Source organism: Acinonyx jubatus, chromosome B1, assembly GCF_027475565.1.
Source record: "Acinonyx jubatus isolate Ajub_Pintada_27869175 chromosome B1, VMU_Ajub_asm_v1.0, whole genome shotgun sequence".
In the NCBI taxonomy this organism is placed as follows: Eukaryota; Metazoa; Chordata; class Mammalia; order Carnivora; family Felidae; genus Acinonyx; species Acinonyx jubatus.
Genome location: NC_069382.1, coordinates 52264840 through 52409018, shown reverse-complemented (window position 1 = coordinate 52409018; position 144179 = coordinate 52264840). Strand labels below are relative to the sequence as shown.

General features: G+C 36.4%; 1 protein-coding gene and 1 pseudogene across 4 annotated transcripts; both read left to right on the top strand.

Moving 5' to 3' along the window:
- LOC106975788 (cytoskeleton-associated protein 2-like) overlaps positions 1-745 on the top strand; it is a 3976-nt pseudogene extending 3231 nt beyond the window's left edge.
- A 51101-nt stretch (positions 746-51846) lies between these two features.
- ADAM29 (ADAM metallopeptidase domain 29) lies at positions 51847-127930 on the top strand. 4 transcript variants are annotated; one of them, XM_053216699.1, is made up of 4 exons: positions 52096-52216; positions 69511-69616; positions 71769-71792; positions 125070-127930. In XM_053216699.1, exon 4 carries the CDS (start codon positions 125196-125198, stop codon positions 127899-127901), a length of 2706 nt encoding a protein of 901 aa, XP_053072674.1. In that variant the 5' UTR covers positions 52096-52216; positions 69511-69616; positions 71769-71792; positions 125070-125195; the 3' UTR covers positions 127902-127930. The 4 variants fall into 4 exon arrangements, 3 of the variants coding, with proteins under 3 accessions (XP_053072674.1, XP_014928646.3, XP_026925086.2); XR_008296026.1 differs by lacking the exons at positions 71769-71792; positions 125070-127930 and adding an exon at positions 97740-98373 and having other exon boundaries at positions 51847-52216; XM_015073160.3 differs by lacking the exon at positions 71769-71792.
- Positions 127931-144179: the final 16249 nt, after the last annotated feature.

The following is a 144179-nucleotide window of genomic DNA, read 5'->3' as shown; positions in this document are numbered from 1 at the left end:
TAATGAAATATTTATCATATTGCCTAGTTTTCCTAAGGCTGAAAATTTTCCTAAATTCTGAATCTGCAAAGCAAAGTTGTCGCCAAGTAAAAGCACCTTTGATGTTATTGAGCTGTAAGAAAAGGCCATTCGAAACGGGGCAACACGGATATAAGAGTTGCCAAGAAGTTGTTCTTCATAATTTGTAAGACCCAAACAGAATCACAGGACTTACCTCTGACTCTCTGTTTGCTGAAACAGATAGAACATCAATAGAAGAGCCAGGCGTAAGATGGAATCTGAAAACTCTTGTCTTTCTCTAAAAGAGAGAGAAGAGTTTACAGCAACACCCCAAATAACCAAGACAGAAGAAGATCCTCATCTTGGTATCAAATTACAGATCACCTGGATCCCTAAAATAAGTGGAATGCCAGAAGTTCAAGGCTTGAAGCTCCTCACTGTTGTAAGGCGTTCAGCAAGGAGAGAGCACGATTAAGCACCCTGTGTCCCGCAATCCGGAAATGCTGCAGGAAGACAATTTAGTAGTAAGCTATTAGAAGTGGAAGAAACAGTGTTTTATATTCTGTAAAAATGAGGCTTCGTAACATTATGGTTGAAAATCCTTGAGTCTTAATGTCTTAATGCCTGTTTTAAAAAGGTGTTTCAGAGCCTCCAGGAAACAAGAAATATGTTTGTCCAGGTGACCGGGAAGAAACTGTCTAATGGACAAGCAGATTATAGGCTCTCAGGATTTAGTAATTCACTGGGCTTAGTCAAATTTAACATCCCCATAGGGCTGTGTTTGGTTTATTTGTTTAAGATTATAATTTGCCACAGTTTTATAGCATACATAAATGCTAAACTGTTGAATATTAATTTACCCCGCAAGTATGGTAAAACTTTTCACTCTATTGATCTACTTTACTCTCAACATAGTTCTTTTTTATAGCAGAAGGTTTGTGCCACAGTATGATAGACCTTCCTTCCGGCATCTGCCTTAGCAGAGAAGGTGAGTCCTTCCAGCCTGAAGGAGTTGAGCTTAAAAGCTAGCCTCCCTGGGACACCTGGGGGGCTCAGTCAGTTAAATGTCTGACTTCCTCCTAGGTCATGATCTCACCAGTCCCAAGCCCTGCCTGTTTCAGATTCTGTGTCTCCCTCTCTCTCTTTGCTCCTTCCCAGCTCACTCTCTCTCTCTCTCTCTCTCTCTGAAAAATAAACAAACATTAAAAACAATTACATAAATACATACATTTCTTAAAAAGCTAGCCTTCTCAACTAGATGCCATGTGATAGACCATCTGGTCAAATCCCCTCAATTTACAGAGTTGATGCTTAGCTATGCCTTTGCTCAGAGACTGCAAATGATTGCAAATGACTTTTATGTGCAACTTTGACTTCTGTCACAGTGTCTTTGTAGATAAGGGGCAATTCATGTCCTGTCTGTGCCCGGGTTCCTCTAATGAAACACAGTTCTGAATTGGGGTAGTCATCTAGCTTTTTATATTCAAATCTAATTTTTCATGTGTTATTCAGAAATGTTTCAAAAAAAGGCCGGGGAGCAAGCAAGAGGGGAGGGGAAGGGACACTTGCTTCTTCACTTCTATTCTTTGCTCTGCTACTTGACACCTGGCCTGAGAAGACAGTACAAACCCCAGAGACTATTCTAGGCTGCTTTTCCTTCCTCCGGGGCAATGGCTCTTGGAAAAATAAAATCAGAACCATTCTGTAAAGGTAACGTATAGAAAACTTAGCCAACGTATTTTGAGTTTTAAAATTTTAGCTTTCCTAATATTTAAGTATTGTCTAGAACAAAAGGATTAAATTTTGTTCAAAAACAAAAGACAGTGAAAAATACAGAGAGTGAGAGACGATGAGAGAGAGACAGACAGCCGGAAAGACAGACAAAAGGGAAATAGTTGTTTTTCTATAATGTGAGATCTTAAAAATTTGAGAACACAAGTCAGAGACGACATTTGTACTGATTGATGGAGACAGGATGGCAAACTTGGCAGCATCCCTGGCCTAGTCAGTGGGGTCCTCAATATCAGCAGTCAGTAATAATTGGTGTAGACCTGAGCACCAAGGTCAGCCCCCAGGGCAGATGTTTGAATCTGGCAACAGCAGATGGAGTTGTGTCTCTAGTGGGTACTGATAGCATAGTTGACATTTTAGGGGTAGCAATAACTGGGATATTCAGGGAGCAAAAGAAGAAAGGGAAAATGCTAAAAAACCATGTAGTAGTCATAGAGACAACTAACTTCTTGGAGCATTGACACTTCCAGGAACCTCTGAAAATTATCTAAGAAGAAATTGAGGGAGAACGGATTTCCTGAAGAATAAATAGGAACAAGCAATGCCAGAGAAATTTTACTTTGTGGACTTTTTATCTTCTCTTATTGTTAGACTAAAGAAGCCTAAGAAACAAAGGTTTCCTTTTGCAAGTAACTAATCTTATTTGCTCCTTTAGGAAAGAAATTAAGAGACAAAAAAAAAAAAAAAAAAAAAAAAAAATCACCACCTAGATCTAAGAACTGTCTATATACAAGAAAACACAGTAATCTGAAGCAAGTACTTGTTTTCTTTTCTCTCTCTCTCCTCATATAAATTTGGAAAAAAAGAATATAAATATTTAGAATAGTTAATTGTTTACTCTGCACTTTGAGTTCAAAGCCAAGTTCTCCAGTAGTCAATGTAGGAAAAACTTGTGGAAAATCTTAGTCACCCACCTTTCCAAATGTTCATATCCCAATCATGCTACATAATTTTCCCCCAGTGAAAAGAACATACAAACACTTGATTGTCTTAACTTTTCTGCAGCATAAAGCAGTATAATAATACAAACTCAGCCTTGGCATTGCTCTTGTTGTCTTTTGTTCTAAACAATGGACTGTTGGTGGTTACTCATGTTCTATATACCAGTTTTCCATACTTGTGAGAAAGGAGTTTCAGCTTGGTCACAGACTCAAAAATAAATGCAGAGTAGGTTCATATTGGCCATTACTCTTGCCTTTTGGGTTTTTCCTTACTTTGCTTAAATACCTGTGGTGAGTAATGATACAAGGAGTTTTCATGTGTATGACTATAATTTGTAGCATACAGAAGATATTCCATCTCAAATGACTTTAATGTAGTTAGTATGATCTACCATTTCTCGCTATAGATAATGACTTCAACATTCTTTGAAGTTCATGCATTACCTTTAAGGCTTAAGATCCCATCATATTGAACCATATGTTTCATCCAAGTTCTCTACCCTGCATCTAGGTCGTGTTAAAATTGTGTATCTTCTTAGAACACTTAGAGGCTGGCAAACCCTTAAACCAATTTCAAATCATATTATATTTTATCTTTATAAATGAACATTAAAAATAAAAATTATTGTTAAACCTTGACACCTATCCAAGAGGAATTCAATTTAGAAGGAGTTATAGGGCATTTCTCAAATTAAAGATGAGATTTGAGGGTCCAAGCCAAAGACGAGGCCCTTTATTTTTCAGCCATTTTCTCTCTCCCAGTGTTGCTCTGGGTAACAATACAGGTACATATTGCCGTTATTATTGAATTTATGATATTATGTGTTTCTTATTCTTGTAAAACTGTCTGCAAGAATAGGTTTTTCTAGATCCAGAAAATAAGAAATTTACAAATCTATAAACCAGGACGTATAAAGTAATATTTCTTATTCAAAAAGATCTCATAAATCATATATGTAATAAATACTTAAATATTTATTTTCTCTCCTCTCAGGTATACTCACATTATATAAATATATATACTTATATATTTATATGAATATAAATCTTTAAACTTTTTTCCTCAAAACCTTTAGTATGATATTAATATATGAATGATATCAAATTCTGGAGAAAATATAGTAGCATAATATTATGAATGTGAGGACAAAGCAATATAAATATGAAAAGAAATAAGTAAATGACTATTTATGTGTATTAGTACATCTTTTAGGACAATAGGTATAGTCACAGTATAAATGTAAATAAATGATCATATAATATTTCAGAGCTGTTGTAGTCTGAGGATTGTGATGTATTGTCATTTACAGTAACAGCTGCTTCCTTAACAAACTGAAAGAAGTATTACAGTTTTTTTGTTTTGTTTTTTTTCAATCAAAAGAAAGTGATGGATCTGAAGAGAAATATGAAACACAAACTGGAAAACATAATCTTTGTGCCTTGCTCCTGGAGTTGGATGTTGGGAAAAGCACATTTTCACAGTTAAGAGTACCATCTACTGGAGACGATTTGCCTCAAGTGGAGATTTCAACATATCCAAACCCCAAACTAGTCAGGACACTTCATGGCAGCTAGCCAGGGTCTCTTATCCCTTAATGGACCATTGCTGGTAAAAGTCTACCCTTCCCATAACCTGTGTTTGAGATAAATTTAGCCTAAAAATGTGCTGTACCTAAGCTACTCAGTAGGTTTTCTGCCTATTTGATAAACTTTTTACCTGAACCCCTTGATCTTAGCTCCCAGTGCTGTTTCTTGTGAAAGCAACTTGATCATAAACTTCAAATCATTTAAATTGCCTCAAACCAGGGCGCCTGGGTGGCTCAGTCGGTTGAGCGGCCAACTTCGGCTCAGGTCATGACCTCGCAGTCCGTGAGTTCAAGCCTCGCATAGGGCTCTGTGCTGACCGCTCAGAGCCTGGAGCCTGTTTCGGATTCTGTGTCTCCCTCTCTCTCTGACCCTCCCCTGTTCATGCTCTGTCTCTCTCTGTCTCAAAAATAAATAAAAATTAAAAAAATTAAAAAAAATTGCCTCAAACCACTTAAAATGGAGCTCCAACCCATGCCTCCCTCTACAACAAACTTGACTATATACTTCCAGGTATTTACCCTACTCCCTGACCAAGTCTTTTTTCCAGAATTTTTTTTCATGTTTTCAGAGAAGATTTATCAACAAGAAAAAATATCCATGACAATTAGTAAAATAGAAACCATAAGTTACAAGAGTGTATGTTTGGGCTGGATGTTTATATCCCCTATGCCTCAACCAAAATTCATATGCTGAAGTCCTAACCCACAGTGTGGTGGTTTTGGAGGTGGGGTTTTTAGGAGGCAATTAGGTTTAGATGAAGACAAGAGTACGGGCTCCCATGCAGGATTAGTGCCCTTATAAGAAGAGAGAGACCAGAGCTCTGTTTCGGACATGTAAAGCTACGGCAAGAAGGTGGCCATCTTACAAGCCAGGAAAAGGGCGCTCAACAGGAACTGAATATGCCAGAACCTTGATCTTGGACCTCCCAGCCTTTAGAATTGTGAGAAATAAGTGTTTGTTGTTTAGGTTACCTAGTCTATGGTATTTTGTTACAGCAGTCTAAGCTAACTTACATGGTATGAATAGTATGTTCTCATGTTCTCCCAGTGTTTTTTTTGTTTGTTTGCATGAATCTTCATGTGGGATGCCTAGATTAGAGTTGCCTTTGAATTCCGGGAGTCTAATCCACACTGCCCTGTATGACTGACTAAATTTTTTCTCCAAGATGTTTTTAAAAACTAAGAAATCTATACTTTTTAAGGCTTATTTCAAATACATATGAAATATGTCTAACGTATAAAATTAGCTATTATAAAATTAGGACATTTACATCATGGTGGGAAGCATCATAATCTTAACACATACTGGATAAGCTATAAAAATAAGGGCAGTCATTAACTATGTGTGTACTATGTTCCAGGCACTGAGTTAAAATTTCACATACTGTATGTAATTCTGTCAAGAACCCACAAGGGAGTCACCTATATTATTTCCATAATATAGAAGAGGCAACTGCAACTTAGAGAAGTTAAAAGCAAGACAACAGATCCCAAAATGGAGTTGCTTAGGCTCTATTCCACATCACAAACTGCTACTTAATTGCACTTTTGGTAGTAATGGAATCTTAAATCAGTCAATCAAGAGTTGCCTGATCAGCGCTAGATAATCTGCCTGGTAGACACCTGCCATCCTCCAAGGAAAAGTAACCATGCAATAAGCAGCCCACTTTTTTTGCCTAGTCTAACTTCCTTGCTCCTGCTCCCTTCTGCCTATAAAAGGTTTTCATTTTGTACAGATCCTTGGAGCTTCTTTCTCAGCTAGACTGCATGCTGCATGATTCGCGTATGTATCATTGAATAAAGTAAATAAGATCTTTGAAATTTACTCAGTTAAATTTTGCTTTTTTTAAGAGAGAGGCTATGTAACTTGTTTATGGTCAGACAGTAGAGAGCAGATCTGACTCAGCCCCATGCCTATCTGACTCCAAAGGCAATATTCTTACCTACGTCACACTGACTTCTGTGTATGGAATGTTAATTAAATCTTACCCACCTCTGAACGGTGGGGTGAGAAAGATGGCCTCATTTCTTGTTGCTTTGGACATGGTATATTCCCTTACCCCTCTGAGTGTATTTTAGGGTCATATAAGGTTTAATTTCCCTTTTTGTTTTACAATTATATTCAATGTTGATGACAGCCTATAACTTATTGGTCAGTCTGTAACTGGTGCTAATGAGTTTTAATTTCAAGTAGGTGTTTTGCTAGCCCTGCTAACCATTCAGACATACTTAATTGGTTTTAAGGGGCTCTCAGGATTAATTTGAGTCCATCACCAAAAATAGAAAAAAATAGCAAAAGCTAATGTTCTAGAGTATGATTGGTAGTTCACATGACTTCATGTATCAATTTTAATCTATTTTAAATAATAAACACTGGAATTGCAACAATATGTAGTAAGTTATTTATGTTTATCATCATATGGTTTTAAGATAAATAATAGTATCTCAATATTATCTATTTATGACATATCATGAAATATTAATAATAAAATGGGAATATAAAGGTAGGAATATTGATTGTCATGATTTTGCAAACAAGTTTTCAAACTTAAAATCTGAAAGCTAATTGGTTAGGAGTTGAATGTACCATTTCACCTGCCAAGTTCCTTGAGAAAATTTTTTCACATTGGAAAAATGACTTAAAAGCCCAAATCTGTTTACTGTATTTTATTGATTTTTATTTTCTTTTATATAAAATTTTACAATCCATAATTTGACTATGAGATTTAAGGAGCAAAGGCTGCCTGTTAAAGAGAATTCATGGTTTTAATCTATAGGTTACAACTAGGAGGAAACTATTCAGCCAGACACTATTATTCCCAGGTCTACTCTCAACCATGAGGCCTGGGAACCAGTTCTTGTCAATAAAATGTGAGTAAAAATGTACTAGGAGACAGTTACTCATGTTTCTCTTGCAAATCTGTGAGTCTTGTGGGTAGAGGCATTGACTACATTTTGTTTAGGGCTATATTTTCAAGGATGGTTGCACGGTAAACAACCCTGGAAAACAGAAATAGTTACCCCTTCTGGAGAAAATGGCAGGCTTGCTTACAGCCTTGGAAGCTTACATAGGCTTACAGCCTATGTCCACCTGTGGAGCATAGGGCCATAGGTTCCACATACTTACTCTTTAGTACTGAAATAATAATAGGGGCGCCTGGGTGGCTCAGTTGGTTAAGCATCTGACTTCGGCTCAGGTCACGATCTCATGGTTAGTGAGTTTGAGCCCTGTGTCAGGTTCTGTGCTGACAGCTCAGAGCCTGGAGCCTGCTTTGGATTCTGTGTCTCCCTCTCTCTCTGCCCCTCCCCTGCTCGTGCTCTCTCTTTCTCTCTCTCTCTCAAAAATATACATTAAAAAAATGTAAATAAAAAAATATTTTCTCTGAAGCAGAAGATAGGTATAATTACTGCATATTACCAAAAATTCTAGTTCCATAAGCTCAGAGATTCTCTAATGTAAAGTAACCTACTGTGTGTTCAGGTGTCTGGTTTTATTTGTATTGCCTTTTAGGGTCTGAGGCTTGGGAACTGGCAAAAATAAACACACTGATACTCTGGCTGCTCCTATTGGTGTAACTAATAAATTGTCTTTTGTCTCTGACTTCACAGTCTTGTGTTTCCTGAAAGCATTCATGAAGTTGTGGTAAGTAGGTGTAGCAGAGGGAAAAGAAAAGAAAAGAAAAGAAACGAAAAGAAAAGAAAAGAAAAGAAAAGAAAAGAAAAGAAAAAGAAAGCAAAGCAAAACAAAACACTTACCTCTTTAGCTACCTGCCTATGTTCAATGGCTGGGGCTCTTGGATCAAAATGATAAAAAACAGATTAATAAGAGAAAAAAAACAGATTTAATAATTTATGTGCACACTGGAGTTCACAAAGAAATATAACTCAAGGAGGCAGCCTGATTTGGTGACTTATACACCATCCCAAAGGGTGACAAAGTGTGGGGAAGAAGCTAGGAAAAAGGAAAAGAGGGTTGAAGTCTCTTGGGAAGGGAGTAAATTATGAAAGGTGACTAGGAACATATGGCAAACAAGGGTTATTCAGTAAGGTTTGTTGTGCAGAGTCTGGGCTAATAGGAATCTAGTCATCTCAGATAATTAAGTGTCCCCATGATAAGACTTGTTCTCCTCTTTCTGGTACAGGAGAAGACTCATTTACAAATTTAAATTTACTTTATAAATGTAAATTTCCTTTACAAAAAAAATATGCTCTGTTTTTAGAGCTTTTCCTGTGTCTGTTCTTCAATTGCCTTCAGCTCAAAATAAGCCTTATGTGAAAGTGGCATATTTTAGGGTTGCATATTCTGGTCCCCTTCACAGGTTAGCTGGCAAGCTAGGGTAAAATCTCAAACTCTTCACAGTTCTTGATGGTTTTGGCTATGAAGATGGGATGCTGACAGAGACATGGATTTTTGGAAGAGGGAGGGCAAAGGCCCTGTGTTCTAATATCAGTGATATGAGAAGACTACCTAGTGAGTGTTGTCACCCAAGTGTTGAAAGGGAGGGCTGGGGGTGGAGGCTGGCGGGAATAATGGTAGCAGTTGCCCGGCTTGTTAATGAAAGTTTAGAGCCTGGGGAGTGAGAAATATGTTTGAAACAGCCTGTGTAAATGGTGCCTTGATCATTCTCAATCTTATCTGGGCAAGCAGAGGAAGACATATTATCAGGAAGATGGAGTGGACATCTCCACAGCCGCATCTGATAGGGAATGTAATTGTGGCTACTGAGTCAGAGTTTCTAAGCTGAAATAATGTTGGCAATGACTACCTTGCTCTGCAATTTGGAACTTTACATGTACTGAAAGCCATTAAAATTTATTTGGTTGAGCCATGAGTGACTGACAACAGAAATTGACAACAAATGTGCCTTGGTCACTAATGAGGAGCCACTCTTTCCCTCTTCACTCACAGGACTTCTTTTCTATTCCAGTTTCATCTGCTTTAAGGATAAAGATGACTAGTGGTAAAGCCAAGATCTTTCTGATCCCAAGAAGGACCAAAGGTCACATACACTTTGAGCTTTGGAATAGGGAGGGTTTCAAAACTTTATCACTGTATTGGATCAGGCACCCAAAGAGATAACCTACTCACTTCCATGGTGAGAGAGGTGCCCAAATACAGCTAAAGCAGTTTGGCTAAGGTTTATAGTAGGTGAGAGATGCTAATGTGACCTTGTAGGTAGGCCCTTTGGACCAATTCAATGTACTAGTTTGGTTGCTCCTACATCTAACATATAGCAGGAAGTGATATATTTATTATATGCTTCACTTCTCATCCCAGTAGTGGCAGCAGGCTGCTCCCAGGAGTCAGGCTTCTACTTTTGGGGTACTGCAATCTGCCAGAGACCAGCTCCAGCAACCAGGGGTTCCCGAAGGAACAATGGCGTCGGTGAAGATAAAACAAAACTAAAATAAAAAAACTACAAAATAACAAACTAAAATAAAAAACTAAAACTAAAATAAAAATGGACACAGACAACAGCAGTGTGTTGAACTGGCCGATTTATTGCAGTAAACGTGGCATTATATATGCTAGTGATTTCCTTGTAACATACGTCATCTATGTTTTTCTAACATTACCCAATTCTAAAAGTGTTCCTTTGTATAATCACCCAATAAGGAATAACATGATTGTTTTCTCATAACGTTCCCTCCTGCCCTTTCCTTATTGATTAATTTCTTTTATTGTTTTTATTATGTATCTATGTTTATCTATAATTTATAAAGTATTTGCTTTGCTGTTTTCACGAAAGGTCATTTATCTCTCAACACCTCAAGTGGAACAGTTACAGGGACATGACCTCTTAGTTGCTTCCTTGAACCATTCGTGGTTTTGAAGAACAAAAGTGTTCGCCTGGGTCCGAGGTGCCAGGAAGGGGGCCAAGAGGCCTTATACATTCTCAGAAGAAACCCACGCCTTATACATTCTCAGACAGACAATGCACCTAGGAACCAATGAACCATTCTGTACTTTAACTGACTAGGTTCAATCATCATCTGGAATGCCTCCGGGGGGCCAAGTGGGCCTAGGGGTCAGAGTGACCTGTGTCCATAGATACACTCCTTAGTTACCAGAGTGGGGCTTTTGGATCCTTATGTCTCTCCTTCATTGGCCGCCTTTGCTGGCAAATGCATGAGGCTATCCTTCCTGCAAGTAGAGGAGTCTCCATGGGGAATGGCAAGGGCTAAATGTAAGGCCACACAATTTCTTGTGGAACCTTATTTTCTTCCCTAATGGTTCTTTTCCCAGGGGGCCTGTCAAGGGCAATTCCCCAACAGACAATACCCCAGGTAGTTTTAAGGCCAAATTACCTAAAAGCGGGAGGACAAGAAGCTTCACTGTCGGTGGTCCGCCTTGCAGTCACCAATCCGTCCACAGCCCAGGCCCTGCCACTCAGGCTGGGATAGCTCGGCTTCCAGCAGCAATTCAACCAAACTTTTTGAATTATAGTACCTAACAATTTTGATAATTGGAACCTGTTGTGGATTGAATCATATCCTCCGGAAAGATATGTTGAAGTTCTAACTACCAGTACTTGTGAATGTTACCTTGTTTGGAAATAGGGTCTTCATAGGTATAATCAAGTTAAGAAGAGATCATAGAGAATTAAGGTGGTCTTAGTCCAATGGCTGGTGTCCTTCGAAGAAGTACATTTGGGCACAGATGCATAGAGAGGAGACCACATGAAGACCCAAGACACACAGGGAAGAAGGCCCTATAATGGTGGAGGCTGAGACTGGAGTGACCTAGCAGAAAACCGAGGAATGCCAAGTCCTCCTGACAACCACCAGAAGGAAGGGAGAGGCATGGAAGGAACTTTCTTTAGAGGCTTCAGGGGTACTAGAGCGCTGCCTACATCTTGACTTCAGACTTCTAGCCTCTAGAGCTGTGAGGCAATAAGTTTCTGTTGTTCTAAGCCACCTAGTTTGTGGTACTTTGTTATGACAGTCCTAGAATCCCTACATGTGGTTTTGGATTCATCACATCCCTGACATGACTATCAGGCACAGGCCCTTTGACAAGCAGCTATTAGTTTGCTACTGGCCTTTTATCAAAACTGAATACCGGGGCATGTGAGTGGCTCAGTTGGTTAAGTGTCCAGCTCTTGATTTCAGCTCAGGTCATGATCTCACAGTCATGGGATCAAGCCCTGCATTGGACTCTGGTTCTCTGTGCTGTGTAGAGCCTGCTTAGGATTCTTTCTCCCTCTCTGTCCCTCCCCCACTTGCAAATGTTCAACTACATACCTGATTTATGGAGTCATTGTGAATCTCCCATCTGATATTTTCATTTTAGGGTGGTTCAACTACAACTTGATCAAAAAGGTAGGAAGGACGTAACAAGCCTTACTTGTTAAATAGAAATGGCATGTTCTACAATATAGCCAGTCTTTTTTCATTAGAATCTGTTTTACATTTAAAAAGTGGCAGCTGTTCCTTTGGGGAAAACATAATATCCCATTCTGCAGCCTAAAGGAAATTGCTAGCTCAATGGGACCCACAATTTGCAGAGATTTCCCTAAATGCCTAATCCTGGATCACTAATGGTATCCGCTGGGTTACTAGACAATTCAACCTCAGCCCTAACTATGCAGAAACAAAAACACTGGTGGTCATTCCACTCAGTGGTAGAAATAAAGGCTCTTCTCACATCTCTGGCCAATACACTCTTTAGTAAATTTTTTACAACATATTTTTTTCTAAATCTTAAACTGTTGCAAATAGTCTATTTGGTATAACATTTTAAACATTGCAAACTGGCAGATTAAAGACATCCTTCTTTGGGATTGTGAACTATAGAAACAAACTGTAGTTGCTGTTCAAACTCCTTTGTTCACCCATATAAATATTCATGATAAGGGCCTGTTTTCTGATAATACCAACTAGAATCAACAATGGGCTCATAGATAAGGTTTTTAGTGAACTGCTATCCAAAGAATCTGGTGTTACTGAACACTGGAATAACCTTTTCAAAAATTGACTCAAAATATTTTCTAACTCAACATCCTGTACCTTTTCCTCATCCACATACCTTAGAAAGGCAAATTTCTCAATGAATGCAGCTATCTCCAGAAAGGCATTATGTCCTCTGGGGTGTTTCTTGGGCAATGATCAGGATGAAAATGATGGAGGTTGGTAGACTTATTTTGAAAGTTTAGGAATATGCCTTGACCATTTCTAGGTATGATACTTCTCTCTTTCCCCTATCAATAACTCAGTTCTGGCCTGGTTGGTGTACTCTTTTAGTAGCGGTCTACTGTTTGCTGAGTTCCCCTACAATGGCCCATGTGTGACCTTTTTGGTGATGTAATGGGTTTCACTAAGTTTTATAAAAATTTCCTTGTACTTCTTAAATATGAATTTTCTAGACAAAAGTGTTGTGTGTAGTAGGATATGATTGACAGAAAATAAAATGTGGTTATAGCTAACTGGAAAGAGCTTGGGGGTTGTAGCAGACGTAGGGTGGCTTTCCAGGATTCCCACCTCTTGATGTATATGGTGGCAGAAAGCTTAGCAGAACTGTGTTCTGATGTCAGAAGAAAACAGAACTGTAAGTGAGGAACTTGTTTGTTTAGCTAAACAGATTTCCAAGCAAAGTAATGAAAGTGACATCTCCGCTTATGCAGGAGAGAGAGAGAGAAATTGAGGATAAAATTGTTAAACAAAAAGGAATCAAAACTTGATGAATTTGAAAATTCTCACCATATTAAGAGGGCAAAAGATGCAAAAGTTCAGACATCACTTCTGAAATCTTGGCTTAGGGAGAAAAGCCAAGGATGGAGGCTGTATAAACTTTTGCTAAAGCCTCAGAAAAAAAAAAAAAAAAAAAGAAAACCCACAAAGTTAGAGCACTGGTTCACACAAAGGGCCTTTTGAAGAGATTAAGGGTGTGCCTCATTGATCATCTTAATCAAACCACAGGGCCTTCAGGAGGCTTAAGGGCATTGACCCTTATCTATCACAGCAGGAAGCCAAGACAGATAAAGGATTAACTTGGAAAAATCTGTAGAGGTGAATTTTGTCAAATGGAGTTAACTTGCATTGAAATCACAGGGAGACCTACAAAGTTTTTGAGAAGTTTATTTCTAAAATAAAATAAAATAAAATAAAAAAAACAAAAAACAAAAAAACTCCTCATTGAACTGAAAGTGTAAAATAAAAGACAGTTGTCAGATCTCCAAAATTCTACCGGCAGGAAGCAGACTGATAAAATTATTCAGCTTCAGAAGTGTGCTACCTTCCATAAAAAAGGAGGAATCCAACGAGTGGACCTGAATGACATGGAGGGTTATGCTCACATCCTGAAAACTAATCAAGAAATGCCAAACATTTGTCCACCTGCATTTCAGATCCGCTGTACCAGTGACCCCTTTGCGCCCCCCCCCCACTAGCTCTCCTTTCTGCCTAAGACTGCTGAAGTGTATTCCACCCCCCAAATAATGCTCTTTGACATATGCTTTAGTTTGAGTTGATTATTTTGATAAACTGCAGACACAGGAGAAACTCTGAAAGCAGAGTAGAAGTTACCCTTTTATAAAGAGTAGCTATATTTACGTGGGCAATTTACATTTAAAAAAGGGAACCTGAACCCAGATAATAACTCTCAGCAACTTTTATTTACCAAACATTTTCTCTAATCACTTTCCTTTGAATTGCCTCCCCTTCCCTCAACATTTTTCTTTTGTCTTTAGCTGAAGATGATATTCAAGGTGGTTGGTTGGACATTTCAGGGAGTTAGTCAATTTTCCTGGGTACCTGTCATGTATGCATGAGGTATACATCTAATAAAACTTTTTCCCCCCTTCTTGTTAATCTATTACATGGGGTCTCAGCAAAGGACTAAGACGGGAAGAATAAAAATTATTTTAGCTTATAGTTATCAATAGTTCTTATGTTAGTCTCACTATTTTCTATTGGTGTTCTAGGTGTTGATGGCTTGTCTTTAGTTTTGCAGGTGCACACATGAAGAAGAAATGTACCCTAGAACTCCATTTAACACATTACAACCAGGAACCCCATCTTCATCAGAACCTTATTTAGATGATGAGATTTTGGATGTTGGGCTTGATGAATGAATGACACCCTTGAGAACCTTGGGAGGCAATGAATATATATTGTATGTAGTAGGGACATGAATTACTGGAAGACGAGAGTACAGACTATGGGGTACAGACCATAGGGTGGCTCTCTGTAATTCTTTCCTCCATGTGTACATTCCCTTGTGTAATCTGTTTCCACTGATTATGGGCATGACCTATGACAGTGGAGGTGATGTTACTCCCATGATTACTTTACAGCCTTATATGCCCAAGGTGACAGTATACCACTGCTGTGAGTACATTATGATATTTGTGTACTACTGGACCTGAGGAAGCAAGCTACCGTGTGGCAAGGAACATTGGTTTCAAGAACTGGGGATGGCCTCTAGTTGCTGAGGTAGTCTCAGTAAGAAACTAAAGTTTAGTACGGCAGCCTAAATAAATAAATTCTGCCAATGACTTGAGGATTTCAATAACTCATATTAAGCCATGACCAGACTCCTGACCTACAGAAATTGTGAAATAATAAATGATAGTTGTTTTAAGCTGCTAAGTGTGTAATAATTTGATACACAGAATAGACACATAATACAGGGATGATGGAGAGAGAAAAGCCTCCGTACTTTGGGAAGAAACACCTTAGACCCCCAGATGTAGGGAGCAGAAGGACAATATGTATATATTTTTGTCTTTCTGACTACCCAAGGAGTCCTCCTTATGGGGAGGAAGAAAAAAAGACCCATTATATGCTTTGTGCTCGTTAATTTTATGTGTCAACCTGACACATAAAAGGATGGGAAAAGGATGCTCAGATAGTTGGTAAAGCATTCTTTTGGGTGTGTTTGTCAGGGTGTCTCGGGAAGAAATTATCATTTGAATCAGTAGACTGAGTAAAGAAGATTGCCCTCACCACTGGAAGTGTGCATCATCCAATCCACTGAGGGCCAGGAGAACAAAAGGTCGATAAAGGGCAAGTTTACTCACTCTGCTTAAACTGAAACATCTACTGTCTCCTGCCTTTAAACATCAGTGCTCTTGATTCTCATCAGCACCATATAGGACTGGAACTTACACCATTGCTTTCCCTGGTTCTTAGGCTTTTGGGCTTGGGCTGGAGCTACATCCCAGGTTTCCTTGTCTTCCCTGCTTGCATTTGGTACATCAAGGGACAGCTCAGCCTCCATAATCACAGAAGTCAATTTCTCATAATAAATTTCTTCTTATATACCCATTTCTGTTTTGGGTCTGTCTCTTTGGAGAACTCCAACTAATATATTCTCTCACAGACAGTTTCCAGCAACTTTAATTTTATTGATTGTAGGGTGTACAATTTATCACTAAATGGCTCAAACACAATTTGATCATCAATCTCATTGATAACTCTACTGGAACATCAGAGCATGGCTCTAACTCCTCTATCTTCCATGAAAAGCAACTGTGATCACCTGCAAATGTTTTTTCAACCCCCATTGCCACATCTATAATTCACTCATTCCATAAGATAGATGGCTGCATATGGCTATTGACATGGACAGGTTTGACTGATTGCTCTCAGGTAGTCCTTCCAAAATCAATGACTAGACTAAATTATTCAAGATGAATAGTAAACCCTAAAGCTTACTAGCAAGCTAGGAAGCCATGTTGAAAGGCCTGCAAGTCAGGCCCCCAGAAAGATGTAGACACATCTGGGAGACGGGTCCCAAGAGTTGCGAACAACTCTCTCATTCTAGGGCTATAATTTGTGCCCTATGACTATACATCTTGTATGAAAATTAGTTATTAATGTGCCTTTAACCCAGATATATGTTCACTTATACTTTCATGCTAATTATTAGAAAAATTCAAAGTGTTTTGGGGAACATTGCCATTAGATCAGGTAGTTGTAAAATAACTACTGAGATTTGTCTCAAATGTAGCTAACCTTGTTTACTTGGGGGAACTTCCTGGAAGTGTAACTGCCTCATGAATTAGGTCAATTTCCCACAAAGGGAATCATCCATTTAGAAAAGGTAATACAAAATATGTGCCTACTTCTCTGGCATGGTGCTATAATAAGAAAAGATAGGATAAAATGGCAGAAGGAAAGATTAGGACCTGAGGTCCCTGGGTGGGGAAAGACACATATTTTGGAACAATGTTGGGAATGTCTGACTACAGCAAACTTCCTCAAGCATAAAGTCCCTCTTAAGAATGTAACAGACACCACCTACTCCCCTCAGGTTCCTCTCAGGAATTTGACAATCAAAATACCTAGCTAAACCATAAAACCTATAACCCACAAGGAACGCATGGCCATAGACTACCCTTCATACAATGGAAACGAGCCAATCGGGAATGGACAATCCAGCACCTAGAGTTATCCAGCCAATAAGGGTAGAACCTGAGAAGGAACAAGGGGGAAGAACAAGGGGGCAACCAGAATCTTATGAAACAAGGACTCTTGTCTACTGTCAGTGGGCATTCCTTTCGAATGTCCCCTCTGTAAAGACAGCTTTCCTACAATTCTTACTTTCTAATCTTATACTCTAATAAACTTTTGCCTGCTGCTCATTTTGTATCCACCTCTTCATTTTTTCGAAGTGGTGAGAAAACAACCTGCTGGAGTCCAGCTCCAGCAGGTCTAGGGGTTCCCAAAGGATGAACGGCGTCAGCGAAAAAGTGAAAATAAAACAAAACTAAAACAAAAATAAAGATAAAAAACTAAAATAAAAAGCTAAAATAAAAAAACTAAAATAAAAATGGACACAGACAACAGCAGTGTGTTGAACTGGCCGATTTATTGCAGTAAACGTGGCATTATATATGCTAGTGATTTCCTTGTAACATACGTCATCTATGTTTTTCTAACATTACCCAATTCTAAAAGTGTTCCTTTGTATAATCACCCAATAAGGAATAACATGATTGTTTTCTCATAACGTTCCCTCCTGCCCTTTCCTTATTGATTAATTTCTTTTATTGTTTTTATTATGTATCTATGTTTATCTATAATTTATAAAGTATTTGCTTTGCTGTTTTCACGAAAGGTCATTTATCTCTCAACACCTCAAGTGGAACAGTTACAGGGACATGACCTCTTAGTTGCTTCCTTGAACCATTTGTGGTTTTGAAGAACAAAAGTGTTCGCCTGGGTTCGAGGTGCCAGGAAGGGGGCCAAGAGGCCTTATACATTCTCAGAAGAAACCCACGCCTTATACATTCTCAGACAGACAATGCACCTAGGAACCAATGAACCATTCTGTACTTTAACTGACTAGGTTCAATCATCATCTGGAATGCCTCCGGGGGGCCAAGTGGGCCTAGGGATCAGAGTGACCTGTGTCCATAGATACACTCCTTAGTTACCGGAGTGGGGCTTTCAGATCCTTATGTCTCTCCTTCGTTGGCCGCCTTTGCTGGCAAATGCATGAGGCTATCCTTCCTGCAAGTAGAGGAGTCTCCATGGGGAATGGCAAGGGCTAAACGTAAGGCCACACAATTTCTTGCGGAACCTTATTTTCTTCCCTAATGGTTCTTTTCCCAGGGGGCCTGTCAAGGGCAATTCCCCAACAGACAATACCCCAGGTAGTTTTAAGGCCAAATTACCTAAAAGCGGGAGGACAAGAAGCTTCACTGTCGGTGGTCCACCTTGCAGTCACCAATCTGTCCCCAGCCCGGGCTTTGCCACTCAGGCTGAGATAGCTCGGCTTCCAGCAACAATTCCCAGATATTGAGGTAAAAAATCCTACAACAGTGTCATCTGGGCCTTGGAAGCTTTCAAGTCAGCATCAACCCACAGGCTAGGATTGCCTTAGATTTTATCCTTAAGAGCAAGAGTAGTCTGTATGGTAACATAACCTGCTGGATTAATGCCATGGGCAATTTTAATGAAGAGACTTGAAAAAGCCATGTGGTTTGTAAGGTTAGACCTTACTGGTTTATAAGACTTGTTCTGTTAGGACATCAAGGGGCATGTTTGAGATTAATATTGTAGGTAGACTACATCTGGCTTCTTGGAGTCCTATTGATCATAGCCTTAATTAAATGCCATACAAGAAAAGTGAAGGACTTTTGTCATATTTTTCAGAGTAACTAATGGAGTAGCATAATCGAATAGGGAACTCTATCAAAAACCAAAATGGTATCAAAAGGATGGATGGATAGTTTGGGGAGAAAATTGTCTATGGATCTCTTATGTCTCCATGTCTTACAAGCAGAGACACTGAATGTTGTCCTAACTATCTTCAGGAATGTGTTCATAGAGATAATATCTCCCTCTGGGGCAGACCTATGTATACTTACTGCTTAGTATAATAAGGATAATGTCTCCCTCAGAGCAAACAACAAGCATGCTTCTTACCCATTAATAAAGATTCACATTCCCTAAACGTAGGGTTCCTCTCCTATGGAATATAACCCACTATGTGTGCAGGTAACATCTGGCCCTCTTGGTGTCACCATATGGAAATGAGGACAGAATATATGTTGATACTCTGGCTACTGCTGTTGGGGTAAGTAATAAACTGTCCTTTGTTTCTGAGTGAGGAGTCTCATGTCTTCTGCATGATTTTGAGGCAGTGAAACTTGTCAATTTCCAAGTAAGGTAAATTCTGACCTTTCACAGTTCTTGACAAAGTGATATGTGTCACTTTGGGGCCAACACAAAGGAGAAAATTATATGCATGCTCTGTGCCCCCTCCTTTTTTACCTCTATCGACCAGAACCATACACCGAAAGGAACTATTTCTCTGAATTACTTCATGGAAGACAGCCTTCTGCATAATAGGAAAAATTGGTTGTTCTGTTAGATAAGAGAGAAATATATTTTTTAATATGCTAACTCACTGAAATGTTGGGGTTTATTTGTTATAGTGATGGGAAGTGTGCATTAATTTGATCAAGAATGACAGATCAACAAATGTGAGTGGCCAGACAACATACACATGAGGACTTCTGAAAATGTTTGGTAAAACCAGCTATAGATGAGCGCCTTAGGCAGCAGAAGGCGGGGGTGGGGGGTGGGGGGATTCTGTTGACTCATCTGCCAAGTTCTACACCTGTAATTGCAAGGCCTAAAAATCCCATAGCCCCCAAATTTCTCTTCAAGTTTGGTATCTTGTCCCTGCTAGATCCCTGAGCATTATTCTAAACTCTGATGAGCAATGAAGGACTTGCCTGGGTATCATTGAGTTTCCTCTAGAAAATGCTGTTCCCACAGGTCTAGTTTATGTATTGTCTAGGAATTCATCTTGGTTTTTGTTTTTGTTTTTGTTTTTGTTTTTTTGCTTGTTTGCTTGTTTTTAATGTTTATTTATTTTTGGGAGACAGAGAAAAAGACAGAGTGTGAGCAAGCAAAGGGCAGAGAGAGAAGGAGACACAGAATCTGAAACAGGCTCCAGGCTGCATACATCCTGACATGGGGCTTGAAATCACAAACTGTGAGATCATGACCTGAGCTGAAGTTGGATGCTTAACGGACTGAGACACCCAGGTGCCCCTCATCTTTGTTGATTTATTATTTCACACATATTTATGATTACTCAATTTAGCATAGAAATAGTACTAGATGAGGGGTGCTACTGCAATTAATCATAGACATATGTGGCAATTTATCAATGGTTGAGCAACAGACTAAGAAACAATATTTCAGGATAGAATTGTTGGATAACTGTTATATTGTGACAAATACTTAGTAAAATCACTGCTTGCCATAATATAGAAACTGGACCAAGATATCACTAGACCTGTAGCTCTTGGGAAAATTGACTCCAAAAATTAAAAGCATTAGTATAGTTGGCATTATTATTATTATTGTTATTCCTTTATATTAAGATAAAGGACTAAAAAGAGATTTAAGGCAAGAAAGGCGTAGTAAGATTTTTCTGTTAATACAAGTGACTCAAACCTGAAGCAAAGGTTTTACTTTCCCTTTTAATTCTATTATTTTAGATTACCTCAAAATAGCCACAATTAAGTGATAGTAAAAGGTGTGGGGGAGAAACATCAAGAGTTAAGACAAATTTGAATAGTATTTCTAAGACAAGACTTTGGTATGGTTCCTGGTACCTACAACTGGCTAGAAGGAAAACCTACCCAGGTTGTAGATAATTTTATTGGCAAAGAAACCAAATCCCTGGCATAAAAAACTTTTGACATTTGTAAAAATGTCAATCCTTAAACTTGCCTAAGCAGAAAGCAGATTGCCAACCAAAACTTTACAGCCGTCATGGAGTGTATGACACTAATACCCCCTTACCTGTGTCTAAGCAGGAACGAAGTAGGAAAAACTATGCAGACTGCAGCCCAGGTTTATAAAGAATAATGTTCTGAGTTGTTAGTTTCAGGGACCAGAATCAGGGTCTAATCAAGTAACTTCTACCACGGCCAGAGCAGGATTTGATGACACTCCTTCACAGGATTATATCTTTGGTGTGTTTTTACCATTCTTCTCTTCTCTGAATCTTTAGGTGTTTTTAATATGAATGTCTTGTTCCTGTCTTTAACTGTAAAATGGTCAGGCATATATTATCATCTTCTAGTTTATAGGACATAAGACCACAACAGTGTATCTGACAGCAAGATCCTGGATTTTGAGGAGAGGTCTCTGAGACCTTGGGGACTGCTTGAGGCAAAATTTAGAAGCAGTCTGAGTGGAGGAAAACAAGATCCACATGGATACATAGGTGAGAAATAGATTTCTATGGTGTTAAGCCACCAAAACTGAAGATTTCTCACAATGTTACCCTAAATTGGTGATTCTCAAATTTATGTTCATTTTCAACTCCTAGAAGGCCTTTTTAGATACTCTTTCTTCCTAATCACTCCTCCTGTTAAATTTTGACATCTTAGATATACTCTGTATCTGCTTATGTACTATACATATATCTGTGCTTTATACATAAAGAGTAGGATTCACCCACCCTCTACCCACAAATTTTTGTCCCCTTGGGGGTGCTATTGTCCCAGTTGAGAATGCACCTCTCTTACTCAAATCCCTCACCTATCCCCTCATACTAACCATTTCAGCCTTGCTTCAATTCCTTGAACATACCAAACTCTTCTGAACTTTAAGAACTCTTTTGTTTACCTTTTTTTCTGTGAGCACACTTCATTTCAATCTTTCCATTGCTGATTTCCTCTAATTTTCCAAAACATTTCCTAACATTTCCTTAAATGTACTTCCACAGAGAAACCTGATTATAAAGTGGTTCTACCATTGTAATTCTGTACTCTTATTTTCTTTTACAGCACTTTTGACAATTTATAATATATTTGACTGTTTTGTCACTTAATGTTTGTCTCACTCACTATAGTGAGATATGGAAACTGAAGAGACCCTATGAAGAACTGCTCTTTTGCTCTTCTTCCTGCTTCTATTCTTGTTAGGACCTACACCCCTGCCTTACACACCCCTTATAGTACTGATAATGTATGTTCTCCTTATAAAAGGTCAAGGAGTTAGTGATTCCTTTGGAGTCTTCCACCACAATCTAAAGAGTGACTGGATGAGGTCATCATGTATGCTTTCCAAGACCATCGACTCCAGACCCTTGATGCCAAGATCCATGGCTCCAGGACATAAATGACTTATGGAGGACACCTGAGCCCTTGCCCTAATTTTGACCAGTTTCTGGATGCCTGAGAAGACATGTACACTGGACCACAATCCTCAATAAAAACCCTAGACCTCAAGCAAAGATACCCTTCTCTCTCATTTCCTTTCTGAGTCCTCCAGACACTCCAGCTTTTATACTCTATCACTTACACTACTCTATAAATTCTGTTCTCACTTTCTCTTGTTTTGCAATTGAATTCTACCCTGCACAGAGCTGAGAACCCTTTAGACTGGTCCTACAGGACCCCCTCTGGGTCCTTGGACCCAGCCAGCCTACATCAATACGACATTCCATATATTCTCAGAACCTAGTGTTGAAATAAAATGTCTATGCTCAAGATGGAGCTACTCCTGCCCAGTATGCCATATCTTCAAATTGAAGCCTTGGTAAGTTTTATTCCCTTGTGAATGCTCCACTTGACCAGATATGCAGTATATACAGCCAGCCAATTCCCAACTTCCAAATACCTGTAATGCTTTCCTTGTTCTAAATAAGGTCAGATATGCAAGCTCAGACAAACAACTTAAGCCAAATACTCTTTCCTTATTCCCTGATTGACCTGCTGGCCTTATAAGGAAATCCCCAACCTCCTACACAATCATGCTTTTTCTGCATTGCAGCTTCCAACACTACAAAACTCACTCTTGCCCAAACATTTTTGGGAAGAGTGCTCCCCTGCTTTGAAAGATCAGTATTCCCCCAATCCATGGATTGTTTTTTCTTGAATAAGAGACATCAAATTCATCACACAATTGCCTTATTTTTGTCATTTGACATTAGCCAATAAATACTGAAAGGTGGGTATAAAAAAGTATAAGTGAAACAAGGAGGAAAGGAAGGAAGGAAGGAAGGAAGGAAGGAAGGAAGGAAGGAAGGAAGGAGTCAATAGTAATCAATTCCATTCTTCTTTTCTTAACCTTCTTTTCCCCTGTACTTCCTCTTTTGTCCTCTAGAGTTCAAAGTTCATATCTAGTATGGGGGAAGAAAAATAATTTTCCTTCTACCCTTCTGAGTTCATGGCTGAGATGTCTTGTAATAAAAGATTAGTTAACAAGAGGGAAAAAAAACCCCACAGAAGTTTATTAACATGCATACCTCATGTATACATAAAAGATATCCAGGGAAACTGAGTAACTCCCTGAGATGGCCCAAGCCACCACCTTAAATACCATTTTCAACTAAACAAAAGAAACAAAAGTGTGTGTGTTTTGGAACAGTTATGGGAAGTTATTGGGAAAAGCACAATAAAGAAGAGTAAGGTTTGTTAGCAGTTAGGTCAGTGCTTTCTCCATGGATAGAGTTTTAGATGATTTACACTCATCCTTCTCTTTCTGGTACAGAAAGGGAGACATTTTTAAACATAGAGATTTCTTTTATAAGTGTAATTTTCCCTTACAAAAGGACAACTCCTACTCTTCTTTTCAGAGTTTCTCCTGTCTCTGTGTTTCCTTAAAAATAATCCTTGTGCCAAAAAGACATCTTTGGGGTGGCATATCATGCTACCTTTCACAACTTATGGTAGTTTGTTGCTATGTGGCATGAACTTATGACTTAATAGATCTAACAATAATGAATGCATGCTGGATGCTTTTAATCACATGGCCATTTGATGCTTCACAATCAGGTAATCAGTCTCTATCTATTATGGCCCCAAATCCAGAAGTTGTACTGAAAGTGGTATACAGTTCCCTACTGAAGATGAGAAGGCCTCACAGTGCTCTGTGCTGTGACTCTATTATTGGAGCATTCCAAGGACTCTAAACAATGTGTGTGTGTGTGTGTGTGTGTGTGTGTGTGTGTGTGTGTGTTTTCCTGTAACGAGGTTCAGAATATTATAGCATGTGGGCCAAATCTGAGTCAGGGCCTGTTTTTGTAATTAAAGTTTTATTGGAACACAGCCATACTCACATGCTTATGTATCATCTATGGCTACATTTGCACTACAAGTATGCAGCTGAATGGTTATACTATAATAGCAGGGGTGAACAGTCGCACTACATCAGCAGAGTTTAGTACTTGCAAAAGAGACCCTATGGCTCTCAAAGCCTAAAATATTTACCCTCTGGCCATTTTCAGAAACAGTTTGCTGACTCCTGCTCTACAACATTATTGGATCTGCTAGATTATACGACCCAAGTGGTAGAGTTGTTTGTACTGCAGCCTACACCTGCTCCTGAGCCTTTTTCTGCTCTGGGCCCCACTTGAAACTGGCAGCCGTGTAAGTCACCTGATAAATGAATCAGACAAGTACTGTGACTCTTGCTTAGTGGTAGAAAGTTCCAATACCCTGACACATACAGGTCATTGGACCTTTAAAATTTCACGAATGTGGCAGGCCCTTTGTTTTAGCAAGGCCTTAACTTAACAAGGCATGTGGAGTACTTGATACTTCTGCTTACTAAGTCCTCAACAAAGAATCAGACAGATGTTCTGTAGAATGCCCAGACAATCAAGACCCCTTCAGACTATAAATTGACACAGTAGAGCAGAGTGAAGACAGTTCTTGGGCAAGGTCATGTACTATTTACTCTTCATTTCAGTGAATGCTTTTGATTTTCTCTCCTGACTGGGAATGAAATGTGTTCACTAAATTAACAGTTATTGTATTAATTTTCTGTTGCTGCTATAACTAATTACCATAAATTTAGTGGCTTAAGATAACCCAAATTTATCATCTCACCTTTCTGTAGATGATCAGTCCAATACAGATCTCACTGGGCTTAAGATTAATGGCAGGTGAAGGCATTCCTTTCTGGAGGCACTTGAGAAGTTTCCTTTACTTTGGTTGCCTTTTCCAGTCTCTAGATTCTGCCCGCTTTTGGGGGGCACATGGCCTCCTCCCTCTATTTTTAGAGCCAGTAATGTTAAACTAAGTCTTCTCACACTACCATCTCTCTACTTCTCTTCCTCTTTACTCTTCTACTTTTTTTTTTTTTTGACATTTATTAATTTTTGAGAGAGAGAGAGAGACACAGAGTGCAAATGAGGGAGGGGCAGAGAGAGAGAGGGAGACACAGAATCTGAAGCAGGCTCCAGGCTCTGAGTTATCAGCACAGAACCTGATGTGGGGCTCGAACCCAGAAACCATGAGATCATGACCTGATCCAAAGTCGGACGCCCAACTGACTGAGCCACCCAGGTGCTCCTTTACTTGTCTAGTTTTAAGGACTCTTTGGGCCCACTTGAATAATCCAGGATAATCTCCCCATTTTAAGATCTGCTGTTAAGCAACCTTAATTCGATCTGCAACCTTAATTCTCCTTTGCTTGAAATCTTGCTTATTCCCAAGGTCTGGGGTTCAGGCCATACATCTTTGTGGGGACTTCACTGTGCATACCACATCAACATACCAAGTGCAGAATCTGTGTGGTTCTATTCTAGAAGATATGCCAAATCTGGCACAGCAGCTATGAGAATGGGTCTGTCACTTAACTATGTGCAATTTTGGTGTCATCTGCCATGAGCTATCTGAATTTTCTTGCAGGTTACTATTAGTGAATTCAATAAGGATATAAAGGAGGATAGAAAACTTGTATTTTTTTAAGTCTTTAAGTTTGGTAAAAACTTCTACCATTTGACTGGAAATTCAGTGGCGTTTCTGATTTCTTTCAACCTCCATTAATGAAGTTTCCAAAAAGGAGGTATATCTGCTTTGTCAAGAGAGATATTTTTCTATGCAGACATTAGTGATATAGAACATATTATTAACAATATACATTGTAGTAGGGAAGAATCCAAATCGGGCCTCAAGATTTCTGTCCTTCGGTGTATGCATCTTTGTATTATTCTCTCCCCTTGGGTAGGGAATCTTATTGGTTGACTTTGAATTAATCAAAAGGGAGATTATCTGGGTGGGTGTGATATATTCAGGGAACACTTAAGAAGGGACTGAGACTCTTCCAAAGAGACTGAAAGTATTGGAAGGTTCATGACAATCTCTGTGAATTAAGAGCAATGCCTGACCTACAGCAAGCAAGGAAAAGGGATCTCAGTCCTACAACCAAAGGGAACTAAATTCTGCAACACTTGGATTACATTGGACAAAGACCCCTAAATCTGGACGAGAACTGATTCCTGACAAACACCTTGACTTCAGTCTGATGAAACCCTGAACAGAGGACTCAGATAATCTGTGTAACACAGAACCATTGGAAAAACATAAAATTGTGTTAATAAATGAAGTTTGTCATACTCTGTTATGCAGAATTAGCAAACTAATGCACATTTTACACATTTAGCCAGTGTTAATTTTCCTGCTAATGAACTAAGCAAAGTGTTATAAAAAGTTTCCTCTAAAATTAAACAAAATTAGTCTGGCACTCTGTAAGTTATTAAGAATGTGTGTGTGTGTGTGTGTGTGTGTGTGTGTGTGATTTGAATTATTTTTTAATAATCTTTTTAATTAATACAATTGCTATAGTCTAAATGTTTGTATCCCCTTCTCAAATTCATTTTTTGAAATCCTAACCCCAAAGATAATTAACAGGTAAGGTCTTTGGGAGGTGCTTAAGTCATGAGGATAGAACACTCATGAAGGGAACTAGTGCCTTATTAAAACGGCTCCAGCAGGATTCCTAGACCACTCCATATGATGACACAGTGAGAAGGTGTTGACTATGAACCAAGAAGGTCCTCACCAGAATGTGAATATGTTGGCTCCTTAATCCTGGACTTCTAGCCTCCAACTGTGAGAAATACATTTCTGTTTATGAACTACCCAATCTAAGGTATTTTGTTATAGCAACTTGATATAATGATCATAATCAACATGATTGTGACATTTCTTAGTGGTCTTTATGAGCATATGAAATACTTGATTTCTATTTTCATATACTTTATTTTATTCATATATATCAGAAACAATAGTGTTTAAAGATCTATTTTATATTTTAATTACCAACATTTTCCTGCATTATGAGTGCAATTGAGTGTGTGTGTATGTGTGTTTCTGCTATACCCAGCTATGAGTCAGATAAAATTGTCTACTTGTTTCAAGAAAAATATTTTGCTTTCTCATTTGTTATAGACATGGTTTAAAGAAAACTTGGGGGCTGCCTGGGTGGCTCAGTCGGTTAAGCGTCGGACTTCAGCTCAGGTCATGATCTCATGGTTTATGAGTTCGAGCCCGGTGCTGGGATCTATACTGACAGCTCAGAGCCTGGATCCTGTTTCAGATTCTGTGTCTCTTTCTCTGTCTGCCCCTCCCCTGCTCGCATTCTATATCTCTCACTCTCTCTTTCTCAAAAATAAATAAACAATAAAAATGTTTTAAACAAAGAGAAAACTTGGTATTATTTTATTTGTTCTAATTTTATAAGTAGGTATACAATATTCTACTTATATCAATTTATATATATAATTTTCCATTCTACAGTCTACTTATGTATCTTTTTTGTTTTATTTTGTTTGCTTTTCCATAAACCTTTACTTTTAGATTATCTTTTATTTTTAAAAATTCTATGGCCAATAACTAGTCTGAAAGGAACATTGAATGCATACACTTTGTTCATTGACTTTACCCCCTAAATCTCCTATCTGGTGATTATAGGAATAATAACTGTTTAGAGTGACTTACCACGGTAACACAACTAGTCAGTGGGAGAACCAGATGGCCTTAAACATAATCCATTACTTTTAGACCATATCAGTGGCTATTTTTTACATATATTTATAGGAATAAATCAAATGACAGAAAACCTCACTTATCTGTCCGTGAAAGTCAGTCAGTATGCTATATAAAATAAAATGACCTTTGGAAATTGCAATGCTGGTGCAAAACATAGCAAAATAAAACAAAATAAAACAAGGATTTTGAGTTTCCAGGTAAGGTCAATCAATCAGAAATCATGTAAAATACCTGAGGTATCCTAGAAACTCAGAAGTATTAAATGTTAATTATATGGAATATCCCTTATAGCTTCAAAAATAATCTTTTCTTAAAAAATTGACTTATTTATTTTGAGTGAGCACAAGTGAAGGAGAATCAGACACACACACAGAGAGAGAGAGAGAGAGAGAGAGAGAGAGAAAGAGAGAGAGAGAGAATCTCAAGCAGGCTCCATGCTGTCAATTCAGAGCCCGATTTGGGTCTTGATTTTATGAACCATTAGGTCTTGACCTGAGCTGAAATCAAGAGTTTAATACTTAACCAACTGAGCCACCCTGGTGCCCCTGGGGTATCCCTTATAACTTCTAATTCATTATCTTACACATTTGCTCTATGCTGATTTTTTTCACTTTATTGAGAATGATAGAATGCATCAGTGCTTTTTCTTCTCCAAAATACAACTAGACAGAAATACAGATATCAGCAAGAATGTTTACAATATACATATTTGTTTTGCTTTGTATCGGTAAAAAAATTCCTATGAGATTTTATATATGCCATGACAGCCAGTGCAGAATTGAACTGGAAGTGATTGAAGGAGAAGACATTCACAGTAGAAAACACATAGTTTATGAAGGTATAGATAGGTTTATAAAGCTCAAAGAAAATAAATGCCTTTGTTAACATCTGTGAGAAACAAAGAAAAAATGGAGACTAACAAGAGATGAAATTGTTTAATTAACAGTATATACTGGAACACGTGTTTGATAAAGAGTTTGAATAATTAGGCAATTTAAAGTAATCCTCATGATTATTCCTGTCTCTGTCTCAGTTCATTTTTTGTTTTGTTATGATTATGATTATGATTATGATTTTGGAGATGACTTAAACCTACATAAGGTAAACATGTCATGAATGGTGGGAGTGGGGTTTGCAGGCTGTGTGTGGCTTCCACATTATGCTCTAAGAGGCAGCTCAGCAAACTGAGAGCATGGTCTCTAGAGCCAATCTCTCTGGTTTCTAATTCTAGTTTAAGCTCCGATTAGTGTCTGATCTTGGAAAGTTAATTAACCTCTGATTGCTCATCTATAAAATATAGATTGTAGCATCTACGTCATAAGGTTATTATACGGCAAATGAGATAACACTTTCAATGCATGTAAAATAGTGCTGGGTGCATAATAACATCCATATTAAAAAAAAGGAAAGGAAAAGAAAAAAAAAATTCAATCACTTGTGCTAAGCCCACTGAGGCTTACTACCCTACCTAAATGTAGTTACATTACCCTCAGGAATGTAATCTTCACTGGTTGGTGTGGACTCTTCTAGTCAGCACCAATGAGGTAATCTGCCACTAGTCCCCTTCTGTCTGCCGTAGGTGGGTTACCTAAGTCTGAAATAATCCTTTTGTTCGTTCATGACTTCCTTCTTCAGGTTTTAAAAACCTTTCCCTTTTTGTAGCTCTTTGGAGATCTTTTCTATTTGCTAGATGGAATCCTAACCAATTTGTGAATCATTCACTCAAACCAATCAGATTTTCAAATTTACTTGGCTGAATTTTTGTTATTTAATGGATTTGGTGGCAGCGTTGGGATGTGAAGTGAACATCTGGCAACATTAAGGGGCAATGAGAAACACAAGCATGGTACCCGCACAAACTCCCTTTTCAGTCCTGTCTCTCTCACCATTTCTGAGGACTGTAACTAAGTTCTTCTTAGTTCTGAGCTCTGCTCTATTTGCATCGAGCTCCTTATCCATTTGGCTTTCTAATCAGTTCTCCATTTGTTTGGAATCACTGGCTCCACATTGGGAACTTCTGGTAGTTTGGACCACAATTCCCCATTTGATCTAATAGCCCAGCCCTTGGTTCTGTCCCCAGATTCCACATTGCAAACTGCTTTCTGCAATCCTCATTTGTTTAGGTCTGATGGTTCAATCTGTTCCCCAGTCCCATCTTCCACATTTAGAATTATTGGAGGTGAAGAATTTAGAGTCATTGTTAGGGCCAAAATCTGTGGGCTGCTTCTAATACTGACATTGGGAGAATAAAAACTGCAGAGTCCATAAAGTTTTAGATAAATATGATTAAATCTCTTTCTAAATTGCCTCAATATCCATTAAAGCCTGAGTCTACACAAGGTCTCACTCTAATAACACAAGACCTAATTGCCTAGGGGCTAATCATTCCCTGTACCAGCTCCTGTAATAGACCCATCTTGCCAGTTGAGAAACCTAAAGTGAAGGGAAAGTAACTTCTCCAGGACTTGAGAGTTACTAACAACATAGTTATTCTCCATTTCCCAATTGTACCAAACCTAAACACCCCTTTGTCTCAAGTTCCACTGGACTCACAATGCTTAATTGTTGTGGTTCTTTGTTCAGCCTTTTTAGCATCACTTAGGCCTCCACAGGCAATATCTGTTTTTACCCAGAACAATTAATGATATACCTGGATAGTCAAACCTCAAGGGTTCACAGAGGACTCTACTTCTTCCAAGTACTCCACCTAGATTTAAGCACCCCCCAATTCCCTGGGAAATAGACCCTTCTGCAATATGTAGACAACCTCTTGCTGTGCTGTTACCAAAGAGACATTCATAAAAGATTGCAATCATTTGCTGCAATAGTTAGTTGAAGAGGGCATAAGGTCTTTAAGGAAAAATTATAATTATCTCCAGATACTGTTCATTACTTAGGTCATGATCTAAGCACTGAGTGAATCCAGCTATCCAAAAAGGATTAAGCTAATCTAAAGTTTTCCTAGACCCACAACTAAGTGACAGCTCTTCCATTCTTGGCTAGTTTTTGCAGACCGTGGGTTCCTATCTTTTTGTTCATTGGCTTCTCCACTCTAAGAACTTACTAAAATTTCAGTCCCTGAACTCCTTCCTTGGAAACATGAACATGCCTTCAGTCTTTGTAAGAACTGCTGGCTCAAGGGCTACCTTACTATTCAAAACCTTTCACCTTATTTATGTGTGAAAGAGATAACCAAGCCCTTGGAAGACTCACACGAACATGGTAATAAATAGAGGCGTGTTGCCTATAACAGCATATAACTTGATTCAGTTTCTCCTGCCTATCCCAGTTGTCTTAAGGCTGTAGCCACAAAGTTAGTAGAAGCCTCAGGAGATTTAATCTTAGGAAATGGCATTTAGAAACCACAAACTGTTCAAACTCATAACTCTGAATTGACTCAACATTTCTCTGCAAGCTGACTAACCTCCTATGAGATCCTTTTACCACCTAATCTGCCTTTCACTATTACAAAATTCTTAATTCTGCTATGTTACTACCTCTACCTGACATAAGCAGGCCCAATAATTGTGAGGTGTTAACATCCAATTTTGTGATTCCATGTCTTGATTTACAAGGCACTCCTTTAATTAACCTGAATTTGATCCTGATTTTTGGTAAGTCATACTGAGACATGGAAAAGAGAATTTGTAAGCTAGTTATGCTATTACTACCCAATATGAACTACTTGAAAAAAGAAACTTTCCACAAGCTACGTCAGCCTAGCAAGCAGAGCTTCAGGCCCTTACCAGAGCACACCAGTAATCAAAAGGATAAACGGTTACTATCTATATTGATACCTGGTATGCCTTTGGGGTCATCCATGATTTGGGGATTTTATGGAAACAGAGGGGTTTTATTATGTCCTCTGGGACCCCAGTAAAAATGGACAAATAAATGATTGTCTTACTGCCAATGTCTTACCTTCTGAAGTTGCTGTCATCAAAACTGGGGTTCACACTAAAAGGACCAAATCTGAGTATCAGGGGAATGCCCTAGCTGACTTTTCTTCAAAGGCAGCAACAATAGAATCCATAAAGGTTGTGGCACATGTGGATAAAGTCCACTCTTCTTCTGCCAAAAATGACTTCTTACTGTCAGACTTCTGCCATCCTGACATCCTTGCAACATGGTGACAGTCTGCTCTCGAATTAGATAAATTAAGATGGACAAAGAATGATTGTAAATTAGATAAACAGTTGGGGTTATGGAGAACCCAAGATGGCCACTTTGTTCTTCCTAGCTCTCTGGCAAAACCTATCTTTTGGTTTTTGCATTCTTCTACACACTATGGTGCATTAAAGATGACTCAAATTATGAACAGACAATGGTGGGGACATTTCTATAAAATTGCTAAGACAGTCTACTATCAACGTTACCAGTCAGGTCCACAATCCTAAAAAATCTATTTTTGTCCGTGGAGACCTCAGACCTCCCTCAAGGGTGGTTGAGCACTTGCAGTTAGACTTAATTTAACTGCCACTTAGGATAGGTTATAACATATTCTTACTGTGCATGTTTTCCTTTGCCATAAGGCTGATGCCCTCACAGTGGCAAAGAAACTGTTAGAAAATGTGTGTCTCACTTGAGGTATACCTTTCATAATCTCCAACGATTAAGGTATGCACTTCACTGGGAAAATCATACGAGCCTTAGCAAAAGCTTTAGAAACTTCTTGGAATTAACACCGCCCCCATCACCCTCAATCATCAGGCAAGGTCAGAAGAACTAATGGGATCCTCAAACTTAAAGTTTGCAAACTTGCTGGGGCAGCTGGGTGGCTCAGTAGTTTAAGCATCTGACTCTTGGTTTCAGCTCAGATCATGATCTCACAGTTCATGAGTTCAAGCCCTGTGTAGGGCTCCATGCTGACAGCACAGACCCCGCTTGGGATTCTCTGTCTCTCTCTCTCTTTCTCACTCTCTCTCAAAATAAATAAATAAACTTAAAAAAATCTCTAAACTTGCTGGAATTACTAGACTCCTTTGGCCTAAGGTACTGCCTCTGGTTTTTATGACTATTTTCAGTGCCCCCTTTGGAAAACATAAACTCCTTCTACATGAGATAGTCACTGGTAGAACAATGTTTATTGGTATACAATTTTCTGCTTATCTTTGGTGTCTCATGCTTGTATGACCAGCTACTGTGAGTCTTTAACGTCCTCTGCTAAAGCCTATCATTAACAGTTTAAAGGAGCTTCCTGGGGACGTCTGGGTGGCTCAGTTGGTTAAGTGCCTGACTTCATCTCAGGTCATGATCTTGCGGTCTGTGAGTTCGAGCCCACATCGGGCTGTGTTGGCAACTCAGAGCCTGGAGAATGCTTCAGATTCTGTGTCTCCCTCTCTCTCTGTTTCTCCCCCACTTTCTCTCTCTCTCTCTCTCTCTCTCTCTTAAAAATAAATAAACATGAAAAAACATTTATTTTTAAAAGGTTTCCTGGATCCCAATTCAAAGACTCTTGTTGGTCACAGATGGAGCCTAGTAATTGGGTATTCTGGAAACAGTCCTTGAGCCCCTGTAGAAGGAACCTTGCCAAGTGCTCCTGACAAGTGACACTGCTGTAAAACTAGACGGCATTGAATCTTGGGCACACATCTTACAGCTAAAGAGTCTTCGTCTGACATCCAGCTGTCTACAAAAGCTAGAGACCTTGGAACCAAACTGATGAAAAAGAGAAGTAGCTGACATCAAGGTACACTGCTTCCACCCAAGACATCGGATTCATATTTTAACTAAATGTGAAACTCTTTCTTCTCTTCTTCCCTTTAGCGTTGGTCTGGGAAGATAATGCCCTCATCCTCATTTCCCAGGCAATTGCTCAAGTGGACTACCTTCCAGTAGCTGGATTTGTCATTGAAAATTCTGATCTATCCATGATTCAAGAGATCCTCTGGTCCTCCCGGTGATCAATATTTCTTCTATTTCCAATCTCACTTCAAACTACAATTGACCCCTCTGAGACGTTTCTTACTGAGTTTAACTTATACAACCAGAATATCCAGTACCCTGTTTTTACTTTCTCTGATTATAACTGTACATCCTAAATTAGACACAATTACTTATGTAAATCTTAGTACATTTGCACCCCCATGTTCCCATGATTATTTAGATCAAATCTGCCCCTATTCACTAAGATATCTCACCAGCAACACCCATCTTCACAAGGTATTTGGAATGACTCTTTCTTTCAGGCTAGAGATTTTCTTCCCTTATGTGCTAAAAACCTGACTGACCTCTGGCTAGAATGAGTAAATTCAGCAATCCTTGTGAATGGATCTATTAACAGTACCTCCTTAACAGGAATGGTTCGTGTCCCAGCAGGGTTTGTCTTTGTTTTTAGTGGTTATCCTTTTCCTTGGACCTGTGAGTGCTTGAATAGCTGGTGCACAGCCAGACCGTGGCTCTTAGGTTATCTAACTGTGCCCCTAATTTTTCACAAGTGAACTAAGACATGCCATTGGTCAAACTCCCCTGGATTTACGTCATTGAGTTAGAAAGGACCTACCATGGGGGACGACTCAAGATTTGTTTCCTTTGGCAGAGTCATACTTCCTCCTTACAAGTAAATGTAAATGAGAATATGTTCAGAAACTTCTCCTTAATACTTGAAGAGATTGCAGATTATATTGCTAAGACGATAGCTGCCCAACAAAGATCCTTAGACTCTGGCCAAAGTTACTCTTGATTATCTTTCAGCCGAGTAAGGAGGAGTCTGTGCTATGGTCAACACCACCTGCTGTCCCTGGATTAACATAGGGAATGTCAAACTCAATTACAAAACATCACTAAGCAAGCCATTTGGCTTAAAAAGTTGATTCCTTCAGTTGGTTTAGCATCTGACTCTTGATTTCAGTCAGTGCAGAACCTGCTTGGGATTCTCTCTCCCCGCCCACCGCCCCCCAGCCTGCCCCCCTTCTCTTTGGCCCTTGCCCATGCTTGTGCTCTCTCTCTCTTAAATATATATATTATAAATATATAAATATTTATATATTTATATATTAAATATATATAATTATATATATGTTAAATATATATAATTATATATATTAAATATTTATAATTTAAATATATAAATATTTATAATATATATATTTAAATTGTATATATTTAATGCTATTCCTTCAACAGGGGTCTTTCTTTGACTTATTTGATTTTGGTTGGTTTGGGTTTTGGAGACCATGGCTCCAAAGTGTTCACTAAACACTGGGAATTATCCTGCTTATTATAATCATAATAATGCCCTGGGGCATTGTATTCTCTCAAAAGCTTCGAATTCATGTTTGCAGCCCCTAACCACCACGTAAATTATTTCCTTAGGACTACAACATTAGAAAAGCAAAGAGAATGACCAACTTAAAGATTGTGAACTTGAAGCCATGACCTGTGAATATCACGGGGGTTAAGTAAAAACAGCATAACCTATAGATACCACATAAAGGAACAACAGAACTATGAGGACTGCAAAATGGTAACTGAGAGTGGTGTTAATGCCTAGAATTTTGATTACATCTTTCAATTAAGCTGTGAGTTTGATCAAAAGGGGGAAATTTTAAAAACAGAAATAACATGCCCCAAATGGAGTCACCTATGCTAAGCCCATGATGACCTAATACCTAACCTAATCACAGTTACAATCTTCTCCAGGAAGTAGTCTTAACTGGTCAGTCTGGAATTTTCTGGTTAGCACTAATGAGGTAATCTGCCACATAGTCTCCTTCTGTCCCCCTAGGTAGATTGCCTAAACCTGATTTTTTTTTTCTCTTTTGCATTTATGATTTCCTTTCCCAGACTTTAAACTTTTCCTTTTCTGTAGCTCTTTGGACCTCATTTCTACATCTTGGATGGAATGCCACCTGAGTCATTAATCATTCAATAAAGCCAACTTGATCTTCAAATTTACTCAGTTGAATTGTTGCTATTTTACACATACAAGGATGTATTAAATGAAAATAAATAAATGTGCTCCTTTTACATTTAGTATACTGCACAGTCACCACATCAACTTCCCAGAAAGGGGATGATATGACATTTTGGGAAAGGTCATAGAATTTGAAATAACTCAGCATGAAACTAGCCAAATAAATTTGTGAACTGTCATAATTATTATATAACAATAGTAAATTTTCATCAAGATGCTATAAAGAAAGGAAAAAATTTTATCAAACCTCATGGTGCTACTCAGGTTTACTATTATTTTACCCTTTCTCATAAGTGCCTCATATACACATGGATAGAGACAGTGACCTCAGTCACATTAGCAGAAAAATTTATAATCACTAGATCTAAGTGGTATAAAATAGCAGGGAAAAAAAAATCCAAAAAATGAGGATGCTTACATAGTTGCTTAATCTTTAAACCAAGAATACAAATGTTGTTAATATCTTTATGTATGTCTATATTTGAAAGTTATCTCACATTCTTGATAAACCATAAAGACAAACATTGAGAGCTTTGCAAGTTTACAGGCATTTGGAAGTTAAGATAATTTCTAAAAAGTGTTTCTATTATGTAATAGTGTTTTGGTAGTAACAGTAAACTCTGCTTAGTACAAAACAAAGATTTAATCATAGCCTAAGCCTATTCTCTTCATTAAATTTCCACTAATGAGCAACTGCTAAGGCAATATTTCATTCCAAAACAGGAAGTTTCTACTTTCAAATTTAAATGCTTTTAAATTAGCATTTAAATGTATCCTATAAGCTTGTATCAGGCAGAGTTATTATTCAATAGCATGATCATTGTCGTGGTAATTATTATGTAGCATTTAATGAACACTCACTGTGTATTTGGAACCTTGCTAAATATAGTGTGTTTTATTCTGTGGATTTCTGATGACTTTTTTTTCCCTATTAGAACACAGAATATACATCTCACTTCAAGCTTAACACATAGTGATGAAAGGCTAAAGGAATCTGATGTGTTTTTAATTTTTGTTTCTTAACAGTTTCATCTATTCTTTAGAATTCAAGAACTCAAGAGAAATTACTTTTTAAAATTATAACTCATTCATTGGTTGGTTTGCTATTTGCGTGTGTGAATTTTGTGGGTCTTATTCTGAAATTATGTCGTTTTCAAAAAACAAAACATTTTTAATATTTTTATATTTTATCCATTTATTTGATTAGTGTTCTTTTTATAAAATGCAATTTTCCGTTTTTATCTGATATATTGTTTATATTCTATAATTTTAATTCAAGCACATTCTTACTAATTTGGGAAAAAACACTGCAGTTGCTATTATTACATAACATAACTCTACAAAGCAATATTGAATATCATAATTGAAACATTATTTTTTCTATCCAAAATTGCTCTTTATTTTGGTTAGATTATCAAATATTTTGCTTGGTAATCTTTCAGTGCTTTCCTTCAGTTGCATGGCTTTGATATCAATGCATTTATTGAGACAAAACCTCATTGAAGAGTTGAAACAACCACATTCAACCACTTCCCTTGTTCCTGTGAAAGTCTATAAAAAAAACAAATTGAGAAATAAACAAAAAGTCATCACAGAATTAATGTCATTGAACACCAACACTGTTCAATATTAAATATTGTAGTTGGAAGTATGTTACCTTGGACATTTCTTCAAAGTGAGGAAATTTGCTAACGTCAAATCATTTGATTGGAATTATTATCTTTCAAAAGTTTTTGTTTAAAAATAAAGAAATCTTTATAAATACTGCTATTTTAAATAATCTCGGTGAAACAGTGATCACATGGCTTATGAATAAAATATTTTGTGGTATGAGATGTTAGGCTATAAAACCCACAAATTTAACAGATAGTAAGTAGTTCAATAAGACATTGAATTGTGTTAACATTATTGGTCATCTTGTAACTAAAAATTATTTATCACTGCATAAGGTACATTTCTCACGTATATATGTGAATAAAAATAGATAATATAAAAGTACAGGTAAAGGGCATTAAAATTTTCTATTACTAGCTATTTTGCCCTCTGATATTTGAGTGATTTCCTATATAAATTCACATGGAAGTCCATTTGCAGAAAATTTGCTGAGAGTGAAACAATGTTTGCTAAAAGCCTTAGGGTAACTTTACACATTAATAAATATTCATTTAAATTCTAATAAGCTTCAGAAATGTGAATGCTAGGGGCATCTGGGTGTCGTAGTCAGTTAAGCGTCCAACTTTGGCTCAGGGCATGATCTCACAATTGGTGGGTTTGAGCCCTGCAATGGGCTCTGTGCTGACAGCTCAGAGCCTGGAGCCTGCTTTGGATTCTGTGTCTCCCTCTCTCTCCGCCCCTTCCCTGCTCGTGCTCTGTCTCTCTCCCTCTCTCTCTCTCAAAAAGAAATAAACATTAAAAAAATTTTTAAAGTAAATGTGAATCCTATAATTTACAAAAAAATTATGGAGATTATATTTTATTAACAAATAATTAGCTTTGTAAATGTTATTTTTAAAATATTTATTTGTTTATTTTGAAAGAGAGTGGGGAGGGGCATAGAGAGACGGAGAGAGAATCCCAAGCAGGCTTGAAGCAGCGTTCAAAATCATAAATCATGAGATCATGACCTGAGCCAAAATCAAGAGTCAGTCGGTCACTTAACTGACTGAACTACACAGGCGCCCCTTTTGTAAACTTTGAATAATAAATATTTCTCTATTATTTTTTAATCTTTCTTACTGTCCCCTCCCATGGTAACAGTTTGCTGAACTGCGGTATTATTGCGCAACCAGGATATTAACACTGATACAACGACCCATTTTTTTTCAATTTTCTCCAGTTTTGCTTGTACCCATCTGTGTGTGTGCATGTGTGTGTGCGTGTGTGTGTGGGGGGGGGGGCATTTAGTTTACTACAATTTTATCACATGTGTAGGCTCATGTTAAGACACTTAACAGCTCCAGCCTCACAAATTCTTTCATGTTGCCCTTTTATAAGCACACCCACTTCTCTTCTACCCTCTCCCACTGTTCCCCAACTGAATATTTCAAAAATGTTATTTAAATGGTGTCATACAGTATGTATATTTTGTAGATTGGTTTTTTTAACTCAGCATAATTCCCTGAAGAGTCATTCAAGTGATTGTATTTACACTTTTTATTGCTGAATGGGCTTCTCTGAAACGTATGGACCAGAGTTTTTTTAAACCATTTTGCTGAAGAAGGACATCTGGGTTGATTCCAGTTTATGGCTATTATATATAAAGCTGCATTAAAAGATAAACTGGGGCATACTAAAAATTTGAAGAGTTTTGTTTGTTTGTTTGTTTGTTTGTTTTTAAGAACTTGAGTGCAAATAAATTCTAGTTGGGGAGCATGAAACCAGGAGTGGTCAGGAGTGCTCCACCAAGAAGAGCAAGGGGAATGACCTCTATCGGGAGAAGGGGCAAATGCAAAGAATTATCTGATGGCTATAGCTCAAAGACCAGTTAGCTTGTTTGTGATTGGTTGTCCTTAGGTTTTGATTTTTTAACCTTGAGATATTTACAGTCTTAGATGTCAGTTTGTCTATACTGACCACCATAGTATTTGAGATACCTCAGTCTAATGGTCTTGTTCAATTAATTTAATAATTAAATTCATAGTGGTGTAAGCACTATGCTTGGTCACCATCAAGTTTGAGTTATTCTTGTTTCATCATGGGAGAAAACGGTCTTGCTGTCCATCTTGCTCTTTATTTTTTTTTCTGTTTCTCCCAAGCACAACGAGACCATTTGTGGTACTACTGATGTCTGTAAACATGCATTTAAGATCCTTGAGTCTTAACACAGCACACCAGAATGACTACAATAATGACTATTAGGAGGATAACACTAGGAGACTTTAGGATACTCCTTAGTCAGAGCTCCCATGAACTAAACCGGCTGATATCAAATAAATCAAAGAATGTACCGGAAGGGGTACCAACCTGTTTTGGCCAACTGACTTTGTTAATTTCTTTCATTTGTTAGACTACTGGAGGTGTTGTTCCAGGCACCACGGGAGGTATTTGTTATAGCACAGATTCCTCCTTCAGCCAGTAAGTAATCTAAGGCAATTCTATTATCTAAAGCTACCTTAGCAAGAAAAGCTAGGACTTTTGTTGTGCAGTCAGAGCCTTTAAAGTAGATTCAACGATAGTTACCAGAGTTAAGGAGCATTGTCTTCCTGTGCATTAAGAGAGAAAAAACACGTAGTAAGAAGACAAAAGGAGTAAAGATTTAATGAGATGAAGATCTTGATCCATGATCTTTGGAGAGTCATTCACCTCAAGATGCCATCTGCTTCTGGGAAAGAACCTAGGGTCAATTTTAATTTTTGGTCTCTAGGTGGTGTGAAGTTCCAGGAGTCTGGAGGACCCTTGTTAATCGGGAGATGTGAACCCAAGGTTCAAGTCCCTGTAATTTGGCTGCTATCTGGATAGTGTGAAGGGCCTGGGATGGCCCCTTCTAAGAAGGTTCAAGACAGTCTTTGTACGTAAAGATCCCAAATCAGAAAGCTGGGAGAAAATCAAAAGTGTGGTTTAGAGACTCATAGCCAGATATTTGAGGAAACTGAAAGAATTCAGCATCCAGACCTAATTTCTAGCAAATATAATTACAAAAAAAACAAAAAAAAAAAAAACCCAAACAAACCTAATTTTACAAAAAAAAGTCTAGTCTCATTAAACTTGGTCTGATAATTTATATAAATGCAGCAAGAATACTTATTGACCATATAGGTTCTTTTTAAATCTGCTTTGCTGGAGCTTCTCATAAGGAATTTTAGATTGGACTTTTAAAGCCTCTCCAGACTAAGAAGCCAAGCCAAAGACTTGCCATCAGACTTCACCTGTAATGTCTACAATTTGGGGTTAATTCCTTTCATCTTGAGGTCCTCAAGATGCCCTGAGGTTCCTGGGCCTACCAAGAAGTAACTCACCTGATAAGGCTGCCAGGAACCCTATAAACAAGGTACCAGTCTGTTTTTTTTTTTTTACAAGAGGTTTTATTAAGTCCATAAAGTCATCTGTATCTTTTTAAAACTGTATGGTTATATCTCATTTTTTGCACATCCCCAAATATGACATTCCAGTTAAAGCCTTGGTTTCCAATTGTGTCCTGTTATAAGTAGAGAAAATTCTTGTTGAGCTTATGCAAATAATAATATTGTCATGAAAATAAGACAACTCAGTAAGTTTCTAAATTCTGGAGGGATCAGATAGGGAGAAAAAGTAAATGTTTCAATTCTATTTCCAAAGTATACTTTGGATACCTCAGAGCCTGGAGCCTGCTTCTGATTCTGTGTCTCCCTTGCTCTCTGACCCTCCCCCACTTATGCTGTCTGTCTGTCTCAAAAATAAATAAAAATTAAAAAAAAATTTTAAAAACACAACTTTTTCCTTGAAACATCGTTCGTTCCTTAATGTATTGTTTTTTTCCAAATTTAAGGAAAGCTTTTTCTCTTTTCTCTTAAACCGACTATGACTTGCAGCAATTTGGTAAGTTTGCCTTTGTGTTTTTTTGTTTTGTTTTGTTTTGTTTAACGTTTATTTACTTATTATGAGAGAGAGTGAGAGAGAGAGAGAGCAGGAGAGGGGCAGAGAGAGAAGGAGAGAGGGAATCCTAAGCAGTCTCCACACTTAGCACAGTCTCAACACAGGGCTTGATCTCAATGACTGTGAGATCATAACCTGAGCCAAAATCAAGAGTCAGATGCTTAACCAACTGAGCCATCCAAGTGCCCCTCAAGGAAAAAGTTGTAAGAAAATCTATAATCATGCTTACGAGTTTATTAAGTCCCATGTTATTAATTCTTATTCCACCTGAATTCTGGTTTTCCATTTGTTCTCGAGATTCTCGCCCATTTCAGTGGCATGATCTTACAGTTATCAGAAATCCATATTCTAGAGTACTTGTCAGAATCCTTCTCATAAATCTCTCTAAATATGAAGCACTTTTGCAAAAACAATAAAAACAATAACTATCTACAAATGACAAATGGCCATGATTAAAGATCTGATGATAGTTTATTTGGTAAGGAAATGCCATTATTTCTGTAGCATATTTATAACAATTGGACCATACGAGTATTGATAAATCTCTATGAACTTCAAACAATTTCTGCAATACCTACATTAGTAATGTATGTGCATATACATATAACTTGAGGTTTAAGACTACTTCTTATTGGCAATGTTTCTCATGTAATTAAATATATTAAATAAACCTAATTAATTTTAACACTTCTCTTTTACAAGGTGGAGAGACAAATTCTTTGTAATTTTCCAGGGATCATCTGGGAAATCTCAAAGTTAGTTTGAGGTCAAAAAGACCCCATTTAGAAATTGATTTTGGGTAGTTGTCAAAACATCAAAAGGTTTGAACATTTGACTAAACTGAATCGCAGATCATTATGAAATAATACTTATCTATGTAACCAAAGTGACAATAGAAGATTTTAAAGGCAAATGGAAAGTTACATGAGTGTGAACAAAACTTAGTTCTTTTAATACTGAGAAAACTCAGTTTTCCCGAGTAATCAAAGACCTGATAAAGACAACAGGAAGCATAGGAAATTATTTTGCTAAAACCTAAAATCTTTGCTTTCCAGGCAGATTACCCAAAAAGTAAAGAACAACTTTTTATACCTCTTACCACAATCACATCAAAATAGTCCAAGAAAACATTGTCCTTTTAACACAGAGAAAACAAATTCTAATTTCACATAAGTGTACTTTCAATATTGACTCATTATTTAAACACTTAAATAAACCCATTTCAATCCTAGTCAGCTTGACCATACATGAAATTCCTTTTCCAAGATTCCTTTCCCACAAATCTACAACTTCTTAAAATAATCATTCAGGTTTTTCCTATATTTTTCCTCTTTCTCACTCTGCAGAAAAACAAAAAGCAAAATAGTTATCCTTCATTAGGACAAAATTAGTCTTTTTCCCTTAACAAAAATATGTCCTTAATACTTTTCTTTATCCAAAAAACACAATTTAATTTCCTTACCTACTTTCATATACAGCTTTCTTTTAGCCTTGCTATTCCTGGTAGTTTTAATTACATGGATTGATTAGAATTCTTAATGCTTAGAAACTTTAATTTCTATTGAAAAATAAGAAGTAAGCAATTTGGACTGCTGTTACACTAGAATTCTATGGATTTGCAGGTTTATGAATGCATTTCATAATTTCTAGAAGTATATTTTTTCTCATGGTAAATTTATCCATGTGGCACAAGACATGCTTACTGATAGATGAAATATCTTTATTTTCTTTGTAATAAGACACCAAAACTAGATAAACTTGAATTCAAAAGTTGTTTCAATATTTTCTTTATTTAAAGATGACCTAGATATTTAATGAACGTTCATCATTTAACTTAATTTACTATAACTTTAAGTTTTCAGATTACCAAAAAGATTTGGGAAATTATTTTTATTTTTTAATTTTTTTAATGTTTATTTTTGAAAGAGAGAGAGACAGAATGTGAGCAGAGGAAAGACAGAGAGAGAGGGAGACAATCTAAAGCAGTCTTCAGATTCTATCTTAAATTAGATGCAGTTAAAAGTTTAGAGCCTTATCTTACTGGGTTTCATCTGAATTATAAAAATTGGAGCTAAAACTGGATTAGGTAACCACACTTTTTTTCTTTTTAAAAATTTATCTTAGAGGGTTGAAATCAAGAGTAGGACACTCAATTTACTGAGCCACCAGATGCCCCAGGCTTTTTTGGTAAAATTTTGTCACAAAGTATTTGTCATGTTCCAACCAAGTAATGTTAGAACTTTCATTATTCTCTGCAATATTCTGTAAATATTACAGAAGGTTATTGGGCAGCATCAAACATCATCATGAGACAGTTTGAGATAGCTAGTATGTTTTAGCTTTTGAGGAGAGTTTGCTGTTTTCAATAAATCCTTTTCAAACAGAATTCAGAGTGAGCAACTTCCTTTATATATCAACTATATCATAACTACTGAGGGCTGTTGATTTTATTTTATTTTATTTAAAAAAAATTTTTTTAACGTTTATTTTTGAGACAGAAAGAGGCAGAGCATGAACGGGGGAGGGTCAGAGAGAGAGGGAGACACAGAATCTGAAACAGGCTCCATGCTCCAAGCTGTCAGCACAGAGCCCGACGCGGGGCTTGAACTCACAGACCGGGAGATTGTGACCTGAGCAGAAGTTGGCCGCTTAACCGACTGAGCCACCCAGGCGCCCCATGAGGGCTATTGACTTTAATAGTTAGCTAGGACATTGTTCTGAATATAGTCTTTAAGCTAAATGACTGAGTTTCTTTGGATATTACTTTGTATCCCAGAAGTAAATATTTACTTTTAAATGTGTTGAGATATCTAAAAAATTAGAAAAAAATAAAAAAAAATCTTTCCTTAATAGTGTGTTGAAATTATGAACAACCTCAAGGCCCATCTAACTGCTCTTAGTAAAGATGTTAATCAATAAAACTGTTGTAAATTGGCAAGCTTATATCAGCGCTGAATAGAATCAGCAGGGATTAACACAGCATTTTGTAACACACAAAATTGGCATTAACCAATAAAAACACATTGTGATGTTTTGATTAAAGTCTGCCTCCTTTAGCCTAATTAGAGCTAGCTGTTAGCTCAGTGAGAGTTTCTCCTTACCATTATGTCTCTACCACGTGACAGAATTCTTGATACATAGTACATGGTCAATAAACACTGAATGAATTCAATGTGTATCAGACATGGATTAGCTTCCATTCAGTGGATGAGTAACTATCTTTTGGGGGAAACAAATGGCTTTTTATTTACTAATCTAATTTTGTAATTTGTTTAAGTCATAAAATGTTTGGGACTATTTTTTTAGGAAAATTAAGAGGCAACTAAAAATGTCACACAACCATATTAAGAGTATCATGCTAGGCCTTGGCTCTAAGTAACCAAGAGGTAATAAAGAAATGAAGGGGTGCCTTGGTGGCTCAGTCGGTTGAGCATCTGACTCTTGATGTTGGCTCAAAATCAAGGATCAGGATCGTGGGATCGAGCCCGGCGTTGGGCTCGGCACTGAGCATGGAGTTTGCTTAAGAGCTCAAGATATGCTCTCTCTCTCTCCGTCTGTCCCTGTACCCTGCTCCTTGCATGCTATCTCTCTAAAAGAAAAAAAAAAAAAAAATGAAGGAAAAGGAGGACCCTTCAGTCAAGGGACCAATAAAAAAAAAAAAAAGCCAACAGGCAGCAGCGAAAGAGCACCTAGAGATAAAAGAGAATTGTTAAAAATTGTTTCTTGGGAATTATAAAATAAAGTCATAATTGATGTTTAAAAAAACACATTGATAGTGCAAACCATAAGTTCACTTTTTTTTCACCATGTAAACTGGAACGAATCACACGCTTTTTATGTTCAAAGTACTTCCATAACTCTTTCTCCTGTATCTCTAACTTTGTCAAGGAATTTAGGATTTAACAGAACTTTGCTGGTTAGCTACAAGGACAACTACTTCCTTGCTACACAGTGACAAAAGAAGAGACTCCAGTGTCTCCAAAGTGTTTATTGGTAGTACACAGTGCTGTCTAAAAGTTTTCACTGAGTGTTCAGGCTTCTTCCGCAGCAAAATGTCAATTCAATGGGAAAGATCATAGAAAAAGAGTATGAGTGGGCAACAAAGTGGCAGATGAGTTTCAATAACTGCAAAACACTGCATTTTGGTAAAAATAATTTTTAAAATGCTCCATATTGATCGAAGGAGCCGAGCAATACAATGTGACCCAACAGAAGACGTGTGACTGTAGATCACGTCCAAGAGATTCTGGCCAGAGTGAGCCATTCAACCAAAAACGGCATGACAATTGCTTCTGCATCAAAAGAATTCAGTCACATGTGGTACAAAACACCAAACCCCAATCTGGCATTGTATGTGGAACTCTGATAGTTAATCAAAAGTACATATACTGATATTGAAAAAAATTAAAAGGATAGAGAAATGGAGTTGTGGAGTATATTAATGTAAGAATAGACCAACATTTGTTATTTCTTTCAAGTTTAATAAAAAAAAAAGTCTGAAAATGGGTATAATGAAAATTGATAAACTCATCAAAGATATAGAGTAAAATGCTTTTCCTTTCTACCTCTTTCACTTCTAGTCTGCTCACAACCCTTTGTAATTGGCTTAAATTCCTGTCATTCTAATACAGTGGATGCCGCCTTATCTTGATATTACTCAGCTTCTCAGAAAAATTTGATATAGTCCCCAGATCTCCCCTTGAAACATCTTTTTTTTTTTTTTAATATAACTTATTGTCAAATTGGCTAACATACAGCGTGTAAAGTGTGCTCTTGGTTTTGGGGGTAGATTCCTGTGGTTGAAACATTTTTAATTCTAGTGACACAAGACTTAGCTGATTTCCCTTCTTCTCCATCTCTTGCTGGATTTCCCTCTTCTATTTGATTTCTTCGTATTGGAATTCCCCAAGATTCCTAATGAGACACCTTCTCGGCTAACCACATAGTCTTTGTGCAATGTCATCTAGTCCTCAAGACCAAGACTTTCAAACTTATGTTTTTGGGCCTGATCTCCCAACTGAGATCTGGAATCATATTTTGTCAGATTCCTTGACATATCCTCTTAGATATAGGTTGGGTCTTAAAAAAAAAAAAAAAGCTAGCAAGTCCAGAAACACAACTGTTAACTACCTTCCCCATCCCTGCCAATTGTTTCTTCTCTTGATCACCTTTCAGACAATGGCACCATCTAATATCCCAAACTTAAAAGATACTTCTGGTTCTCTTTCTCTCTACCCCAGCATAAGACCCATCAGCAAACTCAGTTAATTTCACTTTCAGTAGACTCTAAATTCCATTGCTTCTCACTATCGTTACAAATAGTATGTAGTGTAACATTATCACCTAGAACATTATAATAGTTTTTTAACTGGTCTATCCACTCTCATGTAACAACAGTGTTATCTAGTCTTTTCAGAATAATGAATAATGACAGAGTGAGGAGAAAATATATCATAAAAATGATAGAGCTTCTAAAAATATAAATGAAGTAATTTCACGCTCCTTCCTAAAAGAAACAGGATAAAACCTCCAATGTTACTTACAATCAAAGTAATTCCTCTTACCATGGCCTACCAGTTCCTACCAAATCTGGCTTCTGCTTATTTCGAGGCTTACTTTGTATCTGTCCTCCTGTTCACTATACTCTAGTCAAATCACCTTTTTTTTCTGTTTTCAGAATATGTTATTTCCAACACAGTGTCATATTACATGTTTTTCCTCTTGTCCCAAAAGTTCTTCACGAAGATCTTTGCATTACAGCATTACATTATTGCATTCAGGTAATGGCTCAAATGTAATAGTGGGCTTTACTGGGCACTCAATTTTAACTAGTACAAGTACTCAGTTCTGGGACATTTTATATCAAATATTCAATTAAGGGTATTATTTTGTATAGCATTTATTTCCACTTAAATTGTCTTTATATTCATTTATTTTCTACAAGTTTGTTCTCTCTGTAAGTAATTTACTTTTCTCATTCACTGTCCTGCCCCACATAACTACAACCATTTGGGCTTTTTTAGTATTTACTCAGTAAATATTGTGAATATGCTTTTCAAAAAAATAAATGGTGTTATTTAGGAAATCATACCATTCCTGAACTAACAGCTATTTCTGGTTATTTGAGAGGCATTTTTTTTTAGAGAATAATGTATATTTATATGATGATATGTTATTGCAATATTAATAAGCAAATATTGAAATAAAAAGTATTATTTCAATAAGTAATTGAAATAATAGGATGCTCATTTAGAGAAGTTATAGAAGACTTTCAAAAACTTAATTTAAAATAAATGTTTTAGGTTAATAATAAGGCTGTATTTTCTTGACATATGATAAAAATTCAGTTTATTCAAATGTATTTAAGAAATGATTCTTCATTGAAAAGACCTATAGATTAGAAAGCATACCTGTGACATAGAACTCATTTGAATTAGACTTTGTAAATAAATACTAATGGTGACGGACATAAAATAATAAAGCTTAAATGTTTTACATTTCTCTCCATATTTTGTAAGCTCATTTTATAACTCATTTTATCTTTGCTCACACATTAAAATCATTCTAGATGATGTTAAGTTATTACTCTGCAATACTTTGCAAACTATTGAACTACTGCAATAAGTAAATTAAAGGTAAGGAAAGTAAAAAAATAGATTATAAAGTTTCAATAAATGCTACTCTTTCACATTTCCATTTACAATTACTCAACTTCATTATAAAAATCTTTAACTTTTACAAATTTGTCTCTTATCACTGCAGATGAAAAAATATTCCCTGTGATGACTATTACAGTTTTCATGGTAGCAAAATTTTGGTTAATTACTTATGCTCATGAAATATCTGCTGAGACCTTCTATTACAGGGACCAAAATATTTTTGCTATTTCAAAATACATGATCACATATGTACATATGTGCACATGTAAATATGTGTGTAAAATAATTGCCAAGATACTGAGTCAGGTTAGTGCCATCAAGTCATGTTGGAGCTTATGCTTTTTCATACTCCCACTTATGTACGGGGTGAAGGCTCTGTTCTCTGTTACCTAGGAGCTGTGAGCTTTATTATTGCAGCTGTCCATGTGGAGCTGTCAATATAGGAAGGAAGTGAAAGTTATTACTTCAAAGGATCCATGGTCAATACGCAAAAATGTTGTTCTTAGAAAACCTACACTTTGAGATAAAACAGAAGAAGAATTCATATGTGGCTGCCCCAACAAACAAAACAGGTTGATCTTTGGCCAATTAGAGTCTATAAGAACAGTGTCTTGGCCTCAGTATTTTGATTGATCCTCAGCAATGAATGTACTCGGGACTTTACAGTTCCCTGATAGTAACCAAGCATTTCTCCTGCCAGGGAGATTTAGGCCAGGCCAGATCCTTTTATTACTGCTATGTGCAACACCTCTTTTCAGTTTAACTCCATCTCTTTCCTTCCCCAGTTGAGAGGCTCTCTAATGCTCAAATATGGTTTGAAAGTAAAAAAAAAAAAATTCTGAATATTAATTGTTACTGTACAATCTATTTCTCCATAAAGTGAAATCTGAGTTGATCTGTGAGAAATGACCCTGCTAAATAATAAACTTAAGAGTTAGCAGGTGCAAATCAATTGGGAGGAAGAGATGGAAATAGATAGAATGTAAAATTGGGTCATGGAAGTGAATTGTTGGAGTTGCTACTGAATAAGAGATGCACTGCTCATTGTAGGCCTCGTCATTCTGCTTGTGATCATTCTGGACATTTATGCTTTTATTTTTTGAAGGATTTGAATATTTTCAATACTGAGGATGACTTTCAGTTACAGGAAGAGAATTGTCTTTTGGTTTTTTTTGTGTTTTTTTTTAATTTATTAGGATAATTATAACTGAGCACTGATGCATTAATTGAATTGTGACCAAAAAAACTGTATTCCTCTGAAGTTTTGTCTTCCTGTAGGATACACACTGTGAATTTTTAACACAAAAATAATTTAACACAAGCAAATTTTATCTAGAATTTAAATGAGGATTTGTTGGGGTGCCTGGGTGGCTCAGTCAGTTAAGCGGCCGACTTTGGCTCAGGTCATGATCTCGCAGTCCGTGAGTTCGAGCCCCGCGTTGGCTCTGTGCTGACAGCTCAGAGCTTGGAGCCTGTTTCAGATTCTGTGTCTCCCTCTCTCTGACCCTCCCCTGTTCATGCTCTGTCTCTCCCTGTCTCAAAAATAAACGTTAAAAATAATTCTTTTTAAATAAGTGAGGATTTGTTTCAACTAAGTTGGTAACACAAGATGCACGTTTAAATTTTTTTTTAATGTTTATTTCTGAGGCAGAGAGAGACTGAGCATGAGTGGGGGAGGGGCAGAGAGAGAGGGAGACACAGAATCCAAAGCAGGATCCAGGCTCTGAGCTGTCAGCACAGAGCCTGATGCAGGGCTCGAACCCACAAACTCAGAGATCATGACCTGAGCCGAAGTCAGATGCTTAACTGACTGAGCCACCCAGGTGCCCCAAGATACACATTTTAAATAAACTATACGTCTCACTATACTCAGTGTTATTCTGGGCCATATATTATAACAAAGAAGGAACTTTGTATAAACCATATCATTTAATATCATAACAGTATTAACTAAAATGATATTTGGCCTCATAAATATCCCCTAGCTTCACAAACCAACATTGGACATGATTTGATAATTTGAGATAGATGATCTCACACACACACCCATACACACACACATTTATGTTTCCCTTTGACTTTTTATATAAGCTTGTGGGCTGGTCAAGTTTGAGAAGTAAAATGGCAGAATTTAGTTCCTTTGAGGACTACTTCTTAGACTTTGAATTATTTAAGAAAAAGGAAATATAAACCTATTTGGATTACTATGTTTTTAACCTGAGAATAACCTCCCCACCCAACACCACCAAATAAACCAGAGATTGACTTACAGGTTTGTAGATATTTATATATGGATACAGATGTATATAAATTCACTGATAGGATCAGTGGGAATAGCTTTCAGTGCCTTGCCTATGATTTTAACCTGGAATGGCATTTTCCTTTCTGATATGAATATATATTATTGAGGTTAGGATCTTAGTCAAACTCTTAGTTTTATAGTGCTATTAATTTTAAAAGTTGATTTATTATATGGCCAGATATTCTCATAATAGGACCACTGTTGACAAATTATCCACAACCAAACATGAACCACAGAATTAAAGCATAAAATTATTATTGCTAGTTCCATCTAAACAAAGCAATTGCTTTTGAAATTAGCGTTGTGAGTCATATAATAAAAGACACACGAGTTATTGTTTTGACTTATAAGCATTTTGTTCATAAAAACTGATTACAATAATTATGCAAAAATGGAAATAGGAGCTTAGCATTTAGCTTTATTTTCTAATTAACTCTATGATTTATTACATCACCCAACTCTCTTACACAGCTGGTGGTCAAGGAATTTCCAGAGAAAATGGCTTTGTTTAAGACACAGGATTGGAGGGGTGCCTGGATGGCTCAGTCTGTTAAGCCTTTGGCTCTTGTTTTCTGCTCAGGTCATGATCTCATGGTTCGTGTGATGGAGCCTTGCATCAGGCTCATGGAGCCTACTTGGGATTCTCTGTCTGCCCCTTTGCCATTACTCATGCTCTCTCTCCTTCCCTCTCTCTCTCAAAATAAATAAGTAAACTTAAAAAAAAAAGACACAGTACTGAAAAACACTTTAGATTTACTTCAACCAAAATGGTAGGAAAACTGCATACAAAAACAGCTCCTGGGTTCTGATGTCATATCGGAAATGTGGAGAATTGGATAGTGTTCCCTCTTACTTTACAATAAGAAAAACACCTTGAAAAACTGCAAGTTCACAATGTTCCCATCAGATAATGAAAGCTGCAAAGGGAAAAAAATTAAAATAAAATCAGGAATGTTGGAAGCATTCTCAGGGAGAAACAAGATCCAGGAATTTGCTTACTTGAGACATAAAATATTGAACGGAGCGTAAGCTGGTAAAAAGGATCATCTAGAAGATTTTAACTGATTGTTAACATCCGAGTGCGGGTGAGCATGAAAGCTGTAAGCCACATGGGACAAATATGTTCACACGCCTTTATAAGCTTTTCCTCCACACACCCCACCAGATACATACAGAGATGATTGGAGATGAGATATATATATTTTTGTTTTTTCTTAAGAAAGCTTCCCTGATGGTGCTGTCTGGGGAGTGAAAAAGCATGCACTGACTAATGGTCACCTATTCTCATCTTCTCTGTTTCCTTATGGGAACCCAATGCAGTTGTGAGAGAATAAGGCCCTTACCCAAGGACAAAACACATACTCAGCCCAACATTAGCTCTGGAGGAGGGGCATGGACCTTTGTGAAGGCCTCACATCTGGGACTTGTGTTTATAGAGTACCTAACTAGAATTGCAGCTTAACCAGAACTTCAGAGAATGACCCCCACCTCTCTAGCTCCTGACCACCACACTAACAAGATTTGAGTAAAAATAAAAGTGGAATATATTTAGGAAAGATGTGAGAGATCTGTTCGGCTGAGCAGCACAGAGTGGAGAATAAATGTGAAATTTCATGTAGGAAAAGAGCAAAGCTAGAATTGACAGTGAAACTATTAAATCCTACTTAGCAAAGGCAGAAGGCTGTCCTTAAAAATCTTTCTTGCAGACTCTTTAATTCATCAATTATATGTACTTTGAACAGAAAGAGTATTAGATAAATAATTGCACTCTGTTAGCTCAGAAATAACAGGGACAAAAATAAAGGGGGGGAGGCGGGAATTAATGAAGTTTCTCCAAGGGGAAATCAAGTGACCACTTTTACCTCATAGGGTCCAATTTCTCTAAGTAGTTAAGGAAATCTTGAAAGTTTTTGATTGATATGCCCTATGACACCTGGCATCTATCCTAACACTCTTACTCAACTTCTCCCTGGGAGCCAGCAACTATCATATGCTGGGTACCTGTAATAACCATCAAACATTTTGTATGTCCCAGCCCAACTGTTACCATCAGACCTTTAACTGAGAAACATTCTTTCCTCCTTTGTGACATCACATCCACTAACTAAACAGGGTGGTGTAGGGGATTTACTGTAAAACAGATGCTCTCCTGATGGCCTACTCCTGAACATTCCTGAGGACTCTCATAATCAGGTCATAGATAATTTAAACATTGATTTACTTGTATTCTTAATGGAAGTTGAAAGTCTAAGGAGTAATCATATTTCTGGGCATAAATTATGCTGGTTTTCCAACGTATTTGGACTGAACCAAATATTCAGACCAAACCCTGCTAACATCTACTTGCATCCTTCCCTCTAACACCAGAAACAAAAGAGCACCAAAATCGATGCAATGAAAATCTAATAGAGAGATTAGTCATTGGATACCTTGTACTTTTCCTTATAATGCTTGTATTGTCTGGGGTAAAAAAATCCAAAGGTCAGAGATATATATTTATTCAGAATCTCAGCAGTATAAATGTAATAATCATTTCCTACTTACCTATAGTACCAAATCCAAATATTCCCTTATCTTTAGTGTACCATAAGGCTGCATATTTCATAGCTATAAGTCTGTTTTCTGTTCTTTTAGCATCGTTTTTTTAGTCAAAGAGTCATTTCTTTCCTTCCTCCTGGGAAAGCCAAAGTCCTCAACGAGGATTTCAAGAGTATTTCCAATATTTTATTTTTTATCTCATGTATCAATTATCTTTTGTTGTACTCTAAAATTCACTCAAGCTCTGGAACCAATTCTATCTATCTATTTATTGTTTTATCTCTAGTAGGCTATACACTTTCTGAAGAGAAGTTAGTATTTTGTTAAAGTTTATTCTTTGGAACATAATTTATCCCAAAGAGAGATATTTCTCACTCCTGAAAAATTGTAACACGTCAGAAATTTCCTAGGTTTATAACTAAGAGATCACACAGATGATTCCTAAGTCTCACTGGAAGGCAATGTGTTCCAAGGGTGTTCATTTCCTATTGCTGCACAACGAATTAGCACAAATGTAGGTGCTTAAATCAACATACACATATGTCACAATGCCCATGGGTCAGAAGTCCAGACAAGGCTAGATGGGCCCTTTGCTCATGACTTTGAGAACTGAAATCAAGACATTAGCCACATTACAGTTCTCTTCTGAAGCTTGAGGTGCTCCTCCCAGCTCATTAGGTTATTGACAGAATTTAGTTCCTTGTGGTTTTCGCATTGAGGTCCTCTGCTTTTAAAAGCTGCTACTACCCACTGGCAGCTCTACATCCTACTTCTCTTCTTCCAAAGAAGAAGGGAAGCTTATGACTCCTTAAACACTGTTTCTTAAGTATCTAATAGATTTATTAAAACACCCATTAAAAAGTTTATTACAATATCCCTAGACATCTAGATTTAATCGTGTTTGTTAATTAAATCTTAAGATGAAAACCAGAAAATATCAGGCAGGATACATTGTAACAGATCTCAGTTCACCACTAGAATATGACTACTTCCCAGAGGCAAAAATATGCCCAAGTGACAGAATTTGTTGTGGTCCCAATAGCTTCCTGGCTAGGTAAAAAGAAGAGGATTTATATGTACACAATAGTAGAAAAAATTTTGGGATGGTTTATCATTTCAGAAAGCTTTAGAGAAAATAAAAGTGCTTAACCTAAGAAAGGATCCTAATTTAGAATGGTCAGCAAATTGTAGGCATTTAATAGCTCTAATGGTTTTCAATAAACTGGCTATTTTCAAGATAGAAGTCCCTTCAAAAAGATATTAAAGCAAAAGAAAATGCCCTGGTTGATCATTATGCCAAACAGCCTGTCCTCACCAAAATCTCACTTCTCTCTCTCTCTCCCTCTCTCTCTCTCTCTTTCTCTCTCTCTCTCTCTCTCTCTCTCTCTCTCTCACACACACACACACATCAATGCAGAAATTCAAAAAGAATATTATAAAATATTATACACTGCCATCCTTTTGTTCCAGAGTTACAAAAAGACATTTGTTAATGGCTGCTTGTGACCTCAAATGAAATCTTGAAAAAATTTTACATGTCACTACCCACGCATTTAGGACAAATTGCTCACTGTACTCAATCAACATTAGTGAAGAAACAGACTTCATTGCCTATTGTTGATGAGTGATGCCAAAAATGTACGATACTGTTGACAAACCTGTGAGGAAATTTTAACCAAAAACAGATCATTGGGTGGTCCCCAATAATTGATATTCAGTTGGCAGTACAAAAACTTACTGGCTATTATCCAAAAAGCTAGACAAGTATGTGTTACTTTGTTAAATGGTTATCTACCTTAAGATTAGTAGCTGGGGACATCATCCATTTTCTCCCATCACTTTTAACTCTCAAAAGAAGAGTTAAATGAATTCAAGAATGAGATAAACTAGGTGTGCCTGGGTGCCTCAGTTGGTTTAGGGTCTGACTTCGGTTCAGGTCATGATCTCATAGTGAGTTTGAGCTCCTCGTTGGGCTCTGTGCTGACAGTCAGAGCCTGGAGCCTGCTTCGGAATCTGCGTCTCCCTCCATCTCTGCCCCTCTTCTGCTTGCACTTTGTCTCTCACTCTCTCTTTCAAAAAAAATAATAATAAAATAAACAAGATAAACTAGACCTTAATTTTAGGAAGCAAATCCTAACCACTTAAAGGAAATTCTGGATTTTTGTTTTCTGTTCAAGCCTATTCACTTCATTTTTAAATAAAAGAACCTGAAATAGGGTGGATTCTACATGCTGTGGTTCAGAGACTAGACAGGGAGAGCTAGACAATGCCACCAACTCTTGGCCAAAATTATTACTTAATTGGACAGAAGCAGTAGTTCAGAATAGACCCATTTTAGATATAATACTGACTTTTGAGAGTGAATATATGTAATTTTAGGAGAAGACTATAGTGCTTGCATGCCTAGAGGTTTCTCTGGCATTTTTATTTTATTTTATTTTACTTTATTTTACTTATTTTTATTTATTTATTTTTATTTATTTATTATTTTTTAAATGAAATTTATTGCCAAATTGGTTTCCATACAATACCCAGTGCTCATCCCAACAGGTGCCCTCCTCAATGCCCATCACCCACTTCCCCCTCCCTCCCACCTCCATCAACCCTCAGTTTATTCTCAGTTTCTAAGAGTCTCTTATGATTTGGCTCCCTGCCTCCCTGGTTTTTTTTTCCTTCCCCTCCCCCATGGTCTTCTGTTAAGTTTCTCAGGATCCACATAGGAGTGAAAACGTATGGTATCTGTCTTTCTCTGTATGACTTATTTCACTTAGCATAACACTCCAGTTCCATCCATGTTGCTACAAAGTAGTATTCCATTGTGTATATAAACCACAATTTCTTTATCCATTCATCAGTTGATGGACATTTAGGTTCTTCCCATAGTTTGCCTATTGTTGAAAGTGCTGCTATAAACATTGGGGTACAAGTGCCCCTATGCATCAGCACTCCTGTATCCCTTGGGTAAATTCCTAGCAGTGCTATTGCTGGGTCACAGGGTAGATCTATTTTTTAATTTTTTGAGGAACCTCCACACTGTTTTCCAGAGCGGCTGCACCAGTTTGCATTCCCACCAACAGTGCAAGAGGGTTCCTGTTTCTCCATATCCTCTCTAGCATCTATAGTCTCCTGATTTGTTCATTTTAGCCACTCTGATTGGCGTAAGGTGGTATCTCAGTGTGGTTTTAATTTGTATTTCCCTGATGAAGAGTGACATTGAACATCTTTTCATGTGCCTGTTGGCCATCCGGATGTCTTCTTTAGAGAAGTGTCTATTCATGTTTTCTGCCCATTTCTTCACTGGGTTATTTGTTTTTCAGGTGTGAAGTTTGGTGAGTTCTTTATAGATTTTGGATACTAGCCCTTTGTCCGATATGTCATTTGCAAATATCTTTTCCCATTCCGTTGGTTGCCTTTTAGTTTTGTTGATTGTTTCCTTTGCTGTGCAGAAGCTTTTTATCTTCATGAGGTCCCAATAGCTCATTTTTGCTTTTAATTCCCTTGCCTTTGGAGATGTGTCAAGTAAGAAATTGCTGTAGCTGAGGGCAGAGAGGTCTTTCCTGCTTTCTCCTCTAGGGTTTTGATGGTTTCCTGTCTCACATTCAGGTCCTTTATCCATTTTGAGTTTAATTTTGTGAATGATGTAAGAAAGTGGTCTAGTTTCAATCTTCTGCATGTTGCTGTCCAGTTCTCCCAGCACCATTTGTTAAAGAGACTGTCTTTTTTCCATTGGATGTTCTTTCCTGCTTTGTCAAAGATTAGTTGGCCATATGTTTGTGGGTCTAGTTCTGGGGTTTCTATTTTATTCCATTGTTCTATATGTCTGTTTTTGTGCCAATACCATGCTGTCTTGATGATTACAGCTTTGTAGTAGAGGCTAAAGTCTGGGATTGTGATGCCTCCCGCTTTGGTCTTCTTCTTTAATATTACTTTGGCCATTTGGGGTCTTTTGTGGTTCCATACAAATTTTACGATTGCTTGCTCTAGCTTCGAGAAGAATGCTGGTGCAATTTTGATTGGGATTGCATTGAATGTGTAGATAGCTTTGGGTAGTATTGACATTTTAACAATATTTATTCTTCCAATCCATGAGCATGGAATGTTTTTCCATTTCTTTATGTCTTCTTCAATTTCCTTCATAAGCTTTTTATAGTTTTCAGCACACAGATCTTTTACATCTTTGGTTAGATTTATTCCTAGGTATTTTATGCTTCTTGGTGCAATTGTGAATGGGATCAGTTTCTTTATTTGTCTTTCTGTTGCTTCATTATTAGTGTATAAGAATGCAACTGATTTCTATACATTAATTTTGTATCCTGCGACTTTGCTGAATTTATGTATCAGTTCTAACAGACTTTTGGTGAAGTCTACCGGATTTTCCATGTATAATATTATGTCATCTGTAAAGTGTGAAAGCTTGACTTCATCTTTGCCAATTTTGATGCCTTTGATTTCCTTTTGTTGTCTGATTGCTGATGCTAGAACTTCCAACACTATGTTAAACAACAGCGGTGAGAGTGGACATCCCTGTTGTGTTCCTGATTCAGGGGGAAAGCTCTCAGTTTTTCCCCATTGAGAATGATATTGGCTGTGGGCTTTTCATGAATGGCTTTTATGATGTTTAAGTATGTTCCTTCTATCCCGACTTTCTTGAGGGTTTTTATTAACAAAGGATGCTGAATTTTTGTCAAATGCTTTTTCTGCATCGATTGACAGGATCATATGGTTCTGTTCTTTTCTTTTATTAATGTGATGTATCACATTGATTGATTTGCTAATGTTGAACCAGCCCTGCAGCCCAGGAATGAATCCCACTTTATCATGATGAACAATTCTTTTTGTATGCTGTGAATTTGATTTGCTAGTATCTTATTGAGAATTTTTGCATCCATATTCATCAGGGATATTGACCTGTAGTTCTCTTTTTTTGCTGGGTCTCTGTCTGGTTTGGGAATCAAAGTAATGCTGACTTCATAGAATGAGTCTGGAAGTTGTCCTTCCCTTTCTATTTTTTGGAATAGCTTGAGAAGTATAGGTATTATCTCTGCTATAAATGTCTGGTAGAGTTCCCCTGGGAAGTGATCTGGTCCTGGACTCTTATTTGTTGAGAGATTTTTGATAACTGATTCAATATCTTGCTGGTTATGGGTCTGTTCAAGTTTTCTGTTTCTTCTTGTTTGAGTTTTGGAAGCGTGTGGGTGCTTAGGAATTTGTCCATTTCTTCCAGGTTGTCCAGTTTGTTGGTATATAACTTTTCATAATATTCCCTGATAATTGCTTGTATTTCTGAGGGATTGGTTGTCATAATTCCATTCTCATTCATGATTTTATCTATTTGGGTCATCTCCCTTTTCTTTTTGAGAAGCCTGGCTAGAGGTTTATCAATTTTGTTTTTCAAAAACCATCTCTTGGTTTCATTGATCTGCTCTACAGTGTTTTTAGATTCTATGTTGTTTATTTCTGCTCTGATCTTTACTATTTCTCTTCTTCCGCTGGGTTTAGGCTGTCTTTGCTGTTCTGCTTCTATTTCCTTTAGGTGTGCTGTTAGATTTTGTATTTGGGATTTTTCTTGTTTCTTGAGATGGGCCTGGATTGCAAAGTATTTTCCTCTCAGGTCTTCCTTCACTGCATCCCAAAGCGTTTGGATGGTTGTATTTTCATTTTCATTTGTTTCCATATATTTTTTAATTTCTTCTCTAATTACACGGTTGACCCATTCATTCTTAGAAGGGTGTTCTTTAACCTCCATGCTTTTGGAGGTTTTCCAGACTTTTCCCTGTGGTTGATTTCAAGCTTCATAGCATTGTGGTCTGAAAGTGTGCATGGTATGATCTCCTTTATACTTGTGAAGGGCTGTTTTGTGACCCAGTATGTGATGTCTCTTGGAGAATGTTGCATGTGCACTCAAGAAGAAAGTATATTCTGTTGCTTTGGGATGCAGAGTTCTAAATATATGTCAAGTCCATCTGATCTAATGTTATCATTCAGGGTCCTTGTTTCTTTATTGATCCTGTGTCTAGATGATCTGTCTATTGTTGTAAGTGGAATATTAAAGTCCCCTGCAATTACCACATTCTTATCAATAAGGTTGCTTATGTTTGTGAGCTATTGTTTTATATATTTGGGTGCTCCCATATTTGGCACATAGACTTTTATAATTGTTAGCTCTTCCTGATGGATAGAGCTGTAATTATTATATAATGCCCTTCTTCATCTCTTGTTACAGCCTTTAATTTAAAGTCTTGTTTGTCTTATATAACTATGGCTACTCCAGCTTTCTTTTGACTTCCAGTCGCATGATAGTTAGCTCTCCATCCCCTCACTTTCAATCTGAAGGTTTCCTCAGATCTAAAATGAGTCTCTAGTAGACAGCAAATAGATGGGTCTTGTTATTTTATCCATTCTGATACCCTATGTCTTTTGGTTGGAGCATTTAGTCCATTTACATTCAGTGTTATTATAGAAAGATATGGGTTTAGAGTCTTTGTGATGTCTGTAGGTTTCATGCTTGTAGTGATGTCTCTGGTACTTTGTGGTCCTTGCAACATTTCACTCACAGAATCCCCCTTAGGATTTCTTGTAGGGCTGGTTCAGTGGTGATGAATTCCTTCAGTTTTTGTTTGTTTGGGAAGACCTTTATCTCTCCTTCTATTCTGAATGACAGACTTGCTGGATAAAGGATTCTTGGCTGCATATTTTTTTCTGTTCATCACATTGAAGATTTCCTGCCATTCCTTTCTGGCCTGGCAAGTTTCAGTAGATAGGTCTGCCACTAGTCTTATCGGTCTCCCTTTAAATGTTAGAGTGTGTTTATCCTTAGCTGCTTTCAGAATTTTCTCTTTATCCTTGTATTTTGCCAGTTTCACTATGATATGTCATGCAGAAGATCGATTCAAGTTACATCTGAAGGGCGTTCTCTGTGCCTCTTTGATTTCAATGCCTTTTTCCTTCCCCCGATCAGGGAAGTTCTCAGCTATGATTTGTTCAAGTATACCTTCAGCCCCTTTCTCTCTCTCTTCTTCTTCTGGAATTCCTAGGAAACATATATTGTTCCATTTGATTGCATCACTTAGTTCTCTAATTCTTCCCTCATGGTCCTGGATGTTTTTATCTCTCTTTTTCTCAGCTTCCTCTTTTTCCATAATTTTATCTCTAATTCACCCATTCTCTCCTCTGCCTCTTCAATCCGTGCTGTGGCTGCCTCCATTTTATTTTGTACCTCATCTATAGCTTTTTTTAGCTCCTCATGACTATTTCTTAGTCCCTTGATCTGTGTAGCAATAGATTCTCTGCTGTCCTCTATGCTTTTTTCAAGCCCAGAGATTAATTTTATTACTAATATTCTAAATTTTTGTTCTGTTATATTGCTTAAATAGTTTTTGATCAATTTGTTAGCTGTCGCTACTTCCTGGAGTTTCTTTTGAGGAGAATTTTTCTGTTTTGTCATTGGGTAGTCCCTGCAGTGGCTCCAAACTGCAGGGCCCTTCCCCTGTGCTGTCTATAGAAACTTGTGTTGTCGGGCGGGGCCACAGTCAGACCAATGTCTTCCCCCAGCCCAACACTGGGGCCACAGTCAAACTGGTGTGTACCTTATCTTCCCCTCTCCCAGGGGCTGGACTCACTGTGGAGTGGTGTGGCCCCTGTCTGCGCTACTTGCACACTGCCAGGCTTGTGGTGCTGCTTCAATGGGTCTGGCGTATTAGCCAGGGTGGATCCACAAGGTGCACAGGGACAGGAGGGGCAGGCTTAGCCCCTTTTGCCTTCAGTGGTCCCCTGTGGGAGGGGACCTGCAGCACTGGGAAGGAGGAAGACCTGTGGGAGGGATTGACCCACAGAAGCACAGCATTGGGCATTCACGCAGTGCAAGCAAGTTCGGTGACAGGAACTGGTTTCTTTTGGATGTTCTGCTGGGGAATGGGGGAGGGAGATGGTGCTTGCCAGCGCCTTTGTTCCCCAGCCGAGCTGAGCTCTGTCTTCAGTGTCTCAACAACTCTCCCTCCTGTCGTCCTCTCGACCTCCCCACTCTCTCAGAGCAGAGCTGTTGACTATAACATTCCAGATGTTAAGTCCCGCTGGCTATCAGAACACACTCCATCTGGCCCCTCTGCTTTTGCAAGCCAGACTCAGGGGCTCTACCTTGCTTGGTGGGCTGCCCCTCCACCACCCAGCTTCCTCACACCAGTCCATGTAGGACGCACAGCCTCTCTGCCCTTCCTACCCTCTTCCAAGGGCCTCTTGTCTACCTCTTTGGCATTTTTAATATTACTAAGAATGTTCTGGGGAACAAGGAATTATTAAATTGAGTACTTCAGTTAAAACTCCCATATTGGTTCTTCAGACTCTTTGGATTAGGAAACAATGAGGTGAGTAGTTGCATATTGATGATGACACAATTGTTTGTTTGTTCATAAGCAAGAAATTCAGCAACAACTTCGATCCTTCTCCAGGAGTATATTTGTCAAAGTGCTGTTGTAACTACCCAACTTAAGCATAATAGTAGAGAACAGTGTTTAAAGAACTATTGTTGAAAACTAGCATCTCTGGTAGTAGTACCCATCATTTTGTGTTTTTAGCAAGTTTAATAAGGGACTAGTAGGCAAACTTAAGTTTGAGGATCATTGGTATACAAAAGATAACAATGTTTTTTTTTTTCCACAGAAGGCAATTATTGCCCTTTTATACTCTAGCAATATCAACAACAGTACATTATTTTTCATGTACTAAGCTAAAAGTGAGGAAGACAATAGATCAATTTTGTCAACTTAGACAAATCAAATATAAGCAATTACAAATAACTAAGTAATCAATGTCTATATCTTTAGAATATAAAAGTGAACTTAAAAACATCAAAGAAATGTTCTAAAAAATGTAAACTACTCTGCTAGTTTTCAAGAAAATAACTTTTGAGGTATACATTATATATACTTGACATGGTCTTCTGCAATAATAGAATATCCAAAATTGGTATCTAATTAAGTAAGGATATTTCAATGGGCCATGAAATGACAGGCTGTGGAACAGGGGTTGCATAATAATTATGTATATATGGAGTGCATATCTATAGATTGATCTTAGAAAACATATAGACAAAAATATCAATAGACATTAATATATAGGATTCCCTTCAATCATAAACAAATATTGACACTTAAACATTATGTTTACATCACAGATATGTAAAAGGAGAACATTCACTATCACATCAAAATGAATGATACTCATAGGAGATAAGAATAAAATAAAGATATATATCACTACCAATATGATCAGTGAAGTACAGACTTCATGTCTGAGTGTTGTATATTCAACCTGTATACTCTATGTTAACTTAGGATCTATATTTAATCTTTGACAGGTATGAAAACACACAAAACAAGTACTATACAAATATAATCTATGGGACAAATAACTGAATAGATACACATCATCCTGTTAATAATTGTCACTACTGGGATGAAGTACGAGATTAAGGATAAGAAAAGAGTTTTAATTCTTTAGAAATCTGAATTGTTTAAAAATAAGCATGTATCCTAGAGTTACTTTTTTAAATTTTAATGACAATTAAAATATAATTATGATTTAGATATCCAAATATATTTACATAGATACTTGGTAATGTTCCAAGAAAATATTTAGTAAACTTAAAAAGATATCTGTGTTAGGGGTGTCTGGGTGGCTCAGTAGGTTAAGCATCTGAATCTTGATTTTGGTTCAGGTCACGATGCCAGGGTCATGGAATGGAGCCCCTCATGGGGCTCTATGCCCAGTGTGGAGACTATTTGGGATTCTCTCTCTCCCTCCTTCTGCCCCTCTCCCCTATTCATGTTCTCTCAAGACATCTCTGTTAAATACCATAAAAATCAATGCAATATCTGTCTTTCTGTCTGTCTCTATCACTCTCTCTGAACACACACACACACACACACACTAAATAAAAAGATTTTTTCTTAATCTTCAAAACATATACAAAATAATTATATTATGAAACTTTTGTTTGAAAACCAGTTAAATTTGTCTCTAATATTTTTATAGCTTTCAATAGTATAAATGAATACAATCCAGAAATTATTTCCTATGAAGATAAGATTTATACATGAGAATTGCTCTGGAAGAAAACTTATCTTTTTCACAATGGGGATGATTATAAAGTTAAAAGTACAACATTGTTGAAAATGGAATTATGAAGAATAAGGGTAAAATAAGAGTAAAAAAGTGCTTAAATGAATGGTAATATGAGATCATTTTCAAATATAGGATTTTTAACTCCCAGAAGCCACTTTAAGGAGAAATGATTAATGGTCCTTAAAATTCATTTTATGTAGTGTTATATTGTTATACACTTAACTATAATACCTCTTTTTTCATATTAATATATAACAAAAGATAAAAATGTTAAATGATGCTTTTCCACAGAGTACTAAAAGATATACACAGAGCGACATCAAAAAGGAGAGTTACAGAAACAACTATTTATATAATAATTACATATATTTTCCTGCAGGAGTAGCTGTGGTGTTTTTGGTAATTATTTATTAGTAACTAACACGGGCCATAGAACAACCAGGGCCATTCCTAAATGTATCTTTGTCTCATACACCAGTAGCAACTCTCTTTATGCTTAGCACACACATTTTGTATTGTCATACTTAAATATTTCCAATGAGCTATTCTTATGTTTTTAAATGTGGAAAAATTTCTTCAGTTTTTTAATTGAAGTATAGTGGCATATAACATTATGTTAGTTTCATGTGTACAATATAATGATTCAATATTACAAAATAACCACTGCCATAAGTCTGTCATCTGTCACCATCTGTCACCATACATAAGCAAACTAGTGTGAGTGTGTGTGTGTGTGTGTATGTGGTGAGAACTTTTAAGAAATACTTTCTTAGCAACTTTCAAATGTGTAGTTCAGTGTTATAAAATATAACCACCATGCAGTGCATTACATCCTCATGACTATTTTATAACTGAAAGTTTGTATCTTTGGACCCACTTCATCCATTTCACCCATCCCATACCTCTGGAAACCATTGTTTCCATAAACCATTGTTGGTTTCCATAAACCATTGTTGTCTTTATCTATGAGCTTTTTTGTTTGTTTTGGGAGATTTTAAATTTTTATTATTGTTAGTGTTTATTATTATTATTATTCCACATACAAATGAGAATAATATGGCTTATCTTTCTTTGTCTAACTTATTTCACCTAGCATAAAGCTGTCAAGGTCTATCCGTGTTGTTAAAAATAGCAATGTGTGTATATGTATATACACCACATTTTCTTTACCCATTTATTCATTGATGGACACTTAGACTGTTTCCATATCTTGGCTATTATAAATAATACTACAATGAACATAGGGGTGCATGAATATTTTTGAGTTAGTGTTTTTGTTTTCTTTGGATAAAAGTTCAGAAGTGGAATTGCTATATCATATGGTAATTCTATTTTTAATATTTTGAGGAAACTTCACATTTTTTTCTATAGTGGTCGCACCAACTTACATTCATACCCACAATACATAAGGGTTCCCTTCTCTCCACATCCTTGCCAACAGCTTTTTATTTCTTGTCACTTTGATAAAACCATTCTAACAGGTGTGAGGTAATATCTCTTGGTTTTGATTTTCATTTCCCTGATAATTAGTGATGTTGAGCACTTTTCCATGTACCTATTGGCCATCTGTATGTCTTCTTTGGAAAAATGTTCACTCAGGTCTTCTGCACATTTTTAAATGTGATTGTTTTTTGCTATTGAGTTGTATGGATTCTTTATATATTTTGTATGTTAACTCCTTATCAAATATATAAAAAAATATTTCATCCCATTCCAGTTTTCCTTTCCATTTTGTTGATGTTTTCTTTTCCAGTGAAGAAGCTTCTTAGTTGGATGTGGTTCCACTTGTTATTTTCTGCTTTTGTTGCCTTTACTTGTGTAGTCAGATCCAAAAAAATCACTGCCAATACTATATCAAAGAACTTACAGCCTATGTTTTCCTCTAGGAGTTTTATGATTTCAAAATATACATCCAAGTCTTAAACCCATCATGAATTATTTGTGTATGCTTAAGATATGGGTCTAGGTTCATTCTTTGGCACGTGGCTGCCAAGTTTTGCCAACATCATTTATTGAAGAAACTGTCCTTTTCTCAGTGTATATTCTTAATTCCTTAATCATAAATTAATTACCCATATATGCATGGGCTTCTGAACTCTATTCTGTTCCATTGATCTATGTGCCTATTTTTATGCCAATATCATACTGTTTTGAGTCTATGGATTTGCAAATATAGTTTGAAATCAGGAATGTGATACCTCTAGTTTTGTTCTTTTTCAAGATTGCTCTGGCTATTTGGAGTCTTTTGTGAGAGAAGATATTTGCAAATGACATACCTGATAAAGAGTTAGCATTCAAAATATATAAAGAACTTATACAATTTAATGCTCCAAAAAATGAATAATCCAATTGAAAGCTGTTTTTAAATATATATAAACAATATTGACAAGCCTCTAGCTAGATTCACCAAGAGTCTTGGTTCTCTATCCTGTTCCATTGATCCTATATGTTTACTTTTGTGCCAGTACCACACTGTTTTGATTACTACAGCTTTGTAATATAACTTGAAGTCTGGAATTGTGACACCTTCAGCTTTGCTTTTCTTCTTCAAAGTCACTTTGGCCATTTGGGGTCTTTTGTTGTTCCATATAAATTTTAGTGTTTTTTTGTTCTACTGTGAAAAATGCTGTTGGTATTTTGATAGGGATTACATTAAACCTGATTGCTTTCGTAGTATAAACATTTAAAAAAAATATTTGTTCCTTCAATCCATGAGTATGGAATATCTTTCCATTTCTTTGTGTCGTCTTCAATTTCTTAAGAAATAGGCAGCAGAAACGAACAGACATTTCTCCAAAGAAGACATCCAAATGGCCAACAGACAAATAAAAAGATGCTCAACATCATTTATCATCAGGGAAATGTGAGTGAGATATCACTTCACACCTGTCAGAATGGATAAAATCAAACACACACACACACACAAAACAGTATGTGTTGGCAAGGATGTGGAGAAAAAGAAACTCTTGCACTGTTGGTGCAGTCACTCTGGAAAACAGTATGGAGGTTCCTCAAAAAGTTAAAAATAGAACTACCCTATGATGTAGCAATTGCACTAATTCACCCCCAAAATACAAAAACAGTAATTCAAAAGGATACATGTACCCTTATGTTTATAGCAACATTATTTATAATAGCAAAATTATGGAAGCAGCCCAAGTCTCCATCGACAGATGAACGGATAAAGAAGATGTGATATATACACATAATGAAATATTATTCAGCCATAAAAAGAATGAAATCTTGCCATTTGCAATGACATGGATGGAGCTAGAGAGTATAATGCTAAGCAAAGTCAGTCAGTCAGAGAAAGACAAATACCATATGATTTTACTCATGTGTGGAATCTAAGAATAAACAAACAAATGAGCAAAGGAAAAAAGAGAGAGAGAACCAAGAAAATGGACTCTCAGCTATAGAGAACAAACTGACGGCTACCAGAGGGGAGGTTGGTGAGAAGGGATGGGTGAAATAAGCAATGGGGATTGAGGACTACACTTGTCATGGTGCATACTGGGTGTTGTATGGAATTGTTGAATCACTATACTGTATGCCTGAAACTAAGATAACACTGTAAACTATACTGGAATTTAAAATAAAATTTAAAAAGACCCAACTTTTAGTTTAATCAATTTTTTTAGTTTCTATTTTGTATATTTATGCTCTAATCTTTGTTAATCCCTTCCTTCTGCCAACTTTGAATTTTGCTTGTTCTTATCCTACTTCCATTAGATGTAAAGTTAAGTTGTTTGTGATTTTTCTAGTTTCTTGAGGCAGGCATTTATTGCTATGAATGTAACTCTCAGAATTGCTTTTGCTGCATTCCATAAGTTTTGGTATGTTTTAGTTCCATTTTCATTTGTCTTAGGGTATTTTTATTTACCTTTTGACTTGACTTTGACATATATTTAGATTTTACAGTTTTGTTTGTTTGTTTGTTTGTTTGTTTTTGGAACTGATTTCTACTTTCATACCACTGTGGTCAGAAAAGATACTTAATATAATTTCAGGATTCTTAAATTTATTAAGACTTGCTTTGTGGCCTAACCTGTGATATATCCTGGAGAATGTTCCAGGCTGACTTGAGAAGAATGTATATTCAGTTCTTTGGGATGGAATGTTTTGTAAATATCTATTACATCTATCTGGTCCAACATGTTATTTGAGGCTGATATTTCCTTATTGATTTTCTATCTGGACTACCTCTCCATTGACATAAGTGAAGTATTAAAGTCCCATACTACCATTGTATTGCTGTATTTTTCTCTTTTTAGTCCTGTTAACATTTATGTATGTAGGTGCTTCTATGTTGGATGCATAAATGTATACAAATGTAATATCATCTTGTTGGATTGACAGCTTTATCATTATATAATATCCTTCTTTGTCTCTTATTACAGTTTCGTTTCAAAGTCTATTTTGTCTGATGTAAGTATAGCTACCCCAGTTTTCTTTTGGTTTTCATGTGCATAGAAGATATTTTTCCATACCTTCACTTTCAGTCTGTGTGTGTCCTTAAATCTGATGTGAGATTTTTGTAGACAGCATATAGATATAGACAGGTCTTTTTTTTTTTTCCAGCCATTAAGCTGCACTATGTCTTTTGATTGCAGAATTTAGTCCATATACATTTAAAGTAATTATTGATAGGTATACACTTACTGACTTTTTGTTCATTGTTTTCTGAATGTATTGTAGTTTCTTTCTGTTTCTTTCTTCTTGTTCTCTCCATTTGTGGTTTTATGGCCTTCTTTAGTGGTATGCTTAGATTCCTTTCATTTTATCTTTGTGTGACTGCTATAGGTTTTATGTCATCATCATGAGGATTATGTATAAAATTTATTATAGTCCATTTTAAATTGATAACAGTTTAAGTTTGAATGAATTCTAAAGCTTTACATTTTTACTCTCTCCAACACTTTAGGTTTTTGATGTCACAGTTTGCATTTTTTATCTTGTGGATGCCTTAACTCATTAGTGTAGTTATAGTTATTTTTATGACTTTTATCTTTTAACCTTTATATTAGCTTTATATGTAATTAATTTACTACCTTTACTATATATTTACCTTTACCAATGAGATTTATACTTTCATATATTTTCTTGTTACTAGTTAACATCCTTTCTTTTTTAGCTTAAAGAAGTTCCTTTAACATTAATAGTGATGAACTCCTCTAACTTTGCTTGTCTGAAAATTTTTTTTATCTTCCCTTCAATTCTGAATTATAACTTTTCTAGGTAGAGTATTCTTGGCTGGAAGTTTTTTGTTTTTTGTTTTCTCAGTATTTTGAACATATTGTGCCACTCCCTTTGGCTTGTAAAGTTTCTGCTGAAAAATCTGGTATTAGCCTTATGACCTTTCCCTTGTTCATAAAAAATTATTTTTCCCTTACTGGTTTAAGATTCTCTCCCTGTCTTTAACTTTTGCCATTTTAATTATAAGGTGTCTTGGTGTGGATCTCCTCAGGTTCATCTTATTTAGAATAGTCTGGGCTTTCTGGATGGATGTGTGTTTCCTTCTCCAGACTAGGGAATTTTTCTGTCACTATTTCTTCAGATAAGGTTGTTTTGTTTTGTTTTGTTTTGTCTCTTTCTCTCCCTTTTCTCCTTTTGACATCTCTATAAGCCTTGTTGTTATCCCATAAAGTTTTCTTTCTTTCCTTTTTTTTTCTTTTTTTAAATTTTTTTTTGTGTGAAAGAACACAAAGTAAAAAAAAAAAACAACTACCATTTTGCCAGATATAATGAAATTATTGGTTTAGAAAGGATTATCAGTAAGTCCAAAAACTATTAGAAGAATGATTTGTAATAAAAAAAGACTTTTGTATGGTTCTAAAACCATTCTACAAAGACTACTTTTGTTAGATTCTGTTTCGACAAGCTTGTTGCAAAGAACATTTTGAGGATAAGTGGGAATTTGAATATGCACTGGATATTAGATGGTTTAAAAATAATAATAATTGATTTTGTTAGATCTAATGTTATTTTGACTCTGTAGGAAAATACTTCTTCAGAGATGCTTATAAAAGTATATGGAATGTTATGTCATATTTTTCATAATTTGCTTTAAAAAAAGGTTTAAAAAATTTTTAGAAATTTAAAAGTCCTTGTTATATATGCAACGGTAGCATATTTAAAAATAAAAACTATAACACTCATACAAAACAAACAAGAAAATAACTTTACAGTTTAGCTCTGAAAAAAAATGATGATTACATTCATCCAAAATGGATGGAAGTTCAAGGAAATTTGTTTGTTTTTTTTTGAAGTGAAAAATGAATAAACTAGATAAAAAAAGAAACAATAAAAAAGAAGAGACAAATAGTAGGTAAAAGGTACTAGCTGAGGAAGTGCGATAAAAGATAAGGTAAAAGATAGTAGATAGTTTCTATAAAGTAAGAAGGGGAAACAGTCTTTGAAAGCTGATCATCTGTATCTGACCTTCTGAAACGTAGAAGCAGAGGATATTGACGTACAGTATACAAAAGATGATTCGTCTCATGGCACTGTGATATGTGTATAGGTAGCTAATGTTCTGAACAAAAACACAGAATAATGGCATTATTCTCACTCTTAAATGCTCTTCTTGTAAAACCCTTTTGTATAGGAATCAATTCCTTTATAGTATAGCTCTCACAAGACCTTCTCATGGACCTCTGCCAGCCCAGTGAGGTAGATATTTTCCTTTATGCACAACATATGTTCCTATCCCCTTTTCCCAAATATGCTGGGTTTGTAGAGAAAATCACCTAATGCTTACCCTGAAACGTGTTGTTTACATGCCATACGTATCTCGTTTCACACCAAATGTTCTGATCTATTCCTCGTAGAGTGCTGCAACCCTCCTCAGCTCCCCTCCCACCACTTCCCTAAGATATCTCTGAGATCCTATCTTGAAACACTTTCGAGAAAAGAAGTTATGAAGATAATCATGAGGTAACATTTTATGAAATAGTTTCCAAATTTTTCTTCGCCAACTTTTTTTTCCTCCAGTCCTCCAATGAATTATCAATTTAAATCACAGAAGTCACTTAGAAAGTACTCTGTCTTACATTCATCGTTTATATCTGGAGTCAAGCCAGTTTCATTTTCCAACCTGGTAGAATTTTGGTAGAATCTAACCCAGTCTTGTGCAAACAATATACGTATTTTTTCTGTATTGTATAAAACATTTTTTTTTTAATTTTTTTAAGTGTTTATTTATTGTTGAGAGAGGGAGACAGAGCATGACTGGGGGAGGGGTAGAGAGAGAGGGAGACACAGAATCGGAAGGAGGCTCCAGACTCCGAGCTGTCAGCACAGAGGCTGACGTGGGGCTGGAACTCACAAACCGTGAGATCACGACCTGAGCTGAAGTCAGACGCTTAACTGACTGAGCCACCCAGGTGCCCCTCTTATGAAACTTTTCTTGATGTAAGATATTTTTTTAACAGTATGTATCTTCTCTATGTAAGTTTTAGAGCATGAAATGATTTATATACTTCAGGTTAAAAGGAAGATTATTATAAATCTTCAATCCAATATGGTAAATAAATATCTTTTCTGCATATTTTGAGAATAATACTCTTAGTTAATTGAAATTGTTCTTTTGGTTTTGTTAGTCACATTGTAAAGTGCTTAAGTATTCTGTATTTAAAGAAATAAAATGGTAAAGTCCATCGGTCATTTCTACGAACCAAAAGTATACAATGTGATTCATTTTTGATGGAGCAACTTCTAGTTAAACCATAAAGAAAACAGTGTGAGAATTTCAGCATTGTATTTTCCTGCTGATGTTTTGAGTATTTTAGAATATTGAAGTCTAAAGTTGTTTTCAAATAAATAGTAAATGGGTATGTTTTTGAAAAAATAATTGAAGAAATATGTTACCCTGTTATAGTATTTAAGTAGGATCCATGATCTAAAATTAATTGGTAAATGCTAAAATTAAAAGCATTAAATGTAAAAAAAAAATCTCTTTTGTAACAATAAAATTATATGTTTTAAAATTAGTTGATTGCTTATATTTCTGTCTAAAATGCTTGCCCCAGGATGATATTTTTTCCTTAAAAAATATGTAAAATTTATATGTTGTTCCCAGACATTATATGAGATATTTATTAATTTTTCCTAATTATATTTAATTTTTAAATAGAAAATGTAAATTCTCTAGAGAGTGCATGTAAAATTGCAGATAATTTTACAAATAGCAGAGATAAAATGAGATTTTGAATGTACATGTATAAATAACATTTACATAGTATTTGGTGCTTCATTTTATGAGTGTAATCATTAGAGACATATATATGTGATATCTAAAATAACCTTAGTTATAATTTTGAAATAAACTAAGCAAATACTTAAATATAATACAGTGCTTTTTAATTAAAAAAATTCTTTTTAATCTTTATTTATTTTTGAGAGAGACAGAGACAGAGCATGAGCAGGGGAGGGGCAGAGAGAGAAGGAGACACAGAATCTGAAGCACAGACTCCAGGCTCTGAGCTGTCAGCACAAAGCCCCATGCGGGGCCTGAACCCACGAAAGCGAGTTCATGACCTGAGCTGAAATTAAATGCCCACTGACTGGGCCACCCAGGCGCCCCAAATATAATACAGTTTTTAAATTAGATTTACATCTAATTTGGATATGCACATAGCATGATTCTGTTATTTGGCAAGAAATAGTATTCCATATCATATATTATAAATTATGTGATACTAATATATTTTCTTGGGATATTTTATACACATTGAACATTTAACAAACCTTTATTAAATATTCAATGTGTGGAAGGCATGTTATTAGCTGTTATAGTGGATATATATGGAAATAATTCCTATGTGTGTGTTTGTGTGCATGCTCCCCTGTGGTCAAATTTTAAAAGAGCTTCTAAGCTACAAGAGTCAAAGGAAGGTTTCAATAAAAGGATTTTAATTTTCACATGGAGTTCTAAATATACAATTAAAATAGAAATAAATAAATCCACTAGATAGCGAGACTCAAGCAGTTATGGTAACAATTAATTTGAATATGAGACCCAAATGGGATCACTCTATTAATTGTCCAACTCATACATTAACCCATGATTCTTCTTTCTAACCTTTAGGACCTTGATTTGGTAGAAGTGAATGTAAGTATCAAATTCCTTAAATATTTCAAAATGTGAAGACAAATTCAAACCATATATAAACTTTAAATAAAGAACTGAAATGTAACTGTCACCAGGGAATATTAATAAACACAATGTAAATAAAACACAATGTTTCCATTTAAGTCTGTTAACAGTGGTAGCTAATTAGTTGAACTGTCCCTACAGATCAGAACTAAAAATATCATGGCAGACTTGTGGCTTTGTTTCTAGCATATTAAGAACCTAAAAGTTGTCACACACGATTTTTCAACAAGAAAAAAGATTAAAAAAAGATAAACAAACTGAAATCAGTGACTTTTTTGGGAGCCATCAGAGAGTTGGAGTCACAGAACAAATTGTCATCTGAACTCTAGAGACAGGCAAATATAGGGGGTCACACCTAGGATCTGCTTACTTGGAGCAGAAGTTACTTAAGCCATAAACTGGTAGGAACATTTTAAGAGTAATTTTGATGAATTCTAGGGCCTTATTTTGAGAGAGACAGAGAAAGTGCGAGCAGGGGAGGGGCAGATAAAGAGGGAGAATCTCAAGCAAGCTCTGCACTGTCAAAGCCTCAATGGGAAAAAAATATTTGAACAGTCTCATCAAAGCAAATACAAATAGCAAACAACCAGAAGAAAATATTCTCAACAACTCTTGTCTTTAGGAAGTTGCAGATTGGGGCGCCTGAGTGGCTCAGTCGGTTAAGCGTCCGACTTTGGCTAGGGTCATGATCTCAGGGTTTGTGAGTTCCAGCCCCACATCGGGCTCTGTGCTGACAGCTCGGGGCCTGGAACCCCCTTCAGATTCTGTGTCTCCCCCTGTCTGCCCCTCTGCCGCTTGCACTCTGTCTTTCACATTGTCTCAAAAATAAATAAACATTGAAAATAATAAAAAAAAAAAAAAAGGAAGTTGCAGATGAAAACAAAAAAATACTGTTACATACATCTAAGAATGGGTAAAATCCAGGGGCACCTGGGTGGCTCAGTCTGTTAAGCATCCGACTCTTGATTTCAGCTAGGTCATGATCTCATGGTTTGTGAATCCAAGCCTTGTATCAGGCTCTGTGCTGACAGCATGCATCCTGCTTGTGATTCTCTCTCTCCCTGTTTCTATGTCCCTCCCATGCTCTCTCACTCTTTCTGTCTCTCAAAAAGTAAACAAACAAACAAACAAACAAACAAAGGTAAAATCCAAAAACTGACACTACCAGTTACTGGTAAGAATGCAGAGCAAGAGGAACTCTCATTAATTACTGGTAAAGGACAATGGCACAAACACTTTGAAAGGTATTTTGTAAGTTTCTTACAAAGCTAAATATAATTTTGCCATAAAATCCAGCAATCATACTCCTGAGTGTTTATGCAAACAATCTGAAAATTTGTCAGTATAAATACCATCACATGAATGTGGCAAACAGATTTATTCTTAATCACCAAAAACTAGAAATGACCTTCAATATGTAAATGAATAAACAAACTGTGTTATATCACTGTAAGGGATATCATTCAGTAATTAAAACAAACAAGCAAAAACTATTAAGCAATGAAAAGACATGGATGGACCTTAAGTACATACTGCTAAGTGAATGAAGTCAGTCTGAAAAGTTTACATAGTATCTGACTTCGTTTAAATGAGATTCTGGAGAAGGCAGAAAAATACAATAAGAAGACTAGTGGGTGGTAGGAATTTGTGGCAAGTGCATTGTTCCCCATCTCTTAGATGTGGGCTGTGCAAAGGGACATACTGCCAGAGTACAGTATAAAAAAGGGGAAGGAGTAACTTTACAGTGAAGAAATTGGACAAATGCTATCAAGACAGTTGATCAAAGTCAACATCAATTGTAATAAGTCATGTTAATAGTAGGTACTCTTTACATGATATGATGAAATGGACGCTGTTTTCGTGGCTGTCCTCACAAAAATGCATACTCTCGGTCTAATCATGAAAAGAATCAGATAAGCCTTAATTCAGGGATATTCTACAAAACACCTGACCAGAAATACACGAAAGTTTTTGTCATCAAAAACAATCCCACGGGGGCCCCTGGGTGACTCCGTTGCTTAAGTGTCTGACTTTAGCTCAGGTCATGATCTCACAGTTAGTCAGTTCCAGTTCTGAGCTGTCAGTGCAGAGCCTGCTTTGGATTCTCTCTCTCCCTCTCTCTCTCTCTCTGTCCCTCTCCCACTCTCTCTTTCTCAAAACAAATAAATAAACTTAGAAAAAAAGTCCCACAGACAAAAGACCCTAAGAAGGCATGGGGGTTTATTGTAATGTGGAATCCTGGATAGAATCTTGGAACTAAAAATAGACATTAGATAAAAATGCTAAAGTCTGAAAAAAGCATAGACTTTGTTTAATAACCTGTCATTATTGGTTCATTAACCATGTAAATATACCATATAATGCAAGATGTTATAGGGGAAACATGGGCATGGGAGTATATGGGAACTCTCTGCACCGTATTTGCAATTTTTCTGTAAATCTAAACCTTGCCTAAAAAAAAGTTGATATTGAAAAAACGATTACAATATCATGGCAATCTTGAGCCTTTCATGTATTTATGCCTCCGATGCTACTAAATATAGAATTAATGAAATGGCTCTTCTGTTAAAGATAGGAAGAAAGAAAACACCTTACAAGGAAGTGACTTTATGCAGTTTTCTTTTTTAAACTATTCAGTACAAATGTTCTCTGACAGAATTTGTTTTACATTATTAAATCTGAAAGTGTTTTCATACCTCTTATACTAATGCCAAAATTAAGGAGCCAGAAAAGGTATCCATTTCAAAGGAAAAAGGAAGTGGTTATCTAGTTTCCTATGCAAAGGCTTGTGTTCCCGAAAAACAGAAGTGAATCAGACAGAAGATAAAATGTTAGATTAAAATTGATGACAAAAATTACTTTGAAAGACTTAGAAAAAAATCTAGAAATTCATGATGTGTGTTTTCTGTTTTTCTTGCTTGCTGGGAGATAAATGAAAGCAAAGTTACCATACACATGTTTCTAAAGATATGGGAACACACAAAGAAACACTGTTTCAAACACTCTAAACACTCAGCTTCCCTCCAAACCCATTTATTTAGAAAATTGTTTCCTGTTGGGTGTAGAAGAAAATATATTTTGCTGTTAAAAAGAATAAATTGAAAATTAAAGAAACCATTTGTTGTCTTTAAAAATAACAATAACTATCATTTATTAAATACACAGGGTATGGAAGGCATTGCCCTAAATATTTAAGCTGGGATATCCCATGTAACCATCAAAACCTTAGTAGGGCACAGACATTACTATTTTATTTCATTCTTATTTTACAAAAAAAGAAACCAAATGTATGATCATTTACCTACATATCTAGTATGTATAAGTGCTGGGATTAGAATTTAGGAATAATGCTTCAGACGGATGCCTACTTTGCCCTCTAGTCATAAGTCAACAAGACAACTTAGCCTACAGAAAAACTTTTCCTCAATCCAGGAGGACATGATATTTGTAAATATTTATGCATCCACCTAAAAACATAAAACGACCTAAAGATAACAGACCTAAAGATAGAGCAGACATATATAGCAGACTTAAAGACTGAAAAAGACAGCAAAGAATAAGAGTTGGAATTATTAAAAGATAAAATCGAGAAGCCTTTAGTAGGCTCACTAAGAAAAGTCAGAAATGAAACAGGAAATGTTACAACTGATACCACAGAAATACAAAAGATCATAAGGGACTACTATAAACAATTATGCACTAACAAGTTGGACAACCTAGAAGAAATGGATAAATTCTTAGAAACATGCACTCTCCCAAGCCTGAATCATGAAGAAACAGAAAATCAGCATACACCAATAGTAGTAAGGAGATTGAATCAGTAATCAAAAACCTCCCAACAAACAACAGTGCAGAAACAGATCATTTCACTGATGAATTCCGCCAAACATTTAAAGAGTTAATACCAATCCTTCTCACACTCTTCCAAAAAAATAGGGCAAAAGGGAACATATCCCAGATCATTTTACAAGTCCAGCATTACCGTGAAAACAAAACTGGATAAGGACACTACAAGAAACCAAACCAAAACAAAACAAAACTACAGGCCAAAATCCCTGATGAACATAGATGCAAAAGTCTTCAACAAAATATTAATAAACTAAATTCAACAATACATTGGAAGAATCATACACCATGATCAAGTGGACTTAATTCTTATGATGCAAGGATGGTTCAACACACACAAATCAATCAATATTATACACCACATTAAAAAAATGAAGGATAAAAATCATACAATTAACTTAGATGAAGAAAAGGAATGTGAAAAAGTTTAACATTCATTCTTTATAAAAACTCAAGAAACTGGGTATAGAGGAAAAGTACCTCAACATAATAAAGACCATATATAACAAGCCCATAGCGAGCATCAAACTTGGTGAAAAACTGAACACTTTTCCTCTAAAATCAGGAACAAGACAGATATGTCCATTTTGCCGCTTTTATTCAACATAATATTAGAAGCAATTAGGCATAAAAAAGACATAAAATGAATCCAACTGAGAGAGGAGGATGTAAAACTGTCACTATTTACAAATAACCTGATTTTATATATAGAAAAGCCTAAAGACTCCATCAAAAAACTCTTAGAATAAATGAATTCAGTAACATTGCAAGATAGAAAGTCAAGATATAAAAATCAGTTGCATTTCTATACACTATCAATGAACTATCAGAAAAAGAAATTAACAATCCCATTTGTAATTTTATCACAAGGTATAAAATACCCAGGAATAAATTTAATTAAGACGGTGAGACACCTATGCTCTAAAAACCAGAACACAATAATGAAAGAAATTGAAGAGGACACAAATAAAAAAAAGAGATATCATGCTCATGGATTGGAAGAATTAATATCATCAGAATGTCCATACTACCCAAAGCAACCTATAGATTCACTGCAATCCCAAGCAGAATTCCAATGGCATTTTTTACAGGTATGGAAAACAATCCTAAAATTTGTATAGAAACACGAAGACCCCAAATAGTGAAAACAATCTTAAGAAAAACCATAGCTGGAGGTATTACGTTCATGATTTCAAACTGTATTACAAAGCCTTAGTATTCAAAAGTTTATGCTATTGTCATAAAAACAGACACATAAATCAGTGGAACAGAATAGAGAGACCAGAAATAAGCCCAAGCATAGATGCGAAGTTAATTTGTGACAAGGGTCCCAAGAATACACTGGTGAAAGGATAGTCTATTTAATTAACAGTGCTGGAAAAACTGGGCAGACAGCTGCAAGAGTGAAACTGGGCCATATCCTGTCTTATACCAAACACTAAAATCAATTCAAATTGGACTGAATTCTTAAAGATTAAAGACTTAAAGATTAAACACTTGACTCTAAGACCTTAAACCATAAAACTCCTAGAAGAAATAATAGAGGGTAAGATACTACACATTGGTTTTGGCAGTGATTTTGGGGTGTGTGTGTGGGGGGGTTGACACTAAAAGCAAAAGCAACAAAAGAATAAATAAATGGGACCATATTGCAGTAAGCAGCAAAAGAAAACAACGAAATGAAAAGATTACCTACTGAATGGTATAAAATATTTACAAATCATGTATCTGATAAGGGGTTAATATGCAAAATATATGAAGAACTCACGCAGCTCAATATATAAATATCCAAGTAGTTCAATTAAAAAATGGGTAGAGGAACTGAATGCATACCTTTCCAAAGAAGACATAGAGATAACTAACAGGTACTTGACAAGGTGTCCAACATCAGTAATCATAAGGGAAATACAAATAAAAACAACAGTGAGATATTATTACCCATAACCTGTTAGAATGGCTATTATCCAAAAGATGAGAAATAAAAAGCACTGGCAATGATGTGGAGAAAAGGGACCCTTGTATGTTGTTGGTGAGAATGTAAACTGATGCAACCACTATGGATACAGTATAAAATTTTCTCAAAAATTTTATAAAAAATCAATTTTATCATATGTGTAGATTAGTATATTCATTATCAGAGTCAATAAATAGAGTCAAGATGATGGATAAGAGGTTCCTGACTTTCCTTCCTCCTCCTGACTGATGCTAAATATGCAGCCGCACATGAATCAATTCTGTTTGATAGAAATCTGGAAACTAGTGGAATCATTCTAACATATTGGGTAACTGAGAAAACACTCACATTGAAATGGGTAAGAAAGGTTGAGATACACTCTAAACCTGACCCCAGCACAGTGCCTTACAGTTGGAAGGGAATACTAACTTCCAATTTTTTTCTTTGTAGTGAAGGGTTTGGATCACACATTTATACTCCAATTTCTAAGGCTTTGAAGGAATGGATGGGCCTCCATTACCTACCTGTGATAGCTGTGATAAGGCTCAGCATTCACAATTCCCATAGGACCAAACTATACAAAGAAGAAGTTTTTGAATGGTGTGCAAACAATTCTCACACCTATAACCTGGTCTTGGTGTAGAAAGAACAGGCAAAACCACTCATCTCCCCTTTCTCTGTGGAAGGAATCTGCCTACTTTCATAGCTTCTGCCTAAGGATCTGCCTTCTAATTAGCTTTTATCTATTTGGGTGCTGACTGGGATCTTCCTGGGAGCATGAAAACGCTAATAAGCACTTCGCCCATAATCTCTCTCCAGCTTCTTCCAACAATAAAACAAAGTCACCAGCTTCTCCCCAAAAGGATGTCCACACAACCAGCACCCCAACTTTAATGGCTGCCATCCAAAGGACAGGCTCCCAAATCAGCTAGCTCCCACCACCGAAAGGTCTTGAATTCAGTACCTGTGGGACTCTAGCAAACAAAGAAGCAGTGTTTAAATGGGAGTATGTGTACTCCCTGCAGATAAACACTGAGCTCAGAGAAGAGGAGGGAGATAAAAACACCCATCTCCCAATTTCTCTCTGGAAGAGACATGGTGCATACTTTTTCATCTGTTGCTTGAAGCTCTGGCTTCCAATAAGCCTACATGTGAGAGCTTACTGGGATCCTTCTAGGAACATGAAAGAGCTGGTGGGCATCCAAACCAAGTTTCCAGCTGCTCCCTAGCAGAAGCTTTTTTACACACCTAGCACCCCAAATGTTAGGGCTGTCAAACAAGAAACTGGTTCCTCAATCCCCTAGCTCTGGTAGCTGATGGAACTTGGCATATTAAAGAGGCAGTCTGTATGGGTGCACAAGCATTCCCAGTAACTATGGCCTCTGGCTGAGCATAGAATGAGGAAGCAAAGCCACACAGTTCTTGATTTCTCCCTGATAGGGTTAGGCTGCATAGCTAACATCTAGAATTTCCCAGCTGCTGACTAAAGGTCAGGATCCCAATTAGTTTCTATCAGAGAGCTAAAGGCAGGCAATTAGTTGCTGTACAGGAACGCAAACAGGTATGTGGATATTTCCCAAACCTTTGGGACAGTAACAGGTATTAGCACTCCCTAATCTATAGAGAGCCACAAAGAACAGACACAGCATCATGGACAAACACAAAGGCTGGAGAGACAACCGAGAGCGTAGGCTGGCTGATTGACGAGGTTCTTCTCCTACAGAAGCCACTCTGTCAAGGCTGGGAGAGGTGGCTATTTTATGTAATGGGTAAAAACCAATGCAGAGAGTGTCAAGGAAAATCAAGAATCAGGGAAACATGTTCCAAACAAAAGAACAAAATAAATCTTCAGAAACTGACCATAAAGAAGCAGAGATGAGTGCTTTACCCAAAAGAGAGTTCAAAATAACATACATATAAACATAATAAATAACATAACGATGATCACTGAGATAAGGAGAGCAGTATATAAGTCAAATGAGAATTTCACCAAGAGACAGAATATTAAAAAGTACCAGAGATCATAGAGTTGAAGAATATAATTACTGAAGTGAAAAATTGAGTAGAAGTGTCCCACAGCTAACTAGGTCAAATGGAAGAAAAGAGCAGTGAATTTAAAGATAAGAGAATAGAAGTCATACAATCAGAAAATCAAAAAGAAAAGAAGAATGAAAAATAGCGATGACAGCTTAAGGGACTTATGGGACATAATACATGCTTTACAGGTTTATCAGAAAGAGAAGAGAGAGGGAAAGGGTGCAGAAAGCTTATGCAAAGAAATAATGGCTAAAAACGTCCCAAAACTGTACAGACATCCAAATGTAGGAAGACCAAACAATATCAAAAAAGAGAATCTAGAGACTGACAGAAACACAGACTATAATTAAATTGTCAAAAGTTAAAGACAATCTTAAAAGTAGCAAGAGAAAAAGTGGCTTGCTATGTACAAAGGAACCCCATAAAATGAGTATCAGTGGATTTTTCAGCAAAAACCTAGCAAGTGAGAGGGAATGGGATGCTATATTCAAAATGCTGGGGGTGTGGGTGGGGAATGCCAAAAGAATATTTTACCCAGCAAAGTTGTCCTTCAGAAGTGAAAGAAAGCTAGATACTTTCCCCAAAACAAGCTGAAGGAGTTCATCACCAATATGCCAGCCTTACAACAAATGGAGTAAAGAGAGTTCTTTAAGCTGAAACTAAAAGGATGTTAATTAAGAATATTAGGTGAATATATAGTTAAATTTAGAAAACACTAACATTGGAATAGACGTGTGGAAATCACTTATAATTTATAAAAAGTTTAAAAGACAAAAGCATGAAATTACAATAGCTACAAAATTTGTTAATAGAGACATAATATAAAAAGATATAAATTGTGATATCAAAAACATTAATGAGGAAGAAAATAAAAATGTAGACTTTTGTAGGCAATTAAGTTGTTACCAGCTTAAAATAGGCTGTTATAAGATGTTTTATGTAAGCATCCTAATACTTTAAAATAAAAAGCTCTATACATACACAAAAGATAAAGAGAACTGTATCAAAGCATACATGAAAAAAATCATCTAATCATAAAGAAATCAAGGAAGAGAGGAAGAAAGGAAAAAATAATACTACAAACCAGCCAGAAAGCAATTAACAAAATGACAGCGGTAAATCCACACCTATTAATAATTATTTTAAAAGTAAATGGACTAAATTCCCCAATCAAAAAACACAGAGCGATTGAATGGTTGAAAAAATAAAAAGCAAGATCCAATTATAGCTACCTACAAGAGACTCACTTAAGCTTTAAGGACACACATAGACTAAAGTGAAAAGATGCAAAAAATATTCAATGAAAATGCAAACAAAAAGAGAGCAGAGGTAGCTATACTTATCCAGACAAAATAGAATTTAAGTCAAACTGTAATAAGAGACAGAGAAGGTTATTACATAATGATAAAAGTGTCAATTCTAACAATTACAAATATGTATACATCCAACATCTGAGAAGCTAAACAAATAAAGAAAATATTAAAAGATTTGAAGGGTGGGGCACCTGGGTGGCTCAGCCGGTTAAGCGGCCGACTTCCGCTCAGGTCATGATCTCGCAGTCCGTGGGTTCGAGCCCTGCGTCGGGCTCTGTGCTGACAGCTCAGAGCCTGAAGCCTGTTTCGGGTTCTGTGTCTCCCTCTCTCTGACCCTCCCGTGTTCATGCTCTGTCTCTCCCTGTCTCAAAAATAAATAAAACGTTAAAAAAAAAAAAAAGATTTGGAGGGAGAAATACACAACAGTACATAATAGGGGACTATAATGCTTAACTTTTGATAATGGATAGATGATTCAGACAGAGAATCAACAAGGAAATAGTGGACTTGACTATGTGTTAGACTAGATTAATCTAACAGACACACAGAATATTTCATCCAGTAGCAGCAGAATACATATTCTTCTGAAGTAGACACAAAACATACTCCAAGGTAGGTTGTGCGTTAGGCCACAAGTCTTAACAAATTTAAGATTGAAGTCATACCAAGTATCTTTTCTGACCACAATGGTATGAAATTATAAATAGGCAAGAGGAAAATTGAAAAATTTACAAATACATGGAGATTAGACAACATATTCCTGAATAAACAATGGGTCAAGGATGAAGTTAATAGGGAAATTTAAAAATCCTAAGACACGAAAACAGAAACATAACACACTAAAATGGGATGCAACAAAGGAGTTCTAAGAAGTGTGTAGCAACAAATATATACATTAAATAAATAAATCTCAAATAAATAATCTAAAAAACCACAAGGAACTAGAGAAAGAAGAACAAACTAAGTCTACAGTCAGCAGAATTAAGCAAATAACAAATAACAGAGTGGAAATAAATGAAGTAGGAGGGTGATAGAAAAGATTACCGGAACTAGGAACTGTTTTTTTTTTTCAAACATAAACCAAATTGATGACCCTTTAGCAAGACTAACAGAAAAAAGAGAAGACTCAAATAAAATCATAAATAAAAAAGAAGACATTACAACTGAAATAACAGAAATACTGAGAATCATAAAAAAATATCCTACTATGTACAATTATACACCAACATATTGGACAACCTAGAAGAAATGGGTAAATTTTTAGAAACATACAACCTACCAACACAGAATCATGAAGCAATATAAGATCAAAACAGACCGATTCCAAGGAGAGAGATTGAATCAGTAATCAAAAACCTCCTAACAAAGAGAAGCCCAGCAGCAGATAGCTCCCCTGGTGAATTTTACCAATCATTTAAAGAAGAATTAATATCATTCCTTCTCAAATCATTCTCCAAAATTGGAGAGGATGGAACACTGTCAAACTCATTTTACAAGGGCAGCATCACCCTAATATCAAAGCCAGAAAGGGACATTGCAAGTAAAGAGGATTACAGGCCAACTTTCCTGATGAACATAGATGCAAAAATTCTCAACAAAATATTAGCAAATAGAAGTGAACAATACATTAAAACGATCATACACCCAATCAGAATTTATTCCTGGGGGGAGAGCGGATGCAAGGATGGTTCAACATATACAAATCAATAAAACTGATATATTACATTAACAAAACAAAGGATGAGAATCATATAGTCATCTCAATAGATGTAGAAAATTATTTAACAGAATTCAACACCATTTCATGACAAAACTCTCAATAAGTTGTATATGGACAGGATGTACTTCAGCATAATAAAAGTCATATAAGCCAAATCCACAACACGCTCAATAATAAAAAGCTAAAAGTTTTCCCTCTAAGATCAGGAAGAAAACAACAATGTCGCCCTTGCCATTTCCATTTGACATTGTACTAGAAGTCCTAGCTAGAGCAATGAGGCAAGACAAAAAAGCAAAATGCATCCAAAGTGGAAAGGAAGAAGTAAAATTGTCTGTTTGCAGATGACATAACATTATATACGTAAAACCATAAAGACAGCACCAAAAAACTGTTGCAGCTAATAAACTAGTTGAGTAAAGTTAGTTGAAGGATACAAAATCAATGCATAAAATCAGTTGTATTTCTATACACTACTATAAATGATCAGAAAGAGAAATTAAGAAAATCATCTGATTTATAATAGCACCTGCCAAAATAAGCTATCAGGAATAAAATTAACCAAGGGGGTGAAAGATGCGTACACTGACAATTATACACATTGATGAAGAAGACACAAATAAATGGGAAGATATTGTGTGTTTATGATTTGAATGAATTAGTATTTTTCAATTCCAAAACAGCCAAAGTGATCTACAGATTCAGCTTAGCTTCTATCAGAATTTCAATGGCACTTTTTACAGAAGTAGAAAGAAAACAAAAATTCATCTGAAGCTAAAAGACCCCAAATAGATAAAGCAATCTCAAGAAAAAAGAACAAAGCAAGAAGCATCATACTTCCTTATTTGATATATGTTACAACATAAATGGACCTTTACAAAATTTTGCTTATGGAAAAAAAGGAAACTTTGTGCACAGTTTGTGGGAATGTAAACTTGTGCAGCCACTGTGAAAAAGAGTATGGAGTTTCCTCAACAATTTTAAAAAAGAATACTATACGATCCAGTAATTCCACAGCTGAGTATTTACCCAAAGAAAATGAAAACATTAATTTGAAAAGATACATGCACCATTATGTTTATTGCAGCATTATTTACAAGAGCCAAGATATAGAATTAAGCCAAGTCCATCAATAAACTAATAGACTAATAAGTGAGGTATATACATTCAATGGAATATTACTCAGCCATAAAAAAAGAATGAGATCTGCAACAACATTTACAATAGCATGGATGGAACTAGGGGTATTATGCTAAATGAACTATTTCAGAGAAAAACAAATACCATATGATTTCATCTATATGTGGAATCTAAAAAACAAAACAAATGAAGAAAGAAGCAAACAAGCAAGCAAACAAAAAAGTAGACTCTTAAAAGCAGGGAACAAACTGGTGGTGGCCAGAGGGGAGGTGAGTAGGGGCATAGGTTAAATGGATAAAGGAGATGAAGACATACAAACATCCAGTTATTAAAAAAGTAAATCACTGGGACTCCTAGTAAATCACTCCACTGGGTGGCTCAGTCGGCTGGGCATCCGACTTTGGCTCAGGTCATGATCTTGCAATTTGTGAGTTCGAGCCCCATGTCGGGCTCTGTGTTGACACCTCGGATCATGGAACCTGCTTTGGATTCTGTGTCTCCCTCCCTCTCTGCCCCTTCCCTGCTCATGCTCTGTCTCTCTCTCTCTCTCAAAAATAAATAAATGTTAAAAAAAAAAGTAAATCACAGAGATGAATAATACAGCACAGGTAATACAGTCAATAATATTGTAATGATAATGGTCGGTGGCTCCAGTTATTAGAGGTGAGCACTGAGTAATGTACAGAATTGTTGAATCATGTTGTATACCTGAAAGCACTATAACACTGTATTCTATAGTTCAATAAAAAATAAAAAATTACAATAACAACATTTTTTGCTTAGTGAAATAAGCTAAGACACAAAAGGACAAATATTTATGATTCCATTTATATGAAGAACTCAGAATAGCCAAATCATAGAGACAAAGTAGACTGTTACCGTAAGTTGGGGCTGGGGAAAAGGGAAGTTACTATTATTATTATTATTTTTTTAACATATACTTATTTTTGAGAGAGAGAAACAGAACAAAAGCAGGGGCGAGGCAGAGAGAGAGGGAGACACAGAATCCGAAGCAGGCTCCAGGCTCCAGACTCCGAGCTGTCAGCACAGAGCGCCATGCAGGCCTTGAACTCATGAACTGTGAGATCATGACCCGAGCCAAAGTCAGATGTTTAACCAACTGAACCACTCAGGAGCCCCAGGGGAAGTTACTTGTTTAGTGGGTACAGAGTCTATGTTGGAGATTATGAAAAGATTTTGGACATAGATAGTGGTGATGGTTATACAACATTGTGAAAGTAATTAATGCCACCAGATTGTGTACTTACAGATGGCTAAAAATGATATTATGTTATGTATAGTTTACCGTACTAAAAAAATACAGATAAAAAGCAGAAAATCGTTCCATGACCTGTACTCATTTCTCATGTTGCCTTTTTATAACCACACCAAACTTTCTCTCCCTCCGTCACTGCCCCATCCCTCCCCTCCTACCCCAGTCCCTAAACACTGGAAACCACGAATCTGCTCTCTATTTCTAGAATTTTGTCATTTCAAAAATACTGAAGAAGTGGAATCATACAGCATGAAGCCTCTGGTATTGGCTTTTTTCACTCAGCATAATTCCTTGCAGATACTTTCAAGTTGTGTGAATTGTTAATTGATAGTCGTGTTCTTTTATTGCCAAATAGTATTGTGGAGTTATATATATCACATTTTGTTTAACAATTCATCCTTGAAAGACATCTGGACCTTTCTGATTTTTTGCTCTAATAAAAAATAGCTTGTATGAACATTCCTGTATAGGTGCTTATATGAATATGTTTTTATTTCTCTGGGATAAATGCCCAAGAGCGAAATTTCTGGGTCATATAGTAATTGTATGTTTAGTTTCAAAAGAAACTGCAATTTTTTTTTTCCAGAGTGGCTGCACCATTTTCCATTTCCACTAGCAATATATAAGACAGCTTCTCCACATTCTCTCAAGCATTTGCTGTTATTACTTTTTATTTTCACCATTCAGTGAGAACCTGATGAAAATTTTGGGATTCTCCTGTTCCCTTGACCATAGAATCTCCTTTTGCACCCCTCTGCTTGCTTTTGCACAGAGGTGAGGCAACAGTGCACAGGTCTTAACAGCCATTGGTGATTTTCCTACCTTGTTATACAGGGATGTATATGGGATATTTTGTCACTTAGTTTTGTTTGTTTGTTTTTTTATAGATATTTATCATGGCTTTTGGAGTTTGCTATCCTAGCTGCTCTGTTTTTACAAGGAAGTTAGGGGAGATAATCTTATCCTGTGCCTCTACCATATTCCAAGAGTTATTTATATGGAGCTGCATCTAAATGCCATGAAAGTCATTGAAACTGCACTACATTCTTATAAGTGCACATATGCAACCCTTTGTGATGGTCTAATCTGAAGATTTCACCTGACTTTTACTTTCATGGATTGAGAGTTTTGCTCATTTATAATCCCAGAGACTTTCAAATGATTTTTGTTATATTTTTCTCAATCATAAATTATCTCTCCAGTAATCAGAGCACATCTTTGAAAAATAATTTTAAAATAAACAGGTAAGATGATGTATCTTCTGAAATGTTACATATTTCAGAAATCTTCCTGTTAACTTGGTCCACAAATGAATGAAATTCTTGGTTCTCAACATTTTTCGGTGTAATAGTTCCCACAATTCTCAATTGAATTGGGAATTTGAAATTCTAGAGAACACTAAGGTCAGCATTATTTTATTTTTCTTTATACATTCTGTCCTTTTTAGAGATCTTGAAAATCTAGATTTTTAAGGAATATTTTAACTTTGGCAATTTAACATTTTCCACACCAGTTTTTCTTAAAGGACCTGCAGGTTATAGTGAAACATATTTTTATGAATCACCAAGGGTCTTTTGTCAGCTCAGTAGAATTTTAATTACCTTTTTCAGAGTTGCTTAGTTTCAGATGTGATATTTTCTTTCTTAGAAATTTCTACTTGAGTTTTAGTTTTATCTCTATTTCTCCCATATTTCCCATTTTCTTTCTTTGCATTTTATTTCCACTTTAAAAAAAATGTGCATTACTATAGTTAAAACACTTGCTTGGCTTTTTCCAGAATAATTCTAATTGTAATTTCAACTGTTGCAAATTTTAATTCAGATATTGCGTTTCAGTTTCCTATGAACACATCTCTTCTTTTTTAGTTAATCTCTCTTTTTGCATCTATTTATATTCCATTTCATAATCTTTGGCTACAAAAAAGTAATTGATCAACTTATTTTTGTAAATGTGCTGAAAGTGGCTTCTGTAAAGAGAAACATTCTCTTCGCCTTGTAATACAGACTTTTTGGACTCCCTTGTAAGGAGCAATCTATACACACATAGCATTTCCCTTTATAAAGTTTGTCTTCCACATCATACTATCTACTTGGGTCTGATCAAATTTGCACCTGAGAGATGCATTTGAAAAGTCTGATTAATGTGCCTCATTCTAACCCATTGCTTTTTACTGTGGGCTGCACAACTGTTGAGATGTTTTAAGGTAATTTAGTTAAGCTTCATCTCCAGAGATTCTGACTCAGAAGTTCTAGGGTTTTATGTATTCTACGGGAGATGTTGGAGATGTTGGTGCATAGATAAAATTGGAAGCCATTGTTAGAGTTCAATTTATCAGCATTTTATCTAGTGAGTCTGTTCTTTGGAAATGAGATCTTCAGCTTGGCCCACAACTAACGTTTCTGATAGTAGATGCAAAAAGATAGGCTAAAAGTGACATAAACAATAGCCTATTTCCTTAGAAAGATGTACCTGCTAAGTAGAAGTAATCCTTTCAATTTACCTATTTACTATATATTAAATTACTTGAATGTATAGATAAGGAAAAATAGATGGACACATACATACATACACACATACTATAGTTTATAAATATATTTGCACATCAGAGGCTTCATAGACATGAAGAGAAAGGATTGCCGGATCTGTGGATTTTTTTTCTTTAGTTTCCAAAGTACCTCAGCTACACCACAAGGCATCCTTATCTGGAAAAGCCAGTTAATCTCCTGGATAAGGTCTCTATTTTGTCACCTCTCAACTGAAACAGTTTTATAACACATACATAATAGAAGTGTCTGCATGTAGTACAAGACATATCATAAGAAATGCATTGAATGCCTATTATATGCCAAGGTAACTTCCCATAGGAAATTCAGTTCATAGTGAGAGTAAAATATGTAAGTAAGAAAAAAAATAAGCAAAATAAGCACATGTACACACAGTACATTTTTAAGGCGCTTCGAGATTTGGAACCACAGGGAACAATTCTTGGAAGAGGTTACAAATGGATTTCCTTTCTGTCATATTTCTTTGTTCAAATGTAATATAATACAATCTAACGTTGATAACAGTTACGTCTTTTGTGAAAAACCAGACCCCAGAGAACAATGCAGGCTGAGTAATATAGCATGGAATTTGTGCAGCATTCCAGAGAATTAAAGTACATGCTTCATTATCATTAAAACTCTACATAGTAAAACAAAACAAAACAAAAACAAAAACAAAAAAATAACAAAAAAAAAACCTATAAATAAAATCTTACAGTTGGAGTTGATCTCTCACAATAAATATATTCTTATAAAAATTACATTTTCATTAGTGGCCAAGCACAGAATAAGTACAGGATTTGACGTTATGATTAAAAATACATTTTGTAGTTGTCAATTCTCCATTTCAGAGAAGCACATACTGATTTTTCAATATTAGGTAAGCAAATATGTTGGGACAAAAGCCATGTCAATACTCATAGATGTATTTTTGTTGAATACCTATGTTCCCTTTGAAATGGGAGCATCAGAAATGAATGAGATGTAGGCCCACCTCTTAAGGAGCTTGCTTATACTTCTTACTGAATTAAAATGTTTTCCCTTAAAATAAGCCTATTACCTTATGCATAGTTAGAAATAAGATTTTTTTTTCCCTTTTGCTACTTTCCAATACACTTGAAGATTAGGGTATCTGGGAAACAAAATAAAATTTACAAAATTTGGCAGGTTAATCTGGTTGTCCTAATACATATAGAGGTTTTTATTAAATGGGTTCACAGTGTGGCAGTCCCGTTGATTACTCCCTTCTTTGAATGTCTAATACACTACTTTGCTTCATCATCCATTCAATAATTATTAGAAATGCTGTATAGCACTTTGATAAAAAAAAATGAACTTCTGAATCATGATATTTGGGTTTGCTTTTCGACTGTATGAATCACATAGTTATGTGAAGTAATGTGAAGACTTAGTTTCATCATTTGGAAGATGGGCATAGTCATAGAACTTTTAAGATTGCCTGGGAGAATCAATTCAATAACCTACATTGGACTCATTTCAAAGTTACGCTTCATCTCCCTGCTCACGTTCTCTAACTAGAGACTTGCATTCTATGTATTGTTAGTGGCACAATCACTAACCTAGTCTCTCAACCTACACCTAGGAACTCTTTAAGTCTCTGAATTCCCTACTGGACTTACCACCTAGTTAAAATTAAATCAATTTTTAATATCTCTTGGCAACGTCTTCTCTTCTTTGTTCTTATAACTCCTCTTGTACATTTCCTCAAATGTGAATTACTGAAGAAGCCTTCATACACATTGTTTAAAATGAATGGTCTAAAATACCTATCTTAAGAGATTTGTCTTAGTCCATTTGGGCTCCTGGAACAAAATTACCAGTTTAAACAACAAATATTTATTTCCCACAATTCTTGAGGCCGAGAAGTTTAATAAGGATGCCAGCAGACTCAATGTCTAGTGAGAGCCTGCTTTCTGTTTCACAGATGGTGTCTTCCCTTAATGTTCTCACATGGTGGAAAAAAACAGCTCTCAGGGCTTTCTTTTATAAGGGTACTAATCCCATTCTTGAGGGCTCCACTTCCAATGCCTAATTACCTCCTACATACCATCACATTAGGGGCTATGATTTCAACATATGCATGTTGGGGAAACAAATAATCCATCACATTCCATACATAGCTCCCCCCCCCAATTTATTCTTTCTCACGTGAAAAATACATTCATTTTATTATAGTAGTTCCCAAAGGTTTAACTCTTTTTAGCATTAACTCTAAATTTCCAAATGTCATCTAAATATCATCTAAGTTAGATGGTGTGAGACTCAGGGCATGATTTGTCCTGAGGCAAATTTTCTCTTCAGCTGTGAATGCATGATATCAAACAAGTTATGTACTTCCAAAATACAGTGTGCGGTAGGCATAAAATATGGCATTCCCATTCCAAAATGATGAAATAAGAAAGAAGAAAGGGATCATGGATCTCAAGTAAATCTAAAACCTAATAGAGGAAATTCTACTAACTTCCATTAAAACTTAAGGCTCAAAAACAATCCTCTTTGGCTAGATGCTCTGCCTTTCAGACTCAGTGGGGCAGAGATCCCACTTTATGGACCCACTGGAGTGGAGAACCTGTTTTTTGGACCCACTGGACAGCATGTCACTCCCACATCCCAATGGGGTGCTGTTCATGCAGTGATTTTCTTGTTTTCTTTTTTCTTTTTCTTTTCTTTTTTTTTTTACCTTTTTTTAATGTTTATTTATTTTTGAGAGAGAGAGAGAGAGAGAGACAGACCATGAACAAGGGAGACACAGAACCTAAAACAGGCTCCAGGCTCTGAGCTGTCAGCACAGAGCCCCAAGCAGGACTCAAACCCAAGAAATTTGGAGATCATGACCTGAGCCAAAGTCAGATGCCTAACTGACTGAGCCACCATGGCGTTCCCATGAAGTGGTTTTCTGAGGTGACCTCACCCCTACATGCTTCTGTTGTCAGGATGGGAGTTGAGCTGGATCCCCATAGCTCCCTTGGATGTTGGCCCCATCCTTTGAAACTAAGATGGACGTAGCCCTGTACCTGGGGCCTGTGTACTCTAGGTCTTTGATGGGAATGGCAGCCACGATGATCTCTGAATCACCTTTGGCATCCTTCTCTTGCCTTGAAGAATAGTGTATGTTTACATGCAAATAGCTTTATGAACCCCCAGGTGCCCCACAAATATTATAGTTCATCCACTCTACTAGTGAGAAAAAAAATTTTTTTTCCAGTGGGGGCAATTTTAAATAATGCTGCTGTAAGCATTTTTGTAGTTGTTTTTGGTTGAGATAAGCACTTGAACTTGATGAATGCAATCCATCTCTGAATACTAAATACTTTTCTGAATTGATATAGAATTCTATACCAATTAGAATAGAATTGTTTTAAAAGTTTTCTTCTTTTACTGAATTATCTCAATTCCCTTCAGCATTATCAACTGTTGCCACATTGGCCTTTTTTAGTATTGTAAGTTTTTCTCATACCTCAGGTCACCTTTAGTTATCTGTACTTACTTTTGAATGCAGGATATATAAGTTCAGTACAGATAGTTTTAAAGGGTTATTTTTGTAGACACTTATCAAATTTCTTCATTGTACAATTGCATGGTTGATATGTCAACAATAATGTACCCATAACTTAACTCCAGTGTGAGTAAAAAACCAATAGGCATAAAAAGGAAAGCTTTGACATGTTAAATCATGGAAGACTTACTCTGGGCATTATATCCACATTAGGGTGTCCTGACCTTACCATGTGGTCAGTCAGTCTTCAACCAGTTCTTTGGTTCCAACCTGTGGTATATATTCCCCCATTCACACTGAAGTGAGCCAGTAGTTATTGGGAACACATATACAGATAGATATTTGTTTACATATCATTATTATTTCTATCTCAATTTTCACTTTTTTTCTTCCTCTTTCTGGAACTTTTAATGAGAGTGTGGTTTTTATTGCCCACTTTGACTTTTCTTTGAGTTCTGGCTATAACACTATGGCTATGTATGTATTCTGTCTTTCAAAAAATTATTATTTTGGTCTTTTTTAAAATAAGTTTTTGTTTCTTTTTTAAGTAAGTTTTCATTTAAATTCTAGTTAGTTAGCATACAGGGTAATATTAGTTTCAGGTGTACAATTTAGTGATTTAACACTTACATACAACACCCAGTGCTCATCACAAGTGCTCTCCTTAATGGCCATCACCTATTTAAACCACCTGCCCCACCTCCCCTCTGGTAGCCATCAGGTTTTTTTCTCTATATTTAAGAGTCTGTTTTATGGTTTGCCTCTCTTTTTCTCCTATGATCATTTGCTTTCTTTCTTAAATTCCACATATGAGTGAAATAATATGATACTTGTCTTTCTCTAACTTATTTCACTTAGCCTAATACACTCTAGCTCCATCCATGTCATTGCAAATGGTGAGATTTCATTCTTTTTGATGGCTGAGTAATATTCCATTGTATATATACACCACTTCTTTATCCTTTTATCAGTTGATGGACATTTGGGCTCTTTCCATAATTTGGCTATTGTAGATAATGCAGTTATAAACATCAAAAATCTCCCACCCCAGTGGGTCCTGAAGGTGTAACTGTAGAGGCAGCTTTTAGGCAACAGGCTTGAGCAATGGAAACTTGATCAAGGCAAAAGGTCCCACAGTGACCACCAAGCCGAATGCAAATAGGCTGATTAAGTGACCTACCTGGAAATAGCCATACAACCTAACTAACCAATGGGCTACTTACAACCAGACATAGTTACAAAAATAGGGAAAATTCCATACCTTCCCATACTCTCTCACTCCCCCCTACAACTGTGGCCCTTACCACTGCCTCCTAGTAGACAATCTCAGCCTTGCTATCCTGCCTACCTGCTCCCTCATGGTGTATTTAATAAACCTCTATCTCCTTTGTTCTGCTTCCAGTGAATTCTTTCACTGCCCTCATTGCTGGCTTCCACCTGATTGGGTAGCTCCACATTTGGGGGCCCCCATCTGATCGGGAGAGATACCACAGTAACTGCCATCCCAATTTTCAAAACTCAGAACCTAAATGAAAATAGATCCTCTACCTAACTGAGCACCTTGAAATGTTCTTGACTCTGATATTCTCTATTCTCTATTTAGAACTGGTAGTTTCTTCCTTAATGTGCCCAAGACTAACTATTGATGCTTTAGACCATTTCTTAAGGCATGTCATAATCTAGTATCACATTCTACAGCCAATTACCTTTAGACTCACCTCAACATTCTCTTCAGCATCCCCTTTGTACTAGAAGTCATTCCTCTCAACCAAATGCCTTCTCTCAACCTCTCCCAATGGATATTCAATGTCTCATTCTTCGAAAGTCATTCCATCATTCAAACTTAAGTACACATCTTTCCCTTACCAGTTCTCTGGAGCTACATTAACGGTTGCTTCTTCAACATTTGTATATATTGCATTCAGGAATCAATTTGATCTTATTAATATATATTTACTTGTGCTTTTGTTTAATATTTTCATAAATATTTATTCAAATTTCTAAAAAGAGATTTTATTTACTGTGACATATAAGACCCAATAAGAAAAAATGCCCATAGATAAATCTCTCCAAATCCATATATGTTTTTTAAAAATGGGGAGTGCTGTGGGGCTCTGTGCTGACAGCTCAGAACCTACTTGGGATTCTCTCTCTCCCTCTCTCTCTGCCCCTCCCCTGCTCATGCTCTCTCTTTCTCTCTCTAAATAAATATACCTTTAAAAAAATGTTTTAGGGGCACCTGGGTGGCTCAGTCGATTAAACGTCCAACTTCAGCCCAGGTCTCATGATGTCCTGTTGGTGAGTTGGAGCCCTCCTCCCGCTCTGTGCTGATAGCTCAGAGCCTGGAGCCTCCTTTGGATTCTGTATCTTCCTTTCTATGACTCCCCCACTCGTGCTCTGTCACTTTCTCTCAAAAAATAAATAAACATTTTAAAAAGTGCTTTAAAAATATGGGGAGGGAGTGTGTGAAAATGAGTTAGGACTATAGCTTTCTTTTGATTTATGTTTGCATACTATATATTTTTCCATTCTTTCACTTTGAGTTTGCTAGTGTCTTTAGGTTTGAAGTGAATTTCTTATAGACAGCATATTGAGAGTCCTGTTTTCTATTCATTCAGCCACTTTGTCTTTTCATTATAGAATCCAGCCCATTTTCTTGTGTGTGTGTGTGTGTGTGTGTGTGTGTGTGTGTGTGTGTTTTCTTTAGTGTAATGTTTAGATTCTTTCCTCATTTTCTTTTGTGTATTTACTATCAATTTTTTTCTCTGTAGCTACCATGAGTTTTTTTCTGAAAGATTGCCACCATCCTAGCTTACATTTTTTTCCACTGCATTTGTGTAATATTTTAATGACTACACAAAGAGTTTGCACAGCTGTAATGTCTCTCTGAGCTTACCCTTAACATTTAGATAAACTTAAGGTTTTTTCCCGCCCAATTTTAGTACTTCATAAATAATCAAATAAAATTGTGGGAAATTTAATTAAATCTAGGCATAGTTAGCATCAGGCTCTGTCAGATATTTTATGATTTTGTGGCTATCAGGCTTATCATCGCAAGATATATTTGCTGATCTTCTTTGGGCTAATAATCTAGATAATTAGTCAGCTAGTGGTATGTAAATATTAATACTATTCATATAATTCTTTAGGAAATAACTCTATAGGAGGAACATGGTGAATTTTGAAAGGAACAGGGGAAACATGTTATAAGAATAATATTATTATTATTTTGCAATTGATAATATAGGCTTTCAAATGACAACAGAAGATATTTCTGGAAATACTGGTTTCAGAGTCTATGAAATAGAGCTTTTGTAATGAAAATAGTTGATGTAGTTTAGGGAAAACCTTCATAGAAAAGTATTTATTATTTATTAAATGTAATAACTGTTATGCCTTTCACTCATGTATTCTAATTTACTAATCAGGGATTTTCAAATTCATGTTTGGCAATATCTACTAGAAAATATATAAGTTTGAAGAAAAAGGTTTATCTATTATAAAGTTTTAAAAACTAAATGTTTTGATTAGTCATTGATTATTCCTATATAAAAAGGCAGCTTAATGTTTTAAACATGAAAGTGTAATTTATTAAGGTTTATTTTTATTATTCAAAATAATTTTTATTTCTGTTTTATTTCTATATCCATCTATTGTTTATATATTTTGTATTTATAGATAACATTGATTAATAGATTTGAAAGGGAAAACTTACAAGATTGCAAGCTTTTAAATAAAATCCAAAGTTTTTTAATGTCATTTAATTTTGATAAAGAGAGTGCATGCAGGGGCAGGGCAGAGAGAGATTGAGAGAAAGCATCCCATGCAGGCTCTGCACTGTTAGCACAGAGCCTGACTCGGGGCTCGAGATCATGAACTGTGAGATCATGACCTGAGCTAAAACCGAGCTGGACGCTTAACCGGCTGAGCCACCCAGACATCACAACAAAGTCCAAATTTTTAAAAGGGTATGTTTGCATTATACATCAATGTCATTGAGATAATAGCTGATATGTATGTACTTTTACTCATTTTTAAATTACTTTTCAATCTTATGTTATCATAGGTCATTGGGATTTCCCTTTCTCCAGAGTGAGACTCACAAGTAGGTTAAATCACAACAAGACGTTGAATCATAACCATTCATATAACTGTTACATGTACTGAATTTTGACGTCCCAATTTATATGTTGAAACCCTAATCCCAGATGTGATGGTACTTGGAGATAAGCCCTTGGGAGGTAATTAGGTTTAGATGAGTTCTTGAGGGTGGGATTCTCAGGATAGGATTAGTGCTTTTATGAGAAGAGATGTGAGAGAGCATGTTTTTGATCTGTCTCTGTGAACACGCAGTGAGAAGGTGGTCTTCTGCAAGCCAGGAAGAAAGCTCTGACAATGTTGAACATGTTGGCACCTTGATCCTAGACTTCCTAGTTTCTAGAATTGTCAGCAATTGGTTTCTCTTATTTCAGTTACCCAGTCTTTGGTATTTTGCTCTAACAACCTGAGGGAAGACAGATTTTGGTACTGAGAAGTAGGAGTGCTAAAAAAAAAAAAAAATACCTCAAAATGTGGAAGCAGCTTTGGTACCAGGAAATGATTAGAATCTGGAAGAATTTTGAGAACCATGCTAGAAATGTGGACATTAAGAGAGAGCCTGAGGAGAACTCAACATACATGCATTTATCAATCAATAAAAAGCATTAAAGAGAAAGTTTCCATCTTCCTCAATAATACATAAATAATAATGTATAGTATGTTGGTTAGAAATATAGTTGCAAATGTTAAAGGCCACTCTGGTGAGGTCTTACATGGAAATGGGAAACGTTATTGAAAACTGTTGGAAAGGCAATTTTGTTATAAAGTGGCAAAGATCTCTATGGAATTATCTATGTATTTTGGTGTTTACTGGAAGGTAAAACTTGGGTGATGAAATTAGATATTTATCCTACAGAGTTATAAGCATTTCTAAGCACTGAAGGAGTGACTTGGTTTCTCCTGACTACTTAAGTAAAATAAGAGAAGAGGGACTATTAAGAGAAGAAGAGATTGTTAAGCAAAAAGAAACCATTATTTAAATGTTTCAAAAAATTCTCAGGGCACCTGGGTGGTTCAGTGTATTAAATGTTTGACTCTTGATTTTGGCTCAGATCATGATCACATGGTCGTGGGATTGAGCCCCCAAGTTGGGCTCTGCACTGAGTATGGAGCCTGCTTAGGATTCTCTCTCTCCCTCTCTCTGTTCCCCTCAAAATAAATAAACATTTGAAAAAAAATAAAATAAATATTTAAAAAATTCTCAGCCTGTACATATTGCAAAAACATGAGGCAGCATTTTCAGAAAACACTTGGAATGTGGCTGGAATATCACTTGATAAGGAGATTATGAGGTCATATAAGCAATAACATTGCCACTTGAACTGAACAGGATTACGAGAAAAAATGCACTTGACCTTAGCCAAAAAGCCGAGAAGTGATTAAGAGAAAAAATGCATGAAGGCTGCAAGATTTCTAGATTCTGCAGGACTAAACTGTGGAACTATTTGGTGTGAACATTTTCTTTCTTGCTCTTTCTTTCTTTCTGTTTTTCTTCCTTCCTTCCTCCTCCCTCCCTCCCTCTCTCTCTCTTTCTTTTTTTTTTCTTCTTTCTTTCTTTTTTAACATATGCTTTCTTCTCAACTTGCTGATGTCTACCTCTGGCTGTTCCTCACATGACATTTTATTTATGCATGTACATTCATGGTTTTTCTGTATGTCTTATTTATTTTCTTTTTATACATACAATTACATGGTATTAGGACTCACACTAAGGGCCTCATTTTAACTTAGTTAACTCCTTAAATTTTTTTAAAAAATTGTAATTGCAGTATAGTTAACAGTGTTGAGTTAGTTTCAGGTGTACAATATAGCAATTTAACACTCCCATATATTACTTGGTGCTCATCATGATAAGTGTACTTTTTTTTAACTTATTTTTTTTTTTTAATTTACATCCAAATTTGTTAGCATATAGTGCAACAATGATTTCAGGGGTAGATTCCTTAATGCTTCTTACCCATTTAGCCCATCCCCCCTCCCAAAACCCCTCCAGTAACCCTCTGTTTGTTCTCCATATTTATGAGTCTCTTCTGTTTTGTCCCCCTCCCTGTTTTTATATTATTTTTACTTCCCTTATGTTCATCTGTTTTGTCTCTTAAAGTCCTCTTATGAGTGAAGTCATATGATTTTTGTCTTTCTCTGACTAATTTCACTTGGAGTAATACCCTCCAGTTCCATCCACGTAGTTGCAAATGGCAAGATTTCATTCTTTTTGATTGCCAAATAATACTACATTGTATATATATACCACATCTTCTTTATCCATTCATCCATCGATGAACATTTGGGCTCTTTCCATACTTTGGCTATTCTTCATAGTACGCCTCTAAACATGGGGGTGCATGTACCCTTTCAAAACAGTACACCTTTATCCCTTGGATAAATGCCTAGTAGTGCAATTGCTGGGTCGTAGGGTAGTTCTATTTTCAATTTTTGGAGGAACCTCCATCCTGTTTTCCAGAGTGGCTGCACCAGCTTGCATTCTCACCAACAATGCAAAAGAGATCCTCTAGATAAGTATACTCTTAATTTACTTCTATTTCATCCATCTACCTACCCACCGCCCCTCTGGAGTCTGAGAAAGACAAAAACCATATGGTTTCACTCACATGCAGAATTTAAGAAGCAAAACAAATGAACAAAGGGAAAAAAGAGGCAAACCAAAATACAGAATCTTAATTAAGTTTTTAAAAGCCAAATGTTTAAACATAATCGCTTTCAAAGGTACTGAGGGTCAGGACTTCAACATGTGAATTTTGAGAAGACATATTTCAGTTTATAGCAAGTTCCTTTAATTTTTAAAAACATAGTTTATGGAAAAAATATTGTATGGGACAATACTAGTATTTAATCAACAAATAACATATTACATCCCACTTCCATCAGATGGTCTGCTAATTTAGTTACAAAAAGTAGTTGAAGGGGAAGAATAAATAAGGCCAAATCATGTTTTAATTTTTATTATTTTTCTCTAAACAAGTTTTTTCATTTTGTTTCTGCCATTTAAAACATCATATTTAACAAAATTATTATACAGTTTTAAAAGTATATTTGAAACAGTGATATAAGTATGATGTACCCCCTTATTACCCAAATTATCAAGATCCTGTTATAAGTAATTTACATATACCTTTCTTTGCTCTAAAGCATTTAAACAAATTCCACACATCAGTTTACAAGTGAACTCTGAAAAAAGTGTATATTTGTATACAACAGTAAAACTAGTATTATTTCAAACAAAATTATCAAGTGGTTCATTGATTTGAACTAATACTGAATCAATAATCAAATTTTTCTGAGGTCATAAAAATACACCATTTGTTTATGTGCATCAGGACCCATGGTGGTCCATATATTATATTTACATTAGGTTGTATCTCTTAAGTTTCTTGTATTTTAATTCAGTCTCCCCTCCCTACTTTTGGTGTTGTTGCTGTCAATGCCATTGATTTATTGAAGAAACCAACACAGTTGTCCTATAGAATATATCATGTCCTGGGGCACCTGAGTGGTTTAGTCAGTTGAACATCTGACTCTTGATTTCAGCTCAGGTCATGATCCCAGAGTGGTGGGATCAAACCCTGCATCAAGCCCCACATTGGGCTCTGTGCTGAGTGTGGAGCCTGCTCAGGAGTCTCTCTTTCCCTCTGCTCCACTCACTTTCTGTCTCTCTCTAAAAGAAAGAAAGAAAGAAAGAAAGAAAGGAAGAAAAAAGAAAGAAAGGAAGAAAAAAAATATATATATATATATATCTCACATCCTGCATGTGCTGTTAATTTTTTCAGGTGCATTTAAAATTTTTCCTGTTCATCTGTTTTTTCCATGTAAATTTAAATTGACTCTCGTTCATTGTTAATTCCAATTTTGCCAGATGGAGTGAAGGCATAACCCTTTCCATGAGGCCCTTTAGAATTCTGACATGAAGGTTTAAAAATAGTAAACAGTTACAGTTAGGGTTTCTTCCTTAGGAATCTTCTCTGCCACCAACATTTGTACTTGTAGCCCTGGTCCTGTGAGCACCACCTCAAGTAGGAGGAAATTTTAAAAGTTGAGGTGACTTAGGGGAGAAAGAAAAAAAAACAGTTGTTATAATACGTGTGTCCTCCCCAACTTGGCGTGAACTGCATAGTCATATAGCTCCTGGTGCTCTTCCAAAGTCAGTCCCAGGGGAAAAGAGTATCCCTGCTTTTGAATTTCTCCTTTTTGCATTTCCCAGGTATGTACCTTCCATGAGACCGTATACACCATTTCCATTTTATTTTGTACCTCTTCTAGGCATTGTCATTCCTATGAGAGCATTTCTCTGACATCACCCAAAATATTATAGGTATTTCAGGTTTCAAGGTAATTTATGTACTTCAGTCATAAGGGCATCTTCAATTAATGTCTGATAGCAAGGTAATAAATGTCCATCAAATGGAAATTCTTTAGTCCAGAGTTCCAGCGATTGATCGTTGTTGGGAGACACTAACAAGCTTTTGCCGTAATCCCCATTCTTAGCTCCTCAAAGGGCTATCACGGAGAATTTGTTCCTACCAGCATGCCAGCTTTTATTCTGTTTGGGCTCAGGCAATTATACTGGTTCCCATTTAGCATGTCCAATTAATATTGCTTGAAGGGCAGACTTCATGCCTTCTGTTTTATAATACTAGGTAAGGGAATCATTCCCCAGTCACATGCATTGTCTATCCCCATAATACAATTAGGTTAAAAAAAAAAAAAAGACACAATTACTTCACATAAAGCCTGTTCACATGACCAATTATCTTACCAACCTTACCTTAATTCCATCAATCCTTACATTCCTAACTATAGAATAGAACTTCATCGATAGATTTTCATTTTATAGTAGGAGAGAGGGGAAATGCTCCTCAGCCAGACATAATATCCATTCCCATAAGAACGTATTTCCATACATTCAGGTAAAAGAAACACTACATGTTTACATAAAACCTATTTAAACATTCCCACTTTTGTAATGCTATCAACCCATATAATTTTTGGTTCTTTTAACCTAATCGTAGCCTGAGTCAAGGCGCATACAATGGATTTTGTACCACAGTGCATGGAGCTCCTATATCAAGGAATCCTGGGAACTTCTCTTCTCCATCCCCTGACCATTTAATCCTCTCACCAGAAAAAGGCTTTAGGTTCCTAGCTAGGGGTGGAGCCAAGAGACCCTGGCTCTTTTGTCAATCTTTATCTGGTCAATTTGTCCTACCACTATCCCAATCAAGTGCTGGTCAGGTTTCTCATTGTAATCTCTGCCTCTGGCTTTTTAAATTTCTCCAAGCTGGGGTAAATATAGCAGACTTGTTTGGGGACCCTTCATGTTAGGGAACCTGTTAGGGGCCTGTCCAACCTTTGTTAATGCTGTATTAAAACCTTTGCTTTAACCCCATCAATGCCTGCATTACTCATTGCATTATTTTGTTTTTAAATTAATGTTTGTTTATATATTTATTTGGGGAGAGAGAGAGAGAGAGAGAGAGAGCGAGAGAGCATGAGCACGCACGTGCACGTACGCATGCAAGCTGGGGAGGAGCAGAACTTTGAGATCATGACCTGAGCCAAAATCAACTTCACCACCCAAGCCACCCAGGAGCCCCACTCATCACATTTTTTTTTTCTTCCTTCCTTCCTTCCTTTCTTTCTTTCTTTCTTTCTTTCTTTCTTTCTTTCTTTCTTTTTCTTCGTTTCTCTCTTTCTAATGTTTATTTTTGAGAGAGAGAGAGAGAGAGCGAGCAGGGGAGGGGCAGAGAGAGAAGGAGACACAGAATCGGAAACAGGCTCCAGGCTCCGAGCTGTCCGCACAGAGCCCAGCACGGGGCTCAACTCACCAACTGGGAGATCATGATCTGAGCGGAAGTCGGCCGCTTAATGGACTGAGACACCCAGGTACCCCTCATCGCGTTTCTTAATAACTATCTAAAGGTTTCCATCCTTCTGGGGTAAGACCCCTGACTATTCCTTTTCTGTTTCCTCTTTGCTACATTCTTACCAGTATTTGCTTTATTCACTTTCGTTAGTAATAACTGTTTTATTCCACATTGTTAAAAATAATCCCTTGACTTTCTTCTCTCCTTTCTCTTTTCTCCTGTTAATCAACCTAATGTTTTTGTTGGTATCTGAAGATCCAGGAGAAGCTCAGAGAGAAACTTTCATAAAGGTTTCTGAACTGCCTTTCAGTTGTGCTGCAAAGTTTCATGGGGTCTCTCTTAACCACAGCATTTATCGTGGCCTGTGTAATGGGCATATTTGGTGGGTGATTATCCCAATTATCACAGAGCATGGGACACCTGGCTTGCTACATGTGAACCATATCAGCTGCTTCATCTGGAGTGTTCCACTTGGCATTTATAGGGGTAGACAGTTTCCCCTCTCAGGGTAAACAGACCTTATGGTGGCTTTTGTCCAGCCTATCAAGCTGGCTGTTTCCTTGGGAATAACCTGCTCTATACCTAGATCATGGAAAGTCATCTATGATTGCTCCATAATGAGCTGTGGATCTTATATCAACCCAAACATACTCTTCCATCCTGTAGCATTCAACACCGGAGAAAATCCCCCTGAATTACTCTTAAAATCCATTTTGGTAAATGTTCTGATTGCAATACACAAAATGAAACAACTCCTTCACACCATATCCCTGATTTTAATAGTTGGTTTTGCTCCCACCTGACGTGGACCATTTTCCTGGTAATCAGAGGTCTTATGGATACATTCTTTTGACCCTAATAATTTTTTTTTTCCCCACAGAAGCCAGCTTTAAGGTTAGTGGCTGAAGCTTATATTAAAATCTGAATATGGTCTAGCATCCATATTTGAGCCAACACTCTCTTTTAATTTCATTTTAGCTATTATGGATACCAGTAACCAAGGGATTAAATTTTTCTCCTTTTTCTTGTTATTTTGCATTTCCTTAGGCATCTGGTGAACCAACTCCCCAGGAGTCTGATCCATCTCTAAGTTCGATTAGAACTTTTACCTTTATGGTAATCCGTTATGGATTGCTGCACAGCTGGTGCTGTATACCCTGGGGGGGGGGAACCACGTAGCCACTCAGGAATTAAAGATTCCTCATTTCTTGCCCTTTTATCTTTCTCTTCACAAACCTCATATTTCTGTTAGCTAGGGCTATGCTAATACACACTACCTCTCTGATATCAAATGTAAAGGAAACAAAACAGAACAAAACACTCCCCTACCATCAATACTCTATTCACAGAATAGTCTATTTCACTTCTTCTGATCACCAAATATGTGGGCTTAATTCTCACACCAAGAAACTCTGCAACGCCAACTGAGTGTTCTCCAATTTAACTTAACTCTGATGCTGTCTACCCAGAGATAGTATCAGATCCCACAGATTATGTGCTCAGTTCCACAAGACATCCCCCTCCCTACCCTCCTCATAGTCAACACCAATCTCAAGTTCTGGTTATCATGTGTGTTTTGGACCAATGGACTATAAATCAGAAATTTCCATGGACACCCCCTTGTACTTGATTTATGTGCTAAAGAAACTCACAGAACTCAGGAGAACATTTTACTTACTAGGTCATGAGTTCGTTATAAAGGATATAACTCAGGAATTGTCAGATTGAAGAGCTGTGTAAGGCAAAGTATGTGGAGAATTGCATGGAGCTTCCATGTCCCTTCTGGCCATGCCACTTTTCCACCTCCATCTGACCTATAACCTGGAAGCTGAGTGGTATCATTTTTATTGTATGATGTTTTGACGGGTACAAGAGAAAAATGATAAGAACTTTACATTTCAAGAAGAAAAATTCACCAAGAAAGAGAATAGGTACAGATTATAAGATAATGGAATGAGTTCCTAGAAAGATGAATGGAATAAGAAGAGTGTGGTGGGTAGAATAATTGCCTTCCCAAAATATTTGTGTCCTAATCTCTGAAGCCTGAAAATATGCTAATCTACTTAGGAAAGGAAAAGTAAGGCTGCATATGCAATCCAAATTGGTAATCAAATGATCTCAAAATAGATTATCTTGCAAAGCTACAAAACTTTCCATAATATATTTCCATTGCACTATACTTATCCCATCCTTCTTATGTTTGGCATCATATAAATCCCACTCTTTCCTATCACAAAAATGTCCTTATGTATTTATCCTTCTGGAAATCTATGATAATTTAAGTATACTTATCAGGGAACATGATTTCTAGATCGGACAGTGTATATATATGTGATTTTACAAAGTACAGCACCATTGTTTCACCAAAATCAGAAAAGAAAGGATTATCAGTCTATATTATTCAGAATATTCTAGATATATATGCTGTCTCTACATACGATCTTCCTAGCCCTAGAAAGAAAACTACATATTCCCCCCAAAACATCCCATCCATGAATTAAAAGTATAACTTCAAAAAAAAGGGAAGTCTGTATCCTTTTATGTAACCATATTAACAAAAGAAAAAAAAACTGATTATTGAAAATATTCTAATTATTAACTATCTGGTAAGATCATATTATCATTGCAACATTTATTTGGAAGTTCTTTAGTGCACCGAAATTAACAATCAGTAGGACTTACTGTGGTGTGTGGAATACAGAAACATTTGGCATCTAGGGACATTTTGTCCGTTGGTTTGAGTTATTTTGAAAATGATACTTATAAGCCTTAACTGATGAAGAACTGATGAAGAATTTGGTATAGAAAGATTTTTTTTGACCACTACATTAAGAATTATTAGTTCCCTAGCTGCTTTCTCCAATAGTTGTACCCAGAATATTTTTAACACATAACTTCTCCTTAAGATTTAGATTATTGCTCTTCACATACATTTGAACTTCCTTATCTCTTTCCCTTATTTCATTTTAGTTTATTAATTTAGGCTTCTCCAATCTTTCAGATTAGTCACAGTAATGTTTTCTTCTGTAGCTTAAATTAGGGTAAATGTAAAATTGCATAATTACCCCATCTCTTATTGGAAATCTAGAATATATTTGACTCTAAAATCTCTGGGCAAAAAAAAATATATTGATATCTAGAAATGAATCTAAAATGTAGTTGAGTTAGGCATCATTTAGATCACAATAACTCATGAACTGTAAAACTGATATTTGAGCTCTTAAATATGACTTCTAAGGGTTTTGTAAATTTCCAATAATTATGTAACTAAAAGCTTTCTCAGGTTTAACCTACTAATCTATTTCTCAGGTTTTACTATTAAAATAGCAAAAAAGATAAAATGGTTCAATTTGATCTTAATGAAAATAATAAACATAAAATATTCCATTATAATTTATAATTTATAATACTTGTTTCTATGGTTATCGTGAGTCTTTTGTAATAGCAGAGACAATTTTGTAAGGATATAGTTTCTACATAAGCATTAGTCCCTTTAATTAAAATTCAACTACACATTTTTTGATTTATGGAATCACAAGGATTTAATACTGGTGAAATCCCAAACCTTATGGCTTTTATTATGTTGATTTATGCTCATTCACACCCAGTTTATTGACAGCTTTTATTATGAATCATTCTTGAATTTTCTTAAATTATTTTTCTGCATCATGAGAGGATTGTGTCACTTTTCTCTTTCATTTTATGAATGTGATGTTACACATATATTGATTTGCATTTGTTGAACCATACTTGCACCCCAGGGATGAACACACTGTGATCATGGTATATATTTTCAATGTGATGTTTAATTCAATTTGCTAGTATCTTTTTGAAACTTTTTGCAACTATGTACTTCAGGGATATTGGCCTAGAGTTTTCTTTTCTTGTAGTGTCCCACCAGACCTTGATATCAAGTTTGGCCTAGTAAAACAGTTTGGGGACTATTCCCTGGTTTTCAACTTTTCTAATAGTTTGAGAAGGATTAGTATTAATTCTACACATGTTTGCTAGAATTCACCAGTGAAAACATCTGGCCCTGGGATATTATTTTGTTGGAAGGTTTTTGATTATTGCTTTAGTAATTAGGTATTATCCTTATTTAATGGTCTGCTCAGATTTTCTATTTCTTCATAATTCAGTGTTGGTAGATTGTATGTTTCTACAAATCTATCTATTTCTTCTAGGTTATATAATTGTAGGTGTAGAGTTATTCATGGTGATTTTTAAAGATCCTTAGTATTTCTGTGGTATCAGTGATATCGTCTCTTCTTTTATTTCTGATTTTATTTACTTCTCTCCTTATCTTCTCTCCTTATCTTTTTAATGGAAACCTCTTTATCATTATATAATGATTTTTTTGTCTGTTTTTATCAATTTTAACTTAAGGTCCATTTCTTCTGATATAAGCATAACCATCCCTGCTTTCTTTTGGTTACCACTGCTTGAAATATATTTTTCCATTCCTCCACTCTGTGCATGTGTGTCCTTAAAGCTAAAGAAGGTCTTTTGTATGCAGCATACCATTGAATCGTTTTTTTTTTTAATAACTTCAGCTATTCTATTTCTTAATTAGGAATTTAATCCATTTATACTAAAGCAATTATTGATAAGTAAAGATTTACTGTTGCCATTTTATTGTCTTCTGTTTTTGTAGATCCTTTGTTTCTTGCCTTCTTTCTTGCTCTCTTCCTTTGTGATTTGATAACATTTTCTAGTGGTATGATTTTACTCCTTTATCATAATCTTTTTGTGTATCTGCAGGTGTTTCCTTTGTGGTTACCATGAAGCTTACATAAAATATACTAGTAACATTCTATTTTAGACCAGATCAGGCATGTTCAGGGTGGTATGGCTGTAGATTATAACATTCTATTTTAAGCATATAATAACTTTAATAGCATACAGAAACTTTATACTTTCATGTCTGCACTACCCCTTCATATGTTAGGTTATTGATGCTACATTTTACATTTTATTTATATTATAGATTGAGCAACAAAGTATTGTTGTTATGTTTACTTTTAATATTAACAATTTTTAGATCAAAGAGTCAACACGGTGGAGAAGTAGGGGGACTTGAAGTTCCCTCATACCTCAAACACAGTAGTACTGAGACCAGAAGACATAATTCCAGGAATCTGGGTTACAGAGTAACAGAAACATCTCCAGGGACCCACAGGAATAACTTGACCAGCCATAGACATTTTTAATCTATTCTTTTTACACCTTTTCTGTATCTCCTTCTTTTTTTTCCCCTCTGTTTCTCTCTGGATTAAGCTGCATAGTTTCTCTGATTCTCTGCCTGGCAATTTTTTTTTTCTCTTCCTTTCCCTTGCCCCTGTCATTTCTCTCTTTGTATGAGATAAGACTTCTTCCACCACCATCCCTTTTAAAATTTTTTTCCAGGGTTACTTTGATGAACAAATCAAAGCACACCTGGTGGAAGGTCCAAACCACCACTACAAGTAGGGAGATAAGGCAACAACAACAGAGAGCACTCAATGGACTCCAAAAACACCTTTTGAAGGGCCAGGCCCTAAACTGTGTATGACCCCTTTTTACTATAGTAGTACTCACAGGAGCAGGACTGATAACAAAACATTAAAATACATACAGGACAGAAAACTAGCCAAAAATGATGAAACAGAAGAATTCTTCTCAAAAGAAGTTCAAAGAAGAAATGACAGCTAGAGAGTTGCTCAAAATAGATATGAACAATATATCTGATCAAGAATTTAGAATAATAGTCATAAGATTAATAGCTGGGTTTGAAAAAAGCAAAGAAGATAGCAGAGAATCTATTGCTGCAGAGATAAAGGAACTAAGAAATAGTCACCATGAATAAGAAATGCTGTAAATGAGGCAGAAAATAAACTAGTTGCACTGGCAGCAAGGATGGAGGAAACAGAACAGAGGATAAGTGAAATAGATGATAGGATTATGGAAAATTATGAAGCCAAGAAAAGGAGAGATAAGAAAATACTAGACCATGAGGGAAGAATTAGAGAACTAAGTGATTCAGTGAGACATAATAATATCTGTATCAAGGAGTTCCAGAAGAAGAAGAGAGAGAGAGAAAGGGGAAGAAGGTTTACTTGAACAAATTATAGCTGAGAACCTCCCTAATCTGGGAAAGGAAGTAGACATCTAAATTCAGAAGGTATAGAGAATTCCCTTAAGATTTAACAAGAATAGGTCTTCACCATGGCATATCTTAGTGAAACTGGCAAAATACAAACATAACAAGAGAATTCTGAAAGCAGCTAGGGAAAAAATCAGTCTTTTTTTAAATTTATTTATTTAAAAATTTTTTTTAATGTTTATTTATTTTTGAGAGAGACAGAGACAGGATGTGAGTGGGTTGGGGGCAGAGAGAGAGGGAGACACAGAAGCAGAAGCAGGCTCCAGGCTCTGAGCTGTCAGCACAGAGCCTGACGTGGGGCTCAAACTCACAAGCTGTGAGATCATGACCTGAGCCAAAGTCGGATGCTCAACTGACTGAGCCACCCAGGCGCCCCGGAAAAATTAGTCTTAACCTACAAGGTTAGATACATAAGGGTAGTGGCAGACCTGTCCACTGAAACTTGTCAGGCCAGAAAGGAGTGGCATGAAATAATCAATATGCTGAATGGGAAAAATAGACAGCAAGAATTTTATCCAGCAAGGCTGTCATTCAGAATAGAAGGAGAGATAGAGGCTTCCCCAGACAAACAAAAACTGAAGGTGTTCATGACCACTAAATCAGCCCTGCAAGAGAGTCTAAGGGGTCTCTGTGAGTGAAATACTGCAAAGACTACAAAGGACTAGAGACATCACCACAAGCATGAAACCTACAGATAACACAAGGACCCTAAATCCATATCTTTCAGTAATAACTCTAAATGTAAATGGACTAAATGCCCTAATCAAAAGGCATAGAGTATCAGAATGGATAAAAAAAAAAAACAAAACAAGATCCATCTATATGCTGTCTACCAGAGACCCATTTTAGACCTAAGGACACCTTCAGATTGAAAGTGAGGGGATGCAGAACCATCTATCGTGCTACAGGAAGTCAAAATAAAGCTGGACTAGCCATACTTATACCAGACAAACTAGATTTTAAACTAAAGGCTGTAACAAGAGATGAAGAAGGGCATTATATCATAATTACAGGGTCTATCCATCGAGATCTAACATTTATAAATGTTTATTCCCCCAACTTGAGAGTACCCAAGTATGTAAATCAATTAATCACAAACATAAGCAATCTATTGATAACAATACAGTAATTGCAGGGGACTTTAATACTCCATTTACAACAATGGACATATCTAAGTAGAAAATCAATAAAGAAACCATGACCTTGAATGATACACTTGACCAGATAGACTTGACAGATACATTCAGAACTTTTCATCCAAAAGCAGCAGAATGCACATTCTTCTCGAGTACACATGGAACATTTTTCATGATAGATCACATACTGGGTCACAAAACAGCCCTCAATATATATAACAGAATTGATATCTTACCATGCACACTTTCAGATCACAGTTTCAGAAACTTGAAATCAACGACAAGAAAATACTTGGAAAGCCTCCAAATGCATGGAGGTTAAAAGAATGAATGGGCCAACCAGACATTTAAGAAGAAGTTTAAAAATATATGGAAGTAAATGAAAATGAAAACACAACAAATCTAGGCCTATCTCAAGAAACAAGAAAAATCCCAAATATTAAATCTAAAAGCACACCTAAAGAAACTAGAAGCAGAACAGCAAAGAAACCACAAAACCAGCAGAAAAAGAGAGATAATAAAGGTTAGAGCAGAAATAAACATTATATAATTTTTTAAAAAGAGTAGAACAGATCAATGAATCTAAAAATTTGTTTAAAAAAATAAATAAAATGGATAAACCCTTAGCCAAACTTCTCAAAACAAAAAGAGAGAGAATCCAAGTGGGTGAAATCATGAATGAAGGAGGAGAGATCACAATAAACACCACAGAAATACAAACAATTATTAGAGAATACTATGAAAAATTATATGCCAACAAACTGGACAACCTGGAAGAAATGGACAAATTCCTAGACATGCACATACTACCAAAGCTCAAATGGGAAGAATCAGAAAATTTGAACAGACTCATAACCAGTGAATAAACTGAATCAATTACCAAAAATCTCCCAACAAATAAGAGTCCTGGGCCAGATGGCTTCCCAATGGAATTCTACCAGATATTTAAAGCAGAGTTAATACCTATCCTTCTCAATCTGTTCCAAAAAATAGAAATGGAAGGAAAGCTTCTGGACTCACTCTGTGAAGCCAGCATTACCTTGATTCCCAAACCAGACAGAGATCCCATATAAAAGGAGACTCACAGGCCAATATCCTTGATGAAAATGGATGCAAAAATTCTCAACAAGATACCAGCAAATTAAATTGAACAGCATATAAAAAGAATTATCCACCATGATCAAGTGGAATTCACTCCTGGGCTGTAGGACGGGTTCAATATTTGCAAATCAATCAGTGTGATACATCACATAAATAAAATAAAGGATAAGAACCATTTAATTCTGTCAATAGATGCAGAAAAAGCATTTGACAAAATATAGCATCTTTTCTTAATAAAAACCCTCAAGAATGTTAGGATAGAAGAAACATACCTTCACACCACAAAAGCCATGTATGAAAAGCCCATAGCTAATATCATCCTCTATGAGGAAAACCTGAGAGCTTTCCCCCTGAGATCAGGAAGATGACAGGGATGTCCACTCTCACCACTGTTGTTTAAGATAGTGTTGGAAGTCCTAGCCTTAGCAATCAGAAAACAAAATGAAATAAAAGGCATCAAAATTGGCAAAGAAGTCAAACTTGCACTTTGTACAGAGGATATGATACTCTACATGGAAAACCTGAAAGACTCCACCAAAAAGCTGCTAGAGCTGATACAAGAATTCAGCAAAGCTGCAGGATACAAAATCAATGTATATAAACATATAAAATATCTATATGCTGAAAACTATAGAAAACTTATAAAAGAAATTGAAGAAGACCCAAATAAATGGAAAAACCTTCCATGCTCATGGATTGGAAGAACAAATATTGTTACAATGTCAATACTACCCAAAGCAATCTACACATTCAATGCAAACCCAATCAAAATTGCACCGGCATTCTTCTCAAAGCTAGAACAAACAATCCTAAAATTTGTATAGAGCCACAAAAGACCCTGAACAGCCAAAGTAGTGTTGGAAAAAAAAAACCAAAGCAAGAGGCATCACAATCCTGGATGTTAGCCTCTACTACAAAGCTGTAATCATCAAGACAGCATGGTATTGGCACAAAAACAGACACAAAGGCCAATGGAATAGAGAACCCAGAATTGGACCCACAAATGTATGACCAACTAATCTTTGACAAAGCAGGAAAGAACATCCAATGGAAAAAAGACAGTCTCTTTAGCAAATGGTGCTGGGAGAACCGGACAGCAACATGCAGAAGAATGAAACTAGACCACTTTCTTACACCATACACAAAAATAAACTCAAAATGGATGAAGGACCTAAATGTGAGACATGAAACCATCAAAACCCTAGAGGAGAAAACAGGTAACAACCACTTTGACCTTAGCCGCAGTAATTTCTTACTCCACACGTCTCCGAAGGCAAGGGAAATAAAAGCAAAAATGAACTGTTGGGACCTCATCAAGATAAAAAGCTTCCACTGCAAGGAAACAATCAACAAAACTAAAAGACAACCTACAGAATGGGAGAAAATATTTGCAATGACATATCTGATAAAGGGTTAATATCCAAAATCTATAAAGAACTTACCAAACTCAACACCTGAAAAACAAATAATCCAGTGAAGAAATGGGCAGAAGACATGAAAAGACACTTTTCCAAAGAAGACATCCAGATGCTCACCATCAGGGAAACACAAATCAAAACCACATTGAGATAATACCTCATGCCTGTCAGAGTTGCTAAAATCAATAACTCAGGAAGCAACAGATGTTGGCAAGGATGTGGAGAAACAGGAACCCTCTTGCACTGTTGGTGGGAATACAAATTGGTGCAGTTGCTCTAAAAAGCAGGGTGGAGTTTCCTCAAAAAATTAACAATATAATTAGCCTACAACCCAGAAATATCACTACTAGCAATTTATACAAAGTATACAGGAGTGCTAATTCATAGGGGCACATGTATCCCAATGTTTATAGTAGTGCTTTCAACAATAACCAAAGTATGGAAAGAGCCCAAATGTCCATCAATGATGAATGGATAAAGAAGATGTGGTTTATATATACAATGGAATACTACTTGGCAATGAGAAAGAATAAAATCTTGCCATTTGCGGCAGTGTGGATGGAACTGGAGGATATTATGCTAAGTGAAATAAGTCAGTCAGAGAAAGACAGATATCATATGCTTTCACTCACATGTGAAACTTGAGAAACTTAACAGAAGACCATGGGGAAAGAGAAGGGGAAAAATAGTTTCAAACAGAGAGGGAGGCAAACCATAAAAGACTCTGAAATACAGAGAACAAACTGAGAGTTGGTGGGGGTTGCGGGGGAGAGGGGAAAATGGGTAATGGGCATTGAGGAGGGCACTTGTTCAGATGAGCGTTGGGTGTTGTACGTAAGTAATGAATCATGGGAATCTACCCCCAAAGCCAAGAGCACACTGTATACATTTTATGTTAGCTAACTTGACAATAAATTATATTTTAAAAAATAAATAAATAAATTACATAAATAAATAAAAGGCAGGAAAAGAAAAAAATATTTAAAAAAACTTTAAATATAGATTTGTAAGTTATTTATGTACCATCATTACAATATTAGAGTTTATGTCTTAGACTACATATATATCACCAGTGACTTTTACACATTCCTATATTTTTGTAAGAATAATTAACATCTTTTTATTTCCACTTGAAGAACACCCTTTATCATTTGTCAGATAGTCCATGGATCTGTGTTTCTGGAGATGACCAGTTTTTGGAGATTTATTAGTTTTCTTTTTTGATGTCACGTTTATCTGATTCTTCATGAGTTAATTCCTTGCACTTGTATCTTCACACTTGAGTAAGCAATCTCTTCCTCTAGACTTCACAGATTTGCTTTGGCAGGGATAGTCCTTCACCAGTCACTTTAGCTTGGGACTCTATATGCATCAGCAGATCATGTCCTTGGGCAGCCAAGGCTGGCTATTGTAGTTTTCATTTGGGTGAGGTTATTGCCCATTCTCTGAGCCCAGGGGGCTGTTGCTGGCTGGGCTCCATAGTTGGATGGGCATGGTGACTGGGTTTTGTTTTCAGGCAGGGTACTGCTGGTTTGTTTCTCTTTCCAAGTGTGACTATAGGATTGGCTCTGTGGCTACCCCAGAATTTCTGGTCATACTTTCTGGTCAGGTGAGACTGGAAGTTGTATTCAGCAGTCAGGCTAGACTTCAGATTTGCTTCTCTGTGCAAGGCCGTAGGATGGGCTCTGTGGCCACTACAGCTCATTTGCTGGGGATGTGAATGGGAACTGCCCAAAGATCCTTGTTTAGATGGGGCTACCAGCTTGGCCCTACAGATGAACAGAACTACTGATTGAGTTCTCTCTTTGGGTGCTGCCACAAGTGTAGCTGTAGAATGGACTACACAGTTGCCTGGATTCTCTGGTTAAGTTTTTTGTTCAGGTGGAGTTGGGGCTGTCTCCAGCAGTAGGTGGAACTTGAAATGTATTTTACTGCCTGCATGGGGCCATAGCACAAGATCCATATCTGGCACATCTGATGAATCAAACCAGGTAAAATTGCACACTGAGCTCTCTGGCTAGATACAGCCACTGGCTTGGCTCTACAGATGGGATGAGATGCTAACCGGCATCTCTGCTCAAGTGGAGTTGCCTAGAGGAATGTATTTTGCCAAAGTCTTAACACTGGTTGCTGTAATCCCTGCTCCCTTCTCTATTTCTATCTTATCCTCAGTGACCAAGTCCCACAGATTTCCCCAGTGATCCTTATGAGGTAAGACAAAAGTGGCTTCCTGGGAATTACCCTGCAATGCTTGCGGAGCTTGATGTACACCTTGGACTCCTTAATCCCTACTCGAGAAAATGTAGGCCCAAGTGGGCCTTCTCTGGAAAATGTGCTGGCCCAGGGTAAGGATTGCTGGCCAAGGGTCAAGGTAATTTAGTAAGAGTGTAGTCACTGCTCTTTGTTTTATAATGTGGTCTCTCTTGGTCTCTGTGTTCTAAGGGGTTGCTTCAGCTTCAGCCCTTTGTTCTGAAACTTTTGCAATGGTGTTTTGTCTTTGGATAGTTGCTAGTTGGTTTTCTTGTGAGGGGAGCCGAAGTCAGAAACAACCCATGTCTCCACTTAATAATATCAGACTCTAAAATGCATTTTCAAGATAACTTTTGTATATAGTGTGCAATAAGGGTTTAAATTCACCTTTTTGTATGTGTACTATTGTTCTAATATCATTTTCTGAATATATAGCCTTGGCAACTTTTACTTGCCAATCAAAGATTAAATGACTATAGGGGTAGGGGCACCTGGGTGACTCAGTTGGCTGAGCATCCCACTTCAGCTCAAGTCAGGATCTCATGGTTCTTGAGTACAAGCCCTCATTGATCTCACTGTTCTCAGGGTAGAGCCTGCTTCATATCTTCTGTCTTCCTCTCTCTCTGCCCCTCCCATCCTGTGCTCCCTTTCTCAAAAGTAAATAAACCTTTAAAAAAGGATTATAGGGGTTAATATTTATCTCTGCATCTTCAATTCTGTTTTATTTACCTACATGTTTATCCTCACACCTTTACCGCACTTTTTTGATAGCTGCAGGTTTATATTTTCGAATTAGGAAGTGGTAATCCTCCAACCTTGTTTTTTCTCCAAATTGTTTTGACTATTTCAGGTGTTTTGTTTTTCCATGTAAATTTTAGAATTACTCAATATCTAAAAAAAATCCCTGATGAAATTTCGGTAGGGATTGAGGTGACTCTATACATTAATTGAGAATGATTTCCACCATAATAGTAGTGAATCTACTAGAGAATGAACATAGAATATCTATTTTATTTAAATCTTCTTCTGCTTCACTCAGGACAGATTTGTAATTTTTAGTGTACAAATCTTGATTTTTTTTCCTGTCTTTGTTAAATGTTTCTAAGTACTTAAATTTTTTTATGCTACTGTTACACAAATTGTGTTCTTAATGTGAATTTTTGATTGTTCATTGCTCATAGAAATGTATTTAATTTTTTTATATTGTATCCTGTGGTATTTCTGTACTTAGTTTAAGTTTTTAGTGTGTTTCCTAGTACTTTTGGTATACAGGATCATGCCATTCGCAAGAAGTTTTACTTCTTCTTTCCAATCTAAATGCCTTTTATTTCCTTTTTTGCTTAATTGCACTGTGTTTGTTGCATTATGCTAAATTATTTCCATATAGTAAGTATGCTTTTTCCAGGCAAATTACACGGGAGGAGTTCTAAATTTGTGTTTTCTCATTTTTCTTTATATTTCCTGTTTTCATTGCATAATCAGTGAATTATCATAATTTTAAAAATTTTACTTTTCTCTTATCCATATTCTTTTATTTTCCAATTATTTCAGTGGAAATTACTCCAAATGTTGTATATGGGAAGGAAAATGGTACTCGTGCTGAAGAAAAAAGTGTTTTATATGGTATAAATCAATTTATGTTATATGTGTACAAGTAACATATTTATACATGTGTGTAAACAAACACACACACATAACTAAATGGTAATAAATAACCTTTTAATTTGCATATAAACTCAATCTGTTTATTATCTTTTTTGCTTCAGAATTTACATTCTTGTTCTTAACATGATAGTATACTATTGTAGGATGAATTACACCACTAAAAAAGTCATACGTTGGTCCAAACTCCAAGTACGTCATAATGTGACTATATTTGGAGATCCTTTAAGGATCCTTAAAGATCCTTGAAAAGAGGTCATTAAGGTGTGCCCTAATCCAATATGACTGGTATCCTTATAAGAAAGGGAAATTTGACACAGACATTTACAGAGTGAAGGTAATGTGAAAATTCAGCCAGAAGAGAGCTTAAAGGTAGCTTGGGAGAGAAATGATCCAGAACTTTCCCTCATGCCCCTCAGCAGAATCAATCCTGCCAATACCTTGATCTCAGATTTCCAGCCTCCAGAACTGTGAGAAAATAAATTTCCATTGTTTCAGCCCCCAGTCTGTAGTACTTTAATATGGCAGCCCTGGCAGACTAACACATACTTGAATCCCAACAGACTAGTGTACATCTGTCTGAAAAGAATTATATTTTTGTCACTTTAATTTCTTTAATAACTGGGACAGTGATGGTTCTTCAGCCCTTAATTGAAAGTCATCAAGTGTCAGAGAAGGGATTCTCTGCTGTTCCTCTAATTCTAGATGTTCCAATTGATGTGTAGAAACTATTGTCATATCTTTAATGATAAGAAATTTTTGTAATTGCATTGGTTTTCTTATATATTACATCTATATATTATTATACATCTATATATATTGTATATTATATATATCTCCATATATAGATAGATATAGATATAGATATAGATATAGATATAGATATAGATTAGATATAGATTAGATATAGATATATGCAGGTCAGACTTAAAGAATCACAGAGTCAAGGCAACCTCTCCATGCTCTACACTTAGCTTTGAGATAACCCTCTAGGCTTTACACCATAATTTTCTGGGAAGATAGGCAATTATCAGACTTTCTGATGCAATCATTTCTTGTCCATGGCATAAAATTAGTTACTCAAGTATAATAAGACTGTGCTTAGTAACTTAAGCTTCTTAATTCATAACAACTAATTAAGTAATTGACAGAATAAACAGACATGTAAATGTTAGGTGTGACTCAGCCCAACTCAGTGCATTCATATGTATTTCTAGACAGTTGTTATTTGTAAGATATTTTGTGTGGCATAATGGTTCTGGGAAAAGAATACCTTAATTGGGAAAAATAAAAATCATGATCTTTTACTTCATGTAATATAAATTAGTTTGAGAGATAAGGTTATAGATCTAAGTAAGTTTATACTTATTTGCTTAAATAAGATTATGCAAACCTTGCTATACAAGAGAGGCTATGGTGAAAGAGATAAATAAGTCACCAATGTGGTATCTAAATAATGTTTTTAGCCTCTTTGAACTTCCCACATTCTCTTCATTGTTCTCTGTTAGGTGACAACCTTGCTTCAGAATTTACTAAGAAATATAATCCAACAGAGAAGAAAATCTCTCATAGTACCACAGATAAATCTATAAATAAAAGGTCTGAGGATTTCTTCACCCTAGCAAAAACCATTTTATTTCATTTGGTTTGATATTTCATTTTAAAACATCATTTTGTTTGGTTTTCTCCAATATCCTCTCCAGTTTTTTTCAAAGATTTTTTCTTTGAGTATATGACTCTGACCCCCTCATCCCCTTCTCCACTTTACTGGCTCCCTGGTCCAACATTATAATTTGTCCTTTCTCTACTGCCTCAATCTTTCTGTACACACTATGCTGTGTCTCCAACATCTAAAATCACAGCCTTTACTACAAACACTCCTCTTCCTATAGTCTTTCATAACCTTGACAGTACAATTGCTCTAAGGGATATCTTTACACATGTGCTCTCTTCTTTCTTTCATGCCCTAGGGTGCCTATCAAAAAGGTAAAACTCTTCTTATCAAGGTACTGGATAATTTCTAATCCATCATGTCAAAGGGGCAGTCCACTCCTCATCTTCCTGACATGGAAGACTTTTTTTCCCTGGTTTTCATTAAAACACACTCTCTCATTACTAATCCATTGTCTGCTTTGTTGCTTCTTCTCCTTTGCTTTCTTTTTTTTTTCTTCAATATATGAAATTTATTGTCAGATTGGTTTCCAAACAACACCCAATGCTCATCCCAAAAGTGCCCTCCTCAATACCCATCACCCACCCTCCCCACCCTCCCACCCCCATCAACCTTCAGTTTGTTCTCAGTTTTGAAGAGTCTCTTATGCTTTGGCTCTCTCCCACTCTAACCTCTTTTTTTTTCCTTCCCCTCCCCCATGGGTTTCTGTTAAGTTTCTCAGGATCCACATAAGAGTGAAAATATATGGTACCTGTCTTTCTCTGTATGGCTTATTTCACTTAGCATCACACTCTCCAGTTCCATCCATGTTGCTACAAAGGGCCATATTTCATTCTTTCTCATTGCCACGTAGTACTCCATTGTGTATATAAACCACAATTTCTTTATCCATTCATCAGTTGATGGACATTTAGGCTCTTTCCATAATTTGGCTATTGTTGAGAGTGCTGCTATAAACATTGGGGTACAAATGCCCCGATGCATCAGTACTCCTGTATCCCTTGGGTCAATTCCTAGCAGTGCTATTGCTGGGTCATAGGGTAGGTCTATTTTTAATTTTTTGAGGAACCTTCACAATGTTTTCCAGAGTGGCTGCACCTATTTGCATTCCCACCAACAGTGCAAGAGGGTTCCCGTTTCTCCACATCCTCTCCAGCATCTATAGTCTCCTGATTTGTTCATTTTGGCCACTCTGGCATGAGGTGATATCTGAGTGTGGTTTTGATTTGTATTTCCCTGATGAGGAGCGACGTTGAGCATCTTTTCATGTGCCTGTTGGCCATCCGGATGTCTTCTTTAGAGAAGTGTCTATTCATGTTTTCTGCCCATTTCTTCACTGGGTTATTTGTTTTTCGGGTGTGGAGTTTGGTGAGCTCTTTATAGATTTTGGATACTAGCCGTTTGTCTGATAGGTCATTTGCAAATATCTTTTCCCATTCCGTTGGCTGCTTTTCAGTTTTGTTGATTGTTTCCTTTGCTGTGCAGAAGCTTTTTATCTTCATAAGGTCCCAGTAGTTCATTTTTGCTTTTAATTCCCTTGCCTTTGGGGATGTGTCAAGTAAGAGATTGCTATGGCTGAGGTCAGAGAGGTCTTTTCCTGCTTTCTCCTCTAGGGTTTTGATGGTTTCCTGTCTCACATTCAGGTTCTTATCCATTTTGAGTTTATTTTTGTGAATGGTGTGAGAAAGTGGTCTAGTTTCAACCTTCTGCATGTTGCTGTCCAGTTCTCCCAGCACCATTTGTTAAAGAGACTGTCTTTTTTCCATTGGATGTTCTTTCCTGCTTTGTCAAAGATGAGTTGGCCATACGTTTGTGGGTCTAGTTATGGGGTTTCTATTCTATTCCCTTGGTCTATGTGTCTGTTTTTGTGCCAATACCATGCTGTCTTGATGATGACAGCTTTGTAGTAGAGGTTAAAGTCTGGGATTGTGATGCCTCCCGCTTTGGTCTTCTTCAAAATTACTTTGGCTATTCAGGGCCTTTTGTGGTTCCATACAAATTTTAGGATTGCTTGTTCTAGTTTTGAGAAGAAGGCTGGTGCAATTTTGATTGGGATTGCATTGAATGTGTAGATAGCTTTGGGTAGTATTGACATTTTAACAATATTTATTCTTCCAATCCATGAGCACGGAATGTTTTTCCATTTCTTTAAATCTTCTTCAATTTCCTTCATAAGCTTTCTATAGTTTTCAGCATACAGATCTTTTACATCTTTGGTTAGATATATTCCTAGGTATTTTATGCTTCTTGGTGAAATTTTGAATGGGATCAGTTTCTTTATTTGTCTTTCTGTTGCTTCATTGTTAGTGTATAAGAATGAAACTGATTTCTGTACATTAATTTTGTGCCCTGCAACTTTGCTGAATTCATGTATCAGTTCTAGCAGACTTTTCGTGGAGTCTATCGGATTTTCCATGTATAGTATCATGTCATCTGCAAAAAGTGAAAGCTTGACTTTATCTTTGCCAATTTTGATGCCTTTGATTTCCTTTTGTTGTCTGATTGGTGATGCTAGAACTTCCAACACTATGTTAAACAACAGCTGTCACAGTGGACATCCCTGTCATGTTCTTGATATCAGGGAAAAAGCTCTCAGTTTTTCCCCACTGAGGATGATGTTAGCTGTGGGCTTTTCATGAATGGCTTTTATGATGTTTAAGTATGTTCCTTCTATCCTGACTTTCTTGAGGGTTTTTATTAAGAAAGGGTGCTGAATTTTGTCAAATGCTTTTTCTGCATAGATTGACATAATCATACGGTTCTTATCTTTCCTTTTATTAATGTGATGTATCACGTTGATTGATTTGCGAATGTTGAACCAGCCCTGCAGCCCAGGAATGAATCCCACTTGATCACGGTGAATAATTCTTTTTATATGCTGTTGAATTCTATTTGTTAGTATCTTATTGAGAATTTTTGCATCCATATTCATCAGGGATATTGGCCTGTACTTCTCCTTTTTTACGGGGTCTCTGTCTGGTTTAGGAATCAAAGTAATACTGGCTTCATAGAAGGAGTCTGGGAGTTTTCCTTCCCTTTCTATTTTTTGGAATAGCTGGAGAAGGATAGGTATTATCTCTGCTTTAAACATCTGGTAGAACTCCCCTGGGAAGCCATCTGGTCCTGGACTCTTATTTGTTGGGAGATTTTTTTGATTGATTTGATTCAATTTCCTCACTGGTTATGGGTCTGTTCAAGCTTTCTATTTCCTCCTGATTGAGTTTTAGAAGCGTGTGGGTGCTTAGGAATTTGTCCATTTCTTCCAGGTTGTCCAGTTTGTTGGCATATAGTTTTTCATAGTATTCCCTGATAATTGCTTGTATCTCTGAAGGATTGGTTGTAATAATTCCATTTTCATTCATGATTTTATCTATTTGGGTCATCTCCCTTTTCTTTTTGAGAAGCCTGGCTGGAGGCTTATCAATTTTGTTTATTTTTTCAAAAAACCAACTCTTGGTTTCATTGATCTGCTCTACAGTTTTTTTTAGATTGTATATTTTTTATTTCTGCTCTGATCTTTATTATTTCTCTTCATCTGCTGGGTTTAGGCTGTCTTTGCTGTTCTGCTTCTATTTCCTTCAGGTGTGCTGTTAGATTTTGTATTTGGGTTTTTTCTCATTTCTTGAGATAGGACTGGATTGCAATGTATTTTCCTCTCAGGACTGCCTTCGCTGCATCCCAAAGTGTTTGGATTGTTGTATTTTCATTTTCATTTGTTTCCATATATTTTTTAATTTCTTCTCTAATTGCCTGGTTGACCCATTCATTCTTTAGTAGGGTGTTCTTTAACCTCCATGCTTTTGGAGGTTTTCCAGACTTTTTCCTGTGGTTGACTTCAAGCTTCATAGCATTGTGGTCTGAAAGTATGCATGGTATGATCTCAATTGTTTCATACTTATGAAGGGCTGTTTTGTGACCCAGTGTGTGATCTCTCTTGGAGAATGTTCCATGTGCACTCGAGAAGAAAGTATATTCTGTTGCTTTCGGATGCAGAGTTCTAAATATATGTCAAGTCCATCTGATCCAATGTATCATTCAGGGCCCTTGTTTCTTTATTGACCGTGTGTCTAGATGATCTATCCATTGCTGTAAGTGGAGTGTTAAAGTCCCCTGCAATTACCACATTCTTATCAATAAGGTTGCTTATGTTTGTGAGCAATTGTTTTATATATTTGGGGGTTCCCATACTCGGTACATAGACCTTTATAATTGTTAGCTCTTCCTCGTGGATAGACCCTGTAATTATTATATAATGCCCTTCTTCATCTCTTCTTACAGCCTTTAATTTAAAGTCTAGTTTGTCTGATAAAGTATGGCTACTCCAGCTTTCTTTTGACTTCCAGTAGCATGATAAATAGTTCTCCATCCCCTCACTTTCTTTTTTTTTTTTAATTTTTTTTCAACGTTTTTATTTATTTTTGAGACAGAGAGAGACAGAGCATGAACGGGGGAGGAGCAGAGAGAGAGGGAGACACAGAATTGGAAACAGGCTCCAGGCTCTGAGCCATCAGCCCAGAGCCTGATGCAAGGCTCGAACTCACGGACCGTGAGATCGTGACCTGGCTGAAGTCGGACGCTTAACCGACTGTGCCACCCAGGCGCCCCCATCCCCTCACTTTCAATCTGAAGGTGTCCTCAGGTCTAAAATGGGTCTCTTGTAGACAGCAAATAGATTGGTCTTGTTTTTTATCCATTCTGATACCCTATGTCTTTTGATTGGCGCATTTAGTCCATTTACATTCAGTGTTATTATAGAAAGATATGGGTTTAGAGTCATTGTGATGTCTGTAGGTTTCATGCTTGTAGCAATGTTTCTGGTAGTTTGTCTCACAGGATCCCCTTTAGGATCTCTGTAGGGCTGGTTTAGTGGTGACGAATTCCTTCAGTTTTTGTTTGTTTGGGAAGACCTTTATCTCTCCTTCTATTCTGAATGATAGACTTGCTGGATAAAGGATTCTCGGCTGCATATTTTTTCTGTTCATCATATTGAAGATCTCCTGACATTCCTTTCTGGCCTGCCAAGTTGCAGTAGAGAGATGGGTCACGAATCTTATCGGTCTCCCTTTATATGTTAGAGAATGTTTCTCCCTAGCTGCTTTCAGAATTTTCTCTTTATCCTTGTATTTTGCCAGTTTCACTATGATATGTGATGCAAAAGATTGATTCAAGTTACATCTGAAGGGCCTCTGTGCCTCTTGGATTTCAATGCCTTTTTCCTTCCCCAGATCAGGGAAGTTCTCAGCTATGATTTGTTCAAGGACACCTTCAGCCCCTTTCTCTCTCTCTTCTTCTGGAATTCCTATGATACGGATATTGTTCCATTTGATTGCATCACTTAGTTTTCTAATTCTCTCCTCATGATCCTGGATTTTTTTTTTATCTCTCTTTTTCTCAGCTTCCTCTTTTTCCATAACTTTATCTTCTAATTCACCTATTTGCCCCTCTGCCTCTTCAATCCACACTGTGGCTGCCTCCCTTTTATTTTGCATTTCATTTATAGCATTTTTTAATTCATCATGACTATTTTTTAGTTCCTTGATCTCTGCAGTAATAGATTCTCTGCTGTCTTCTATGCCTTTTTCAAACCCAATGATTAATCTTATGACTATTATTCTAAATTCTTTTTCCGTTATATTGCTTATATCTGCTTTGATCATTTCTTTAGCTGTCACTTCTTTCTGGAATTTCTTTTGAGGGGAATTCTCCCATTTCATAATTTTGGCTAGTTTTCTGTCCATTATGAGTTTTAAAAGCTTGTTATGTGCTCTGCATCTGTGAGCAATGCTATATTAAAGGGTGGTCATCTACTATACAGCCCTTTAGGAGGTGTTTTTTGGAGAGTGTTACTTTCTTTCTGTTGTTGTGTCTTTGGTTATTTTATTTCTTTACTCGTAATGATGTTTTGGACCCACCACGAGGTGTGCTTTGATTCCTTTCCTTGAAGTAACCGTGGAAAGGAAAACAAACAGATGAACACGAAACAAAGACATGCAAACACACAAATAAAACAAACAAGTAAACAGATACACACACACACACACACACACACACAGCACACACACAAACAAAAACAATCCAAAAGCAAAAAACCAGAAACAAGTACAAGTAAAGAACAGAGTAGAGGCGGTGCTGATGGAAGAACACATAGAAAGAGAGAAATGACAGGGGCAGGGACAAAGAGAAAATAAAGATTGACAGGCTGAGAGACTAAATGGCCTAAACCAGGGAGAGAAAGGAAAATAAAGAAGGAGGGGGCAGGGACGAAGATAAAGGTACCCAGACAGAGAAACTATACGGCTTGATTATTCCAGAGAGAGAGAAAGGAAAGCAGAGAAGGAGGTGTAGAACATGTATGAAGAGAATGGATTAAATATGTCTGCTTAAACAAACCAACAACCAGAGTAACCAGCTAGAGGAGCGAAGAGATAAGAAGGGAGAATACATCTCGGGGCGCCTGGGTGGCTCAGTCGGTTGAGCGTCCGACTTCGGCTCAGGTCATGATCTCGTGGTCTGTGAGTTCAAGCCCCGCGTCGGGCTCTGGGCTGATGTCTCAGAGCCTGGAGCCTGCTTCCGATTCTGTGTCTCCCTCTCTCTCTGCTCCTCCCCCGTTCATGCTCTGTCTCTCTCTGTCTCAAAAATAAATAAATGTTAAAAAAAACATTAAAAAAAAAAAGAAGGGAGAATACATCTAAATAACAAAAATTGTCCTGGAATTAATCCAGGCTAGGCAGCATCACTGGTCTGGATGATGGAGCCATCTGGTTGCATAGCACCTATCTGCTCCAGCAGATGCACAGTTACCCGGCATGGAGGGGAGTGGTTTGGTGTAGGCTGGTCCCACCTCCACTATAGGTCCTTCCTTGGTGGGGGTGGGGGTGGAGGGGGGGAAATGGCAATACCCAGTCCATTCTCCACGACCTGGTGGACTCCATTCAAATTGTCCTTACTGTGTTGCAGGTGCAGAGGGGGCAGTCCTTCTGGTTTCACTGACTCCCCTGACCCTGTGCTTTGCTAGGATTCAAAGTTCCACTCTGTACACTCTTGCACTGGGGAGGTGCCTCTCTGTGCAGCTTCAGATGTGGTCCCAGCTGGCTTTTTCTATGCTGCAGCACTTCAGGGAGCACTTTCAGCTGTGGACTGCACCGCTGACATAGCTGCCAAGCCTGGGGGTGGCAGACACAGCAGGCTTTGTTCTATCCCACAGCACTCCAGGGAGGGGACCACTTTCTCCTACTGCAGCCTGCACCCTAACCTACCACAGAACCTGGCTCCCCTCCCCAGGTGTGCGAATGGGGCAGCTGGCCCCAGTCCAAAGAAGCCCCACAGTTAACTATGGGATCTCTCTCAGTCCCAGTCCAAGGTTTATCTCTTGTCCAGATACAGTCCTATGCTTCCCCAGCCGCTCTTTCTCTTCCCTTTGTCTTTCCACAAAAGGGGATCCTTCCCCTTGATGCCTATGCAGCCCATTTTATCTCCTCCAGTTCACAATCACCCACCTATATCCCATCAAGGATGTCCCCGTATCTCCTTTTAAGACTCAGTCTCTTTTCCTCCCAGACTTCTGGGGTCAAAGTCCTTTGGCTTGAGTACTTCTTTGTTTGAGAGATGCGGGAAGTACAGATACCTCTATTTCCCTGCCATGTTGGCCCACCTTCTCCCTCTCATTGAATGTTTTCAGGGTATTTAGTTACATTTAGAGGGAACAAGCAGAGAAACTGAGTTTATATGACCTTGTTGCAGAAATTAAATTGGCCAATTTTTTTGAATGATGTTCTATATTAAAAATGTAATAAACACTATTGAGTAACATTCCAAAGAACAATAAAAGTCAAGTCAACCATTTTTTATTACGTAAAGAATTAAGATAGGCATTATAGGAGATACCAACATTTGTGAAAGGCACAAATAATGCTCTTGAGTATTTCTAGTCTGATAAGCCTAGTAAGAATAATGTAAGGAAGAAAAAAGAAATAAACCTTTTTGCTTCAGGGAGGTATGTGGTAAGCACCATGAAAAATATTAAAATTAATATTAAATTAATATTAAATTATATTTATATTAAATTAATATTAAAATATCATCATATTAAAAAATATTATAAGTGCTTTTTACAAAAAAATGTCTCAACTAATCAGTTGAGTTTGAAAAACAGAAAGAGGTATTACTATTTATGCCAATTTAACGTGTAATTTGAGACAATCTCAGCAATATATGGTCACCTAACCCTAAGACCCTTCTGTTTTAACTATTAACTTTGGAAATGTTCATGCATATGCATATTTATAGAATAGTACAATAAATCCTTATTTTCCCATCATCTAGGTTTAATAACTATAAATATGTAGCCAGTTTTCATTCTTCTATATACCCTGAGTCCCTTTTTGCTGGATTAATTCTTAAGAGCAAATTCTAGGAAGTTTCCTGGGTTATTCCTTGAGCAAACACTAATTACTTTTATTGCATGCCTTTTTCTTTTTCTTCACCAGGCATAACCACTTCCATCCACATGTTGCTTTTTGTTTTACTTATAGGGGTGATACTGTAATGGTTCAACTCTGCCAGAACACAGATCCCAAATGATTAGCCCTTCATATTGACCAGCTCAGGATAAGAAGCCAGAGCATCTGGACCAATATTTCCATAATGGTGGCTTCATAATGACTGTGATTAAAGGTCTGCTATACATGAGGATCATATTTCTGCTACACTGGTTTGGGGTGTGTCTGTTCTTTTGTGGACACACCCAGGCTGAGCACCCCCAGTATAATAGTCCTCCAGAAGTGGTGATTCCTTTGAGGATACCTGGCACTGGCAGAGGCATGAAGCCTTCAGGCTGGCTCTCTTACAGCCTACATTTTGGGGGCAAAAGACACATTGTCCATATAAAGGTCAAGAAGCATTTGCTGTCCAGACACCTCCCAGTGTTCACCTATACAGACCAGGGTGCTCTCCTTGAGGACCAACCTTTTGTTCAGAATGACTGCTACTATCATGGTTATGTGGAGGGAGACCCAGAATCCCTGGTCGCCCTCAGTTACTGTTTTGGTGGTTTTCGAGGATTGTTACAGATAAATGACATTGCTTATGAAATTGAGCCCATGACTTTTTCTACTAACTTTGAACATCTGGTATATAAAATGGAGAGTGAGGAAGCCCAATTCCCAATCATGAACTCTGACTTTATGCGAGAGAAAATTGTACCCCAATGGGAGTCTCAAGAGATTAATAATTCCACTCAGAAACAAAGTTCTTATATGGGCTGGTGGCTCCATATGTTTGTTATTGAAATAGCAGTGGTGGTGGACCATAGTTTATATCTTCATATAAAAAAGAACATTTCAAAATTTAATGAAGACCTATATACTATTGTAAATATAGTGGATTCCATTTATGACGTCTTGGGTCTTAAATTGTTATTGTTTGGTTTGGAGTTCTGGACTGAAAAAAACTACATTGAAGTAAATGATATAAGGAGATCTCTGAGATATTTTTGCCTTTGGAAAAAGGAAAACCTTGATATCCGCCTACCACATGATACTATACATCTTTTTATAAATAAGACAGTACGAGGAATGAGTGGTTTAGGCTACGTTCAAGGACTGTGTCAATCACACATTAATTGTGCAATTGTTACTAATGTAGAAAAAACCTTGGGCACTGTTGCAATTGCAATGGCTCATCATATTGGTCATAATTTGGGTATGATTCACGATACTGACTTTTGTACATGTGCAGTGCCTAAATGCATAATGCATTTTTCAAACCCACCAATAACTAAATTTAGCAATTGTAGTTATTCTTATTTTTGGAGATATTCTATACACCAGGTAAAATGTTTGTTCTACACTATACACACAAAGGACATATTTTCACAGACACGTTGTGGGAATGGTATTGTTGAAGATGAAGAGGAGTGTGACTGTGGACCTTTACAGAGTTGTGCAAAAGATGCCTGCTGTCTGTCAAACTGCACTTTGAGCTTTGGGTCTACATGTGCTTTTGGGCTTTGTTGCAAGGACTGCCAGTTATTACCATCAGGAAAAATATGTAGAAAGCAGGTCAATGAATGTGATCTTCCAGAGTGGTGCGATGGCATATCCCACATGTGCCCAGATGATGTCTATGTGGAGGATGGAATTCCTTGTAATGAAAGTGCCTATTGCTATGAGAAGAACTGTAATGACCGCAATGAACAGTGTAAGCAGCTTTTTGGCCAAGAGGCAACGAGTGCAAGTCAGAGTTGCTACAAAAAAATAAACACTCTTGGTGATCGTTTTGGTAACTGTGGTCTCAAAAATGCTGCATATATAAAATGTAATATCTCAGACAGCCTGTGTGGCAGAGTTCAGTGTAAGAATGTGACAGAAATTCCCACTCTGCACGAACATTATACTGTGCATCAATTTCACTCCAATGACGGCATCTGCTGGGGTATTGACTACCACTCTGGGATGCCCATACCTGATATTGGTGAAGTGAAAGATGGCACAGAGTGTGGCCCAGAACATCTCTGCATTGACAGGCAGTGTGTCCATATATCTCGCTTGGATAGTAGTTGTTCACCTAAGTTCTGTAACTTGAGGGGAATTTGCAACAATAAACATCACTGCCATTGCAACTATTTGTGGGATCCACCCAACTGCCTAGAACGGGGCAATGGAGGTAGTGTTGATAGTGGACCACCCCCGAAGAGAGAAAAAATAAAGAGGGGTTACTTGTTAGCATTCTCACTTCTTTGGTTGCTTCTCTTATTATGTTGTCTTATTTGTCTTTGCATGAAGAAAAAATCAAAGGAAAAGGAAGCTGAAAGTGCAAAACAAACACAAACGTTTCCTTTAAAACAAGTGCAAAAGGTTCCTTCAAAACAGATGCTAAATGTTCCTACTCAACCTGAAAAACCAGCACAAAATGTTCCTCCAAAACCAGAGAGTAAGGCTCCTTCAAGACAAGAGAGTAAGGCTCCTTCAAGACAAGAGAGTAAGGCTCCTTCAAGACAAGAGAGTAAGGCTCCTTCAAGACAAGAGAGTAAGCCTCCTTCAAGACAAGAGAGTAGGCCCCCTTCAAGACAAGAGAGTAGGGCTCCTTCAAGACAAGAGAGTAGGGCTCCTTCAAGACAAGAGAGTAGGGCTCCTTCAAGACAAGAGAGTAGGGCTCCTTCAAGACAAGAGAGTAAGGCTACTTTAAGACAAGAGAGTAGGGCTCCTTCAAGACAAGTGAGTAAGGTTTCGACTCAATCTGCAAAACAACAAAAAGCTCAACCCTCAAAACCACCACAAAAACTTCAGAGTCAAGCTAGCCTATCGCTTCAACAGGGTAAAGGTGGGAAACAAAGGCCATCACTAGTAAAAAATGTACCCAAATAAGTATGCATTAAACAAGGTTCTTCCTGGAATGTTTCTTCTTGTTCTTCATTATTTTAAACAATTAGAAGATCCATTTTGCCTAAAATTTCTTTCTTTATATTTTCTGGGAAAAAGCATGGCACATGGGTTGTGTACCAGTTTTCAAGTTACTCAGCTTCAAATCCCCTTCCCATTTTGTACACTTCATCACAGGGACCATATTCTGCTGTACCAGGCCCTCTTCCTATAGGGATCTGCAATAAGGGGAATGAGTGAGAGTTTGGAAACCTGGGAGATCTGTTTGCTTCCTGTGTGTCAATATCACCTCAATAACATGTTTTACACTGTCAGTTATACTTCGTTTACATATTTTTTCACTAAAATATTTATTGAAAATACTTATTTCTTTACTTATTTATGTATATTTTTTTAAATTCACTGCAGACCAACTTCACTGTCATCCAGCATCAGTGTGTTATCCTGAGAGTCCCGAGTTGCAGATCGTTGAGCTTCCTACCAATATCCCAAATCTTCTGCACCAGCTTAGCACTACCTACTGTCAGAGTTCTGGGTCTCAGATCCACGCAGTCAGACCTACAGTCTTCTAGATTTCAGTAACCCTCAAGCTCTTCCCTTTGCTCCTTAGCTCCTTGAAAGAAATCACCTTTTAACAGTTAGTATTTCATGCCTACTAACAAGTTAGTAGCACATGACTCCCTTTTCTTGTTCTTCAATATCTATTTACCCAATTCTTGTACTTAATTCTATCCCTATAAAATTACTGATGTGTTTTTACTTTTTCTTTTTGTAATGTTATTTATTTTTGAGAAAGTGTGAGAGACAGAGTGTGAGCTTGGGAGGATTAGAAAGAGAGAGAGAGAGAGACAGAATCCAAACCAGACTCCAGGCTCTGAGCTGTCAGCACAGAGCCTGATGTGGGGCTCAAACCCACAGACCATGAGATCATGACCTGAGCCGAAGTCAGATGCCCAACTGACTGAGCCACCCAGGTGCCCCTAAAATTGCTCATGTGGTTTTACTTTTTCTGACTCAATCCTGACTCTTATAGTACAATCTTTGTGTAATGAGGAAAGTGAAAGTCAGGAGGTGCCAGTTTTTGTTTGAGCTTTTCTTTACCACTGACCTTTCCCATCTTTAAATTACTTAAATGTACCTCAATTTTCCAACCAAAAAAAGAAAGGACAGGATGATAATAAGAATTGTCTCTCAACCTTTGGTGTTTCTTTGGTTATAAAATGAGATAAAGAAAATGCTTTAATTTCTAGGTAGGTCTTGGTAGATAAGTTTTTCCCCCACTGAAAACAACAATAAAAACAATTGTACAATACCAAACACATTTTTTAATTATATTTTTAAAGTATCAGAGAACTATGAAGGAAATGAAGATTAAAAGACTTAAAAACTACAAGGAAAGGAAAACAATGAGAAATATCAGTACTTTTTCCCTGGGAACAAAAGTGACTGTTCCCTGTAATGTGATGATTCTAAATACAAATTAAGGATCAACTTGGCCATCCCAGTTAGAAAGCATCTGTCGGAGAATGAGAAGCCTGAAGCTTCTTAGTGTATATAGGAGACCAGATTGATAGATGAGACACTAAATGAGCATCAAATTCAAAATCAGTTTTCTCTCTAACACATTTGCTGGATTTAGGTCCTCTCTGGGAGGCTGGGGAGACAGGTTGAAGCCTTTAAAGGAAGAAATCTCTATAATATGTTGTACTCAAGAATCAAAGATTTGGTGGAAAAGGAGAATTTCCTTCCCTTTACAATGTTAGCCTGATTTTGAAGGAGTTTGGAAATAGGTTAGAGAGTTGAGTTTTGAAGATTTGAATATCAGAACATAATCACCAATTGCTTTTAGAGCTGAAAAAATAGAGGCATATGGGCTCTCAAAAGAAAGTACAGCAAGATATATGTGTCTTACTAAAACTACACTATTTGCTGACCAACTCAGTTGCTAATTATATTGGAATTATCAGTCAGCCTATCTTCCAAATGTAAAACAGATGAAAACTTCTCAAGTCAAAGGTAATATCAAAGTTTACCCTGAACCTCTAGGGTTCTTTATACATAACATGGAGCAGACTATAAAAAACAATTATCACACATATCAAGAGGGAAAAATTATGGCCAATGGTAAAGAGAAAACACCAACAATGACAGTAAAAGAGATGCTAGAAGCCATCTAAAAGATGATTCAGAGAGTGGAAAAGACAATAATGAACAAAACCCCACCATGATTACTATTTTAGAGAAAATAGAAGAAAAATAAACTATGTGAAAGAAGATAGATAAATTTCACCAGAAAATTAAAACCCTATTCAAAGTTATCAAAAAGATATTCTAGAACTAAAAAAATAAAGTAACTAAATGCAGGGAATTAGCGAACATTTTGCATTATAGACTGCTTTCTTCAATTAACTGCATTAGTTAACTAGAAGAGCAGTCAGTGAAAAAATATCAATTACACACATATTGAAAAATAAAGATTAGGATACAGATTAGTGATATGTGGAACAGATCAATAAACCTAAAATTAGTAAAATAGAGCCCCAGTTGAGGAGGAGAAAGATAATTGAATAGAAATAATAAAAAAGATATGTCAGAGAATTTCCTAAAAGCATGGAAATATACCATCTCACTACTTCAAAAAACTGAATGAATTTCAAGCAGTATAAATACACAAACTCACACCTAAGAGTAACTTGAAAACCAGACACTGAGAGATCTTAAGAGCAGCCAGATATATATTTCTTAAAAGGAATGACAATAAAATAGATGGCTGACCTGAACAAAATATTTGAATGTAGAAGATAATGGAATAAGATATTTACTTGGTAAATATAATTACCACATTAGAATTACTTTGTAAAAACAACCTTCAAGAATGAAGGAGAACAAAACTTTCCTTTGGCAAACAAATCATTGCCAGCAGTTAGCACTCAAATATTGAAATTTCTTTTTTGGTAGGTAGAAACATAATACCAGAAAGAAGCATGAATGTGCAGGTGGGTATAAAATGCACAAGAAACACTAAATATGTGGATATAATAATTAAAAATAATGTACCAAACAATACTAATAGTATCTTATGGATTATAAAGATGTGCAGAACAAAACGCAAACGTATTTATCACAAAAGCTGGGAGGTATGCAAATAGTTAACAGGTCTAAGCAACTAGCAGTACGGGGAAGAGGTAAATTAATGATATGCATAGTAGTACATGCCATTGAGAACACATGCTGCAATCTTTAAAGTAACCATTAAGGGGTGCCTGAGTCACTCAGTTGGTTAAACGTCAGACTTAGGCACAGGTCATGATCTCACGGTTTGTGGGTTTGAGCCCCTTGTCAGGATCTGTGCTGACAGCTCAGTGGCTGGAGCCTGGATTGGGTTCTTTGTCTCCCTCTCTCTCTGCCCCTTCCCTTCTTGCGCTGTCTCTCACTCTCAAAAACAAACAAGAACGAAAGGGAACCATTAAAATGATAAGATATGTAAATATAAGAAATAAAAGAAAAAAAGGCAAAATAAATGGTATTTGATTACTAAAGATATGGGCAAGTGAAGAAGGAAACAAACATAATGCAGGTATGTGAAAATAGAAAAAAAAACCTATGGTAGATATAAGGCCTATGTAAAATGAATTACATTAAGAAATTAAAAGACTGACATGTTTCAGAGTGTAAAAATCTAGTATTATAAAACCTAGTAGTATGCTGTTTACTAAAAACACAATTTAAAAATAAAGACCTAGAGGGTGTAAAAACTTGAAAAATAATTTTTTATGCAAGATTAACCAAATTAACTTAGTGTTAATTCTCTTATTATCTGATAATGAAGACTGGGGAACAAAGCATTACTAGAAATAAAGGGGGATATTTTGTAATGATAAAAGACAAATCATTAGGAGGTAGGATGTCCTTAATATGTGAGCATCCACTAATATAACTTCAAATATATAAGGGGGGGGGCATCTGGGTGGCTCAGTTGATTAAGTGTCTGACTCTTGGCTTTGGCTTATGGCATGATCTCATAGTGATGAGATCAAGCCCCGTGTCCAGCTCCGGAGAGATTCTTTCTCCCTCCCCCCAAGCCCTTCCCTCACTTGCACAGGTGCTCTCTCTCTTTCTCTCTCTCTTAAACTTTAAAGGACAAATAAAAAACAAAGATATAAGGAGAAATATGGAGGTAGAGAAATCCATAGTAAACAAGAGGGAAAATTTTAACCCAATTCTCTTAATAGTGATAGAAAAGATAAACGGCAAATCTGCTGAATAAGATTTTTGGTATATAATTAACAAACTGGATCTATTATATATATAAAGAAAAGAAATACTAAACTCAAAATGGCTAAATTGACTTTGATTCATCCACACATAAACTATTACCAAAAGCCACTTTACGGTGGGCCAGAAAGTCCCAACAAATTTCATATGGTTTTAATCAAGAAGAGTCGTTTCCTAAACCTTATATATTTAATCTACAAGTCAATCGCATTAAAAATAACAGGACAAATTCCAATTACCTGGGACAATTGTGACACTGGTCTCACGTCTGGTTACCAACCAAGATTTTGCACCCAGTTCTAAGAGCCGTGGTACCCCCACACCATCAAATAATTCTCTTACACCATCTGGGTATTCTACAGTTTAACTCAATCCTAGCACTGTCTCCTGAGAGATAGCTCCAGGTGACACAGGTTAAGGGCTCCGGCCGCTAAGACTGCCTGTCCCCTCGTTTGTCATCTGTACTTCTGACAGACCAGCTATAATTTGGAGGTTATAATGACCATCTCTTTGGGTTTGATTAATTTGCTAGAGTTGCTTACAGAACTCAGAGAAACTTTTTACTGATTGTCTTATGGTTTTATTATAAAAGGATATAATCCAGAAAGGGATAGATGGAAGGGATACACGGGGCAAGGTATGTAGGAAGGGAAAAGGAATGTTCTTCTCGGGAATGTTACTCTCTCCGGGTCTCACCATTCATTCACCAATCCAGAAGCTCTCCAAACCCTGTCCTTTTGGAGTTTTATGGAGGCTTTATTACCTAGGCATGATTCATTTTGGTAACTGAACTCAATCTCCAGATCCTCTCTCCTCTACAGACGTGATGGTGGGGGACAAGTTGAGACTGGAAGTTCTAACTCTCTAATCACATTGTTGGCTCCACTGGCAGCCAACCACCATCCTTAAGTGGTTTCCAAAAGTAGCCTCATTAACGTAACAAAAGACAACTGTATTGCTTTCTTAATTTGGGAGATTTAAGGGTTTAGGAGCTCTGCTGAAAAGGATGGATGATGACCAAACATTTTTCTTATTAATAAATCACAATATAATATCACACCTTATATATATTTTTGATAATCTATATGTCAATGAAGATTCAAAACAAAAAGTGGGAAATATTTTGAACTGAAATACAAATAACTACAATATATTAAGTTACATAGCATTTAACCTAAAGCAGTCTTCTAGGGAAAATGTAGTCATATACCTATGTTAACAACAACAACAAAAAAAAGTGAAGATACATTGATTTAACTTTCCATGTCAAAAAACTGGGAAAATAACCACACTTTAGATCTATGGCAATTAGAAGTCATAACAAAACTAGGAGAAAGAGTCAATGAAACTAAAACAAATGCACAATGGAGAAAATCAGCAAAGATAAAATTTGATTAAATGAATTAAAACATTATAAAACCTTCATTTGAGGAAAAAAGTAAAAGCAAGAAAATACCGGTTACCATGAGCAGAAATGAAAATGGGTATCACAAAGGGCATGTGTAATGAAAAAAAATAGGAAGTTTTTTACCAATAAACTTGGCAATTTAGACAATTAAACAAGTTTATTGAACAATCTAAATTACCAGGCCAACAGTAGAAATAAACACTAAAGAGATTGAATTAGCGTTCAAAGACTCAGCCAGTCCCAGATAACTTTTCAGTGAAATCTTCCATAAATACAATTTTTTCAGAGAAATTTTCCAAAAAATATTTTTCAAGAACTTTGGAGACAAAAGGGAATGGCTCAAACTCTTTTTATGAGTTTTGGGTTATCTTAATTCGCAAACCTGACAAGGGCAAAATTTTCAAAGCAATTTATTTTATGAGAGTAGATCTAATATTCTTAAAATGTTTCTATGGCAAATAAATTTCAACATGTTTTTATAAACAATAATGTATCATCATGATCAAATTTTTAAAGTATTTCTGACTCAAAAAAATCTTTATGATTGATATTAACAGAGTACCTGAGAAAATTATATCTCAATAGATACAAAAATTATTTCATCAAGGTCAGCACTTTGATGTGACTATTGGTGGGAATATAAATTGAGGGTAGGCACCATGGAAAACAGTGGAAAAGTTCTTCAAAAAATTGAAATAGAACTATCACTTAGCAATTCACTTTCAGATGCAGGCATGTCTTGTTTTATTGCACATTGCTTTATTGCATTTTGTATATATTCCATGTTTTACAAATTGAAGGTTTGTGACAACCTTGAGTCAAGCAAGAATATTGGCACCATTTTTCCAACAGCATATGTTCACTTCATGTTTCTGTGTCACATTTTTGGTAACTCTCACAATATTTCAAACTTTTTCATTATTATAATATTTGACTTGCTGTGATCTCATGATAAAACATTAACAGATAAGGAACTGCTTCTTATGGATGAATGAAGAAAGTGGTTTGTTAGGATGGAACCTACTTCTGGTGAAGACAGTGTGAAGATTATTACAATAACAACAAAGGGCTTAGAATATTACATACACATCGTTGATGAAGCAGTAGCAGGGTTTGAAAGGATTGAGTACAATTTTGAAAGAAGCTCTATTGTGGATAAAATGCTTTCACGCAACATTGCATTCTATAGAGAAATTGTTTGTGAAAGGAAGAGTCGATTGATGTTGAAAACTTCATTGCTGTCTTATTTTAAGAAATTGCCACAGCCACCCCAGCCTTCAGCAACCACCAACCTGATCAGTCGGCAGCCATGAGCACTGAGGTAAGATCTTCCACCAATAAAAGGATTATGACTCACTGAAAACTCATATGATGGTTAGCGTTTTTTAGCAATATAGTATTTTTAAAATAAGGTATGTACATTGTTTAGACTTGATGCTACTATATACTTTAAATAGAGTGTAGGATAGTATAAACATAATATGTACCAGAAACTAAAAAATTCATTTTGATCTATTGTGATATTTTCTTTATTGTGGCAGTTTGGAACTGAACCCAGAATATTTCTGAGGCACACTTGTATTTATCCAAAGAAAAGGAAAACATTATGTTAAAGAGGTATCTGCATTCCAGTGTTCATTGCAGCATTATTTATAAAAAGCTAAACATGTAAGCAACCTAAGTGTCCATCAATGGATGGATGGATAAAAAAGAGGTGGTGTGTGTGTGTGTGTGTGTGCACGTGTGTGTGTGTATCCCTAAAGTTATCTGATGACTAATATTTCCAATATCCACAAAGAGATCCAAAGACATCAGAAAACAAAGGGAGAAGAAACTAATTATAGAAATTAGAGCCCAACTATTTTTTTATAAAACCATACAAAACCATTGTATGATTTGTTCAACTTCCCCAAGATTAATTTTTTCCTTCCAAGTCTGATCTATTAAATGTAGATAATTGTTCCTTACTGTGGGCATAAGCATACATTTTTGTCTCCTCAGTGTAAAACTCCTCCAATATACCCCTTAACTAATGAAAAGAACTTCTTGTGTTTATCATATAAACATGTGTTCTGTATATGGACAGGTGGTCTTTGTAAGTACTTATGCAATGCCCTCAGTTTCTCAAATTTATTAAGAGCCAAATATAGTTACTTATCAGGAGTGATCTGAGACACTAGATTTTATCTCTGCGTATCAAGGTTTTACTCTGGCCTAAATTTTCTAGATTAAAATATGTGATACACAATTTCTGTAACTGTCCTTCTCCAAAAATGAAACAAATTAAACGTTAGAGACTCAACAGACACATATAACATCAATGGCTAAAATAATCTTAAATGAATAGTTCTCAACTATTTATTGGTCACCAAAACAAAAAACAACTAATACATCTTTTATACCTGGTTAAAGGCTTGCAAACAAGATGAAATAAAAGTAAACTATGAAAAGAAATCCATGCAATTAAAGTTAGTCAAATTAACCCTTCATCTTATCTATCTGATTAAGACTAGAGTGTATAGAAAATTTGATAAAGCCAAATTTTTCACACAATGCATATTGCTATTCCCATGCATGTATCCCTCCTACCCATCTAATGTTCAGGTAAGTTGAGTGTTCCTATAGAGGCTTAATTTAAGCTGAAAAGATTAAAACCCTCTTGGTCAAATATTGTCCCTTTGCAAACTGGTTGTGACCAAAGCTATGGAAAAATGAGAAACTCCACTTATGGAAAAGGTATACGTCCATACTTATTTAGATGGAATGGTAAAGGATATTTTCTTTATTGTGGCAGTTTGGAACTGAACCCAGAATATTTCTGAGGTTCTCAAATCATACTGGCAGAGAATACCAGAGAAAACCACCTCTCTGTCTCAAAGCTAAACCCTCAAAGATAAGACATAGCTAAACTTGTTTCTGTGATTTATCCAACCAAATTGCTAAATGTAGACTTCCCAGATTAGCATTTTTAACTGCTAGCAAGTCCATTTACCTATTAAATTTATTCCCACACTATTTTTTTGTTCGCCTCTCTTCTGAATTTTATTTTTGGTTTTTCTTGCTGACAATTCAACAGTTCTCCTTAGAGATGAAGCATATTTGTGTGCAGATACCTAATGTCTCTGAAATATTGTTTGAGAGTAAAAAGAAAAGTAGAGAAGATTCTTGATGTCTGTTTTCTTTAGAGAAAGTTTAATAGTGGGGGCAAACTTTTTTTCTAGACCTTCAAGTGTTTTATGATATGATTTAATCTTAAGGAAACAATCTGGGAACAGGAGAACAATATGAGTGAAAGTACTAAACTGAAGTGCTTAAATAAGCATATAAGATGAGGGTAAGAAAGTTAGTTGGATTTATTCATATTGAGAAGAAATTAGAAGTAAAGCTTGGATGGGGGTGGTGAAGTCACAATTGGGAGGGACTTTAGCCAGTTGCCATGGTGTGTGAAACTGAGAAAGTCTTGTTGCTAAGCAGCTAAATCTTGATCTTAATCAAATGAGAGGCACAGGGGAAGATATTTATATTTCCCTTTGCCATGTGAGGTCTCCAATAAAAATCTTTGTCCATAAGATTGGTGAGACAAACTAAGTATAAGGACTATAGTTGGAAGGGATCATGAAAACCTCACTAATTTTCTTCTGCTAAGTTATGTAAGAAGTTTAGCTGTGAAGGAGAGAAGCATCCAGTATTTGGTCATGCATGAATATATGCATGCATGAATATATTTGTGCATATATGAATATATGAACACATGCACACATACACACAAACAACAGTATTCTTTCTTGCCAAGTGGTGACATCCCGTTTAGGATTCATGCCATTTAATGTATCTTATTCAGTTGTATTTTAGTTTGTTGAGATGGGCAAAAATGTGTTTTAGGAGGAGTTAGTTTAGAAAACACTGATTTAGGCTATGAATGAGAATAAGAGGGGGGTGGTAATTAGAGTACAGATATTGATGAATTTGAAGAAACTGTTGGAAGGAAAAAGCATTTATACAAGATGCATAGAAAATCTTGTAGCATAATTTGAAGTCACTATACTATGTCATTATTACACTTACTAATGAAAATGTTATACTGATTCAGAAGCTTTGGTTTCTGGAGTCATCAAATACAATAATTAATGAGGACAAAGATTCTGGCTCATGATCTTGAGTTACTTTTATGTGTTCTTGGCATTTTGTATGGTGCCTACACATTAGTACTTGGAAAGTACTTGGGTAAACTAGGTACTTTGTCACCTTAATGATGAGGATGATGTTTACCTGAAGCACATCCTTTTTTCCTATCTACAATCTGGTAGTAAAGTTTAATACAAATATTGAATCCTGTATTTAAAACAAGGGTAATGAGGAATTCTTGGCTTAAACATTTAAACAACCATGATCAAAAGCCAACAGTAATAAGTTGTGAAGACAAAAAAAAAATGTAGAATTTCAGCGCAGCACTCTGTGCATTAATGAAGAAATTTAGAAATTCAGGAAGTTAAAAAACTTGTGGACAACAAAAGACAAAGTATTAATGTATAAGAGTTTTTTGAAATAAATATTCATAATTTCAACCTTTTGACTGGGGTATCAAGGTATCATTCTAATTCTGATTGCATTACTTTCTTTTAAGCATCTTCCTAAACATAGCATGACATTTTCCCAGGAGTGACGGCAGTTTGTTGTAGTAGTGAAGGAATCAGTTCGTTTTAGGTTGAGGAGTTAGGAAAATGGTGGTTGAATTAATGGACTCCACAAAAGGCTGTGAAAATGGAAGGGAAAATAATGTGTTCCTGAAAAGAGTGCAATAAAATGGAAAGAGCAGTTATTTAAGTCCTCTATGAATTTGATGAGTTACTTTAGATTAAAAATAAAAATCGTGGTAAGCTATTTAAGATGGAAGAACCAGGAGAGTTGAGAGTGTGATAATATAATATAGGTCATGGCCATGGGTTGATGGCTAGGGATCAATGAAATTGAGTTTTGGAGGTAGAATAAGCTAGATGTTATATACGTTGTCCACTTGCTTGCTAAACATAGTCAGAATATGGATAAGATGGTGGAGAAGAAATCTATAAAACAGGGATAAAATTCCTTGAGCTGTAAGAGTTTTTTGTTGTTGTTGTTTTTTAAAGAGTAAATAGTGATTTAATGAGATGGCTACCAAGTTTAGCGGTTTGCAAGTGGCTTTGGTAATCAAAGAAAATTATGACCATCTGTCTACTCTGTATGGTATATGGGGATTCTGACTATGGGAATCTTTCCCTCTGCTGGGCTTCAGATTGTTGAGATATAAGTTTTAGTAGGATTAAGTAGGAATAAGGAATTCTCCATGAAGAATAAAGAAGCAATTGTTGCTTTTCATAAAAGGAAGTGACAGGAAAATAATTTCAGAGAGAGAAGAAGTCAAGGCACACTGAATCAAGGTAGAAAAAGTAAGCAGACATGAATAAAGCATTCAGGAGATGGTAGGTGCTGAGTCAGACATCTTTCATTTTTATATCACCTTCTATGAGAAGTGATTTTTGAGTGGTGTGTTAGATCTCTCATAACAGACTTTTCTTTTTTTTTTTTTTAACTGGGCTAGAGATTCTTACAGTCATTACCTTAAATAATCACATATCATTATAACCTGATAAAGACTGTGGAACCTTTCACTACAAAAATAAAACAGGCACCTTATACGTAAAATATTGAACACAATTTTACAAGCCCTTCAAGTCTATTCATATCCCAATTACTCTGCCCAAATTTGTATGCTAGGCCTATATCATTCATTTGTTTTTTCCCAAGGGTGTAACAGTGTCTGCACCATTTTGTGGCTTTTATTAATTCTTTTACAAAGAAAGAATGTAATGAGAGAATATTCCAGCTAATGTTGTGCCAGTGCCAGATTTCTCACTTTCACAAATATGAGATAAACGCATTTGAAAGTCAATCTCTGGAGCAGGTTAGCTTGCAATTTGAAAAATGCTAGAGTTTAATGATTTTGCCCCAGAAAGACAACCACACCTTCCCCCAACTTTCCCTTGCTCCTTTTTGGATTCACTAATTTTCTCTTCAGTTTTAAAGACACTTCCTTTTCTCTACACTATCCCTCTATCTCCAACTTTTTTTTTTAATAATTTTTTTAATGTTGATTTATATTTGAGAGAGAGAGCAAGAGACAGTGCATGAGTGGGAGAGGGGCAGAGAGAGGGAGGCAGAATCCAAAGCAGGCTCCATACTCCAAGCTGGCAGCACAGAGCCCAATTCAGGGCTTGAACTCAGGAACTGTGAGATCATGACCTGAGCTGAATTAGGATGCTTTATCGACTGAGCCACCCAGGCACCCCTCCAATTTTTCTTAACTAAGTTAATTTGTTTTATATTTCATATGGCCAGAGGATTTGAAACATGTTCTTTTTTCTTTTTTCTTTTTTTTTTTTTTTGTGGCAGAAGGAGAGAATCATAGGTTTTATTTTTAATAAAAAGTAAACACTTTTTCCTAATTACAAGAGCAAAACATATTCATTGTAAAATGAAACATGTTATTTTTCTTAAGAATAAAATCAATCATATGGGGTGCCTGGGTGGCTCAATGGGTTAAGTGTCTGAGTCTTGACTTCAGCTCAGGTCATTATCTCCTGTTTGTGAGTTCACTGCTGACAGTGCAGAGCCTGCTTGGGATTCTCTCTCTCTCACTCTCTCTGCCCCTCCCCACCCCTCTCAAAGTAAATAAGTAAACTTAAAAAAAAAGAATAAAATTAATCATAAACACAGTTTGGTAACACACATCTAACACCTCAAAATATTTCCCATTCAAATTCTACCTTTGTTTATTATTACTTGAAGTAACCAAGCATTACAATGGATACTAATAGTTGACTCTTTGCAATTAACACATTACAGTTTGACAGGGTTACAAGAGAGAGCATGGGGAAAACAAGTAAATACATAATTGTGCCATATAGTATATGTGAACTACCATGAAAGATTTTGTAATATAATTTATGATTAATTTTTGTATATACATCTCTTGAGTAGTGTGACCAAGTAATTTATCATTTGAAATTTAAAGGAAAAACTATTAATATTTATGTGAAGTCAACATATGTAAATTGAAATATCCCCAGAAAACTAAGATTTATGTTCATCTTTTTAAAGCAAAAAAGGCCTTTTTGCTTTAAATGTCAGTTGTGGAAATGTTCACAGATATTTATGTATTAGAGAGCAGTAAAATAATCCATGTGTGTTCATTTTTCAGATTTAATAATTATCAATCACCAGTTAATCACCATTCTCTCCTACTCTTCCAATATCATTCAGCTTCACCAATGTTAAGAACATATCTAAGGCAATACATTGAGCGATGTCTTGGGCCAAACGCTAATCACTTTTATCTTGGATCCTTCTCTTTCTTCTCTACTCCAGTGTGCTCATAACCATCTTCATTCTATACTTTTTAATTTTTATAGTGTTTCTTCTCTGATAGTTCAATCTTTCAAAAGAAACATCCTCAAAAATCAGCACTGCATACAGCCAGCTCAGAGGGAGAAGATGAAAAGTGATGTTTCCTGACCTGTCCTCTTTTGTTTTCATCAATGGATCCATATGATTGCTCCATAAGACCCTGGTGCATGTGAGATTATTCTCCCGTTCTGGCAGGAGGTGTTTTTGGTCCTTTCTGGTTGGGTGCTCCCAATACCATGGTCTCCAGAAGTGGTAATTCCCTTGAGGGTAAAGGGAATGGGCAGGGGCTTAATGAAGCCTCCATGTTGGCACTCTTACAGTCTGTGTTTTGGGGGTCAGAGACATGTTCTCCATTTGAAAGTCAAGAAGCTTTTGCTGTCCAGACACCTCCCAGTGTTCACTTACACAGATCAAGGTTCTTTTTTTCAAGGACTAGCCTTTTGTCCAAAATGACTTACTACTGTGTTTATGTGACGAAGGACCTGGAACCCTTGGTTGCCCTCAACTCCTGTTTTGGTCACTTTCAAGAAATGTTATAGATAAATGATATTGCTTATGAAATCGAGCCCAAAAGACTTTCTACATTTAAACATCTGGTGTATACTATTGCCAGTGAAGAGACAAAAATTCTACCCACAAACTGTGGCTTAACAGAAGGAGAACAACAAATGAAGTTTTAAGAAAGGGATAATTCCTCTTTGAAATATAGTTCTTATGAGGGATGGTGGAACCACGTATATCTTGTTAAACAGACAGTGGTGGTAGACCACAATTGATTTCTTTATTCAGAAAGTAATATCTCATAGATGCAAGAGGAAACCTGCACTGTAGCCAATATAGCAATTCTTATTTTGATTCATTGGCAATTGATGTGGTTTTATTTGGGTTTGTGATCTGGAGTCAAGAAAATCCCATGGAATACATGACAAAGTCAGCTATGGAAGAATCTTTGTACTTGGAAGATAATCATCTTTAATTCTCACCTGCATCCTAATGTGGCTCATCTTTTTGTAAATAAATATTTTAACATTACTTTGAGTATCACTTACATGCAGGGATATGTAAGCATCAGGTTGATTGTGTATTTGAAAGTTTCCAAGGGGTCAATTTGAGAGATTTTGCATTCACTGTGACTCATGAGCTCAATCATAATTTGAGTATGAAACAGGATGAAAAAATGTGTACATATTAGTAAACAGTGTGTGTAACATATCCAACAAAGTTAAAGACCAGTCGATTCAGTAAATGCTGTTATGCTGATTTTTGTAACACTATTGCATAAAAAGAATGCATGAACAACTCTTAAAATCCAGGGGACATCTTTCTATGGAAGCACAGTGGGAACAGTGTGGTTGAAGGAGAGAAGCTTGACGGCAGATCCTTATAACATCGGGAAAAGGATATGTGTTCTTTCAAACTGCACTGAGTCCTGAGGCTGATTGCGCTTTTGAGTTTTTTTGCAAATACTGCAAATTCATGCCATCAGATGAAATTTTAGAAATGAAGACAATAAATATGGCTTTCCAGAGCGGTGCAATGGGACATCTTATCAGTGGCCAGAAGATGTCTATGTGCAGGACAGGATCCCATGCAGGGGTTGTTATAAAAAGAGATGTAACAGCCATGATGAATAATGTAGGGAGATTTTTGGCCATGGGACAGAGTGCAACTCAAAGTTGCAACAGGGATTAAATCCCCCAAATTGGTCACTGTGGTATGTGTGGTTTTACATATGTAAAATGTGATATCTAAGATATCTGTATTGAAGAGGTCAGCATGAGAAAAAAGGAATTCACTTTTTAAGAGATCATTCTACTGTGCATTAGACTCACTTCAGTGGCTTTAATTGGACTCACTTCAATGCTGAGATACAGACTACCATTTTGGGATGATGTTGGTGAAGTGAAAGACGGCACAGAATGTGGTCCAGAATATATCTGCATCCATATGATGAAGATCCATATGTCTTTTTTGAAAAGGGGTTGTTTTCCTCAGACTTATAATATGAGGGAGATCTAAAGCAATAAATATCAAGGCAATGTCCAGTGGCCCTTCCAAGTGACAAGAAAGGTAATGGAGATAGTGCTGACAGTGGCCCTCCCCTGCCCCCAGACCCTGTCCCCAGAGAAAGAAGGCAGAGTTACCTGCTGATTGGTAACCATTTACCATTTGGTTAATTCCTTTCTTTGTTTTATGTTTATTTTCCTTTTTAAAAAGTGAATGAAACAACCAGAGGAAGAAAAGCAAACATGTTCAGATTTATTTTAAGAAAGAAGAGAACAAATTTATGAGTATAGAAAATAAACCCAATAAATCTCCCCACGCCATAAGTTTTAGTTTGCTGGCCATAAAAATGTTAGCACACATTTGTACTAACAGGTAATTGATAAACATTATTTCCGTTTCTGGCTTTGTTCATTGTTTCCTGCATATTTTAAATGATGTCTATCCTTATTCTAACACAATGTCAGTCTTACTCTTCTTTTTTGTGTTGCTATTGTCAAATATATTACATTTTTACATTATAGGTCTAACAATACAACTTTATTATTTATGTTTTGTGCAAATGATTTTTAAATCATGGAAGAGATGGGAAAAATATGTAACTACACTATCTTTTATCATTATCTGAAAAATTACCTTTAGTGGTATTCTTTGTTTTTTTTTCACATGTAAATGACTATTGATGCTATCATTTCCTTTCAGTATGAAGAACTTATTTTGGTATTTCTTCTAAGGCAGGTCTCCTGAAAATAATTTCTCTCCACTTTTTTGTGTGTTTTGCTTTATTTTGCTTGTTTTGTTTTTAAGCTGAAGACATCATTGTTTATCCTTGGATTTTGAGGGGTATCTTTGACGGATGTAGGATATTTATTTGCCTTTGTTTTGTCAGCATGCTATGTCATTCCACTACCTTCTGAATTTTATTGTTTTTGATGAGAAATCAGCTGTCAAGCTTACTGTGCTTTCCTTAGATGTGATAAGTCATTTTTTCTCTTTTTGTTTTTAAGGTTTTCTCTATTACCTTTGCTTTCAGAAGTTTTAGTATGATGTGTCTGCATATGGAACTTTTTGTGTTTGTCTTACTTGGAGTTCACTGAATTTCTAATATGTGTAGATTAATGGCTTTCATCATA

What these genes read in the sequence shown, in the direction of transcription:
- ADAM29 (XM_015073160.3), top strand. Translation starts at nt 125,196, where the DNA reads ATGACTGTGATTAAAGGTCTGCTATACATGAGGATCATATTTCTGCTA.